General features: G+C 41.1%; 1 protein-coding gene and 1 long non-coding RNA gene across 2 annotated transcripts; one reads left to right on the top strand and one right to left on the bottom strand.

Moving 5' to 3' along the window:
- Positions 1–26,270: 26,270 nt before the first annotated feature.
- sall3a (spalt-like transcription factor 3a) lies at positions 26,271–38,746 on the bottom strand. The gene is made up of 4 exons (XM_053880434.1): positions 37,937–38,746; positions 28,473–31,616; positions 27,970–28,307; positions 26,271–27,893 (listed from the first exon to the last, which is right to left on the bottom strand). The coding sequence occupies exons 1-4, from the start codon at positions 38,016–38,018 to the stop codon at positions 27,462–27,464; spliced, it is 3,996 nt and encodes a 1,331-aa protein (XP_053736409.1). The 5' UTR covers positions 38,019–38,746; the 3' UTR covers positions 26,271–27,461.
- A 3,104-nt stretch (positions 38,747–41,850) lies between these two features.
- Positions 41,851–85,715, top strand: LOC128767988 (uncharacterized). The gene is made up of 3 exons (XR_008416202.1): positions 41,851–42,030; positions 42,121–42,191; positions 85,640–85,715. It is a non-coding gene; the product is annotated as an uncharacterized LOC128767988 (long non-coding RNA).
- The last annotated feature ends 58,464 nt before the right edge of the window (positions 85,716–144,179 follow it).

The following is a 144,179-nucleotide window of genomic DNA, read 5'->3' as shown; positions in this document are numbered from 1 at the left end:
GGTTTATATCACAATTTTGTGTCTTCACCAGTTTTCAAGTCTTGTGTTCTGACCTGATGGGATTTGAAAATGGGGCAGATTTCTTTAAAATAATTCCTTGAAAATATGGTAGTAAACAAAACATGTTCTCGTGGCAGTGCAACGCAGTTTGTGTAAGTGTGGCGTGCACATTGTCAGAAACTGGGATATTTCCGGGTGACATTTCAATTCTGTCACTTCAATTCCGTTTCTTTGCCAGGACACATACAGACTGTAAACACCTCAGAGATGGACTCAAGGTCCAGAAATGGTGAAACACATCATTCCCTCCCGCTATCATCGCCACTGGTGAGCAACCTGCTTGATCTCACTGATGCTTCGGCCTGTTCTTTGAGCTTATGAGAAAAATAAAGGAATTCCACAGGATTTATGGAAAGAATGCACAAACAAAATAATGTTTAAATCTCAAATGTAATAAGTGAAAGTGGTGAGTGTAGTACTCAGAAGTTATACTTAAGCATAGAATAGATTTCACTCATGACTGTCCACTAATGCATAAATGGCAATGTAAACATTGTTTAGTTTTTCTTGACGGATTCTTCACAGTCGCATGATGGTGACTCATTCAATAGTACGTTATCTGCAGCCTCTAAAATCACGTATTCTCCGATACACTGTTCATAAATGATGACAACCCCTACAGCCTCGTGTCCGGCCGTTTGCTGCTGCCGAACACAAGTTTCACTGCAGTGACATTTGATGGGTCTGTGCATTGTGCGCACTGCTGGACAGCTGACCACGTTGGATAGGTCGGGGATGGTGGGGGGCTTGTTCTTGTCGCAGCAGAGAACAAACATAAATCTTCTTCAACAATCTATTTTCCATCATACTTATTCACAGGGGACATCTCAAAGTGGTCTTTACCCTTTCTGTCAATGGCTGCCCTCATCCATCAATTTCATAGAGAATTATACCCCAGATCGATGGAGTTCCTGACCGCTGAGCATTTGTCGAGGGGTGATAGAGGTGGGAGGTGGGAGCGAGGAAGGGGCGCCGGGGGTGGGTGCGATCGGTGCGCCGCTGCTTCTTCTCAGAAATTGTATTTGAAATGCCTAATTGGTTGAGCGTGGTTAGCTTGACCCGCGAGTGGGAGTGAAACTGGTTCTTCAGAGATTGTTGCCACTGTTAAATGACAATAAACAGTACAACTTTTGCATTTAAGTGAGTGACTGGAGCAGAATATAAACAGTCAAACAGTCCACCATCTCTAGTTTTTAAAGGCTATTTGCTCTGGTGAAGAGCCAGAGCCCAGATCCAGGATGTCGGATAACAAAATCAGCATTGAGGTACTGTTGCTGTGCTGTAGTACAAATACAACATGGTTATGCAAATCTATGTTTTATTTTCCAACTTAAACTTGTGCAAAAACCAATGAAATATCCATGTTGTGTTTTCAGACCCTGAACTTCCCCCACCACAAGTGGGGGAAGTTTTATAAAAAAAAAAAAAAAAAAAAAATTACTTTTAAAATGTGTATTTTGAAACAAACAGAACATATTCTAAACATTGATATTTCAATTTTTATCTGTTGCCCATTGGCCCCCGTTTTGCCCGCCCTGACTATGGGGACACTAAAGATGGTGCATAGCCGTAGAGGACACTTGTGGTGGGGGAAGTTCAGGGTCTATATATATATATATATATATATATATATATATATATATATATATATATATATATATATAAAATATACATATATGTTATATATATTTTTTTGGAAATTTGTTTCATTCCTTTTCTTTCTCAATTAGATTCTTTTAATGAGTTAATACAAATTTGAACGCTGTTTTTTACCCCTCAACATGAATAAATAAAAGACATTGACATGTTTTACCCACAGTTATGTTACCTACATATTCAACACTTATAAAGAGCTTCCATTACTCATGTTTTATGTCGTGAATCTTTTAATAAAATGAAACAATACACAATCAAGTAAGCTATTTTAAAGAACTTATGTCACTCTTTTCTTTTTTGCAATATATAAGTCACATAATTGAAACTTCTGTCCTTCTGGATGTCAGAAAGAGTGTGGCCCTTTAGGAATCTATGAAACAAATAACCTGATGTAAGAACAGGCCCTATCATTATGGAATATTTAGCTTTGTTATGACACACCGTGTGTCAAAAGTGTTCAGGTGGCTTCAAGAGGTCTATGAAGAGGTCTCACACAAAGCATGACTGCTCCTGGTGAAACATTGATGAATTAAACAAGGCGGATGGATCAAATTCATAAGTCAAATTACAGTACCTTCGCTCCGACTTGCTTAAACCGCCGTCGACTCTTTAGAAGTCTATAGAAATCCTGGGGGCCGGCTGAAGTAAAAGAAGCAGCCATAATTATGTGTATCTTCTCACTGCTGTATTGTCGTAGATAAATATTTTACCAAGGCAACCATTAGCTACAAACTAATACCGGTTAAGCCGGCGCAAAAGCTGAATTATTAAATCTGCCGGGCAATATCCCGTTACAGCCGACTTATGAATAGTTGATTTTATTTTGTGCTATTGACAAGGCTTATCGTACAGTGGGGCCTTTCTGTGGAGGCTTGGGTTTTCAGATGCACCCGAGATATGTATAGGTCCTCAAGTACAAAAGGCTCCGCTCACGTCAGGTTCATTCAGAGCTGTAGGGATCTTATAGCGATGGAACATTAGCGAGCTCTGTGTGCTTATATGTCGGCGGACAATGGAGGTTGAGTTCCCTGGGCTGACGTACAAGAAATAGAATACAGATCACTTCACTGTTTTACAGTGATTTGACTGGGTGAACTTTAATACGAATGAAACCACCTTGAAATATTCTCAAGTAGTTCCGATTTTGTATGATATTTTCTTAAAATTTTCACCTATATTAAATCTTAAATGCTTGTAATTTCAAAGTTATTTTTATTTATATGTTCCAAAATGTCCACCCCGCTCAAAAAACAGTAGCTTGACGGACAAGGACTGCGAAGAACTACAAAAATGGGTGATGAGCCGTGTCCGCGAGTCCGTCCTGGTTTGAGCTGATCACAAATAACAATTACTGAAGCATTTAAAGCAGATTCAACTCACCTGTTTGCTAAACTCACTCACATGCCTTATTGGAAAGATGATAGCTGCTGCATAGCCAGACATACGGTACTTGATCTTTCAAGACGACTGTCTACCATGGCTAAAAGGTTGCTCAATGAAGTCCATAACAGCTCAGTTTCCAGTGCAATGCTTCGTCAATCCCTTGATCCTTGATGGGTTACATGATCAAGCGTGCTTGTATGAATAGGTTGCCTTCACCAAGGGTGTCCGGACTTTATTTTCCGAAGCAGACCATATGTGACAACGTGGGGGGGGGCAACTTTCATTCAATTGAAAAATCAAATATTGTATTGAGTAGACATTAGCGTCTAAAAAGCTTGGACATTCTTGTTTTACATTCTCTGGTTGAATATTTTCTGACAGACATTGGGCCAAATAAACTCTGCTCAGGGGCCAAAAATGGCCCTCGAGCCAGACTTTGGCCATACCACACAAACATATACAGCTGCAGTGCTATTTCATCTTCCACTCTACTGAAGTTTAAAACTTGCAAGGCTATTATAGGTTCCTTTAACAATGTTTGAAAATTCTGAATCCCACAAACAGGTTTCTGTGTTATTTGGAGAGAGGAAGCAGGCATTATACACATAAATATTATCATATTATCTGGTCCCCGAGTTTATGTAGATGTCACAAATCTGATGTTACCAGTTAGCAGTGGCACCCATGCAAGTTCCTCTCATGATATCAGAAATTAAGATTTTGGAGTGGCAGAAAAGTAAAGCTGGGAAAACTCCAAAGCACCGAGATCATGTGGCACTTTCACATCACATGGTCATTTAAAACGTCCATAGACAGAAACGTTGTCTACGCGGGTGAAGAGGTGTCAAACTCAGTCGCGGAGGGAGGCAAAAAAGATACATTTGATTCAAAACTTGTAACGTAACGCTAACTGAAATAGGACAATCCGCGTGGTTATTAGCTTCAGCAATCTTCCCTCACCCAGAAGTGATATTAGATATCGCGGGGAAGCAGGTGAGTGTGATCACCAAGTGAATGCTAATAGTCACACGATCTCACACTTTAAATAAGTAAACAAACACGCTCCCTGCGTTCATTTCGCTCGGCGCGCACAAATCTCCGACGTCTGACATTCGCACACACTTAAGACATTAAGTCCTCAACCAAGAGCGGCCTTGTGAGGACTATTGGCATATCCGCGAGATTGATGAAAATTACTTGCCGAGCATTTCTTTCTTCTAATACCGGGGAAAGAGGACTGTGCACTCCGGAGATATTTGATCTGAATTAGGGAAACTGATGAAGCAATTGATTAATTGGAATTGAAGCCATCAGTCACCGGAGCCATCAGCGGCGTCATTTACATTCCAAACAATCAGCTGATGGCCCAATAGGACGTGGCGTATTAATACGCCAGAGTCAGTGTGATACAGCCACGTCGCCACCAGCCCCTTATTGACCAGCACAATGACACTTTTAATCCCCGCTTGATCAGATTGCATATATTTTGGGATTTCCTCGCCCATTCAATAAGTCTTATGAATTTTTAATCTGGCGGCACTGGGGTTTAGCCGAAGAGGTTTGGCTTGTCTTTGGTAATGCGGCCAACATGATCAATGACGTTCATGAATTTTGATGTCGGGGACGTCCAGATGACTCCTCGGGTAAATTTGAAATTGCGTTACATAATGTTTTTTCATTTCAAAGGTAAACTGGAAAACTGAAATATCGCAGGCCTCTTACAACTCATACAGGACTGAGAACCCGAACCAGAATTCTGGAGGTTTAAAACTACAAATTGACTTGTAGTTTTAAAAACACACACACACACCACACAATGCCTTTCACTCCAATGCTGGTCTACGGTATTCATCTGCTGCTCGTACTGTACGAGTGAATGCTTGGATGCGATCTGACTGCTCAGACTGTATGTCCATATACAGCACATCAGAAGTCCAACATAGAAGAAGACTTGAGCTCTGTGAGGATGTGCTTTTGTCTTAGTTGTTATGATGTTAGACCATGATGTTATAGGCCATCAGACTATTGAATTTGAGATCAGCCTTTGTTGTTTATTTTATTTTATTTTATTTTATTCCAAAGCATTTTCCTAGTTGGTGACCATCGCAATAAATTTCATTCTGAATCTGATGTTTCTGTCAAGAATTTTCTGTTACAAACATGCTGAAAACCATCAAAATCATTCACACCTCAATGAGGCTTGCTGTTTTCGGCTTGTTTGGATGTTTCCACTTTGTTTTTATCCTGTGTCATCACGTGAAATTTCATCTTACAAAAAGAGATGATCATTCTGAAGGCATGGCGGCTCTCACTGTTGTGACGGTGCGCCACGAGTGAAAACCCTGGAGTATGTTCTGTCAATTCTCCAGCAAGATCTGGAGGTGAACTGCTAAATTACGCATTAATATATGCATATGTGTCGTGAGGAGAGTGACCAGTATTTCTCTTCAGTATTTCAGTATTTTCTGAAATAGTAACACGAGTGAAAAATCGTGTCAAATGGGCCAAAACTTGCACAGTGTATTCCCATCTTAATTCGTAGGCATTTTGGCCATGAGACGCCAACATTTCCGGTCTCTAGCAACAGTTTCCATCGCCCGCAGCAAGGTGGAGCGATAGGTTCAACTCCAGCTTGTAGCGAACCATGGTTAGGACTGTACCTCAGTCCTTTCTGAGTGGAGCTTGCATGCGCTCCACAATCTGGCATATGGAGAACATACAAGGCGCTCCAGTTTTGTCTTCGTCTGCAGCCAAAACTCTCACGATTTGTAGCCCGGTTTCTGTTGTTCAGCTTGAAAATTCTTACCTCAAAACATTAAAGGCAGCGAACAGAGTTGCCATTCAACAATAGCTGAGAACATTGCATGGAGAAAACAGTGACTAACACGTTTACACAGCCAGAGTTGAACATCATATGACTATATATATGCATTACTCTAAAAACCTCTGCATTCTCACAGTATGACATGATCCATCTTCAAATGGCACCACAACAAATAAACTCCTGCTGCGGTCAGCAGCAATGCATCGCATCGTAAAATCTTGTCACAGGAAATTCTGCAACTGAAATGAAAGAGTTTGAAGCTAAAATAGACATAAGAACATGAAACGCAACTCCTGTGAGTCAGTCCGTGGGCTGCCTGTGTCTCATAAAAACAAAGAAAAAAAAACATGCGTAACCTTTCCCTTTATTACATCCGACTACAAATAGGTTTTGTTCTCATGCTCCACCACATACTGTATTCGCAGATGCAAACACGTCAGACTATATGATTCACAGAGGCCCGTCGTTCCACCAAAGTGCCCATTACAAAGGCCTATCATTGCTACATCAAGCCCTCCTTCCCATTGACAGTTGACATTTTGCCACTTGGCCTGAGCCTCCGACAAGACGACAAGACCAGGAACATGTCCCTCCCTCTCTCCCTCCTCTCCTTTGCTTCTTGTAAAATATTACAGATGGCAAAGCTAGGGTGATCATTTGACTCACAAAATATATTGTGATACAATACATATATACCCTGACAGACAAATAAACTATAGTGCTTGGACATCAGCCAAATAAAGTTTGACACATCTGTAAATCCTGGTTCATGAACAAACAAAGAATCCAGGCCTTAAACTGAGGAGAATTTATTTCGGGTTCCTAAACACTGAGGTTGGAAATCTACTTATTTGAGTGTCTTTTTTAACGATATTGGACTCCAATTGAAAACATCTCTCTTTGCACAAAATTCTTTAAATATTTACATTAGAAAATGTGCATAAGCCCAGCTCATCGAAAACCCTTCATTTTGCAGGGGATGAAATCTGGTTCTTCACGACGACGGCCACTCTTCTGCAATAGTTTTGGAGCAAGACTTCTGCCTCAATCTGCTTATCTAGTATGTGTCATGGCTGTCTATTCGTTCAGACTCAGGTGCAATGTGTGGACACAGAATTTAGGATGTTCAGAGAAGCGAATGAGAGAGTGGAGAGTTTACCGTAGGAACGCGAAGTAACCATCTGGCAACACAAGCTGGCATCGAGGTGCTGATATCCGTGAGGACTTGATTAGCAGATGAACGCCAGCCGTGTCGCTCAGTAAGCCTGGGAAAAACAAGGAAATGGAAATGAGACTGGGAATCACCAAAATAAAAGCATGAAGAACGCAGACATGACAGTATGATTGGAATTAAGCTTCTGAAATGGACCATGTTTGCGGGAACTCTCAGCAAAGCACATTGGTGCTGTATTTACCAAGCAGCAGAGACTCACAATCGTCACCCGTCATGGTGTCTGTGTCCTCTCTCTTTGGAACGTCACATGTGAGGGTCTACACTTTCCTTTATTGACACACTCATGTGTCTCTTAAAATGTGGAAGCCAGACTTCAGCGTCAACATTCGAAGCAAAAGTTCTTTTGAAAATCATGACTAGTTGACGCCTTGAGAGTGAAAATGTGAATCTCACTCAAATCTTTCTCATATTTAATGACAAAGCTCTGGATGACAGATGGTTTTGTCGAATAAAACCAGAGATGGAGGTACCATCGAGCTTAAGCCAATATATGAGGGAATCAGAATCAGTAGAGGAGAACTGAGGACATGAAGAAGAAAAGGTATGACTTGAAGTGAGGTGTAGAAGGACACTGTAATGCCAAACTTTGCTGAGCCCCTCATGTTCATTGGCTATTCAAAAAAAAAACCCTGTTGACTAAAGGACTGTTCTCTCAAATGAGCTCCCTGATTAAGTACACCGGGTGCTATGTTACACTGAATCAACCAGCGGGAAGCCCAGCAGACTGACTGGGCTGCCTCAGGAGCAGACCCACTCACTCCGATCACTTTCCTCAGACGGGTGTCAAAACAGCCCCGGTCTGCCTCCCATCAAGCCGTCTGAGCCCAAATAGGAAGTGAGCGTCTGAAAGGAAAGATTAAAGTTTTCTGGAAGAGCTGTTGGCAGCTGCACATGCCCTAAAGATAAACTTTATCCGGCCGCATGTGCAAAACTTTACCAGAGCCATTCGTCATCTTCCGCAGTAATACCTCGCCTACGCCTTCGATTGTTCGACAAGACCCCTGAAATGGTCAGTGCTGTGTGGTCTGTGTGGGCGGCAGGACAACTAGGAAAAGGTCTGCATTTAATCCAAACTTATGCTTGAAAGACTAAAGTTTGCAAAAGGTGTCAACATAATTTTGATAAAAGCTGTGAAGAGTTCATGTCAAGATGTGATTTTAGTTGCATTGTTTACAGTTTTGTTGTAAAAGCTGTGTAGTTGTACGTAAAGTGTCCATTGATCTCGGTGAATAAATGTGGATGCAACATGCTTGTTGAACACGTTGACTGAGTCACTGACTCAGTTGATGAATAGTTGATGGTAATAACGCTTGAGATTTTTTTTTTCTTTTACTTACTCTTTAAAGTATAGGAGATGTAAAGGAACAATGTTGTAGAAATAAAGCTAAGTTGGCATCATGTACCAAACAAGGTATTGACCTAATAAAGGACAAAAACAGGGATTTCACCATGTACTTCTTTTTTTTCTCTCCACTATTTCCACGCAGTTGTCAACAGCAGAATACAAAGAGTCGTGAAAGAAATAATGTTAAATGTTGCTTGAGTGAAAGTAAAGATAAACCTTCTGGAGGCAAATAAAAATGCCCTTTGAGATTTTGTACTGTTGTACCACAGTAAGTAATTTGAAAAGTACATCTTATTTGTTACCAACCAAAAGTTAAAAAAAAAAAAAAAAAATGGGCTTAATCCCTTTATAGGTTACTAATTTCATATACAGATTAATAAGTGCTCATCACATGACATCATATATATATATATATATATATATATATATATATATATATATATATATATATATATATATATATATATATATATATATATATTTTTTTTTATATTTTTTTTAATTTGAATGAATTTGGTATTTTACTGAATCAAATAATTGACCTATACATACATTTAAACAACAAAATATTGTTTATTTTGCATCAGTTTGACAATAAATCACGATGGTGGCTATATTCAAGTTTTTATATCACCTTATTTCAACTAAAGCTCTTTTAATGTCTTGAAAATATTCGTATAAGAATTTCAATTTTTCAAGAATTTCAAGGACATTCAGAGAAGTGGAAACCCTGTGAAAAACATCCCTGAACCAAAGCAAACAGAAGCTTTTGTTTGCTTTTGTTCAGGGATTCCTCCATGTTTGTTGTTGTTGTTATCATCCGAGCTGCCACGTGTCTTGTGCATCAGTGGGATCAGAGGACCAGGAACTCCTGCACTGACAAAGGTTCCCTGTTGTCTGGAGAGCAAACTGTTAATTTATTTTTTGCATTCATAATTGTGAGGTTTCTGACAAAGTCTGTGTAAATACTAGAGTAGCTATTTTATAGGATCTTGCAGTACAAAAACACAGCATTCCCAAAGACGTGTCATACCCAGCTACATAAACACGCGTGCATAAAGATTGAGAGACTGACTTCCAGCAGAAACGCGCTCATACAAACACACCTGCCAAGCGGAGCCACAGTGCCAGCGAACCATCTGGTCCGAACATGATCATCATATGCAATCTGCCCACCCCGGCTGGCAGTGATTCACCAGGCCAGCACTCCAATTAGCCTCATCATTACAGCCCAAAACCAAACATCATACACACCACAATGGGACCCACCTGTGCAGGGGAGGATCAAGTGAGAGATACACCGAAAATAGTTCTGCGGCGCAACTCATTTGGCTTCTGTTGTGAATGGGGAACACAGAGATTATATGCTGCCAGGATGGATTTATCTCATGACAAGTCCCATGGTTCATCCTTATTGGTCAGGGCATGAAAGTCACAATTGTTAAAGCCAACAGAGCCAAAAGAGTCTGCTTCACTCAAGAGAGATTCAGAGCTATGTAAAATATTTCAGTTGGCAAGGGTCAAGAGCCTTTATTTTACATGCTAAAGAATCACTTTTATTTGAATATGGTGAATTTATTTTTGGAAAAGCACTAACCCCAGATTCAGTTGCGATGATAGTTAAAAAGAAAAAAAAAATCAAAACGTCTGTAGGTCAGTTGCCTATCAGACTGCGAGTAGTCTCAACATCCACTTGTGACCTGTGGGGGGCAGTGATGAGCATTTGTCATTTTGTTGCATAGACGTACAAAATTAACATGCAGTATTTTATGATGAAGTTAAATGTAATATTTCTGCAGTTATATATGTAGTAATTTCTCTTTTCTTTATATTAACACACAAATTCTTGTCTCTTCCCGTGAACTCTGCATTGTGTCTAGTTTCTTCTCAGCTCATTTCATCCTAGCGTGTTGCCGGACTTGTTCCTGACTTATCTTGCAACCCTGAACCTTTCTTTTTTTTTCTTAGGTTCCTGAGCGAAGCAGGACTCCACCAAAATGTAATCGTCTGAAAAAAAAAATACTACTGATGATAATAATAATAACAAAACATGTGAACAGTTGCTCTTTTCATTGTATTACATCTTCCTTTTTCATTACAGGTGTTCATATTGTAATTACACTTTTAAAATAACACATAATAAGTGTTCTAGTTCTGAGCCATTCAAATTAAAGAGTAAAAAAAATCGAAGTGACCATTTTCCCAACAAATAAATTTGCTGTAAAGCTTTTTAATTTTGAATGTCTATTCAGTCTTCACCAATAAACATGGTTGTTATTTATTATATAGTCACTTAAATTCTCAATAATTGTAAATTGATCTCAGCTCAAGCTTTTCTGAAATGATGATCCCGAATTTCTGCTTAAATGAAGTTGCCTTTTTACTAACATCACATGAACCAAAGAGAATGAAATGGATGAACAAATTTCACTTGTTACTGCTTAACAAAATGACACCACTTGCAACCCAGATTTTCCCTCATTGTTATTACACCTGTACTATCATGTAATAACTCAGTCATAGAACGGTATTCTCCTCTAGAGACGATGTAGAGACAATGAAGAAGTCTACCGATACTTCTAAAGAAGAAGTTTGGTGACCACATTCTTCCTTCTTGTTTTGTCTGGCCAGTCCTGCCCTGCCCTCTATCTGCTCATAAACCCACGGGCTCAGCACTGATCCATCTCTGAGCCCGTCTCGCCTTTGTTAATTTTAATTTTCCCATCCCTAACCCATGCTAATTCATCCCCATGCGCTGTATGATCCATGGACGCGGGGCCTGAGCAGAAGCCAGTGCCAGAGAGGGTCACTGTCAATTATATCCATTTAATACCCACTTATGTCTGAAACGTCGTCTTCCTCCTGGGGTCACGCAGACTTCGCCCTGCACTTTATCCAATAATCTCACAGAATATAGGCTCGGATATTCCAAAAGATCAATGTCATTAACAAGGGAGCGCAGAAGGCATTTGATTATAGATGCAATTAGTACAGGCTTGAAGAAGTTGCTCTTATGCACAAAGAGGTAAAACCCACTTAGTATCAAAATGACCTTAAAAATGGACGGCGCTATGAGATCATTTTTGCAACTGATGACCGGCGTAATGCGGTTAGTATCACTAATGACTGAGTATTAAGGCTCATATGCGTATATTTAACTTTGACAGATAGAAAACGGCGGACTGAGAGCAAGACATGTTCGATAGGCTTCAATTTCCCGACAGTGCTCACAGCTGGCCATGTTAGATTGGGTGTTCGTCTGTTGAATGCCAATTTACCTGTGGAAAAAAAAAAACAAAAACCCGACAGTCTGACTGCGGCGAGACGACCTGTGAAAGGCGACACGGCGGATGCTGCATTAAGAGGATGAGGTTTTAATAATTCTGTCACACGGCCGGACAATATCAGGCCAGATCACTTTACAGCAGAACATCCAAGTCTGCTCTGGGCTTCATTAAAACTCGGGACTGACTCGATGTAACCGCTCTTCCAGCCAGGGTTTCTTTGGTTTTTTGACATCACAGATGCACCTCACAGTCACAGCTATCACTAGTGACATGACCTGGGGTCAAACAACCAGCTCAAGAGAATCACCTGCTGGTAATGTATTGAAAAGTGAACCGTCGTACAATGTTTTTTTCAACATTTGATGTTCTGTGAACAAATATTTTGTCCAAATGTAAAGTGAAGTGAAAATATTAAACATGGACAACCGTACTTTTCCTTGTGAATATAAACATGTTCTATAACAAAATAATAGTTTAAGTTTGCTTACTTCTTCAACAGCTCATGAATATTTAACCAAAACTTTTGTTGAAAACACTGAGCAGAAATTGACATGCTCTGTTCCTCACTTTCACCTGTGCTCGGAGAATCCAGTCAGCAGCAGTCAGGGAAACAAGTTCAGGTACATCATGTGTGACATGCTAATGTTGGACTTGGTTTAGAGACAGTGCTTCATCTGTTCAGAGGTGTTTGCATTTTCACTCCTGGATAACGGACAGTGTTGGGATCCTGACAAGCTTTGTTGTTGTGTGTGAAGCTAACAATATGCGTTGTCATGTTGCAGGTACTACTGCCATCCCATTGGTGTATGTCGAAAATAGTTCTTCTCTAAATGGTAGAGTTATGAGTCAGTAATATTTGAGAACATCACTTGGTTTTGATGTGTTTTAAGGTAAAATGTGACAGCCATAACTGGATACTGCGACAAATGTAAAAGGAAGCAGTCAAAATGACAGGAGTGAGGTGAGTTTCTGTGCACGTATTGTGTTTCACTGGCCTGAAACCCAAACCTGTGTGGTAACAGGGTACAGCCACTTAAGATGGCAAGATACCCACGATGACGGACAATTTAATCTATTTTTATTATACATCCTCGGCGCGTGGAGAGGAGGACATTGTGTAGACTTACAGTTACTTTATATTTCTTAAGTCAAGCACATCAAGCAGTGCATGTATTGCTCACATGTCTGTGTGTGAAATGTGATTTGATTGTCTTGGGTTTGTCATGAGGAATTGATGCCTGACATGGCAACCGTATCTGCGACTAACTTTTAATCAGAACGCAACACCTGACGCTGGAGACTGAAACTCACAGCAGCACACTGAAGGACCTTCTTAATCTTTACACATTTGTCAGATAATTGGCTTAGATTTAATTGTCTGTGGTGTTCCACGCTGATCTCAACGTGGCACACCACACACATGAAGATCCTGCCCAGACATTGATCGAGAAGCTCGCCCTCCAAGCCAGAAATCTCGCATGATCACGTGATAAAACGACTGAGTAACATCACAACATTGAAGTAGTCGGGATGATGGTGTCTTTTTTTATCTCTTTTTGACATGACAAGTACAAATCCAGATTCACTGAATGAAGGTCAAAGGTGGACACCTGAAGGAACGGACCTGGTGAAAGGAATGGGTTTTAACTCTATTGAAACGCCTATGAGTCAGCATGCAAGGCAGAAGGCTACCTTTGGCCTCAGTGAAGTCAACTGCCCAACTACAATATATTACGCCAAGGGAGTGAGGATGGGTTGTTCAAAGCAAGTATACAAGAATACAAGTCTATGACACCTGATGTACTCACTACTTTAAACCAGCAGTTGGTGGACACCTGTAACTTCAATCTGAAACACGCCTACCTTTGTTGGTGTGTTTCTGTCACAGCAAACAGACTTTGAAAACCGCCCTTCAGTTGAAGAGGCTGGGGTGGTTGAAGTTATGTAGTCGGAGCATCCAAGGGAGCGAATTTGAAAAGCAAAAGGGGGGATATTCAACATTTGATGGAGGGGTTTAGTCGTCCAGTGAAACAGAAAGGGATGCTGGGTGTGGCTATAGAGACGGCGAGTCCGCAAGCAGCACATTCTGGGGCTGAGGATTTGCTCCACCAGGTCTGGGCACTGTTGGTAGGGAGGATGGTTGAAACTCCACTTATTGGGAATGTAAAAACATGAAAATAGGAGTAGGAGCTAGGGGAGAAAAGACACTCTGAAAAGCAATGGAATAAACACCAATGATGATGCCCAGCCATCAGAATCATTCCTTGAGAGATGAGGTAGCACCAGAGGATCCGATAAACATCGATAAAAGTTATGTTATTCACGATGGCCGCCAATGGTTGGCATTATAATATTAAAATTAGAGTATCCTCCCATTCCAAACAACTGGGTTAAAACACCCAGGATGACTGGATTGTTTTGTAGGATAATCTAATAAGAGAAAAGATGTCCATCCTTGGTGAGGAGGGGTCAGAATAGGGGCACAACCACTCGATTGTCGTAATGAGTGCGCACCACTTATGACTAGCAAATGGAAAGGATAAATGTCAAGTAATATTTTTGAATAAAATTGATGCAGGCAAAAGGGAAAGCGAGTGAATCCTTGTTGAATGTGCTTCAGTGAGAAAAAAAAGAGACTCTCCAATGTGGCTGCAGGGACGCCTTGCCCTTCACTAACTGAAGGGGATCGCGTCATGCCATTTAGACACTGTTCAATGAATATTTTGTTCGGGCCACAACTGTGTTTGCCACCTTATAGGTGTGCGATTTATGAAAACATTATTCAAAATTTTCATTGCCAAATTGCTGTTTTCATTGTCATGGCTTTGCGGATGTAGCGTCAACAGTTGGGACCCGTTGAAAAGTAACTGATAATGAGTTTTTCTTCTGAGCAAAACTACTCCATGGGACGTCTCTTGGCACTCCATTAGCAGTGTGTATACATCTCACCGATAAGAGGGACGTGCCAGATGATGGAAAAAGGGAGGGGTCCTCCTGCTGCGTAACGTCTAGCTGACTTAACTTTATAGTCCGATACTAAACCACCGTAAAAAAAAAGCCTCCTCTGTTTCCCATCAGGCTGCTGTGTAGTGGCTATGTTAAACGTAGGTGGCGAGCTCATATATCTAATTATACAATAGCCAAACATTTTTTGTTAATGAAACGGAGGGAGTGTAATTGAAAACTTCAGGGTAATTATTGCGTGGCGAGTGGCTGACGTTGGGCAAATTGCATGTGTGAGGAAGAGAGCTCAGCAGGAGCACCGCCGAATGATGAATAAAGTCATTTCCAAAATATTTTCTGAGCAGCTTGTTGACTTTCATATCCACATGCCCTCACACGTTATTATCCAGATTATCACTGTAAACCCAGCAGCCAAAAACACACACGACCAAGTTACGGGAAGTGCTTGGAAAGACAGCCCTCTTTTTCCCGGGTCGGGGGTTTATTGAATAGGTGAGGAGAAGACGGGACATCACCTCATGAGAAACCAGAGCAGCCAAGGCACATGCGGCCGGGTCAGAGGAGTTTGGCAGCCGCGGTAACAATGTTTGTCACTACCACTCTCTTTCCATCCCCGGCCCAAATGAGAGGAGTCAGAAAAAATATGGGATTACCATGAGTTATTTATGATGCTGAAACCCAAGAGCCCTCTTTATGAAATCATCTCCGTTGATTGGCTGGCCTCTGGCGCTGCAGCATCTGATATGATTTCAAATGGGCTCGCATCAAAGTGCTGCGCGTAAAAGTATGAGTAGTTTTGCGCACATTCAATCAAAATACAGATCTTTATCGCCGCGATGCTGATTGACGTGAACGGACTGTTGTGAAACAGATACCGTGGCTGTCATAGACATCATGGATTTCCATGTAGGGGCCAAATGTCGGGTGGGGTGGAGGGGTGCGCGGCCAGGGCTCTGAAATATTCAGCTGACAGAAGAGCAGATGCTTTAGGTTAAAGGTTAGTTGTAGTTCATGGCAGTGATGTGAGAAGTGCAGTTGGAGGAACAAGGAAGCCAAAGGACTTTTAGTGGGTTTGTGCCTTTCATCTGAGCGACAGCAGCAAAGCCATCCATGAAAGCCTCTCAGCCTCATGTAGAATAGAGCCTACGTAGCTGGTTTGTTGTTTTTGAAATGTTCTTCTTGACCTTGACAGGATATAGAGTGATTTCTTTTTGTTAAATAATACTTTTTTTACACATCATACTGCCAGTTGTGTGTAGACCTCCAGGACCAAGGGCCAAAGCTAGATCATTTTATGTTGCCTGCAAGAACCATACTTTTCCATGGTTTATTTATTTTACAAACAATCCTCTGTAATATGATATCATGTTGAAAGTGGATGCTTCTTGCATCATAGAGTCAGTGGAGAGGTGTGACAGTTTTTCTATGTTGACATGAAACACTTTGAGTCTCAACTGTTCCCAGGTTTTGAGAGCTTGCTTTAAATAGTACTGTCAAAAGACAGATAAAGTACCTGGAAAGAATAAGCATAATAATACCTGATAATAAATCCTTAGGCTAGAAATGTGAGTCTGAAGACATGTTTAAAATAAAAAAAAGTATTTCTGTAAATCTATTGTGTTAAAAATTGCATATGTCTAAAAAGTTTTGATGGAAAAAAAAATGTCCAGTAGTTGATGAAAAGTTATGATGACCATGGGTAGATGTATAGAAATGCATGTCCTATACCAAAGGGTTATAAAAGAAATAAATCATTAAATAAAAAAAATTAGATAAAACATTACAGGGAAAATGGAAATAATACAATGAGTTATCCCCATAATAAATTCATGGAAATTAATAAACACATAATTTATTTCAAACTTCAAACTGTTTGGGTCCAAATAGAAATAGAAACAACTCAACCCAATGGAAAATAGCTATTTCATGAGAAAAGTCACAGTCACCTTTCATCAAAAGATCATGAGCATAACTCAGGTTCCAATAACACCTCAACCTGAAGCACATACTCTCTTCAACTGATGGGTTTTTGGTCAAATGTTGCACTTGATGTTTCGGAATGGCTGAAGAAGATTCCCTCCGCACATAAATTCAGGAGGTTATATCCGAAGACAGCCCATAGTTAATTAACTTTCTGACCTTTAGGAACCTGTACACTGCTTCACCAGATTCTGTGTATTTAATAATTCAAGTGAACAGTGAGAGAGCTGAATAGATGAGCGGCTCTCGCCCAATCTAGGCCAGAATATCATTTTGGCCAGAGACGACAGTTGACATTTAAGTGCCCTGATCTACCTATGAGAAAAAAAGCCCATAATGGCGACATCCTTTTGTGTGGTTTTTAATAATAAAATAAAGATTGAGTGGATAAAGCTGCGGCACTTAGCTAATAGGAAAATCCCAAATGAACGTTCCAGACGTTTGAAAGTCAGTAGCGCGAACTGGATGCATCGTAAAACATGTATGTTTATCTAAAGAATGCAGGTGGAAGAAGCAGCTGCGACAGAAGCTTGATCTGCCATTGAGATCTTGTGTGAATGGAAGATCTGGGCTGCATTATTGATGAGTGTCAGTTTGAGTTTCAGCTTCAGAGGAAATGATAAGGTGTAATGCAATGGTCGTCTGTGATACAAGTGATCCCACATACTGTATTTCATCGTGCTCAACCTACCTGCTCTCACCCCACCTGTTTCAAAGTTACGACTTTTATCGGACATGGATGTGAAGATCTCGCCATCTTAAAGGCTATAATCACTTGTGGGCCCTCAACTTGTCGCTCCAGGGTCTTCGGTTTAGACAGCGAAGGCTGGATTATTTCCCACTGGACCCACTTTTGTCTCTGAAGAATGAATCTGGAATGAGCAGTTGGCCTGTCAACACAGTTGATTGGAAATTTGGCTTTCCTGATCATCATCGATGGCAGTCTTAAGGTCATGAGTGAAACTAGATAATCCTCATCTACATCTGTGAACACTTGAAGTGGCACCTTATTTTTCCTATGACACCTGAATACGACCTAATAATATGACCACAGACTTCCTGTGCAGAGAAATGCCTTGAGAACTACTAGTTCTTTAAAAAAAAAAAAGTTGTGACGTTTTACTCCGATGTTTTACTCCGATGTTTTACTCCGATGTTTTACTCCGATTTACTCCGATGTTTTGTTTTCATTTTTAAAGCCTTTTCAGAGAAGCGAAGAAGTGAGAGAAAACGATCCGCGACTCTTTAGCCACCTTGAATGCTATTGCTTGGCGCTTCCCACTGTTTTCAGCCTGTACTCATGTGATCAATATCCCCAGGCAATTTTAAGCGTGATCACTTTGGATGGATTATTACTTGGCAGGGAGGGTTTTGCATTGATCCCCCGCATCATGTCAATCACTGACAGTGACAACGCTGAACTAGAAAATTCCATACATCAGCAGGATCTGAGACAGATAGAAAAAAACCCAGCCATCTTTAGATGACTGTTTAGATGAGACCAAAACCTCACAATGCTGCAGCTCTCGACTTCAGCATATCCTGCAGTAGCATAGTTACTCGCTGAAATCTAAGTATCGGGTCGGCCGGCCCGGTTCAAATCAGTGTCGGGAAACTGGGTCTGGCTGGTGAAACACACTTGTAATATTCTCATTTTCTCCCAGCTGCTGTCGGCGAGGAGCATGTAACTGATAGTGTCCACATGCATATTTAAAACGACAGTTCGGGTGTTGAGTTTCAGGGGCCGGCAGGGAAATGAACAGATTTAAGTTGTTGGCTATGGTGGACTGGTGAATGAGGTATTTATTTGTCGGACTTGTGCAGACTTGCTTATTGAGGATGGATTATTAGGGTCACACACACAGTAAAATAATGTTATTAAACTACCATTGCATGATGAACGTCTTAATATTGTGAGATTAAAGTCGTACAATTTACAGCTAGTAGTTACGCAACACTCTTCTGCTCCTTGGTCTATGTCGGTGTCTGAGGTGAATACATGGTGATCCACTGTCCTGTAGATGTTTTCAACCACATTCACTCAAGTCAGCTTTTGATCCTTAGTTCTCACAAGACTAGAGGACGTGAACTATTGGTGTAAGGAAATAGCACTGACATCACTAAACCGGAGGTGGGCTCTCACACACGCCAATTGAAAGCAGGGCTCTGTCGTGTGAAGGTTTAACAATGATGTTAAAACTCATTTAGATCCAACTGTGCTCCTGATTATTTGTTCTGAATTCTCATCTGACGCTCTCTCAATCACTCTGTGCATGGAGCAGAACCATGGTCAAGATCCGGGCTCACTGATCGCGGCCAGACCGTCTTGAAAGTAGCCAGCAGTAGCACAGATGCAGGCGAACGTCATCTCCATGGTGCAGGGAACTACATTTACATACAGTCTGTTGTTCTAATAAACAAAGGAAACTGAAAGAGCAACATAATCCCTATGTCGTCTCTGAATATTTTATTCTGGAATGTGGAGTTTACTTTAATCCAGAAACCTCTCATTGTGACCACAAATGGATCAAAACCATTAATAGACACTGTAGTGTCTTCCTTCATCTAGTTTGCCCTTCTTCACTTGTTCCTTAAAACGCTTTTTGTTCTCTGTTTCACCTTGTTCGCTTCACATATCTATCGATTTTCATTTGGGTTACCTTATGATGCTGCCGACACCCATGGTGCAACGCCAGGCTTTTAGCTAGAGGGCGTCTGGTGGATGCCCAAAACTGTAAAGCATGAAAAAATGGACGCCCTCCCGCACTCAAAACTGGTCGCCCTGTCTCCTCAGCAGTAAATGTACTGCCCAACTCGTAGTGTCATCTCACTGGTTTACATTAAATTGTGTTTCCGCTCGGTAATTTCACCAAATATGATCCAAATTCACAGATTCTCGAACCTGTCACAATTGTATTTTGGCCATCGTGGTCGCCATATTTGTTTACCGACGTAATCTCGCAGTGATTTTGCGAGTCGCGACACTTGCAGCATGGAAGTGCACTGCTATTGATGGGATGTCTGACACTGATGACAGGAGGAAACGGCAGATAAGTTCCACACTTTAAACAAATGTTCACAAAACTAACTCATTGCTTTGCAATGGAGGAATATTGGCTCTCCCCTCCCCGCAACCCCCGCATCCCAGCGGCAAGCGGACAAACACGCAGCCTTTTCAGAATGAGAGCAAACAGATTCACAAGGTTTTGCTTTTTTAGTAGATTAAAATTGGTTATTATACACAAATGAAATCAAGAGTAATGAATCAGTTCTATTAATTGAATGGGCCCCGATCCCATTTGTTCTGGAAAAAGTGGGCGCCGACAGAAAAAGGGTGAAGAACCCCTGCTCTGTCAAACTGACCTGCTAAACCTGGTCGACATTTTTTTGAACATGCTATATCCAAAATACAAAACAGCATAGCAGCATTTTTTCTATTTTGAAAGCCATATATTTGAAATTTGAAATATATATATATATATATATATATATATATATATATATATATATATATATATATATATATATATACCATTTTGTGAAAAACGGAACAGGTGTCATGACAAAAAAAAACAGCTTTTCAGCTCAGCCACAGCTCTATAAATGTTCTGGAAAAGTCAAAAATCAACCACATGTAGCTGTAGTTGTGTAATGATGGAATTGCCACTTCAAAAACGATCACCCAGGCATGAGGATTATCAAAAGTTATGACGTCGCACACAGTCCATTGAGGCTACGTGAGCAAATTTGCATGACACCACAGAATCCCGAAGACTGCTCGAAATGGAGCTCGGTGGTTAAAATGACTGTCCACAGATTGAATCCCTCATCACACAGCTGCTCGCCACCAACAGCACTTATTCAAACATGTCAAATCCATCTGAGAGGAAAACCTCCTGGGTAGTTATTGATCCGCACCATTATGGAATTCCATGCCAATGAACTGCCGAGACTTACTGTAACAGTCCAATGATTCGCCTGTCTTCTGCTCACGTGACCATGGAGAGCTTCCTCATTATCAGGGGCCATTATGAGAAAATTGAGTTTTGCAATTGAGTTATGCCATGATCACCATTGACCTGTTTCAGCTTTAATAGTGCGTTTTAAGTGTGTTATTGGTGAGCAGCTCCAGCAGAGTTGCCTGTGAGCGTAATTGTGAAGCTGTCTGTATCATAAACCAATGAAGGCGGTTTTTGAGTAGTTGGACCTGAGCCCTTTGTTAAATTTATCTGGAAAGTTTGTATGAAAATTGATCATATCAGTGTTTTTTTCATTACCTCTTAAAGGCATCAGAAAGTCAGAGATTATCCCTTCATCCATTTATCATTCATATTCCCACAAAGAGCAGTCACAGTTGTCCATCAGCCCTTCCGACCACCACAATGCTTGACTTTCAAAAAACAAAAAATTATATATTAATATCTCATCTGTCAGAACTTTCACCACTTATACTACTTCACTAATAATTGGTCAACTGCATATGGAATGTCAGCACAATAGTAATAAAACAAACTGCTCAAAGTCTCTCTGATGGAGAACTAAAGTTTTAGGATGAGTAGCAGAGGCAAGGAAAGTAGCCCCAGCAACTGCTGCCACACTTTCTGGTAATGGGAGATAAAATCCTGCCCTGTTCACCTGCCGCCTCCACCGAGATCTCAGTATTGGGAGCAATATAAAGCTGGAGGGAGCCGCTTGTGAGATAAAAGGCCACATCACAATGATGATCTCTATCGATCTGCAACCTTGGGCACACACAGGAGGTCCAGCATTTGTCACGTCCAAGCTGAACCCAATAGCTGATCCACGCAGCCCTCTGATGAATCGTCCCTGTTTTCCAAGTTTGTTTAATTGATGACGTGTTGCCTTTCAGGTGGATCGCCGCTATGTTTCACGCCGACATTGATTCTCCAAAACTCCCCCCGTCGCCCCGCCACCTCTGCAGTGCTCTTTTTTTTCCCTGGCTTCCTTTAAGGACTCAAGATAAACCTTCTGCCATAAGTAGAGCTGAAAGTAAGAAAGCCTCATAGCAGCCACTTTCAGTGATGCTGATACAGTGGCTCTTTGTTTGTGTGGAGGTCTGCCCGCTGTATCAACTTAAAAGTATGATGAGAAGTGAGTAAAAGTCAAGGAGGGGGGGTTCTCCTCACATTTCCTGTTAATGGAGCAAGGAGAAGGTTGAAGTAGAAGCTTAAATTAAATACACACTTCACTATGTAGAAAAGGTCACATGTTGTTGGGGTGAGTCTCATTTTTTTTGACTGATGTGCTCCTTCCCTTTCAATGTCCTCTCATTTTCCCTACAGTTATTGAACTTTACATGCAACATGCCACACCCACAAAATTCTGTTCAAATATGCCGGGTATTTATTCCAGACTAAATACAAGTTCAACAAAAAAAATAATTGAAACACTTTATGAGCTCAAAACTTGCTTATGAACGGTCTGGAAAATAGAAGTAAGACAAAGACTGCTTGCAATTTATGGTGATTTCTTCTGCACACAACAAGTTATTGTCATGCGGTTGACGTTTTGCATGTATTTTTCTGCCCAACGCATTGCTTCTGCTTCTTCAGTTTTCATGTATAGGCTCCTTTCTAGTTTGATAAGACCTCAGTAGGGGTGGACAAGGAGGTGGGGTTATGGATGTAGAAAAGAAACCTCCTCTAGCTCTTCCTGGGTGAACAAGGAGACTCTCCAGTCTGTCCTGGAACATGCCTAAAGTACCTCCCAATAGAGGTTTACTCAAGAAATACCCAAGCTTCTGCGTCGGAGTTCTCTAGATGTGGCGGGGTGGCAATTGTATTGGGCAGCAATTGCGGACCTTCCCGCCATTCCACGTGCTACAGGGATACAACACAAATTTGGGGGGGATAATTTGACAGCCCACAGCTCAGTTGAGGTTTTTGCCATCCCTCACTATGACGGAGAGCAGCCTCCCTGCAGGGAAATAATTTTGGCTGCTTATAAATCTTGTTTTTGCATCACTAGTTTGTGGCTGTAGATGACAATAGGGTCGTACATCTGCCAGCTAAACTGTCACCGACATTACCATCAACCAGTACAGAATTAGAAAGAGGTAATACCAGGTTTTCAAAAAAAAAAAAAAACAATAGAATTTTGTTTCCCATATACTACCATAGAATACATTGTGTTTCTGACAAAGTTTCATACGTGCCAATTTGTGACGTCACCTGGCGGCTTTGTCAATGGTTTTTGAGGAAGTTATTATGAATGAAACATATATTTTTTATTCGAACCACGTTGTTGTGGAAGCAACGACTCAGACTATTGTGAGAGGGTGAAGTGTCTGAACATGAAACACGTAAAATTCTCTTCAGAAGGGTCAGCAGTACAAAATGTATAATGCGTTGTGGGTAAACAGTGGGACTGACTCCTCCTCACCGCCGTTTTTAATAGCTTCTTTCCGCTGTTTTGATTGGTTGGTATCATCGCTTCCTGTTTTTTTTTTACTTCGGAAAACAGTGGGCATTTGTTGTTGGCTTCAAAGCCGGTTTCCGGCAAACTCTCTGGGGAAAATAATGAGAATGCTGCCACTCTTCCTCATTCTTTAAACTTGCTTCACCTATTTCATATGAAGCGCTTCATCTTTTGGTGAGAAGAACATGCGCACATGCTCACTGGCTCCATTAGAACGTCCAACAGTCATGCCAAGGTTCAGCATTTCTCCTCTGATACTGAAGCTAAGGAGCTTTTTTACATGCATTCTGATGGTGGCGGACAGATCTTCCTCCAGTGACGTCACAAAGGCCTGTTTCTGGTTCTTGCTTTGTGCAACACCGCTCTGAATTTGATTCACTTCAACAGAATCCACTTTGTTGGCAGTGTCATCATTTTATGCTGCATATTTCTGCATTGTTCCGAAGATGTGTCTGACACTTTAAAGAGTGTTATGACATGGAGTGAGGTGTTTATGATGAGTTAAAATACATGTAGAATGAAAACTACTGCAGAACCTTTTTTGCATTGATTTGTTTGTGCTCGTGCTCCCGGTACAGCAACATTGTAGCTCATAAACATATCAAGATGATTACTTTTTCGATCGCGATCATATGGAATTGCTCAGCCCTCATTAATTTATGGACACGTTAACAAGCTTTAGGTTTGTATACGGTGTAACTTGAGAGCATAATAAATCAAGTGCCGCAGCCTTTCACCTGAAATTGAGGTGACGCCACACAAGAATGATTCAAGACAGACACCCAAGCGGAGAAAAAAAAGAGAAACACAAGAGAAGCAAAAGCAACAAAGGTGAGGAAATTGTGCAAAAAGACAACACTTTTGGATTTAAAGCACCTATCTCAGATCCCAGAGCCTTGAGAATGGGATTGGATTACTGTCGGTTAGATTTACTCCTGTGGCTCCCCGCCACTACATCATCATAGGGCCCCCTGCCTCTGGATCAATGGGGATATTTACTGCGCCTGTTTCACAGAGACTTTCACAGTAGGCAGGGCATTAAACAAACAGTCGACAGCCCCGTCCCAATGATGGGCCGTCTGTTCGCGCTGGTGCCCAGCCCAAATCTAACACATATTCCCTTCAAACAAGTCGCCCACAAAACCCATGAAAATGTAGATGAGAAGAAAACATTGAATGCATTACTCACTATTTCACAGTGAGATTTTCATGAAAATTCCATGTTATTTCTCTCTCTCTACCTCACTCTATATGCACAAAGTCAAACTCTGTAGAATGGTTGGGCACTTTAGCATTACATAGGCACAATCCTCCCTGACCCTATGAGGGTGAAAATAAGAGTCTATCCCTAATATCTGCCAGCACTTGTCACAATTCCATTATAACTTCAATAACTCTTTGCTCCCCTTCTGTAAATCTGTGGTGATTGTAGAGGACAATTCTCACCCCAGCTCACCCCTATAAAAATAATATCTCGAGGATCATTGAATGTGGTGCTAACCAAGGACTTAAACATACAGGTGCTGTCCTGCATCTATTCAAACTCATCACGCATGAAGTGGGTGGAATAAAGTGAAGTCCGTCTTAACTCAAACTCAACTCAAATCCAGGGCAGTGATCTCCAATCCTTAGTCCTGTACTCCAGTGGCGACCTGATGGTTACGACTTTTCCAAACCCAGGTTAGCCGACAGCGGATTGTCATTCAAAATCATTTTTTTATCCATATTTTTATATATTTTTTGCCATTTAATTGGCTGAAAATGTGTTTGGATTTCCACCGTGCTGCACTGCTGGAAGCAAAAACCGAACATATTATACTCCGTTCCGTGCTATAATGGAGTGTCATTGGAATTAAATGCCTCTTCACTTGAGCGCTTACTTAATATTCCCATGGTTGACCAAGAACAGGGCACTGGATTGTGTTATTAATCCGACCACAATTGGCCCAGACAAGAGTCTTTATATGAATTCATATTGTGTGCCTCACTAAATGCGGGCACATGAGTCGAAGAATGACAGGAACGTGCTTCTGCCTCAGCTGGAATATGAGCAAAATAAGCACCTTCATGGGGAGAAGGAGTTGAAATTACTTCTTAAATGACTTGACAATTGCACTGACTAAGCTTGTGCGATCAGCTGACAGGGCATTGTCCAACACAACGGCCTTATCAAGTGCACCATGCATTACTGGAGCGAGCCCAGTCGCTCCTCAGGGCAGACTTAACACCGACACAACACGAACAAGCTAATCTGTCTGCCACAGTCAAAGAGTAAATTAAGCAGAATAAAAATTGTATGATGGAAGTGCATTGAGATTTAATTGTAATGTGCGACTCAGGTAACAGAGTAAAAATACTCAAATGAGGAACGACAAAACTATACTCCTGAACCATAAGTAAGTATATATATTTTTTTCTATTATATATATATATATATATATATATATATATATATATATATATATATATATATATATATATATATATATATATATATATATATATATAGTATACACTTGTTATCACACATTAAATAAATTTATAAATAAATGAAGGTAATATATGACTCAATGTGTAGTTATTCATGATTTTCTATTGCTTAAATTCAAATTATAATAATAATGGAAAATACCAATTATAGCCAGAAATAATTTATGTCAAGAATTTAGGGGCAAATGGTCTGTTTGTGTATTTATTTTTACATGCATCTTTTAGATGAGGAAAAGGCACTGTACTATGCCCCAAAGTACCTATGCTCCATTTATAATTCATAAAGCAACAAAGGGGGAAAAAAAAACATCTGAAACTATTAACTATGTATTCAATATTCATACATAATTAATATTCCTTCAAAACATATACTCAGAATTGATTACTGTTATTGATTTCCAGGAGAATATTTATGAAATAAAGTAAGCCTTAAATGTGTATTTTATATGAGCAAAACAATAAATTCATCATTTGCGCAAAATCCAATTGAATAACAAGGAGAATGAACGTTGCAAATCAACAATGATAATAAAAAATAAAAATAAAAAAAGAAAGATAGTGTTGCATTGGAACAGGGCAAAAGTCAGTAATTCAAAGACACACCTGTTTTCTTTGTTTTATTATTATTATTTACGAAGGTTTGATTGAGTGATGAGCTCGCACTCTGACTAAGAGCACAGATGCAAATACAGAGGAACAACTCTGCAAGTAGTAGGAGTGGTACGCTGGAAACGATGAAAACAGCACGTGATAGATAGCTCAGTTGAAAGGTTTACGGTAACTCACAGACAAAACGTCTTGCTTTTAAAAAGTGCATTCACAAACATGACAAATACTCTCAACTCATGATGTCTATCTTAATGTGATACAAAATATGCATACCTGTTTTTAGATTTGTCTGTATTTCTATACATAGATATTTCTTCAAAAGGTTCACTTCTTTTCTTTTTACAAAGGTTAAAAGCAGGAGGGGTACGTGGTCATAGCAGCTTCCAATATCTCTAGCTTCATGTACATGTCATGAGATACATAGTCATCTCAACAGATACCCAAATAAAACCGACTGTTTTCTTTCTCTGTTGGACTCACATCACATGTCGTCTTTAAGGAAAAGAGATATTCATCAGTGAAGACTGCAGTTTAGAAAACAAATGAATCAATAAAACGCTTGGGCCATTAAATATATTTTGTATACCCGCTTTTTTTGTCAATATCATAAATACTAAAGACACAGGACAATATTATAAGACAATGCTGGGAGACTAGATGTAAAGATTAAAATAGTTCAAACAGCTTTTTTTTTTTTTCAAGTTTTCTAATTCATGAAAAACAAAACATCAGGCGAGCACAGAAACACTATACTTCAGTCTATTCAGGGCCCCTTTACGTTCCAAAGAGCCGTTATAAACAGGGGTCAGAGTGTCTGTTCTGTTTGAGTCCAGTCCAAGATGCTTGCCTGTCATAAGGAGGCCGGATCCTGGCATTCCGAGGAATTTGTTAAAAGCAGTCGAACATACTGATGAAAACCATAAGGACCATGCAAATCTTGCAAGACGACATATTCTCAAACAAGAGACAAATAATTCTTCGTATCAGCGAAATATCAAGTGGAGAAGGATGGAAAAAAGGCCGGCGACCTCTAATTAAGACCAAATACTATAGTTCCAAAAACGAAAAGCAAAAATACTCTGTACACAACGTAGCACACAAGAGTTTTAGACTGAATCAGCAGTTTCTTTTGTTACCAGCAGACTCTTGCTTCTCGCTAAACGCCTAGTGGAGTCGCACAGAGAGGTTTCTTTAGTTGATCCCAATCTCTTTATTTTCCTCCATGAACCTGGAGAATGGCCGGTTAGCCCCGACCTCCAGAGCAGCTTTCTCCATGCCAGTCATTGGAGGGCTGCTGCCAGTGTGAAGCCGGTCCATTCCGCCGGGGATTGCTCCCAAAGAAGTGATTCCGGCGCTACTGAGGCTGACGGGCAACTGTGTAATGCCTCCGTTCTGTATCACAGAGATCTCATTGTTCTTCATGGCCAGCCCGTTGGTGATGGCAGCCGCGTACTGGTTCCAAAAGCCTGGGTCAACATTCATCGCACGCGCCGCCAGGTCCTTCTGGAACATCTCACTGAACTTCATGGCATCCCCACCCAACAGGGCCATTGGATTCTCCACAGACAGTCGGCGACCCCTGCGGGCTGGCGCGTTGTTCCACATGTGTGTTCCCATGTGCACCTAGGATAAAGTCAATGAATGATTATCACATAGAAAAACAGCACCCTGGAGATGCGGCTTTCTTTCAGACGCCTACCTTGAGGTTGCCTTTTGTCGTAAACGCCCTTCCACAGATAGAGCAAGCGAAAGGCTTCTCTCCAGTGTGTGTGCGCTCGTGTATTTGCAGAGCACTGGCAGAGGAGAAATTCTTCCCACAGGAGTGGCAGTTGTGCTGCTTGGGAGTGCGACGGGGCGGTGGGGGCGCCAACATGGGGTTAATGCTGGGGCTCATCGTGGTCTGCGGCGCCGCAGCAGGGACTTGTATGCCCACCGGCAAGTGGGAACTGTCGCTCATGGACATTGATTTGCCGTGTCCGTTCATCTCCATTTTGATCATGTTTGATGCAGTGCTCATCAAATTCGGAGTGTTCAACCCTGTAACAGAGAGGGTTGAGATGAATATTAAAATTATATCACATTTTTTCTCAGTGCTATAGTGCAACTTTATGTTCAAAATGTCAGTGGTACCAAATAAATGGTTTAAAAATGTAATTTATTTTTATTTGTCATTTATTCGGAGTATTTTTTGCGTGTACATACCTCGGTCTCTGCTGAGAAACAGCATGTTGAAGTGGCTCTCCTCCTTGATAAAGTGCCTCGCTGGTTGAGTGGCGGTTAGGTCAAGGGCCCCATTGCCTTCTGTTGCAGAAAGCGGCGACGGGGTTTCTGATTTTTCTGACTTCACTGTTGCCAAGCCAGCTGTATTTTTCTCCTGGCCCTCCTCCGCTGTCATGGAACCGCTGTTATTATTATTGTTGAGTGTAGCCGGAGACTTGGATTGTTGGCTCTCAGAATGGCTGTGAGCTGGGGATAAGTGCTGCATAGAGCCAGAGGACTCTGACAAAGCGGGACTTCCCAAGCTTTGACATTCCGTATCCCCTACTGCTGACAGAGAATCTGTAGTAAAGCAGTTATTCTCACCGACAACATTGCTGCCATTTTCAGACTTTTGAGCGAATGAGTGCGTCATGTTGACAGTAGAGTCGATCATCTTCATCTGGTTCTCCATCGCAGCTATGCTGGACATTATGGAAGACGGCGGTGAGCTCCCGGGTGAATAGGGTTTAGATGGGTCCAGCTCTCCCTCTTTAAAGTCGACTTCATCATCTAAAGCCTGCTCCATTTCATCAATAAGGTCATCATCATAATTACTCATTGCATCTAAACTCTTGTCGTCGTAAGAAAGGTCTGTCTCCATTTCCTGGAGGCTCTCTGGGACCGGAGTGTTGGGGATCTGCCCTCCCATGTGCATTCGGATGTGCTGCTGCAGGACAACAGCATTTGTGAACTTTTTTTGACATATCGGGCAGGAGTGTTGGACTCTGAGTGGGGGTTTGGACCTATGAACCCCAAAGTGGGTTTTCAGATTTCCCTTGGTAGTGAATGCCCGCCCACATATTTTACATTTGAATGGCCTCTCGCCGGTGTGGATGCGGTAATGCATCTTTAGAGCACTCTGACAACTGAGAACACGGTGACAGATCACACACTGGTTGGGGTCCGTCATTTTTTTGTCAATGTTCTCAACCAGCTGCTGCAACTTGGATGTCTCTGAAGTTTGCATAGAGTCAAGGAGGCCTCCGAAGGGAAATTTAGCTTTAAATTGGTCTGACAGCATGGGAAGGACAGGATGGGAGACTGGATTGGAACCCGAGTTTGGGCTGTTGAGAGGATCCATCATCTGGGTAGCGCTGGACGATGTGGGGGTGACGGCGCTAGAAAGAACCACTTGAGTGACTGTACTTGTGGTAGTGGTGACGTCGCTAGGTCGTGTAGAGCAGGTTGGGGGCAGCAGAACACCTTCTGGCTTCAGTAGAGGAGGTGGATCACTCCCCAGGGAGGGTTTGGGGGATGGTGACGTAGTGGTCATGCCAGAATCAATAAGAATATTAGGAGACAGTGATGCACACTCACTGGAGGGGGGTGAAGGTCTCTGAGGGGACCTGTTAAGTGGCGTGAGGCTTGGAGATTCACCAAAACTCCCCATCATGCTTGGTATCGTCGGAGGTAACTGCAGGCCAACCGAGGTGGGAACAGTGGCAAGGACTGGTTTGCTGTCGAGCCATGTTGTGACTGGTTTCTCTGGGGGCAAGGACATACCATAAGGGATGCCTGAGCTTGTGGGCACATTGTCCAGGTACTCGGGCACAGGATAAGGGTTCATCTGTATATGTGGATATTTTTCTTTGTGCCTCTGAAAATGAACCTTTAGATTTCCTTTTGTCGAAAAGCGATTTCCGCATATGTTGCATTTGTATGGCCTCTCTCCAGTGTGGGAACGCAGGTGAATTTGTAGTGCACTGTCACTGCCAAATACTTTGGCACAGAATCGACACTTATGCTTGAAAAAGGGGTCTTCAGAGCTGGGCTTAGTGTCGAATACAGACACATTTGGAGGTTTCCCCTTGCGATGCTTCATCAGAGCTGAAAGGGGGTCAAGCGCATTGGCTGTGGCTGCTATACTTGCCAGCGGGTTTGGAAAGATAACGCTGCTGGACGAGCTGTGAGGTATCAGTGGTAGACTAGAGGCAGAGCTCAGCAGGCTATTGTGGCTGAGCGACGGAGGGGTGCTGGAGTTCCTGGAAAGAGCCGAGCTGCTGCTGATGCTCCCATTTCCAGTTACACTGCTGCTCGTGCTTAGATTCGTGACCGCGGATGAGCAGGAGGGAAGCATTGACGACAATCCAGAGCCCACGGGTGGCGGGAAAACTGAGTTATTTGAGGAGGTGTTGGTCATCGGAGAGTTCGGGGGCTGGCTTCTGCTTTGTGTTGTTTGAGTTAGAGATCCTTCAATTGTTGAGGTCAGAGGCGAAGGACCTTGACTAGTGAGTGTCGCAGGTAACCTGACTGGCAGCTGATGGACAGGAGGGACAATAAAGTTGTGCAGTTGCAGTTGGTTTGCAACAGGGGGAGCACAGGCAGGTCCAGCCCCTTGGTGTCCGACGGCGGAATTGTGATGGTGGTTGATTGCCTGTTGTGAGGCCGACTGCCTATTTATCAGAGCCACTTGACTGCGTATCTGCTCTATCAGCTGCAGCTGGTGAATCTGCTGCTGCTGCAGGGCCATCAGCTGATCCAGGATCATAGGAATGGCCATGGTGGAAACTCCGCTGCCTGCTGCCGCCCTTACGCTCTGTGAAAACTGTGCAACTGCAACCCGAGTGCCATGCAGGGTCTCCAAGGTAACATTAGTGCTTGGCATGGGGTAGTTTGGAAGATTCGCAGGGATAACGTCGTCAAGCTGAGGTAGGGAAAGGTCTGGCTCAGGCGATGTCATGTCCCGCTCTTCAGAATCCATGTTTTTTTCAGGGGAGAGCTCGAGCTCCATCTGTTCATCCTCCTTTTCAAGAACATTCACCCCGTTTAAGGCCGTTGTCTCCGGGATGTCATCGAGCTCAGCGGCAGGACTGTGGCCGCCCTCCCTCGGGTCTTCGCTGTCAGCCTGCTCGCTGGGGCAGCTGGGTACAGGCGAAGGCTCGGTGGGATACTCCTGGGAGGAATTGGGTGTGCCCTCATTGTCATTCACTATTAGAACCAGCGGGTTCTTGGTGCAGCTCTTTAAATGTTCACAGAAGTCTGACCACTTGAAGAATTCCGCGCAACACTTCTCACACACATGCGTCTCCTCGCTTCCGCTCCGGCTCTCGTTCCCGCTGTCGGCATCTTCCAGCACTTCACCCCGGCCTGAGAGGAGAAAGTCGGGGGAAGGAGGAGGACAGGAAATAAAGGTGGGGGAGGCAGAGAAGGAATTAATGAATGTATAATCAATACAGAATCAACACATATTTCGTCGCGCTGCAAAGATTTAACCTTTGCTTTTTTTTATATCCCCCTTTAACATTACAGAAATCAATCCCCTTTTATTTAGTTATTTACTTTCATGAATTGTTCCCCGATCCTCCAGACTCTGGTTTGTGCATTCACACCCGGTCCATAGAGCCAGCTAATAATTTTCTTTGTGCAATCCATCAAATTATGAGGCGCTATCAATTGTGGATACCGCCGCTTAATGAAATTCCATAGAACGTATTGATTTCCAATATTTCATACAATTCACAGCTGCCTCGTCCGTTGCGTACAAAGCAGGACTTTGATGGCCCCATTAGGATTCCCCTCCGATATCAGCGGCCAGTCATTTCCACCTGAATTCCAAACGCCGGCGTATTTAGAATTGCAAAGGCAATTCTCAGCCCGGAACGACAGACTTAAAAACTTGAAACAGGGCCACTATTATCGTGTCAGAGGGAATGTGTTGAAGGAAAGTTTAATGTGCCATCGTGCGGTCTTTACTGAGCAGATTATACTCTGCAAAATATAGCGTTGCATTCGGAAAAACAATAATTATCCTTCATATCCACAATGTGTCTGAGTGTTAGGTCCTTTTTTTTTCCCCCCCTCCCGTCCATGCACTCTGATATAAGACTCTACAAATTACATGCTAGTGCCATGGCAGCAAAGTCTCAAAGATTAGTTACACATGTTTAATCACAGTCGTAGGAAGCCACTTCCTTTTCCACATGCAACCACCAGAGTCAAACAAGCCCATGCTTGCCTGAAAACTTTGACCTCATTTACACCTGAACCCAGATCTAATGATATCTATTTCTTTGTCAAATCAAATAGCTCCCTAAACACCAGACTGGACGTAGAAATTTGAATTTGAAATGCCACTATTTCCGCCAATAACATGGAATGAATCGCACTGTATCGCCAACTGAGATCGATCGAGATGTTTAACTGCGACATTTCTGCTCAAACCTACATGAGTCCATTCAGGCTTAGTCAACATTTAAAGGCCTCCGCTGACTGGCTCTGCTGCGTTTGCATAAAATTCTGGTGATGCTTGCTTTAATTTCCAACGTTTCGAAGGGAGCATGCCGTGGTATAACGCATTTAAGCAATTAGCAAAGAAATACATCACTCCTCCTGTGATTTCTGGCCAAAGGGGAAACATGCCTCATTAATTGTTGACAGAAAGGCGGTTGGACCCTCGCCGCTTTCTCATCCTCACTTTGGGCAGGACAGTCGTATGAAGGTTAAAAACACATGTATTAAAAATATATATACATCGCGGGTTCTTAAGTCCAATGGATAAGTTGACAAATAAAAAGGAGCGGGGGAGCGAGTGGGGAAGTCAGCCACACGTGACAGCAGGCTGAAAATCTCCTTAGCCCAGCAGCGGACAGCAGGACTCATTTCCATAATTGAGGGTCGAAAGGTCAACACAAATGAGTAGGCATTGTGCTGAGCTGATTAGTTATTAGAACGGTATTACTGTCAATCTCTTTTATTCATTCATACAATTACAAGTGGAGGCCTTTGTATGCCTCTGACCTCACACACACACGCTACCTGGCACAAATGACACTTGCATGCAGATAAACATGTTTTCACAGCAGTGGCGTGCCAAGGCAGTAGCAGGACGCCTCCGCCGTGGTCAGGATTTTTAGAAGAAACGTTGAATTTAACATCATATTCCCTCTCAAAATTGCCAGAACATTGTTAGACTTTTGACTTAAACACACATGCAACATGCTTATACTGTATAAATTGCTCATAGTTGGTTGTTTTCCAAGGTTATTGTTGTGGCTATAAAGACAGTCACAATGCCCTACACGCAGTGTCGCCACCATAGAAATGTTAAAACACTGCCGTATCTCCAGAGAGCCTTGCATTTGCATTTACGACTGACTTGAAACGGCTATTGTCGTGTGCATCTGTGTGAAGGCAACATTTTGCGGTTGTTTTGTGTTTGTGAGACAGTTAAGAAGAAGGGTCTGTTTGTGTGTGTGTGTGTGTGTGTGTGTGTGTGTGTGTGTGAGGGGGGGGGATTCAAGGGGGGTATTGATTTCTTTATAGCATGTAAAAAGAAGAGCTGCAAAAAAAAAATCCAATACGTTTTTTTTTCATTCATTTAAGAGTCTTCACTTACTGAGATGCAAATATTAAGCCGAACACAGTCAATAGGGCGATTGTGGACGTTGAATGCGCACGTCCGTTATCTAGCACAGCGATCTTTGGCATGCTAACTGAAACCGCTAATCTGACATATTATATCAGATGAGGTATTCATGCTTTCCACCGATTCTGTGAAAAGCCACAGAGGCGTGCATTGAACGCAGCGCTGGGCAATTACAAATCGTCTCATTCTTAACCAGGTTTGCTGCAGCGGTGACGTGCAGGTAGCAAGTGAAAGAAAGAACAGTGACAAATATGTCTGGGTTACCAGTATTAGTGGACTGGGCAGGTGTTAACCACAACTTACATTCAAAATCTAACCAGTCTATGTGTGTGCACTTCCCACACCGTCCAGTGTAAACTACAATTTAATGAATATATGTGTTGACAAATGAATAGCATTTGTTTGAGGATAAGCTCATTCTTAACTCACATAACAATTGAAACTGTTTTTTTTTTCTCTTCATTTGGTTTGTGCTGTGTGTATTAAAAAAGCTAACAATATAAACCATGCAATATCAGTATTTAAAGAGATAGATTTTGCATTCATAATATTAAATGAATGATATAGTATTGTTACATTTATTGTAACTGAATCCTAAGCTACTGTATTAAATAACACTTTTAAAATATTGTTTAAAATATATTTTATTGTATACATTAGAACAGTTATAATTTATAATTTAGTTTAGTTATTAATGCTTTCCTTTTCACTTTCTCTCACTCTGCTGTAATGTACAGTTTAACCATGTGACAAATAAATTGTTATTTATACATGTCATTATTATTATTAAGTATTAGTAATTAGCCTTTTATTACAAATGAAGCACCATGAAAACTCAGCTCTTTTGAAAGAGGAATATTTTGTGAAAGCCGTGGCTTTGGATCCGCTAGTGCTCCCTGGATTGACAAGCGGTGCTTCGGATTGGACTCCTCAGCAGAACAGATGTGTGTGTCTGTGTGTGTCATCGGCCTGGTCGGCACCACTGCAGAGTGGTACAGTCATATCTGCGCGGACAGCGAGGCCATTGTCGTAGCCCGCAGATGTGGAGCAGCCAAAACATTAACGATTTGTTTGTGTAGGCGTTAGCAATACAGTATTCAATGACGACACTCCATGTCAAGATGGCTCTTGTCGTCTCTGGACGGGACAACGGAGCCGAAGATGCTGGAGGCTCCAGAAAAATAATTCCACCGACCGGTGTAAAGGGAGTCTCATCTCCTATTGAGAGGTGTGTTTCAAAAATGGTGTCAACCTCAAATGAAAAAAAATGAAAAATAAACTCCTTCCCCTTTGACAAATAACTGCCTCCTCCTAAACCCCTCCACCCCAAATATTCCCCCCTCGCTTGGCCGGTCTCTCCCTCCATCAGGATCTTACTTGTTCATGTGTGTGTTTGCAGTGCTGAGTAGTAATTAAGACACAGTCATATTTGAGTGCCTTCTTCAAGGCGTCTCTGGCACGACAGTGTGGGTGGTCCGCCGGCCTGCACCCAATGGTAAGAGGGGATTAAAACAAAAGGCGAACAAAAGCCCCTCTGCAGGGGAAGTGGGCAACAACTGTGCTGTCACTGTCAGCAAACATCTTCACGCCGAATGAACTAGAAGTTATGAAAGAATGTGCAAACACATTAATAATGTATTCATCAGCTATTTGCGAGAAACTTTTTTTTCTTCCCTGGTGACTCAAAAAAAATATATATATTTGCATTAACAATTCAGTATTAAGGTTTACATCCCTTTTGTCAGATCCATCATAGACACATTGGAAACATGCTCATATTTCCTAAAAAATCTAGGATTAAATTCTCAATCTTTTTGGCGTCAATGTTTATTTCTACTGGAATGGTTATCAATTGTTTTAGCGTAATATGACTGCGTCCTTTGACAGTCTAAAGAACAGGTATTTTGGAACGGTTAAAGTTGAGGACAAAAAGAAAATGTATGTAAAACATGGAAGGATAGCCTTTAACTTCATCACTGGTCATGTTCTACATAAAAGACTCGCCATTTGAGCGTTTCACTCGAGAAACAAGAACTTTATCCCCCAAAAATCTGGCTTGCCCGTCTCTTGAGAGGTTTCCTTCATGCTCCACGTCCATCTAATGTCTTTCACAAAGTCCTCATGCACATCCTCGCACACACACACTGGCTGCAGAGGAACTGGTGGCGAGATGAAAAGCCTCTCGCTCTGTTCACACTTTCCAGGACGCCGTGTAAGCTGCGCTGCCAAGTTCACCGGCGTGCATGTTCTAATTGTTCAAGCATCTTGACATCCAGCGGTAGGACCCGGCCAGACAAAGGTTAAGTCAGCAAGCTTTGTAAAAGCACTCCCAAGCAGACCCCCTAACCCCCTTTTGAACATCAACCCACCCTCTTTATGCCTCTGGGAGGGCCGGTGTCCGGAAGGCCTGAGGGAGCAGATGAGTTCCCAGACAAGAGCTGGTTGGCACATGATTTTATTTTATTTTTTTCAAAACTGAAGTGTTTTGAAGGGCGACTTGCTGAGCTTTCACCGAAACAGATGTGCCTTTAAGAGGCAAGATCACCTTGTCCCGTTCCTTCCTCAAGCTTATGAAGAACCTTATCGACTTTATACAAAACGTTAGGTTTCAAGCGTCGGCCGACCACTTTCAAATCCACATTCTGTGCAAGGATTTGTCAAGCCGGCGATCAATAGTGTCGTCACGAGCCGCAAAAAGGCGATGGAGAATTTGATCACGCTTGGTGATACACTGACAGTCTGACATTTGCAGCTGGTGTGTCGATGTCGGATGAGACGTTACTGGGTTTATCTAAGTGTGTATCCAAGTGCAGCTACTTCCCTGCTTGGAAAGAAGTGAAAACCCCATGAGGAGGAGGAGAGTGAGGACGTTCAACCTTCTCTTTTCACTATTAAATCATGGTAAAATATGAAACACTTCTTTTTAAGTAACACACAGCCCGAAGGAAATAAGGAGTAGACGGTTTACAAAAGTCTATTTCATTCATTTTTAAATCAAAATAGTCTGTGATGTAATGTTTAAAATGTGAAGACACAGTTGTTGCAAAGCGACAGGAGAGCAACCTGATGGACGTGTCTGCGTCGCCGACTTGTTAAAATATCACTAAAAAGACTGAGGTCACCCATCAGGCGATCCGTGTACACACACACAAACACACTCCAAATCTCCATGCAAAGAAACTGCTCCCTTGAGATTACATCACTATTCTATTGTAACCAAGATCCCCCCTTTATATGTGGGTTCAGAGACCGTTTTAATTCATTTGTATTCGAGTGTTCTTTCAAAAAAACGGAATATTTAATGAATATATGAAGTAACTGTTCTACTTATTTGTTCATCTATTTTTTTTTTTTTTAAATGCATTTTATTTATGAATAAAACACTAATTCACATTTAAATGTTTTAAGTTGTCATGTATTTTCATTTCAGTCGAATGTCAATAAAAGCTGATCATTTAAAAATGACATTTTACACTTTATTTTCTCTCGGGTTGCCTCGCATTAAACATTAAAAAAGGCACTGTAGCAGATGTAGGAATCGGTTCTGGAGCGCTGTCAACCCATCTTGTCGACAATGTGAGTGAAAAGGGAGCAAATCAAGTGTGCAAAATTTATGTGAGGGGGGTAAACAAAAAACATTTCCATGACAAAACAAGCTTCGACCTGCTGCAGAACACTTGAATCTCTCCCCCCCAAACAAACGTGTTTTAGGTTTCAATTCAGTGACGGATAAAAATAATCGAGTGGAATTTTAGTTGCTTTCAGCAGTGTGAGCTGATTCATGTGTTGTCGCAAAAATGTTTTTATTTCGATGAAGGCCTTTTTTGTAATATAAGGCCTTTTGCGCGGAGATCAAAGTTTTTCAATCGTTCAGGCGCTTTTGTTGTGTTTTATTTATCACAACAAATCGAATAGACGGTTTAAAGTCACAAGTCACATCTTGGCGTCATTTTTCTTCAAATGAAATAGTGAATTAAGTTGCGTGAAACTGGTACTAAAGGGGTGTTTGTTAGAGTGGGTAAAGCGGTGCGGCTCCACTCACCGTGCTCGGAGGTCACCCCGGCTAATGCGGGATCCTCGTCCGACTTGAGGTGCTGCGGCTTGGCTTGCTTGCGTCGGGACATGCTGCTGCTGCTGTGGGCGTCAATCGTGGCGAAGCTGCTGTGGATGTCCCTGCGTGTTGCAGATACATCAGCGGACACGGGATCAGCGCGCAAAAAGAGGAAAAAAAAAGTTGTGTCAGCAGCGTCTCGGTGCGAGGGCAGGCATCAAAAACTCTGCTGCTGTATTGCGCATGTCGCTATAATAGTTATGATAGTGAATAACGGCGCAAGGTGGGGAGGGCTGGCCGCGGTCCAGAGGACGCGCATTGGATATGATAATGAGGGACGGGCTGAGCAATTAGCCGCTTCAATCTTTTAGACGCGATCCGTGTCTTTTTAGCGACGCAAAACGCAAATCTTCCTCCAACTCCTCCGTGCGCTCCGCTCACGCCGCCGTCAACTTTGGCAAAGTGTCGCTCGCTCCTCTCTCTTTCGCCATCTCTGTCAAACTTCTTTTAAGTCCAAACTTCCTTTTTTTTCCTTAAGAAAGACTCACTAAAGCGTCCGACACAAGCATCTCTATATTTCTCCCACGAAGTTCCAGTCGGTCCGTGGCGTGAAGCTCATCCAAAAAAAAAAAGATCAGTTTTTTTTTTGTTTGTATTGTTTGGCGGATCTTTGCCAAACTCAACGCCGCTTGTTCTCCGGGCGAGACGGCTGTCTTCCTCGCCGGGTTGTGGCGCGCGCAGGTCGGGGAAAGAGTGGAAGTGCTGCAGCCTCGCGTCGGTCCGTGTGTGTGCGTGGGGGGACTGACTGTGAGTGAGAGTTTAACCCCCAAGCAGAGGTTCAGCCCATTGCTCGCAGCCACCACTAGGATGTACCACTGTTCAATTGCTCCGTGTGAACACCCACTTTTGACCCCCTCTGCTCACCCACCCACTTACCTATACAGCAACCACCTACAACTTAGGTGTAAAAAAAAGACCTTAGAGAGAGAGAGAAACAAAGGTCGCTGCTCTTATTTTGAAATGTATATGCAGTTCATCTGTGTCACTATTGCTGGTCACGCATATTTAAAAAGGGTCATCTCTTTCAAGTAACTTTTATATTGATAGCATTTAACAGTACAACAAAATGTATTTTATACATGACGATCATTAGAATCATAATTGCATTGTTATTTAATAAACAATAGGATACTTTTCTTCACCTTCTGTAACAGAAAACGAAAACGTTTTATTTGGAAGTAAGTCTCACTATTATGCACTTCATTTGGTATTATTATTATTAGTAATATATATATTTTTTATATATTATTTTCCTTCCATGATGAATGACGGTATTGACAATACATTGTCTTGCCAGCAGCATTGTGGGTGTCAGTACTGGGTTCAGCAGTCCTCTGTTTTACTGTGTGAAGGGAACCTCATTTGTCCACACGATGATATCATCCATGAAGCTGAAATGTCATTTATCATATATATATATATATATATATATATATATATATATATATATATATATATATATATATATATATATATATATATTTATATATAAAGAACGTTTACCTGACTGTAAAGACATGCAGCGTAATGATGATTTGACATAAGACAATGTTGCATAAAATAAACAAATAAAATGAACAATTTCAGCTCAGACGTACTGTCTTAAAAACTCAGATCGCTACAGTGACGATAAAGGTCATCTCATCTATCAAATTCCTCTCAACAAAATAACTCTCCAGAATGTTCTGTTTTTGGGAGGACCTGTGATGAACCTGATTCATTCATATCTTAGTTTTTATTTCATTACTTTTAATTTACTGTTTTTTTTCCTCTTTGTTTGAAAAATCAAATGTAGTGAAATGTTCAAGTTATTTCTACAATGTACACAGCAATATGATAGCATTTCATCTCCATAGGAAACCCCAAATATTTCATAAAAAATGGACTTGAAACTCTCCTTTGTAATCTACACACACTAGTTCTTGCATCACTTTAATTTGTCAAAAGGAAAGCCCACTGTTTCGGTAACAAAGATTCTAAACAGATGTATGATGCGAACAAGAGTCTTTAAAATACTGGTACGAATCAATAACAATGATACAGACGTTGAAGCAGCTGCAGTCCCACGCTGCACAAAGACAGCATGCCTGCCTTCATACTTCTCACTTTTCACTGTACCTTATGGTCAACGTGGCATTTTTGTTTGTAAGTGAAAATATGGATCAGAAATTCGTTCAAAAGTGTATCATTTATGAGGACGATTCATATGTTCATTGGTTCAATTCAGGCGAATTCCAGAGACTATGACTCAAACATTATGTTATTAAGAGGCTTTATAATCATTTCCATTTTAAATCTGATTTGTTTGTTTTGTAACTCACTTTTAATAGACTTTTTATTCCTCACGATTTAAGTTGTTTAAGCTACAAGACCCCGTTGAAATGTCTTCATTGTTGCTTGTGTCTGCTTTATATTTGGCCTGTTTTGCGATATAATTTCAAGTCTTTTACTTTGAAAAGAGCAAGGGAAGTGAGCGTGGGGCCACAGTATAACATAAAGGTAGCAACGCAGCGCAAGATTCGCCGAAAAGTATTTGGGATCATGAAGGATCAAAGCTCTATAAGGACGAGAACAGCCTCTAGCCGCTCAAAGGAACATCTAATTGCAATTGTTCCACAATGGATTGTTTTTTTTTTTTTTTTTTCTTGAAAGAGACAATGATTTCTTCCCAACAAAAAGTCTGTCCTAAGCCTCCCCCTTCTTCCCCTTCTCCCTTTCACGTCTCCCCCTTCTCTCTTTGACTGGTCTATTCCCCTGATTCCTCCTCATATGAGAGGAAAATCTGTTGACAACAAGGTCGTCCTGAGAGCAAACTTTCCTTTCTTCTCCTCCTCCGTCTTCCATCATCCTCTAAGAAGTGATGTCTAAAGGGAGAGCGCGTGTGCATGTGTGTGTGTGTGTGTGTTATTATCTAGTATTAATAGATGCAGCCCCGGGAAGACAAAATCAGCTATTGATAATTGCAAGGAGTATACGGCGGCTACTGTATCGATCGGCGTGTCCTCCACTCCCCTGCTGCCGCGAGATAAGGAGACACTCTCTTTAGAGCAATATAATTTCTTTTGACCTATCTGCTTGCTACAGACTTATGATGAATAGCCGGAGTGGCTGAAGTCCTTTATCACCAAAGTTACCCCCTTGATATAATATTGATTCTTTATAACTAGCTCGCCACACAAAAATCAAACTGTCCACTTGGCCATCATCATCATCAATATCATCACAAAGGCGGAGGAATGAAGATCCTTTGCGCCTTTACAATCTCCTCTGTGGGCCTGAGTTTGATTTTGCAGATGATGAAAGGACAAGGAGTGAGGGGGGGGGGGGGGGGAGCGGACGGAGGAGGGGGTGCTTTCTAATCCGGATACACACACTCGCACACAAACAGACACTCACACGCGGAGGCAATCACACCAACAGATGTAAAGGCAGAGGCAGAAACACACTTGTGGAGGCGTAAAACAAGCAGATGGAGAAACACAACAAAATGTTAGTGTCATATGTAGCGCACGCAGGCGCACATTCAAACACACAGGTCGCTCATACACCTATAGAAGTAATAGCAGATGAAACGGAAGCCACACACGATCGATAAAGCACCGATACAAAGCCACAGTTTTTCCATAAATGTCACATGAATAAACACACACACAAGCTCGCAGTTTAAACAGCTTGTGTGTGAAAGTCATCATGATTGACAGAAGGTGTGTGATTCAGCCAGATGTCGCCGTCATTACCGATAATAAAACTGATATTTAATTAATTCCGGGACTTGACAAAAAAAGAAAAGAACACGGTTTACACTTTGAGAAGGGAGCCACTTCCTTCCTCTGGGATCAGACAGTTTGGCTGCGTGTCAATCCCCACGGAGGCGACTACCACAGTGCCACTCTCCCTGTTGAGGGCAGAGAGGGAGGAGAGGGGCTGAGGGATGAAGGGAAGGAGGGAGAGAGGGAGGGAGGTAAACGTGTAATCACCCAAACAACCATTTTTACCCATTTCACCCCCTCCGAATGTGTCGCAAGGTAAGGAAAAAGGGGGCTTCTACACGCTGGCCCTCTGTGAGCCGTAAAGTGTGAGCACTTGTGTGAAAAGTCCTCCGCTGTGTCTTGCAGGCGCCGTCTTCCTCCCTCTCTCTCCTTCACTGCGGATACTGAGGCGGAGGCCGGGGAGAAGACAGCAAGAGGTAAATGCTACTCTGACTATTTCATCGCTAAAATAGACAGAAACCATGTGTGTGTGTGTACGGCTGAAGACACCGGTTGTGAGCTATGTTGAGGACCACATTTGACTGCTAAAGTGATGTGAGCGGCCAGTGCTGCCGCGAGTCTCTGAGCGCTCTCACCCAGACTCCCTCACACACACACACACACACACACACACCTCAGGCTCCTGCAGCCTATAGCAACCTGCTGAGTTTACTCCCTGTACCAATCACAGATGAGGAGGAGCTTGGCTTGTATTTCTACTGCATCATTTAAGCAGCATTCCTGAGGACATCTGCACATATCGTATGGACCTTGATCTTGACATGTGTTGTGTCCTGAAAATGATGCAGTTTCACAGCATTAATAACACAAACAAAAACAGAGATGAATACACAATTATAAAGAGGTTCAAATGATGCTGGTGTAGAAAAAAAATTGACATTAAAAAATATGTTTTGAAATGTTTCATTCTACATCTTTGAAAAATAACACTGATTTTTTTGCCTTTTTTCTGATTTATATGACTCACTGATTCATTTTTTGGGGGGGAGGGGGTTGTTTGGTTGATTATTTATTAGTCACTATATTTTTTTCTAATGATTGGCATATAGATTTGTGTTGTGGCAGGGAAGGTTATTTAATTTTTGCCTACTTCACAGTGCCCCGATTTCATTTTACAGTTGCCCTTTAGTGGACCCTATGTAGGTGGGATTGGCTCCATCTGTGGTGAGGGCACTACATGAGTGAATAGCAGAACACAAACAAATGTGCGTTTCTCATTCTTGTGGTAGATTTGGCTGTGTCTGGTCATGTGATGTGTTGTCAGTATTTGGTGCTGTGGGTCTTTGTGGAGTGTGCAACACATTTCTCATTTTGTTTTCCGATTATTTTGATGCGGTTGTGTGATTAGCTGCTAGTATGATAAACAATAATCTGCACATTTTCCACATAAATCTAAATAAATACATGTAAATAAAGCTGTGTGTTACTTGGATGTAACTGCTAATAGTTACTAGAATGTAACTGCAGTTCTATGAGCAACAAATTCTTGACTACTGGATAAAATGTCAGCAATGTTGACACTTTATTAAGAAGCACAGAATTCATTTTGTCTTTGGTGGAAAGCAAAACTGTTTCTACATGACTCACTTTTCATGACCTAAAATCCCCAAATAACAGATTTTGTAGTTCACTTTTCACGGGGTGAATTATGTCTATAAAGCAAGTTGCTCACTCACTCACTCATACAAGCGACTGCATTGGTTAAGCGCTCAGCTGGCTTACAGACAGCTAAACATTCTTCATAAAAAGGTTGAGGCCCTGAAAACTGTTAAGTCACCATGTCGCTTTTGGTGGTTTTCAAAAAATGTCCAGGTGAAATTGCAGATATTCCCTCTCTACTTTGACCCTTGGCTTTCCTTGGAAAGTGGTTCAGAAATCGGATGCATAGACCTGTCATTCTCAATTGGTGGGTGGGAACCCCAGATGCTGCAGTCAGAGGCAATAGGCAAAAAATAAGTCACTAAATAAAAAACCAAAAAAAAGAACACAATTTTGCTTCCTGTAACAGACACATTCAATGGAACCAAGCTCCATATATTTCTTAAATTGGGTTACAGCTGATGGTGGGTCCCAAAAGCCTGTTTACAACATCCCCACACGACTGAGTTAGAAAATGTGATCACAAACACTGGAGTAGCACAACAACTGATTCCAAAAACCCTTTCCAAACCTTCTGTTTCCCTCGACCACTTGATCCAGTGTCATCCTGAGTTTGGTTTGCTGCAGGTTTCTGCCTCATAAATTCAGTTTCCATTTCAACGCTGTTCTACTTGTGGGGCCCTAGAGCTGCAAAAAAAAGGAGTCAAACATGCTGCTGTTGTAGACTATAGCACCTATTTATTTTCACATTATTTTCATCTTAGGAACTTGACTCACTTTACTGTCTGAGATTTGTCCTGTTTCATCAGAGCCCGTCTTTTTATAACCAGAAAAGCAGCCGCGTGGAGTGATCATATCACTGCTGCGCTGCAATACAGACAAGCCGAGATCAAACTTGACGCGGGTTCTGCTTCACCTGCGATGAGCAGAATCTATTGTGACCGCTTCAATCGCAGATAATTGAAATGAATCGAATCAACCCATTTCTGCTGCTACTGTAATTAAATTAGTGGCTGCGGTGTAATTGCACTTGGAGTCGGCACTCGAGAGGAGATGACAAAACGCTCATTGCCACCACCGTGTGTCAAATTCCATGTGAAGGGCCGCGTTCCAAATGACGGCTGACAAGCCAACAAGGCTGCGGACAGAGGGTGCGAGTGGTTCACAAAGGGAGAAATCACCGCAGAAATAGCACTTTTAGCGGCATTAAACACAACATCATTTGGTTCACTGAGAGTTTGCTAATATGTTTGTGGAGGATTCTGCCAATGAAACAGTCTTTCGTATGATCATTTGCACTTACCAGTCAGGACTCATGTTGCATTCAGTGCTAACTTGATGGTTCCAATCACCTTTTACGGTGTTTTCAAGTTGAGTTCGGGTGGATTGCTTTCAAGGAATCTCCGCTTTAATGTCATCCAATAAATTCTCACTCAGTTCTGGATCTTTTTTTCCAGTCATTCTTCCTTCTTGAATTTTGTTTCTGGCAGACATGAGAGTTCCATGTCTGTATTTTCTGTTTTATGTATTTATAGTATTTCTTTTTGACTTATACATCACTACTAATACGTCAAGTAAAGTTTGAATAAGACAGGTGCTTTTACACTCATTTATTGTTATTTTTATTTTGCACATTTACGGTGCACCATTGTCTTCTTTTGGTTTGTTTACTGGCAAATCTCTTCACCAAGTTTTCAGTTCTGCTACAGTGAAACATTAGCCATTACCTCCTGCTTTACCTCCATGAATTGGGCGGCCACTGACCAACCCATGTATATTTAATCAGTCATCTTTCTCGAAAATCCATTTCATTTTTTAATGACAATTGTGTCTGTGTGAATCACCAGAGCCCAAACTAGACATGAGCCTTGCTCAAGATGGGGATTAAAAAGTGAATACCATCAGGTAAAATCTTGATAAAGTCAAAAAAGAAATCGGTGACTAAGCTCTTATGAGGCATTATATATAATTCTGATGCGCCACAGCACATTTACTTTAAAAATACTGTTCTGGAATCAATGATAAAATGAGCAGTCAGTTGCTGGAGTGCATGATTCGGAGTCACACGTGACCCTAATGACCATTTCCAAGAGTCAAAAGGGAGCAGAGCCACATTGACGGCACTTAATCTCATTGGAATTCTCTGTCAGGTGTGACCTTGGAAGATATTAGCCACATGACAAGCGACCGAGCGTGTGTGTGTGTGTTTGAGGAGCCTATGCGAAATGTTCACCTTCTAATGGTGCATGTTTGTTTAGCAACCATGAAGCAGAACAATGAAAAATACTGCGCAGTTTGTGTGTTAATGATTGGCCCTGGCTGGTGGGGGGTGATGGTCTCTACGTAGTCAGACTAGTGGGCTGCAGGGATCTGTGGCTGGGTGATATGTGTGCCTCATTGTCTGTTCAATAGAGGCCTTTGAATTTTTAAACAGCATCAGTTACTTGGTACTGTCATTGTTTTGGCAGCGTTTGCCGTGCTTAATCCTGGTAAGTGCATATCTACACTGTCTTCCTGACTCCCCTGTTCTAATGTGTGTGTGAGTTTGTGTTAGGACACAGATTATCTCTGTCGCATCTTGATTCAGTGCTGTTCATAGTGAGCAATTCTGCCAATGCAGGAATGCATGTTGGTTCCCAAATAATGAGAGGAAAGAAAGAATGTTGGCTCAATCCATGTCACATCAGTTGTCAATCTACTTTGATCTTAAGTGTGTATTGTCAAGACAACAAAGTTTTCTGATGGAATAATTTCAGATTGAAAGAACATAATTTGTTCAATACACACACACAATACGTGTATTGAAAAAATTAAGTTCTACAGTGGTACCTCGGTTCTTGACCACAATCCGTTCCAGACGGCCTTTCGAGAAGCGATTTGTTCGAAATCTGAATCGATTTTTCCCATTACAATGAATGGAGAAAGAAATAATGCGTTCCAAGCCTTAAAATAGTCTTTTGTAGGAGTGAATGTAGAGTGTCTGCTGCAGGTGCACTGTTCCTCTATGTGTGTGGCCGCTGCATGTGGGAGGGGTTGCCGAGTGAGTGACGTCTCTCCAGAAGTGAAGAGGTGCCTGGAGCGCGTCCAGCTCTGACAGGTGGGACAATGCAACCAATATGGCACTGTTGGTTGGCCTTCAACCTCTAAATGCCAGAGGTGCTCAACTATATGAATGACTTAAAGCAGCCAATGTTGACTCATGGATACAAAACAATGTGAGTCACGGGGTGCAGACTTTTATGCACAATGCATCATCGCACCAATACAGTGGATAACAGCTGCCATGTGTTTGGTTGCATTCTTGTGGCAACATATAATAACAACAACACTTTTTTAATAAGATGTGGCTCACTAAGAGATGCGTCGTGACCATCCTTAAATGCATATGTAACTGTGCTAACAAAGTCATGTTCTTGTGTTTCTCTGCGAGCAACAAAACTGAATAGCTCTGAACATATTTTAATGAAAGGATGATAACTGGACAAGTAACACGGGATTAGACCGTTGTGGTAATCTGGATTTCAGGAATACAGATTCTGAATCCAGGAATGTATCAAAGGATTTATTATACACTTCTAGCCACGAGACCTTTCACATCCTGCTCTGTCCATTGTTCTCAAAAATGAGTTGTTATTATTCATTTATTCTTGTCAAGGTTGCTAGGTAGAGATTTGACAACTCTGACATACAGGTTAAGACTCTAGACTCTAGACACAGGTTCAAGTCACAGTCAAGCAACCCCTGTTTTGTCAAGGGCCCTTCATTTCTCACGTGAGCCGTGAGAAATGAAGGTGGAGGTATACACTGTCACAGTGCTTTCCAATTTTCAATGAATTTGGTTGCCTTTTTCCCCCCATTATTATTATTATTATTATTATTATTATTATTATTATTATTATTATTATTATTATTATTATTATTATTATTATTATTATTATTATTATCATCATCATCATCATCATCATCATCATTGTGGTTGCTGTTATTTTTTTTTTAGACATCAATTAGAATGAGCATTTTAGAACATAAAATAAAATAAAATAGCTTATGCCTCAAACTGAAGTTCACAATTACAAACTTCATTTATTTATTTATTTATTTTTATTCCAAGATAACATCTGTTTCTGATCGTATTGATATTTCAGAGACCTAAACCAAACCCTTGGAAATACCTTGTTTTTGATGATGTAATGGCATATATACTCGCCACTGAATACGGGTCACATTTTGGGGCGCAAAGTTTCTCACTGAATTCAGTGCATTAATGGCCATTATCCGCTGGAAGGCCGGTTGTACTTTCATAACCGCAGCATGGCAAGCCTTCCTGCCTCCGTCTCTGCGGAGACATATTTGCACAGTGAATCGTCCTCTGTGGCGCTCCTCCCTCTCCGTCCCTACGCTGACTTATTTATGGCGACCCACTCATGAGGTACACAGTCCTTTGTAGTGAGAGACGGCATGTGTAAACATTTAGATTCTCCCTTTAAAGTGCGCACCGAGCTCCGCCAAATGAAAAGCCACAGAGTGAAAATGAAATCGCAGAGCAGCCCGAACACCTGATCGAAGGCAAGGTTACGCGTGCAGTGTTGCCGTCCGTGTGTTCTGGAGCGCCGCCAGACGCAGAGGAAGAGCACCTATTTTGTGGAGAGGTAATTGCTACACAGTAGCCTGTGATTGCCAGGATCTTTCACCCCGTCTCCCTTTTCACTTCCACCGACAGCCTGATTACAAATCATCGTATTGATTTGATGGGTGCAAGATGTTTGCTAATAACTGTTCTCATGCCATCTGTTAATCTTTGTTGTGATTAAAGAGGTAATCCCAGTAGCCATTATTCCCAGTGACAAGAGTCGCACAAGCCCCACAGACCAGGGGCGGGATATCAGCCATCTCCCGACACAAGTGAGAAATCTCCTCCACCTTTTGATACAAAAGAAGAATAAAGAAAAAAAGAATCAATTCCCTGGTATAATCACACAAAATGATTTGACTTAAATATGATAATAAATCACCGGCTGGATCGATAGCCTGTGGTCCAACTGCTCCGCGCTGATAACATATCAATCAATATTTAGTATTTAGATTTGAATTAATACCCTGGCAGGGGCTTCGAACCTGTTAGCGCCCAGAGAAATATAATCTGTGGAGGAGAATGCCGCAAAATTTAGAGACTGATAAAAGTGATAGCTGTCCTTTTAACATTCCAGAGTTGTGCCTCACATCTGTCATTGATCAGTCAATTGGTTAAGATTTAAATGAGAATACGTGTGAATAGGGATTTTATTATTATTATTAGTTTTATTATTATTAACTGTTATAAAAGGTTACATATCTTTTTTATGAAGATTCTGTATTGGTTGTTTGATAATTTAAATAGCCGTCTGTCCTCTCCGAAGCAAAAAAATCTCTAAATTTATGTTCGAACTTGGATTTGTTTGAAGTCCGGGACGTTAGAAAACCCACTGTATATATATTTTACTTCTTGCACAAAAAATAATTTGCCATTTGTGGACGATGTTGTTCTGCTGGCCTCATCGGACCGGGACCTTCAGCATGCACTGGGGCGGTTTGCAGCCGAGTGTGAAGCGTCCGGGATGAGGATCAGCACCACCAAGTCTGAGGCCATGGTTCTCGACCAGAATAAGGTGGTTTGCTCTCTCCGGGTCGGTGGAGAGTTCTTTCCCCAACTGGTGGAGTTTAAGTATCTTGGGGTCTTGCTGGGCGCACCCTTAGAGATAAGGTGAGGAGCTGAGGTGGCTCGGGCATCTGATCCGGATGCCCCCTGGACGCCTCCCTGGGGAGGTGTTCCGGGCATGTCCTACCGGGAGGAGACCCCGGGGAAGACCCAGGACTCGCTGGAGAGATTATGTCTCCGGTCTGGCCTGGGAACGCCTCGGGATCCCCCGGGAAGAGCTGGAGGAGGTTTGTGCGGACCGGGAAGTTTGGGCTTCCCTGCTCCGAATGCTGCCTCCGCGACCCGACCCCGGATAAGCGGCAGAAGAAGGTGAAGGTGAAGGTGAAGGCAAGAAAAATATAATTTATTTATTCCAAAAATAAATAACTAAATAAATAAAAATAAAATAAACACGCACAACTTGCATCCATGGAGTCTCTTATTTTAATTCCTTACCTGTGTGAAACAGATATAGTACAGTAAACACTATTATTTTGAGTTGGCTATCAGTTGCAGGAATAATGGTAAAATATGTCTTGATGCTTCACTTGCAATTATTAACCTAACTTTGTTTCGTCAGGTGCTAATCCGTTTGAAGGCAGGCTCGACATCTGTTGGAGACTCAGAGTAGCATATGACAAAATGCATATTGAGTGTGTAGATTCTGTTTTGCTTGTTTGATCTGTCCCCTCCACGATGAATCCTAATCTTCGCCGTCCTTCACAGACCGTCTCCTCACATTGTTACTTTGACTTAAGAGGGTTTATAGCTCATTGCCCCAAACAACTCCGCAACATATTGTAAGGACCTGCAATTAATTGGCTGCCACGCCGCCCTGACAGAAACGCTTAGGCAAATAGTTGGAGAGTGACGCGTCCCAGTCAACACATCTCCAATATGCACGCGACGGCCCGTCTGTGTATCAAGTGTTAAACATGCTAGCTGCTTTTCAATTGGATTGACTCTTCTGGCATTTGTGTTTGGAATCCTTTGCTTTATAAACAGATTTCAATTAGATAAATATAGAACAAGGCTGAGATCTGCATGTCTGAAAACATGAGACATGCTGTTTAACTGGCTTCAGCTGTGATCCTCTCTTCAGCCTGGCCATTTGACTTGTTGGCCTAATTCCTGCTCCCTTCTTTGTAGCGCTCTCTTCCAGTCAGTTATTGAGAGGGTATTTCAAACTGGAAACAAAGTGAACATTTTCACTAGGGCTAGAAATGTATTCATTCATTTCAGTGAATACATACATACACATTGAAATATTTTTGTTATTTATTCATGTATTTATTTCGATAAATAATTTCAACAAAATATATTTTTTAATTTTTCACCAGTTCCAGGTGCACCCCATTATACAATATGATGTCATAACCAAAACATCTATGATGAAGGACACTAAATAATTTTGTGCAGATCAAATTTCCCATAAACGTGGAACTACAGTCAATACAAATACTGTAATGTCAGATATATGATCACAGCAAAATGCTTTGATTTCCCCCTTAGTTTTGAGTTCTTGGAATGCCTATGATGCTGGACTTCAAAGGCTCACTGGGTTACAAGATACTCAATTCATCTCACGTTAAGTGTGTATAACTGTGTACTAAAGATGGCTGACTATACTCCACCTCTAATACGATACAAGAAATCATCTTCCAACCCCAGGTTTATGCTTAGCAACCATCTTTCTGAGATAGAAAGAAGAGAACTTTTGAGAAGTTGTCCACGCAGAATTTTCAAAGTGTACTGGCTTTTAAACTTCTAAATGTTTACATTATATTTGCGTTGCATTGCTGCTTCAGTCACAAAATGTGCTTTTAATTCCTGATCCTTGTGTTCACTGGTGTTATGTGCATGAGGTGAGTGGAGGCTGAACCAAGCATGGCCAAACCATAGGAACAGTAATGACAAAGGAATGACTGTGTCATTAGTCAGTCAGGTGTGTTTTGAGTGTATTTGTCACTCACTCACTCACATATTTCACTCTGAAAACGGTAGGCTGACAATTGAAACATTTTCTGTTTTTATGTGTGGATCGATCCCAACTTGAAGATGTGGAAGGAATATACCAAGCAGCCAAAAGGAGAGTTTTATCATTCATTCAATTGAAAGCTAGTTTTTAATCGTAGATATCAATTTTGTTCCAATCTGAAGTCGTCTCCACCAGTTCCATTATGTACTTTAGTTCTGTGTTATGGTGTTTCACATAGAACCACCATCATCCGTCGCACATTCCTTGTTGTTATGCTTCCATTTCGTTTTGTCACATGTGACCACAAGAGACTTTTGGCTTGGATGATGAGATACTGGTCAGTGGTGAGGCAGAATCTGTGTGGTACAGCAATGAGACTTGCAGAATGATCAACCCTTGCGTGTGTGTCTGTGTCCCCCTGGATTTTTGGATAATGTTCTGTGGTTGTCGTCAAGATACATAAGTTCCACTTTCACCACTCACACCACGCCAAGACATGCTGTCTAAAGAACAACCATTGAACGAATTGTGGGTCATATCAACAAAGATTTTCTTTTCAGTGGAGTTTCATTTCGCAATGCATTCATTTTAGACAAGATGTATATATTGAAAGCTGCTTGCCAGAGCGAGAAACAAACAAAAAAATTTACCCACGCGCCTTAAGATGAGCTCCAAAACGTGGCAGATAAACAACCTAACACGTGAATAGAAAACACAGATCTGAGCCAGTGTTTGTTGGTTCTAATAGGAACCTTATTTAAAGATGTGATTTTGAAAAGCGTGGGATACAAAGTATGTCAAGAAAATATCCTGTCGCGGCTGCGCCATATTCTCAGGTATCTTTCCTTGTTACCGTTCACCAACATCATGAAGAAACAAGTCGTGCACAATATAAACAAATGTTTTATACACCCACCGCATGCTTGAAAGTTGAACTGTTTGCTTACCGAAGTCTGTATTCCATGAGTGAAATGCGTTTGCGTTGTTGCTTAATCGTTTGCATGTTGCTTCCCTCTGGATTTAAGTGTTTAATGTTTGTCTGCTGTCTAACCTCGGTCAAGAGGATATTAGGGAACGACAGGTCTAGTTCATGAGGTGAGTTTCTCCTAAGCCGATCTGTGACACATACATGGCATGACAAGGGAGAGACGCAGAGGCCAAGCATTATAATTCAGTGTCTCAGTTAGTTTGTCTTTTTATTGCTGGATTCAGGGTGAAAAACTGCATGAATCAGATAAGAACAGAATCAAGATTTACGAATCCACATGTTTACGATCACCTTTCGCTGTGATATTATTGGAATAAATTCCACTCAACCACAATCTTAACACTGTAACTGGTGATAAAGTGTGATATTTTCCCGCAGAAGCACAGCCAGCAAACTGCAGCTATCAGTGTTCAGCTGCTATATCAGCTTAACTCTTGTGGTAAAGCTCACCACAACATGAGACCGGGCAGGATTGGCCAATCCTTATTAATCCCTGCTTACAGTTGGGTGGACAAGGTGCCAAGGAGGCCCGGTGTGAGGTTGGCGTGGGGTGAGTTCGCTCAGTAAGTCAGCTGTTGCGAGCATTACAGTAATTTAATTAGCCGACGTGTGGTGGAACTCACTCAGGCAAAGTTGTGCACTGCTCCCATGAGCGTGTTTTTCAGGCTGAATGTTCACCCAGCTCCATGGCATATTAATGATAGAGGATTATATGAACTAAAACTGGTCACTTATCCACAAGGTGTAAATTTTAACTCAACTGATCAAATGCATTTTTGTTCAATTTAATAGTTTAAATAATCTATTGGACTTTATTTTAGTTCATTTTGTGTTTCATTTTATTATTTATTTTCAAAACTGAGGGATAATAAGACATTCAAATTCATTTGCAACTATTTCTGTCAATTGTGTGGTGTTGTTGTGCTGCACAATACAAGTATTTGTCCCCTTTTGGCGGCAGCATCTTTATGGATTTTTAAAAGCAGAATATGGAATATATCTTGGCTCACATTGTGGGCCCCTGCGCTGTATCCAGGATGGCTCAGCGAAGTAGTATGAATGAGGTACCACGACGTTGTGCGATCACTTTACTGAAGAAGTCATAACTCCAGCATGGTTCTGGAGCTGTGTTGTTCTGGACTGATAAGAGATACACCAGTAAAAAGACAAGTCACACAGATATTCTGAAAGTGTTTGTTGCATCACTGAAGGTATTGGTTTTCATCCAACAATCTAGCAGCATGAGGTTTGATGATGAGAAGACATGGAAGCCGATTTTGTCTAAGGTGTTAGACAAGGTGTTACGTCAGAACGGCGTGTATACAGTTTGCAGATGTGCCTGTAAACAACACACCTGCGATGTGTGAGAATCTACCAAGTTGTGTGTCAAATGTGAACCACCTTTTCAGGTACTGAGCCAGTTTTTTTTTTTTTTTTTTTTTTATCGAACACACCAGCTGGTTCGAATCTTTCAAGAACCAGAACTGGAACATAAATCTTTCATTCTTCAATTTGTGTAAAATAATGCGTTTGTCTCAAACACTATGATGATAGGCAAATGATATATCTTTTCTTGGGGTCCCAAAACTGAACCTCACAGCGAGGAACCTTACTCCTAGAAAAACAAAATCCTAGGAGGCTATGATTTAGTTATTCTTGTGCTAAAAGGACAAGATAAAAGGAAGGGAGAAGATAAAATGAAGGGAGAACTTGGAGGAAAATGTAAAGGTGTGAAAAAAATCAAAATAAATATATGCTTTCTTCTTAGCAGATTCTTGCTAATCGTGGGGGGGTTCTGTGCCATTACCTCCATAATGGGTCAAAGCATTTGCACACGTTAATTTGAATTAAATACGCTGCTCATTCAACAAGCTGTAAATATCAACGACAACAAATATATTTAGTTTGATGGCGAACTCAGTCAATACCGTCAGAGTCTGTGTTCCGAACATAATCACTGCAATGTGCAGGTCAATACAAGTAACTTGCAGTACATTAAAAATGAATAAATGAGAAGGTATCTACAAAATTATTAAGCAAAATGTGTCATAAAGGTGAGTAAAAAGAAAAAAAAACAACTATGAAATGCGAGTAAATATTTGCAAGCTTATATATATATATATATATATATATATATATATATATATATATATATATAATTGCCAAGTAAAAAACAGTTGACCAAAAGTGCAAAATACTAAGGTTGGAAGCCAGGACAGAGAATGAAGACAGTGTGTGACAGACAGCTGTGGAGACAGGGTTGTTAGTGTATGTATAAGGCTTTAGGCTGAGTCGACTGGAAAATTTTGATCACTTTAATTTACTGTATCCAGCATTGCTCTTCTCCCAGTCCAGCACTTTTATCAAGACCCATGAGCCAGTATTGATTTTTTTATTTTCTGCCCAGGATAAGAAGACAGAGAGTTAAGGGGCCACTGGTGAATGGAGAACTTTCCTCAGATTGCTGCTGTTCTCCAGCTTATTGCATCCTGTCGTTTGTGGTTTCACGTGATGTCCAGTATGCCAGGGCTGCTCCAGCCAATAACCAAGGTGACTAACAACGGAGGGCCGGGAATGAGAAGAGGGAGACAGGACAACCCCCTCCGCACATAGATGATCGCAATAAATGGCCAGAAACACATTGCAAACTTATAGGAGGTTTGGTTTGTTGCCAATTTTCTTCAGCGAAATAATAAATCATAACACAATAAAATCTTCATCTTTTAATAATCTGCATTCAATTTAAAATAGTTGGATACAGGCTTCTTAAATCAGAGTTTTCGAGTTTCCTTGTTCCCAACAGTTTGAAGAGACAAAAACACATGAAGGCACTCGGAACTACACTGGAACAAGGTGGTATAATGCAGCAGTGATTGAGTCATACAAAAACACCAACAACAGTCTGACTGACTGGAAGAGCCTTTTCAGTGATTTAGTCCAGACTGGATTCAGGAAAGCTTTTCTGGACTGTCAAGATTGTTTCGGGATTTGTGTTCCCTCTTTGTGTATGATATCAATCCACAGTCATTGAACAGTTATCACAGGGACAAAACATCACGCAACCGCCCGCATTAACTCATAAACACACTCAGGCTGACTTCAACTGTTTATTGCGCGACACAAACTGTTATCCCTTTAAAGACATGAATGCTGCTTTTAAAACTAGCTTTGTCCACCATTTTCTTGTCAGCTGAACTGGTTTGCTTTTCTTTTAGTACGTTCAAGCCATTAGGTTTGTTTATGAACAGACAATGTATATATATATATATATATATATATATATATATATATATATATATATATATATATATATATATATATATATATATATATATATATATATGAATATTGCCACCATCGTGATTTATTGTCAAACCGATGCAAAATAAACAATATTTTGTTGTTTAAATTTATGTATGGGTCCATCATTTGATTCAGCAATATACCAAATGTATTCAAATTCAAAAATTTACTACTATAATATACTGTATGGACAAACTTCGTCTTTCACCTGTTTCATCTGGACCCACTTTTAAACCGCGAATATGACTATACTATTAGAATATTTAATGGCCGTGGTTATCGGTATTGGCCTGGATTGGTATCGGGTCCGATCCAGGCAGAAATATCCTCAACTTGACTTTGCGCTTCATGCCATACTGTCGGTTTGATTTCATGATGGTGCGTGAAAGAAGCTGTAAACCCTATAATTTTTGTTCTGTTTAATTAATTTTGTGCTTTTATTTATGTGGTTAAAAGCTTTATATTTTTATGAAGGCTGTCAATAGATCACAATTTTAATCTCAGTTCATCACACTGGAGCTGAGTTAACTCACTATTAATGGCAAATGAATCCAAAAACATTTTGAGTCTGTTAAATGCAACTCAAAGAAAGATGTTTCCTCATGCAAACATTTGTTTATTCCAACAACCCAGCATAACAGATACTGTCTAGAACATTTTTTAGAATGACCTCAGAAGCGCTGAAGAGGCTCAATAACATGCTGACATTGTCAGTTACATAGAGAACAGATACAATTTGCCATTAATCCTGAGTTAACTCACCTCTAATGTAGTTAACTGAGATTAAAAGTAGCTGTGCACAACTTCAGTGTTTGTCAGGTGTCCATATTAAGCAGTTTACATCAATAAACATTCACTTTTTGAGCGACAAGTAGAAGTTATAGGACCAGATCAGCATCGATCGATCCCCAATGCTGCAATATCAGTATCAGGTGTGTAAAAAGTGGTTTCAAGCCGTCCTTAATATTTCATCAGTCAAATAGGGAAATACATCCCAACATATTCAAGACACTTGAATGACAACTTTTGAAGATGCGACACGCGCACCAAGACTCATTTATCTTTTGCCCCAGTCCAGATATTTACAATGTAATAAACAAAATTTCCCTCTAAACCACCACGAGAAGCAAAACTGAAACAGTCCAGGTTTATCTCAGATTGTGTTCTGCAACTACATATAGAGCTCCTCACATGTCCGGCTGCAGTGTCATGGAACCATTCAAGCTGCTGCCAATAAGTTCCCCCCGTTGGCGCTCAATAAGTTAGAACCTCTAATGGCACTTTTACCATCAATTTGTATATTTAGATTTTTTTTTTCATTTGCTATTTCATTAAATTCAGAAAAGAAGAAAAAAAAAGTCATTTTATTTCCTTCCCAAATAATTCCACAGAATGTTGGTTTATTTGCTGAGGGGCAGAAAAATGATTTAGCAAACCTTCCAGAAAATGGTAGAATTGAAAATGTTCTTTCAGGCCACAATACTGTTTTAACATTTTTTTCCCCCTCTGTTGTGTATTTTGAGTTCATGCTTGTCCCCTTGAGCAAAATTCATTATCACCTTTACCCCAAGAAAACGCAATTAAAAAGTCAAGGTAATGGTTTATTCTCCAAAATGAAATGGAACAATGGTCTGAATTCATTGTTTTGCCAGAATAATGTGCAAATCAGACAATGAGTTGACGTAAAAAAAAAAAAAAAGATGTACCCAGTGAGGACCATGTTGTACGTCTGTTATTTTGTGTGTCTTCAAAACCCTAATTAAAATTGAACACCCTGAAAACACGAGGCGGGACGCAATCTCCAGGTATTTCATTACTAGCAACTATCTCAGCGTGATGCCGTTTTTATGTCTTTCCTCAACGCTGACAATCCCCTCGCTTTATTTTTCAATTTTCCCATCTTCACACGTGTTGTCAAAGCTCACAAATTCGCCTTTCACTTGATGTCACAAACAGAGACTGGAATCTAAGTGAGAAACTTGGGCTCTTAACTTTTCAAAGCACCTCCAGTCTTTGGTTCAATAACATTCAACATTTCATTAGATTAGGTTAAAAATGCTTTACATTTAATCGCTGTTGTCTCCATTGACACAAGAATATTACGGAATTTGGATTTTTATTATCATTAATGATACTTTTTTGGCATATATGTTTTTATATTATTATACATCAAGTTGCTTTAATTTAAGGGATTATTTTTCATTTGTAGATCTGTAATGCTTTGGGCAGCTAACTACCAACTTTACCATATGCTCAGTGCAGAAAACATCATCCTCATTATTCTGGGCTTCTATTTCATGAATAAACATTATTATCAGAGAAAAAAAACAACCCTGCTTCAAAGCGATGGCTACCATCTTTACACACCGCATATGAGTTTGTTATCGGTCCAAGTTTCTTCCCAAGTAGAGCAAACTACACATGCGTTGAGTAGCGGAAAAGAACGTTTTTGGGATCTGACCTGTGTTGTGACTGGACGTGCACTTTCACTTCCTACTGTCTGGACTGCCAGCCATGTGATTTCACTGTTGAACGAGACACGCCATAGCAGGTTTATTCCTGGCAAAGTCGCAATTTCCCTAGAGAATATTCAGAGAATACCACAAAGAACATGGTACAGTTGTGGAGTATTTTACTGTAAATGTTTTGTGGCTTTTGTTATACCTTTAACCGTCACATTTGGGCATCTGTTTCCTCCATATTGTATCTGTTTGGCTGCCATTTTTTGCAGTTTCCTAATTGTGGCATGAATTCATCTAAATCTCTCATGACCTACAGAGGGCCTAGGTGGGGTCAGTTTTCGGGCTTGGTGTGCCATTTGGACAATCTTTGAAAGTCCAAGTTCCTTCCATCCATTTGTTGAGTCTTAAGCTATCCATACAAGTAACATCCGACTTACGTCCTGGATCGGTTCCGACCATCCGGTGGTAAGTCAGATTGGACGTAAGTGGAATGCCATTCAAAATAGCAGACGCGAGGGTTATAGGTGCTACTGTAGTGCTAGATCGCTGTGTGAGAGTGAGATGCTGGGATACTGTGCTGCTGTAACTGTCGTACGCGATGCTCTAACATAAGCATCTGCTGGCTGTGTTCGTAAGTACGGGTGGATGTAAGTCGAGCAGGTCGGATGTTACTTGCATTATGATGGCTTTTTAATTCCATGAACTCCATATGACGAAGCTGTTTTGACACCCTCTTTATTTTTAAGAACCTATAAAGTGTCTGCAGTTGATTTAAAAAAAAATCCTGGATTAGTATTATCTTTATCTTTCTGAACATTATTTTGTGTGTCTGAAAAAAAAAAAATCTGTGCTTTTTAATGGCTGCTGCTCTGACGTACTTCCATGTGCGCTGCGCTCTGTGTGTGAGTCGGGGTGGAACAAAGAAAGGCTGACCAATATGAGAGGTTCTTGAAGACAGAGCAACCATGCCACTGGTCTATTGCATTCTTTCCTAGAACATGACTGGTCAGCAGACACTGATCGACATCCCCAGCGCATGTTTCTGAGTTCAAACAGAAGCAGCGCATGGAGCGTCTGATTCAGCTGAAAATGTTGAAATGGCAATGAGAAAGCTAACAGTCAGAAGAACAGTCAGAAGAAAAAAGTAAAAAAAAAAACAAGTGCGTGCACTCTGACTCATGCAAAACCAATAGCCCTCAAGTCGCAGTTGATGTCCGACTGTTGTCTCACCATTTAAGGCACTCGCTGCTCAGGCTATTAACTCACTGAAGCCAAGTTATTCTGCTAATAAAAACCGTTTCTTTGTTGTGCTTACATTTGTGTAATATGACTCCCCTTCCCCAACTGACAAACACACTGCTCGTCTTACGATTGTATTCACTATGTCGGTATCTTCATAATTATGCAGTAGTCATTCATGCAAATTCAAGGCTATTTTTCTGTCGCATATTGCCGTAAATGATACGTAAATTGAGTCCCGTCACAGAGCTTAAAAGGAAATTGCTGTTTGCAGCGTCAAAATCCCAGTATCCAGTAGCTGCGGCTGTCAAAAACCCATATTTATTGAGTGCTACTCTGCGCTAACACTATAATCATTTTTACTTGGCTGTCTGCAGAAAGTGCAGGGGAAATTACTCCAGCCTAAGCTACCGTTTAGTCATAAGGATATGGTCAATTTGGTAAACTGCCAAAGCCAGACCCTTGAGTCATTTTACTGCATGTAATTTTTTTCATCCATTCCCAGAACACCAGTTGAATCACACCGCCAAACAAATAAACCTGAGCAGAGAGCGACTACGGTGGTGCCGCGAGCTTGTGCTTGACTTCCAGAGGAACTGCCTCCTTCTCTCTCCTGTGGTTATTATTATGATCTCATATCATTAGTTGTCATGTTAAGGGTCGATTGTTCTCGTCATTAGAGAACTGCCGCGGCTTGCTAGTTTTGTTTTATCTGCTGGGAGTGACAGGCCCATGCGTTAAAGACGTGTTGACTTCACTCTGGAATCAATAAACGCTGTGAGCCAGAATGAAAAAGTGAAGGCTCTTACGCGGGTTATCGATGGTTGACGTATGGCATTATGAAATATACGTCGGAGGAAGCCGGTCACAAGATTAAGGAGCCATCAGAGATCAATGCGCTGGATGGGTGTTAATAAAGTGCTCTCTGGGACTCCTCAGGTTCCTTCTGAACACACACGTGCTTTCACGTCAAGCGGGGGAATTACATTCGTCCTGCCATTTAAGTGGATTCTTTCCCCGCTGATTTCAGTGGAAGTTGTCAGAAATGTAAATTGTTGTTGCAAGATGCCGCTCATTGACACTTTGTGAAGATTACTGAAACCATTTCTGGAGCCTGTGGAGTTGCGAGTGCTCCATCTGTTAATGGGTTCTTCAATATATTGTCACTTTTCAAGAGGATTTTTGTGTCCCAGGGTGACGTCGGGATCAGCCTTGTGCGTGGCAGGTTGGCATGTTAGGCGTCACATGATCCACCTTCCGCGGCAAATGCTTATGCTGTGGGCTGCGTGTCATGTAAAGGGAAGATGGTTTAGCCATGGGGTGACACTCTTTTCACTCCAAATAAGTCGTGGTGTCACTTGGAACATATGTATGATAGCGCCTCAAACAATCATCAGTAGGGTGGAGAGCGTAATGAGGTGCTATATACCAAGTGACAGCGACCCCTACCCTTCCTTTTGGAACGTGATTGTGGAAACATTTTGCGTCAACTTACAGTACAAGGTGATAGGCTGCCTTCGGCGTCAACAATGGATGCAAAAGTCTACATGCAAATAAATTCAACACCTTGGTAGTGAGAATGTGTGGGCATCTTCTTGAATCCCAGATCCCAGTGGTCATTGCCGAAGAACCTGAGGTTCAGTCACCATGCTTTCTCTTTGCAAAATAAATCATTGTAGCTGACATAAAAGCAGTTGCTATAAGTTCATTTTTTTTGGAATTTGTGAGTCAGTATTACACTATATCCGGCGTCAGTAACTTAAACTCTTGGCATATGACTCATAATAGATCCAACCACGTCCGAGACGTACATGCTATCCCCCTCCTGTCCATGTCAGACCATCGTGAGCGTCTCGACTGCATACAAACCCAGTATGGGGGGGCAACAACAGTCGAGTGTTGTCATTCAGCTGACCCTTGAAGTGGCCAGATGAAGGACAGGGAGGAGGGAGAGAGAGAGGGGGGCCAAACGGGGTGGGGGGAGGAAACTTGGGCCAAGGTCAAGAAAGCTAATTTGTTTCCTGCATCCCCTGCCGTCACTGAGAGGCAGACCACACACTTCCCATACAAGAGGGGCTTTAATGTGGCTAAAGGGGGCGGAGAGTGTGGATGTACTGGGTTCTCTGTCTCTAATAAAAATAGTAGGTTTTATTTGAGATAGAAGAAACCCAGGATTTAAATGAAGTTGCTACAGCCAAGATTATTCATCAACATTGCACACATGGAAGCTAGGACCTTCGTGCGCATAATCTCAATTAAAAGTGTGTTTTAGGTAGTATTGTGGTTTTTAAATCATGATGTGAAATTTGTGGTACGAGCCCCAGCCATCACCCCCAGCACCCGTCGTTCACTTTAGTCTATCAGCAGGCAGTCGAAGCCTCAGTGTTGGCTGTTATTGTACCAAGAAATGGCATGTACTTCTTCTTCTGGTGATGACATCACTGCAGTCAAGCACGCTGCGTTGTGTTGTCTTTGCAGTTTTTCTCAACACATAACTGGACTTTGGCGTCCCACAGGGATGCGGAAGTGTCAACACATTAGGTGTTCAATTGTAACGCGCTCACGTTAGCGCAGACCTCATTTCCTGTTGCTGTTGGCAGTGTGTCTCATAAAAGCAAGCGAGTGAGGGAGACACTGGATGCCGGGCTCTCAAGCACCCAACTCGAACGAAATTTTCAAAAAGCACTGAGGTCATGAAGCATTCTAACTCATTCGGCCGTCGACCATCGCCAAGTGAGCTGTTGCATTCATCGTTGATGCAGAAGTCTTCCACGCTGCGTGTTGATGAAAGGGTGTGTCAATGGCGTCTATTGTTTCCCCTCCAGCGTGACGTTCAAAGGGGTGGGTTGGGGTTTAAGAAGAGATGTTCAAGGTATCAAATGACACGAAACGCAATTTCGAGAGTGAAAGGAGTGCCACCTTGTGGCAAAACCCTAATCCCAATTGTTACCTTTAGTCAGGTATCTTGCAGTAAAGGCATCTTCTGTTATCATACTGAAAAATGCGGAACACCATGCACTTTCACACAGCTTTACTGACAAGGGGGATATATGGACAAACACAGTGCATAGGGGCGTTTGAGTAAATGAATGATGTCACCGCTGTTGCTGTATGTCACATGGTGCTTCCGTTTAAGATGTTTTTTGTTCATCTACGTTTTCCAACCATGACTCTGCGTAAAGTGAGTCATCGAACAAGTGGAAGATGTGCCTCATTTAAGAGGCGGCACAGTCAGACAAGTCTCAAAAACAGGTGACGAAAACAAAAGAGGTGATAAACGAAATGCAAGAACTCTTAAATAATAACCATTGCATTGGGTTTATATATATATATATATATATATATATATATATATATATAGAGAGAGAGAGAGAGAGAGAGAGAGAATTAAATATATATATATATTTATTAATTTATTTTCAGCAGATTAAGGTCATTTCAATTTATTTCAATGGAGCCAGGTTGTAATCCAAGTATGGAATGCTTTTAACTAGTAAGTGGAGTCACGGCCGTGTGTACTTTGAAGTTTACGGTAGCAAACATTTATTTTATCCAGCTAATGGCGTAGTCTAAATCCCTAAATACGCTTCAACAGATGAAGATAGATAGATAGATAGACATGATTTAATGAAAATGTCGACAAAAATACTTGTATTTCTATGCATAATTCTTTCCCCTGCCTCTCGCATAAACCTAACCATCCAAAACACAAGGCTAACTTTAACCAGAACTATGAACCAAACTGACACCCATTTATAATGACCCAGTTATTTTGAATTCTTCAGCCATTGAGGCTTAACCTTGTGAGGTCCAGCCAAATGTCCCCACAAAGTCATACAGTCCTCACAAGGGCAGTGTTTTTGTCAAGAATTGGTCCCCACAAGGCGGGATAAACACGCGCACACACACAGAGACAAACACAGGATCCTATTGTGGTCAAAGTTGGTAACATGGTCTATACATTCACAGTTGTTATCCAGTCGTCCATCACCCCCTCCCCGGCTTAGACGACATGAAACAGTGTTTTGGCAGAGCAGCTTGGGCCTGTAAGTCCAAGAGGAAGTGAATGTATTTGCCACCTCAAGGGCACACATGGCGCTTTTGTCGATCCAGTAAAGCAGCAGTTCCTCACGCTCGGTACCAAGCCATCAGCCATACAGGAACAACTTTATATTCCCGCACCCCCCACAAAGGCCTGGAATTCTTGAACCTACACTTTATATAGGGAACACAATACATCTCATTGGCTCAACTTTTTCAATTCCAACAAGAGGACACTGCCTCCACATTTCTTGGATCCAAGTTTTGAGGACAAATCTATAGATAAATAAGCTCAAATGAGATGGTGTTTCCCCCCTCCTCATTTTAATTAGCACCTGTGAGCCATTTCCCATTAACACGACGCACATTAAAAATCTCTCTGCTTTTCCTAATTAAGTAAAGTGGAAACAGATTAGATGGCTTCTTTGAACAAAGGTCAATGATTGCACTTTGTCTCGTCCCTTTGTTTGTTTGGCCGCTGCCTGGAGAGGCTCTTTCTCTTCTTCACATGCAGTTACTGAAATGATCGACAAACATGGAGGAAAACCTCCGCTCACTGCAAATGTTCAATGTGCAATAACCTATTTTCATCTAGTTTAATTTTATTATTTTATTTATTTTTTAAAATTTTATGTTTATTTTTATGTTATTATTATTATTATTATTATTTTATTTTATTTTATTCTTCCTGACTGCATGCCGTTTCTTGCCTCTATTGCTGCTGGAAATGTACATTTCCTGGAGGGAGTCATCCCAAAGGGATCAATAAAGTCTAGTCAAAGTCTCTAAGTCTAAATGATGAAGCGTGGACATGTTGTTGTACTGAAGTTGCACGCACGAATGCTAAAATGCTGTTTTTCTGAACTCTGCGTAAGAGCAATTTCAGTCTCTGTTATCTCCTGGCTTTTGTTTTGCTCCTCGAAATGACACCAAAGCCAGCAAACAAGGTAAAACGGTCAGAGTAACACGTTCTGGTTGATGTTCATTGTAACCCACGCAGAGCAAGGACATGGTTGTAAACCGTCTCCACTACATTCGTGACACTGAAATTCAACTTCTAACTTTTGCCATTTGGAGTGAATAAGGAGTGGGTTTCTCAAACTTATTTCTTCAGTTTCATCGAGGAACCACCGAAACGTGGCTTACCACATGAAAATAAATTCTCAATGAACAACATGAAATTACATTTAAAATATTGAAACTGCAAGACAAAACTTTTTTTTCGCCTTTGTGGTTCCATAGATGTAACATTTTTGACTCAGTGTTTTAAATGTCACATCATTTTTTGACAAGACAATGTCAGTCAAGTGAAAACACAGTAAGGATCAGTAAAACATTACTATTCTTATTAATATATTAATAATAAATAATTTGGAGATATTATCGAACTTGCTGTTAAAGAACATTCTTCGTAATATCCTCGTTCAAGTGCTTCAAAGTTCATAGTAAACCCATGTTTGTGGTGTTATAAGGGTAGCTGAAAAAAATATTTTTCATGCTATCTGTACTAAAACAAAGTAAAATGTTTTTATAAATAAAAAATTTTATGAATATATACATTATTTCTGACTCTCTCTCTCTCTCTCTCTCTCTCTCTCTCTCTCTCTCTCTATATATATATATATATATATATATATATATATATATATATATATATATATATATAAAACAATGTCAGATGAAAGCAGAACAGATGAAAGATCAGAATCAATGGGAAGGGATGTGAAGGAGTAGCAAAGCATGACATGGTTGTCAAGAAGGAGGAATATGGTGACTCATCCCTCACTAATCTTTCCTCTTCCTGCCCAATTGATTGGACTTTCATATCCATTAGTCTGACTTTCATAGCTGCTGTAATGATCGTGGCCAGACTGGAACATACTTCAAGGCCAAACTTGTCTCTTAGCCAGAAAAGCCGAAGAATAAAGGAAAAGGATCGATGGATGAGTGAGGTTTCTAATGCAAGGTGGACGATTGGGAAATGAAAATAGCAAATAAATGGGTTACACTTTAGATTAGGGGACATATATTACCATGAATAAACTACATACTGTTATGAGTATTAGGAACACATTAGGTTTATAGGTATTGGTAATATATAGGTTTAATCATAATAAGTCTGACTATATTTTGCCTAAGGAATAGTCACTGAAAGTTCACCCTGTACAACACCATAGTTACTTACCTATCTATAAATAAGAATATAAGAATTATTGTTATTATACTGTTTATGGTGAACCTCATGGCTAAAATTAAAATGTCACAAAGGTTTGATGAACATTATGTGAAATACAAAATCAGGTAAAATGTAATGTCTAAATTTGTTATTGGAAGCTATATATATATATATATATATATATATATATATGTATATTTATTACTTTATCTTATTAAAAAAAAACATTTTATTTAAAGCAGTTGTGACCCTATTTGGTTGGAAATTTCTATTTTAATATAAAGCCTTTTATATAAAATGATAGCAAATGTATCTCTGTTTGATGGTCGTAAAAGACAAACGTACACTTCTGGATTCTCTGTGTATCTGTGCAGTGATGGTCACCACAGTACCCCACACCATCAGCGCTAAAAAAAAAAGAAGAAGAAGAAAAAAAAAAGGGTCACGCATGAGAAGGAGTTGACAAAAGAAGCCAGACGGGAAGAAGAGAACGACAGAATTTAATAAAGTTCAACAAGGCAGAAAGGATTGCACAAGCAGTGAAAAGAGAATGTGCCTTTACAACTTCTGCCTACTTAAACACTTTTACACCCCATCCCTTTATCTGCGTCTGCATTCACTCACACAGAGCAATAGCTGGACACGGAGCAAGACACTTTTTTTATTTGAGTGTTGACCGAGGATGGTCACCATCTGTGCAAACCGTCTGCATCCGCAGCCATAAATATCAGTCGCTGCCTCGCTCTGGAGATAATTCACATGCCATTGTTTCCTTCTCAATATTGTTGCCTCTCTTTAAAACCACCCCACTGACATCTAGTGCTTTTGTTTTTTCAAATAATTTAAACTTTCTCCGTCTTTGAAAACACACTTCCTTCTGTTTGTCATCTGAAACGCCCTCCACTGAGCTCAAACATGCTAAAGAAAAGCAGAAAATGGAGTAGATGACATTGTGCTCACTCATACGGGTGTGAGACAAAAGCCGCAGTGTTGTCATGTCAATAAGCCATCAGTCGCGTCGCTAACAATAAGTTAATGATTCCCCGCCAGTAATACATTTATGAATAGAAGAGTGTCGTCTTCAGCCCGGCGGGGGTGCCCATTAAATCCAGGCATGAACAAAATAATTGTGATTTGCAGATAAAATCCACTTTGGAATGGGATTCCAGCTGAGGAATTGTTGAAAGAGCTGTAATTTCCCACTAAAACATGACGCATGAGAGCTGCTTATCAACTTTGACGGGTGTTTGACATTGTTTGGAGTCGTGCCTGTGGATAAGATATTCAAACGAAATGATCTGCTCGGGAAGTTCTCCCAGCTTTTCTTTGTTTCTTTTTTATCCTAACACTGTTGTGAATAGTTTTGTTTGTTCACCATGGCTTTATCACAGTGATGTATGAAAAATAAAAATATATATAAATGAAACGCGGCAAAAACGCGGCCCACTTTGGCCCTTATATTTTGTAAACATTTCTCTAGCAACTTAAATATCGATACCTATCCAGTTCAAATGCATGATCTTCTGTTAAGTTTTTAAACATCCACACAGTCTGTCCGCTAACTTATTCACCACATTAGTTTATATTGAAAAGAAATATGGAACTTCAAACACGATCGATCGAAAACATTGTCAATTCAGTGCCTCGAATAACCCAAAAGACAGTAGAAGAATAGCTCACTGGACGAGCATGCAAACACCTTCCCATTCAGCCGTGCCAGCAGAACAAATTCTTTGAAAGTCTGCCTTACAAACAAGCCCAACTACAGCATTGGGTTTAGAGGGTTTGCACAGCCAAGTCCTCACTCTGTACCCCTCTGTAACTTAAATGTGATGCCCTCAAATTACGGGTTCCTTATCAGTGAAGTCATGGGATCGACTCTTTTTTTTCCCAAGTGCACAGGAATAGACTTTGTCAGAGCACCTTGGAGGAGTAATTTTATGCCTCGATCCTCACTTCCACGTTATATTTAAAAGATGTTTTGGCTCATCTCCAACATTCCTGCAGAGATCTAATCGATTTTTTTTTTTTAGCCCAATAGAGTTACTTCAACCAGAACGTTCCCATTCTTGTCCAGCAACATCTTTAGTTGAAGTCAGTGATGTACCATCCTAACTGTGCACAGTTTACGTGCATCTCTGTCTCCTACTGAGTCGTCCTGCATTTGAGAATGGAACGCCCCTCTACATCGCTACGCCAAACTCCTCTTAATCCTGTGGGTTAGGGTTTTGCAACAGCAGGGGCTACAGCCTTTTCTGCCATTCACAGCCGACAACTGCCGCATCAGTGTCGAAGAAACGCTGCTACAAATAACATTTTCACAAGTATTTTCACAATATTAGCTCTTCCGTGGTGTGAAATATAACATAGAAGTGCTTGGATTTATGGGGTGTTGTGTTGTTCCATGTGGATTTAGGATAGTTTTTAGGCGTGCTCAGTCACTTGTGTGTCTTCCCAGTGCTGCTACTCACACACTGTGCTCTCATCCTAGCTAGCTTCACTTTATGAAACAGCATGCCATCAACACATTCAAACAAATCAACTTTCACGAGAATGAGGCCACAAAATACGTTACACGTTTTAGGGCTGTTGGTTGCTAGAGTTTTGAAAACATGACAATGCCTCTGACCTAACCATCAGGTAACATTGAAGTGATGACAATGTGCTTTCACACATGTTCACTCTTCCCATGAGATGCTGCTACTTTCACTCTCTATACTTCATTGTGTCACTTGGTATGTAAGCGCCGTACAGTATGTGGAAGAGCCCCATAAGGTGCCATATATTCCAAATGACATCTGTATTGTCGTAGTAAGCGCACATCCGATTGTCCCAAGTCTCTCCTTTTGAAATGCCATGCACAAAGGGAAACATTTATATCCACTCAAACACCTGTTATGTGTTAACTTGCAACGTGGAAAACTGACTTCGGGGTCAACGTTTGGACCCAAACGTCCACTTGTAAATAGTCGCAATTTGATGCCTTGCGAGTCAGAATGTGTTGCCCCAACTGTGTTTCTAGTAGGGAACGGATTAGATGATGTGTGAAGTAGTCAAGTGACATGATACTTGGTCAACCGATTCCCCCTCCCAACCTGTTCTCACAAAATATGGTGTCGCCTTCCACGTTGCGTGTTGACACATAGGTGTTTCAGTGTAGTCCAGTGTTTCCCTTCCTGCACGTTCCAAGAGGAGAGGATGGAATTAGAACAATCAGATGTTGCGTGTTGACGCATAAGTTGGTTTAATGGAGTGAAACTATTTGTCTTACCCACACATTCCAAGTGGGGGACACATGAGGGGGAGGTGATCGGAAGCTCTCTTCACTAGATAACTTATGATGTCACTTGCTGTATGTTGCACCCTGTGTGAATCACATTTGAGGTGCCTTACAGACTAAGTAATGCATTGTAATATACCAAGCGAAAGAAGTGCCATCCCATGGCAAACCCTGACATCCGTTTTTTTTTTTCTTATTTACATAACGTGCTGCCCACGGCATCAGAATATGCCGCGGGTGACATGATTCCGCAAGATGGACTCAAGTGCAGGGAGTGTTGGCTGACAGAAGGCACAGGAGACGGGATTAAATTGCAAAGATTTAATCGTCAAATAATATAAAGTTAGACAAATAACAATAACTAAAGATGCCGGGAACCAAAACGCGGACCGGGAACAACACGCGGGGACTGTGGAAGAATCGGAAAACACAAGAGGGACGAATTAGAATTCAAGTCTATAACTAGGAGAACAGAAAACACACCCGGAGTTTAGATCAACGCGGTGGAAACTAACTGAAAGGGCTCGGTGGTGGTTAATACACACACACACCCGAGGGTTAAACTGCACGGAGATATATAACTAAAAAGTGAGACTTTAAATAACAGCTCACACGCAAACTGAATTGAAACTGGGAGATACACGCAAGTGGAGCGAGGAGGAACGCGGAACAAAGGATACGGCTGAAATAGAATTCAAGCGCGCAGGCAGAATCTGGAAAAGGTCAGGGAGAAAAGCGAGTACATGAGAGTGTTGAAAGATTTACCTTAAACGTCGCGAAAAGCAACCATCTAGCAAACGTAGCTGGCATCACAGGGAATATATCCATGGAAGGACTTGATCAGCAGATGAGCGCCAGCTGCGTTTGCCTGTAATGCTGGATAGGAGACGGGAGTAACAAAATAAAAGCACACGACAGAACGCGGAGATCAATGCAAAGAGGAACAGAAAGAAACAAAGTGCGGACATGACAGCGGGAGGCAGAACAATCGAGAGCCTAATGCCGACACATGCAACACTGAAGGGAGGCCATTGTGTCACTTGACGAGAGTCGCTATTTGACCGACTCGGTAGTGAGAATGTTTACATGCCAGAGGTGTGTGCTGTCTCAGTGCTTTTCTGGTATGGTCATTTACTGCTTACTTTTTTTTTTTTTTTTTTTTTTTTTTTTTTGGTGCAGCAATGTGATTTTCCTCACCATGACCTAGAGCCAAGAACATGAATAAAAGGTGGCATTTCCAGAGTCCAGTCCTGGACTAAAGTGGAGTAGGAATACAGCTTGGGAATAGTTTCCAAATGCTTCAGTTCTGCTGCGTAGTATTGTATGCATTGAAAAATGTTCAGGAAACTTTGTTATATTTGACTTTATATTGCATATGAAAACGCACTTTCTTCGACATGCGTAGCCTGCAGATGTCATATTGCACCTTGAAACGGACATGTGAGTGTGTGAAACGAGAGCATTCTTCAGAGCTTTATTCGAGTAATAAAACGTCTAGACACCAACTAACAGGAATTTCCCTGAAGAATTAGTGTCATCAGTGTGAGAGCCGGCTGTGTACTCCTGGGCGCACTTTGAAATACTGTCTTTCAAATCAATGCTCACCTCTCCACTCCGCCTTTAATTGAACTTGGTGGCTGCTGTCGAGACCTTTTGTCCGAGGGAACAGTCACGACCCGAGCTGCAGCCCAGGTAAATAAACTTTACGCTCCTAGAACTTCACACCCACAAAGAAAAAAGATCCGCGATTGTATTTGACTGACTCACAGCCTCTTCCTGACCGGGCTGTTTTAAACATGGCAACTTTCAAATCGCATGAATGATCAACAGCTGCAACAACTTGTAACTTTAGTGTCTAATTACACAAAGAGAATTCCTCATAAATTGAAGCACATTGTGCCCAAGTAAACACCAACTTCCTCCACAACTGGGCTGAATCACACCTATTTGTAGCAGGAACACACTTTAGGATTTGGGGAGGGAAAAAAAAAGCTGTTTTCTTTCATTTTCATGATCCTCTCCGAGCCATCGCTTCTTCCAGAATTGACACTTTCAGGTGAAGTCCATGTAAAACCGTCCATCACGCTGGCTGTTTCCACCTGGGTGTTATTGATACAGTAAATAAAAGGAGGAGGCGGACTTCAGGTAGCGTCAAAAGCAGCTCTGGTGAGTTTACTTTCTGTATATTTTTTACATTTCTTATTTTGCTCCATGGATGAATTTTGGGTTATCCAAATCTAAAACATTTGTATGAAAATATCTCTTGCTGTAAAGGACAAGTTTCCTGCACTACTGTTTTGTTTTTTGCGTGAACTTAGTGATAATAAAAAAAGAACTGTCAGTACTGATAACTGTAATAAATATATATTTGTGCAATTATTTATTTATATATGCATTTATTTATTCTTTTTTTTGTGGAAAAGATAAGATAAAAATATATTTTTTACATTTATAAAATATGTATTTCACAAGCTATTCAATATACAATTGATATGAATATTAAAAGAGTAAAATAATATATAAGAGTTTGTATGTACTAACTCCAGCAACATCCAGCATTTACACATAGTAAACTGCAACAGTCAAGTTTTATTTCGGGAGTCTCATTGTAAATGAATATAACACTTAAAAAGTACTGCAGTTCAGAAAATACAACGTATTTATTTAATCACATGTATGAAATCATAGACTGCATTTTTATAATTAAGGATCAACTAGTCGATTCTCTGACATCAACCTTGACGTCAATGTTTTATCAATTTCACTGCATTAAATTATATTAATATTATTAAAACTAAAGTAAAATAAGAATGTACTCATTAATCAGATCACACCTTGTTTATTCATATTTTATTTTTTTAGATTTAAGATGAATCCTCACCTCGTTTTCATGACATATTTATCTCCGTCATACGGCTGGTTTTAAAATGAATAACCCTTTTGTTGTCATGAATGTTTGTAGGTCTTTGATCCGAACGATCTGCTTAGCTTCACCAATATTGTGCAGCTCCACAGTGAATATTTGTCATGCTTTTTGGCTCCAGCTCGCTCTTATTTGAAGTAATTTAAGGTCATCTGCAGCTAGTTTCTGAAAGAGCCAAGGAGTGCTTTAGTGAGTATATGAAAGCACCTATTTTGAGGAAGAGTGAGGATGTGAATGAGTTATTAAAACGGCAACCGTTTCAGGGCGAGCAGATGCATCTGTGAGAGACTTCCATGTCAGCGCCTGGCTCCTCTAAATGGCATGGCGAGCTGCCCCGGTTACCATGGCTATGTGAGGGTTGGAGAGCACATTCATCAGCAGGATTTAGGTTCCTCTCTTCTTTTAGCTTTCAGAATCCCCCAGACATCCTTTATGAAGCTGATTTATGACGTTTAATATCGGTGTGTGTAGATCATTGGAGGGGGGGGAGGCGGTTTATGAGGAAAGATAGTGGCTTCGCTGCAGGTTTTATGTGAGCGTTTGGATGGATGTGAGCGGCAAAGTTGCAAAAACAGTGAGCAAGTTTGAAGAGGTCTTGAATCAAAGCCGCTTCCAATGAAATATCTCTTTATTTATCTCACGGCCTTCAGTGTTGAGTTATCGCCGGCCCTGTTTATTCACACGAGCGGCTGATGCTGTGGTTAAGTGGATATATATGTGTCAAAATGGCTCTTAGCCTGCAGGTTTGTTGCTTAATGAAGATTTAATGTTTCATAAATGCTTTGGCATGAAAAGATGCATTCACTGAATCCAGCAGTCCCATTTGGCTCGAGACCAGGCCCCTGGTAATTGTGCAGCCTGGGAGTAGTGGATGCTGAAACTCGCGCAGTTGGTCAGGAGAGTTTTGTTGAGTAATTTCATTAAAAATGTGATCTTAAGATCAAACTTTTACACACAAGAGGATCATTTAGTTGTGGTAAAATAATGTCATGAACAGAGGAACAGGAAAATCTTATGTGACACTTTATTTCTTTTAACCCATGCACAATGTATAATATATTAAAATTCAAGCTATTTTGTAATGATTTTCTCACTTATATTTGAGACAGGAAATCACATGAAATCCACCCTCTCATTCTCAAATGCAAATGTGTGGAGGAAGGACTTTTTTTTAATCTGAGTTACTTCTTGTAACCAGGTTATATCTACTTTTGTAAAACTGACATTGTTGACCACTTATTTGTTAATTGTTAGCGCTTCTTAGAAAACTTCAACTGAATTTTCACTCATTTGTCAGTATAATTTTTGAAAATGAATCCAAAATTAGAAACCTAATCCTCAATAGAAGCATTTAATAAATTGTTTTTAAGAGAATTAAATGTCACCCTTAAAGTTTACAGCATTTTCTTCAGACATAAAGACGAAGGTGAACATTCCTGTGCAATCCTGTGCAGACAAACACCAAAGGAGTAAACTAGGAAAAAACTGTGGTTTAAATGTGGCATTTGTTTTACAATTCGGGAGACTATGCAAGTTTTTTTTTTTTTTTTTTAACCTGTATGTGGTCCATAGGTTCATCAAAATAATCCAGTGTATTTATGATATGAACTTGTCACATTTATTTATTGTTTTTTTAATGATAATAATAATAATTTTCTTATGTCACCGTTGAATCAGATTTAAATTATTTATATCTCGGGTTTGCCCCAATATTTGTTGACATTCACACTGAAAGTAAAACACAACACAACATGAAGGACGTACACCACACACACAACAACAACAACAACACACACATCAGGCAACAAAGTGCACACAGTTAATAACCACTCCACAGGAAAAGTGAAAGAAAAGGCCCGACATTCTTCTGAATTATAGGACGAAATGTGGGCTGCACCACAAGTAACTTATAGGAAGCAAGGTTTTATGATGCAGAGATTTGAAATAAATATTTGTTCATTTATCTAAATTAATACAGAGGGAAAAAAATGTGGTATATGTTCACATTACTCACTTATGTTACATACCTTTCATATGGTGGAATAATGAAAATGATGATTTATTTTCTTATCAGTGTTTTTCCAAATAAAAACAAAGCATGACTCTGTTAACCCTTCAGAACTGTGATAAATCATGCAATTGCAATTAAAAAAAAAATGAATATGTTGCTAAAAAAAAGTCCGCTTCATTCATGATATCTCACCTTCAGAAATCAAAACTCAACAAACGGATAATATGGTGTCAGCAGCGCTATGAATAAATGTCACCATTGTTTTTACTGCAATTGTTTCCTGAAGAAGCGACGCTGATGTGACAATGCATTCTGGGAACCCTGGCCATAAATCCAAGCTGGTTCAGCTTTACAATGGTCCACTGTTCCACCATCAGCCCATCAGGAGGGAGTTGCTCCTCCTCAGTGAGATGCTCCACTATGAGATGCTTGATGGGAAGGAGACCAGTGGGTCGGGGGGCTGGATGGGATGGCCATGAATTATGAAAAGACCAAAAGAAAAAGGGTGCGAGTTTAAAATTCCCATGCTCCTTTGACGCCGTGCGATTGGCTTTCGGCGACATCAATCCCTGCAGCGTATTAGATAACAAATAAAGCGTGGACAAATAAACACTCCAAATTTCTTATTGACCTTTGAGGAACAGCTGTGTTGTGAGTGAGTGTCAACAATGTGTGCGTGTGTGTGTGTGTCATCTGCTCTCATTTAACAGTTCTTCCTCTCGCGTTTGACCTCTCTGGACGTGTGTGCTTTGTTATATAATAAAAGTAACATTTCTAGAAGTTTTGTGACTTTTTTTTTGTAAATTTGAATAAAACAAATCCACTTTTAATGAATTGCTCTCTTTCAAGAGGTTGATTGAGCGTGAGTAAAATAAAGTAAATAAAATTTTATGATGAAAGCGAAATTAAAGAAAATCATTAAAATGAAAAATAATAAAACAAGTTTCATTTGTGATGCAGTGTGAGATGTATTTGTTGAGACACCAACTGGTCTGGACAAGGTGATACATACCATGTGCTACGACTGTCAAATGTGATAAAAAAAAAAACAATTGAACAATGTAAAGTGGTCTGGTTAAACATTAGCTGCGTATGTATTACTCTCAAAAATATGGTATGTACTGTGGTATGATGATTAAAACTTTTTCATTTGATTCACTGGGTTCTTAAATGTAACTTAATTTCAGTAATAAATACCTTATAAAATTGAAATACTGTAAAAGTGATGAACACATGTTGAATGCTACGTACAACATATATATATATATATTTTATATGTTATACGTAGCAAAGATTTCAACATGTGTATATAATATAGTATAGTATACTATATATAATATAGTACATGCAGTACATACCATATTTTTGAGAGTAATAAATATGCAGCTACTGTTTAACCAGGCCACTTTACATTGTTCAATTCACTATATATATATCTATATATATATATATATATCATTAAGTTCTTTGTAAAACAATAAAAAACAGAAACAACAGTGGAAGTCCATATGTCAGCAGGATTGTAAACAAACATTCCATCTGCACAACTACATGAGAACAATTTGGGTTTATATGATAGAGTGGAAAACATTTTCACTCTCCATGTGATGAGTGTAATGGGAGCCATGCGTCCACTCGCCGTCCTCCCGAGCGCCTCACCGTCCCTGCCTCCCCGAGCGCGCCGGCAGCGCTCAGCAGCCAGTCCTCCTCCTGTGTGATCGGGCCCGCGGCGCTGGTCGCCTCCCCTGTGGCAGCTTTCTCCAATTTTTGGGTTAATTAATCAAAAATGATTTCTTTTCTCATTAGCCATGCAGTTGGTTCGCAATCTGCAAAATCAATGTTTTACAGATGTTTCCCTGGGTTTTGTTTTTCAAGAAGGCGCTGATTTTATTGGGTATAGATTTCGGAGGTTGCCGAGGGATTCTGCGTTAACTGTGCCACACAGCAGCGCACACGTGCCTGCAGACACACACATCACACAGACTCACACGCGCACTGAGATCTCTGAAACACAAATGTCACAATTCTTTATTCACAATTCTTTTTTTCAGCCTCCTCCGTTCCCCTACAGTACGTCGGCTGCTGCCAAACCCAGAGGGTTGAGCCTTGCACTCTCCGTAGCACGCTTTAATCACATAACAGCTCCTGGTTCTAGTTCCTGTTAGTTGTAAACAAATGTAATGTTGCATTTCCTGCAGTCTAGACATCACAAACCTGGCACAACCAAAAGGGGGAGTGTTGTTTTTTTAGGAGTGGCTGGCACCAGTCTGCACCGAACCAAGGTCTGAGATATAAAAAAAAGAGAAGTGTACCCTCACCGTCGCGCACCATAGTTTGTTATTAACTGATCCCGCCATCCTTGAAAGTGAGGCCCGTCTTGAAAACATGATCCTCACTATCCGGCCTACAACGTCATCGGCATGATGTTTCCAAGCATAAAAAAAAAGATCATACTCACTTATCCACCTGCCACTTTCGTCGTCCTTCGATTACTACATGCAGATGGGAGCCTCAGCTGCGTACAAACGTTCCACCACGTCATCAGACCCATTGATGATCCTGTTTTGACAGGGTGAGTGGATGGTCGCTTGATAGATCAACACATTCTCACTCCTCAGAGTCCACATATTGACGCTTTTCAAGTGGACTTCTGCCTCTAATGTTAACACAGAAGTTGGCCTCTACATCATTTCTTCTCCCGCATGACATTCCAAAAAAGGGGAGGGGCTTAGGTCATGACAATCCTGAGCACTTATCGCTTCATGTTAAATGTTACTAGGTTTATATAGTGTCTTATTTGGTCATGTACTTCACATACAGTGTGCACTCGTATATGATGTGCTGCAGTATATATACCAACTGGAATGAAATGGAGTATCCAGAGAGTACCACCACCCAACACCAACCACTGTCTTCTTTTACATGATGCGCTGCCTACAGCGTCAAGAAACACCGCCGGAGGCAAAACATGAGCTTCAGCTAAACACCTAATGCCTCAACAAAAGACCACTTCAGTCGATATTTGATGTCTTGCATGTAAAGGTAGGCTACGTATATACTGTATATAGCGGTTGCATCATGGCTAAGTTTCTCGTAATAAGTGGGTACACTAGTAAGTCTGCCTCCACTTCCAGAGAAGATGTTGGAACCAGGAGCTTCTCTCTGGTCACTCCGTTTTTTTTTTTAAGCCTGATCAGCTCAAGCAGGTAGCACAAGTATCTTAAACTACGGCGGCCTGAAGTGGACAAAAATGATGCACGTGCATCACTTGCACGTGCAATAACCATGTGATCCTAACGCATCCCTTTCTAAAGTAAAACTGTTATAATCACTGCGCAACCACTGTTAAAAAATAAAATAAAATTCTGAATGTTTGTCTGCACTGAAGTAAGTAAGTAAGATAGACATGAAAATATGAAATATTTGAAGATCTTGAGATACATAATTTTGATAAAAATATATTTTGCTTCCAAGTTTCAATAAAGATTTTTAGTGAGTGAAGATGACATCTCTGAATAGGGAAGAGAATTAAATATACGTCAATATTAAACACAAGACATTTTTTTCCTTATGCAGATTCTATAAAAAGACAACCAGCTTTAGGAAGGAAACTGACCTCTGAGTCACTTGCAGATGCCCAAGCGCCTTTCAAAGGCAAAGACATGTATTGCCCTGTGTTACCTCTTTCCTAGCTGTTGCTGCATGCATGTGTCTCTATCTCCGGCTCCATTTGTTTACACTAGTCTCCACACAGAGTTCTGCTCAACTACACAGGAAAAAAAAAAGAAGCGATGGAGCTGAGGAGCAAAGGAGCCCAAACAGAAATTATTATTGATTTAATCACATAATCAGCCGCAAACACTTGAGGCCAAGATAGCAAATCCATAATCGCCTCCCCACATAACCACCCTTACAAATTTACCATCAAAGCCCTCTGCGCACACACGGCAAACACAGGAACCAGAGGTCACCTTCAGTCGCTGGCAAAATATTGACGTTCCTAATGCTTCTATATGTTTTTGACTTAGCCGTTATCAATCAGTGATAAGGGCTTGATGTTTTCTGAAGCATAACTCTTATACCAAAGGGATTACAGCAGCACTTTTCATGTCAAAATCTAAACATGTCTCCTCGGACAAAAGGGTACCATGGTAAAATCAATGTTGTTGGAGACAGACATTTCCTATTGAAGCTGGATCAGTCTGAGCTTTGGGAACTCCATTTGTATTGGCAAGAGTTTATCGTAATGGTCTCAAAATGAGTCAGAAATGACGAACAAATTGGTTTTGTTTGATATGTTATGCTTCATGCCTTGACTGCCTAGTAGAATATTGAATTGTTTACATGCCTTTCCTTCACGACCACACAACAAGATGGCTGGAATCTCAGCAAAGACTTCTACTGCTGTCACCAATGGCTTCTTTTTTGAATTCCTGAAATAAACCTGTGTCATGTATGCATGTATAATAAAGTCACTAGTTTCATAAGGTAGCAACAGTTGACACATTTTCATAAGTCGTGATAAAGATAGTGATATGAAAGAACATTAATTTTAGTATTTCTTTGTTTGATTAGAAAAACTTTTGGTAGTACTCGTTCATGTATTATGTTATTATATATATATATATATATATATATATATATATATATATATATATATATATATATATATATATATATACAGTGGTACCTCGGTTTTCGAACGTCCCGGAATTCAAACAAAGTGGAGTTTGAACAAAAATGTATAAATTTTTTTGCTTCGGACCGATCAGCTGACCCCACAACACGCTTTGTTATTGTGTATAATGCAGTCTCTGTATGCAGATGTGTCCCGTTAGCTACATTTACTGAGTGTTTTTTCTTCATATTGAGGTGTAAAACCTTTCCTGTCTCCACACTGGACCGTGGTAGAGTGTCAGAGGGCAGGTGCTCGCTCTCGACGCCTCCGAGGCTGGAGCGCTCACTCCAGGGTTTGATGTCCTGTTGTGGGCTGGAGCTGGGACAGGGATGAGGCGAGTCTGGGACAGAGCGTTACTTGGTTTATGACTTTGTCACAGCCAAACTGCACAGAAGCGCACATTCAGAGCTGGACACGCACCGGGCACCTCTTCACTTCTGGAGAGACGTCACTCACTCGGCAACCCCTCCCACATGCAGCGGCCACACACATAGAGGAACAGCGCACCTGCAGCAGACACTCTACATTCACTCCTGCAAAAGCCTAGTTTAAGGCATTATTTCTTTTTCCATTCATTGTAATGGGGAAAATCGATTCAGATTTCGAACAAATCGCTTCTCGAACGGCCGTCTGGGTCGGACTGTTGTTGAGAACCGAGGTACCACTGTATATAGTAGAATTGTTTAGCAAGATCTGTAATACCTCTCTCCCTTATTATACTGGACCATTTTATGATATATTTTTTAATCGTTTTGATGGTTTATTCCCCGTTAAGGTCCAGGTACATCACTGAAGCCCAGGTCCAAAATGCTATACTGGCTCCAACTTTGCCATAACTTCAGAATATATAATGTAATGTTCTAGCCAGTCACAGATTGGCGCTTTATATAATCTATTAGTTGTGTGACTCGTCACGTACTGCAGACAAATGTATGTGTCGTAACAATTTCCATCTTTTCAACAGTCCACACTGCAACTATAGACAGACCACAAGGTGTAAACACCAATATATCCTCCTTTAGTCTTCACACCAAGGCAGTATGCTCTTTCTCTGTTTTAGGAGGATGAGGATTTACTGGGCTCCAGATGAAGCAGTGCACTACTATGAAACAAAACAAACTCCTACAATACAGTCACACCCAGAAAAAAAGACCAAGTTTCACTTTTAGAATGTGTTGTCATGACCGCCGCTACAAAAAGCAAGATGATATATCCCTCTTTATGGAAATACCTGGATACTGCATATAAGGAAACTGACTTGGAGATGTGTGTTGCGACAAAGTGAATTCAGTTTAGTATTGTTTAAGATGACTAACACACTGGCAGGCAAAGAAATACCCAGAACTCGAATGGAAACATACAATTCATATTACAATTCGGATGACTCAAAATATACCCTTTATATTCACAGTATGCAGCACAGTCAAAGTGGATCAAGTGGACTTCAAAGAACTCAACATTTCGGCACAAAGGAAAAGGTTTTGTCTGGTTCTGCGATGAGCGCTCGAACTCCCACTTCAGATTGAAACCCTCCCTCAGCATCCATCTCTGGTGCCATCTCTCCCCTCTCTTGCCGGTCCCTGTCCATCTAGCCGGGGGCTACACACGCCTAATTGTTTACCAAAGGGTTGCGGCTCATTTGCTCGTGGAGATTGGGCCTAATTAACACTAACTTGTCTGAACACTGAAGAGCGCTGTCCACTCCACTTGAATCTAATCTGTAGTCTTTCAAAAAATAATGAGATCATTTACACCTCATTAACGGCCCATGTAATGCCTGGACATTCATCATAATGATTGCTTATCATTTCACTTTGCAATATTATCTCCTCTAATGAAACTGTTCGCACCACTGCCAAGAGGGCCTTAATTGGTCGTGTGAGATCACAGGGCAGGCGGCAGATCGCGGCGACGTGTGAAGTTCTAATTTGCATTGAGGCGAGGGGAGGAAGTGAAGGGGGGTGGGGGTGTCGCCGGGCGGGTGGCATCGGTTCAGACTGGCAGGGGCACTCAGTCACGTTCACTGCTGTGTACAGGTGCAATATTGAGTGGAATCTATTTAGTTTGGGAACTTGACTAATGTCATGTGCAGCGATGCCAGTAACGCGTTACTTAGTAGTGCGTTACTCTTATGTCACAATCCTTTTCAGTCACAACACATTATTTCAAACAAAGTAATCGAATTAAAGTTACGTATCTAAGTCGCCGTGCGTTACTATAATTGCCATTGTCGGGAAGTGAAATATTACCATTCGCTTTCTAGAACTGCGTCTTTGGACATGACGTCATGTGCCGGACGCGCCAGTCACGTTTTCAACACAAGCTGTCGGCTACACGGCAGTAAATAACAGAGGTGTGAGCAGAGAGATGCATGTTTCTGGATGAAAATACAGCCACTACTTTGAATTACTGTCTGCTATAGATGACAGTATCAACCCTGCAAGGTCCAGCAATACGCAGAAATCACCGGTTAAAGAGAACGAAATAAAGTAGCCTCGCAAATGTGCCAAAAGTACGGTCGCAAAAAAAAAAGTTTTTTTAAATACTCTTGATAGGTCAAGTTAAACACTTATAGTAGATTTATAGACTTTTATAGATTTTTTTTTTGGTAGAAATTGTACTAATGTGATGTACTGATGTTGCATTTTCTCTCAAAAGTCAGAAATAAAATGATCCTCCGCCACAACGGAGCGTAGAGGCAAGTAACAGCAGCCACTTAAGTGCAACTACTGCCTTCAGGTGGCCAACAGGGGACGTGAGACACTGAGACTTAATAGACTTTTGCCTTGTAGTTCAAAAAAAGCAACAGAGTAAAATAATAATAAAAATAATGGGGCATTCCCTACATTTTATTGTAGAAATGGCAGTATATCACTTTGTTTTGTTTTCATACTTGTTGCCTTTTTGTGTGTTTTTGCTCCAATGGATTAGAGTGTGTCAAAGCAAAACTTTGACTGTACGTTCATATAACTGAGATTATGCTAAAAAACAATGACCCCGAACATGGAAAAACACTGGACCCCCAAGAACTCCAACCTCAAAATTGACAAAAGATACTGTTTATTGAGAGCTGTAGTCGGCTGCCAAATGTAACTTGACAAGTAACTTGTAATCTAACTTAGTTACTTTTAAATTCAAGTAATCATGAAAGTAACTACGTTACTTTTCGAGGGATTACTTCTTCAAAGTATCTGCAGCAACACTGGTGATGAGGTCTCTTCAGAAATGTGTCAGTCCAAGAAACTGCTGTGGAGAAGGTAAGCAACTCCATTCTATAAGGAGGAGATTGGTGTTAGACACCTGACAATCTCAACCTCCCCAAAAAGTTTGGACCTTTTGTAGTTCCTGATTCCTAGTACTCTTCATGTTTCAATACCAAGACATTTTCATCCTTTTTTTTGTCCCTTCCAAGTCTCAGTTTCTTATGAAGTCCTCCTGACTCTAGCACTCACATGAGAGTGTTCTCCCCACTTTTGTAATAGAAATGAAATGTCTCAAGTTCGGGCATAAAATCCCTGCCAGCGGTGGGTGTGATTATCCTGGTGACATGGCAGCCAGCCTGATCCCAGCTTTGTGCCACCACCAAGAAGCCATGACAAGGGAAAAAAAAACCATCCAATATTCCAGTGTATGCATAGTAATCCCATCCAGCCCACTGTACACTCACCCAGCAGGCCAGTGGGCCCCCCAGTCGGAATGGTAAACAGCACTAATGCCGGTTAAAATATACCAGGACCACCTGAGGAGGCCATGCTTGACAGGAGAAAGTAGAGCAGTGAAGCGGCTTAGAAAGGCTTAGGTGCAGATGTCATTTGCTCTTTCTCCCTGGTCAGATTGGCTAGCTGCTAATTGCGGTGCCAGGCCCGTGAGTTGTGTAGCTGTGGAGTAAAGACTTGCCTAAATTGAAATCTGAGCAGCGTGTCTGCAGAGTCTGCGGGACATCCACTCTGTCAAGTAGGTTTAAGACACAGTCATAAGTCATAATTCCTTTTTCATGCTTATTTCATCAACCATGGAAAGAAGCCCACTGGCGACACCAAACTGGTATTTTATTCCATTTCACTGTTCACTGGATCATTATTGCAGGTGCCCAAGTAGAGTCTTTGAATCAATTAGATGAGTAAAACTGTCCCTGAGCTTAAAAAAAAAAGACATTTTACAACTTTTGGGGGGTTTCTCGAGTCCAATACATGGAGTTTGAAAGAACAAAACAAGGTAAATAAAGTATGTTTTTTTTTACTATTTAAAGTGACTGACTGCTTGACAATGGTGTTGTCTTATAAAACAGCTGGTGGAACTCGATACAGCTTCATGAAGTTGAAGTGCAACAGCGATAACGCTCACTCTTTTGTTAGTGGGCCGTCATGAGCTCTGGAGAAAGTAAGATTGTGTCATGTCATAGTGGCACCCTGGTCTTGCATCTTGTCTTGGCCTCAAGACCATTTATTCACGGTCATGGTCTTGTCATGGTCTCACACCCCTGTGGTCTTGGTCTGAAATTCTCTCAGTGCCGCTGTCAGTATTGTGTAATAAGGAGTTAATAGTAGTTGTCAGGTACATAGAACTAGACTTGGTGGAGAAAGAGACAGCTTCTATGTCATAGGAGATGCTGAGCCAACAGAGCCACACTACCATTGGCTTAATATATTGACATTGGGAAGCAGGACTTTTGCGTCCTATTCTGACGCCAAAGGCAGCCTTCAGCGTTGCATGTCGACGCCTTAGGCTTTCAATTGAAGCGCATGTTCTGCTTTCTGCGGCATATCCTGATGCCATGGGAAACAAAAACAAAAACAAAATGGAGGTTGGGGTTAGGTAAACCATGGGTTCTACGTTTAACAGCGTGTTTCATGTTATTTGAAGCCCCTCAAATGGCAGTGCGCCACCTTCTGGTTACCCAGAAAAAGATGTGATTTTAGGTCATTGCCGCCATTAAAATGTAAACAAGTAAATTCACATTAACATTTTAACTCAACATAAAGTCGGTTAATGTCTGCGTGTGTTTATTCCCTTTTTTTACAGTCTATCTAATTCATATTGAATTCATCCAGTCATATACCCATATCATCATATCCAGTGTAACAGGGTAAACTTGCAGTGTTTTTCTCACCTATTTTCTAATGTCTAACCATTTTCAAGTATTAAAATCTGTCAGAACAAGGGTCAATATTTCACAGGCCGCAGCTCTGCCTCTTGGTATTCCTCTCGCCCGCCCATCAATCCATCACATCATTTTCTATTCTGCCTCTCTCCCCTCCTGTTCGCCAGTGTGAAGACTGTCAGCCGCCCCCCGGTTTATTAAAGATCCTGGTTAACATCCGCCGTGTGGCTGTGTCAAGCAGCTCCGCTGCCATCACCGCGCGCTGATATGATTTATTCTCTCCCCCAGGACCTTTCTAATGAACAAAGATGTATGCTCAGCAGCCCCGTACATGTAACCTCTGTGTGCTCAGCCCACGGCCGCTCTGTAATATGATAAGTGCCTTGTCGATAGGCTGTATGATATGCTAATCATACTAAAACACTGCGCCTCTGGCTCCGTCCTTGTTTATTTATGAAGGCTTGACCTGAGGGAGAGAAATAATCGGCTTTTCTCTGAACTCTCTAACCTTTGGAGCCAAGGGATCTGCCAATCACACACATCGGAGTCCTATAATTCCCCCACCGTTCTTCCTTCCTCTGTGTTCCTCCACTGCTCAGCCAGCAGTGGCAGATTTATGCAAACAAGCACCTTGCGCTGGTTTTCCCTCGCCGCCGTTGTGCGAGCCACATGTCAAGCACTCAAATCGCCAAAGTAGTTATTAATTTGGTTTGACATAAACAAGTTGTCAGCTGCCTGCCAACTTGGCTGGGCGAACCCAGCGTGTTGAGCTGATGACGTCCCTTATCTGGGGATTCAAATCTGCTTCTTATGAAGGATACAATTCTGGAGAAGAGCTTTTTAACTCATGGTCCGGCTAAAGCTCCAACCACAACGTCCATAATCCTCCAAACAAATCAGACCTACAGTGTAGTCCTCCATACTACACAAGCCAGTCATTCATTTTCTTCGGCTCTTCTTCTTCTGGATCTGACAGAGCCACTCTTGCTTAAAGTCCTTGAAGGTGGTACTTGAGTGTAAATAGAAGATTCTAAACAGAAAAAAACCCACTTAGGACTCAAAGTAACCTTTGAGAGAAATACCTGCGAATAAGCCTGCTACCAAATATGCTTCAATATTCAAAAGTAAAAGCATTTAAACAAAGTGAGCAGTTGGTATTTTCATGAGGACATTGTTTACATGGGTAACATCACCTGCAGGTCCCTGTGTGTGGTCTCAGGAGTCTCAGTCCTTAAGGTGGCACCCATGCTATCTCCGAAACAATGTCAGAAATAACAACTTAAGTCAGGTGATTTAAAATTATTGAACATTCCAAGTCAAATAACCATTATTTCATACATTGTTACCAAATTGCAATGCCAGCACTGTATTCCAACATCCACAACACAGTACTGTGTATCAGTTTTGGTAGATAACCAGTGAGTTTTAAAGTACTTTATTCAAAGTTTACCTTGACAAAACACATGATGTAGCACTTAAGCTGAATACTCCTGCTGTAGTAGGAGCAGTAGTCTTACTAGTAGTAGCAATAGTCATCTTTAAAAACTCATCTTTTTTGCCTGACTTTGAGAGAGTGACTGATGTTATGCTGTGTTGTGTGTTACATACTTGCCACATTGCTGCGTTGTTTAGTAAAATATGCATTAGAAATTAAGTTAAATGGAAAAAAATGCATTTTTTGTATTTTTATTTTTATTTTTGGGCATGTTCATGAGTTTTGTTTTCAACTGACACCGTCAGTTTTGTAGAACTTTGCCACAGAAAATAACTGTTTTTACTGAATGTGGACTTATGTGCTACTGAGAAGGGTGGTTTTTGCAGTCAATGTACCAAAATGCTTAGCTCAACGGGTATGTGGCGTTAACTCTGCAGGCCACTGAGTTTTTTCCATGAACTAGGTCACCATCGTCTTCATCGGCCACAGGTTTCCTGCAGAGTCTGCAGCAACAGGTGCTTCCATCAGTAATGACGCAGGTGTTATAACATCAACTCCAGTTCTATTCTGTCGTAACCAATAGCGATGCAGGTTAAAAGAATGCAGTGGCTTAAAAATGCTGTTATTTTTCTGGAAATGGGGTGCAGTGAAAATGAAATTTGTAGTATAGATATGAGAAAAAATGTGTACAAAAATGACCAGAGTTGCCACAGTTTCTTTGGAGCTTCCCACTTTATGGTGGTTGGCGAAACCATCTCACTCCCACCAAACAAAACAATCACATATTTTTTTTGTTTCCCATCCACCTTCAGATATAGGAGCACACAGCCTGGACACTGTCAGGGTGTGTCATGTCACTGGACCTTAGGAGGACACTCTCTTTAAGAACACTCTGAGGAACATTTCTCACTACCCAGTGAACTACATAGCTCCACTTGGTTGCTTGTTATCTATTCCTTTTCTTTTCTTTTGATAGATGCTGAACTCTTTGGGCGTGGAACACCCTGCAGGAGATTTTGGTGGCCTAAACCGGGGGCGATATTAGGCAAGTGATCATTTTCAATTTCATAATAAAAATCCTGTGGCAGCCTTTATGTTCCCAAATGCAGCAATATACTTGACACCAAAAGCACCGAGGTGAAGTACGTCCGAGATCAGGGGGCCTGTTGTCATCAACTACACTCACTGTGCTGAGTGAAGGCTTCAATGAAGCCATCAGGTTTTTAAACTCTTCTAATTTGCTAGTCATTTCTGGAAGAGTAAATGGGTCTCGTGGTGGTGGCATTAAAATCCAAGCTCAGGCCTTGCATCTGTGAGTCGGGGAAACAAAGGTTTGTTTGTGCGCCTCAATCACTCTTGCTCATGAAAGCAGACACTTAGTAGAGGAAAAAAAAAATCCTTTTTTTTTTTTTTTTTTTTTTTTTTTTAGAGGAACACTCCAAACCAACATCCTGGGTATAAATTTGCAAAATGCAATACTGGCCTGATTGTGTGTTGAGTGGATGTGGGGTGCATATGAATAAACCCTGTACCCCTGCCTCTCTCTTCCTCCACATCTCCCCCGCCCCCTTCATTCTCTTCTGTCCTCTGGTACAGCCAAGTTAGAAGTGTTCAGAAAAAACTGAAGCCTCACCCGCCATCTATAAAATATTTCAGAAGCGCTACAATACAGTTTGACTATACGGACAATCTCAGCCTTTTCTGATAGATGTTGTAGATGAATGCATAACAGGGAAGCATAGAATAAGTCCTGTGTTTCATACTGTAGTGACAACTTTCATCTGTAATGTCCTACTCATGAACGACTTTGTAATATTGACTACAGCAGCACACTTACTTTAGATAATGGGGAAACATGCTCTGGGGACTGGGTTGGTTGTGTGTTTGTTTTTTATAAAAAAAAAGAAAAACAAGAAAAACTTAAACTCAACAGTAATTCAGACTTTAACTATTTCAACTTTTGCTTTCTAGCCGTGCTTTTTCTGACAATATTTAAACAAATGTAAACAAACCCATGTCCCCTGTTTCCTGGCCCTCAATGAAATATGAAGGGAAGAGCGAGAGATATGTCGGAGCAGTGTAGCAGGGAAAGCATGAATGGGAAGGCTGGGAACAAGTGAAGTCTTGGCACTGACACCAGGTCAGCTCGTCGCCCCCTCGCAGCCCAGCCCTCCCTCCACACCAGGTGTTCCCTCGCATTCAGATGATGCTCTTATTCATAGACTGCCTCAACTGGAGTATTAAAACACAAATTTGCAAGTGAATGCTGATATAATCCTGGAAATATATGTCTCCATTAAAAAGTAGCCCATTTAAAGGAACAAGGCGGTCTTTGTGCGAGGCTTTATGTATATTTATTAAGGCGCTAAAAGGGAACCAGGGGAGGGGGTTAAGGAGATGGGAATAGGGGGTAGTAGGGGCAGACTTTCCAACTGTTTACATGTTAATTCCAAACTTAACAGCCCTTGTCCTGGAACTATTTATACACCGAATGCAAATCTCTTCTTTCCTCCTTTGTTATTGTCCTTTTTTTTCGGACACTTGACTGTTGAAGGAAAAGGCTCATTTACATGTGGAGATTGCGAACCTGAAGTGGTCGGGCTGAATGTATTTTGTTGATTTTGTCCAGTTCGCAGGACAACAGGTGTCCATTACAGGCCATTTTCTCAGCAGGTTTTGTTTTCTGGATCAGGATGAATGTTTGCAGGCGCAGATTCTCAGGGTTTAGCTGGAGTGTGCTGGTTGTTAGTGTCGAAGGAAAATGTTGAATGTTGAACTCCAGGTATAGTGATTTTAAGTGATTTAAGTTAAGTTTATCAGTATTTTTTCACATTGAAGCTGAATAAAGTTAGCTTGTAAACTCATCATACTCATCATTTATTTTCCATAAAAGTACATTAAAACTGCTGCAATGTTTTTTTTATATTTGCATAACTTTAACTATATGGCTTTGCATGTTTTATATTTCTTTGTCCTTACGCGGATTATTGAATCCTTAGCGGTGATGAGGGTTTTATCTTTTTACTCCACAAAACAATGTATTGTTCGACACTGCTAAAAATGAAATTAAGCAAAATAGTTTTACACTTTAGCACTTGGCTGCTCTTTAGTTTTGCATTTGTGGTTTGCTGCATCATCTCAGTCCATTTGTCCCGTCTCTCTTCAACTCTTTCTGCCTGAGCCGATGAGTCATTCTTTCCATTGTGGAGATGTTCTCATTAAATTAAAAAAAAAAAAAAACATGTTGAGAGAGGTTGACATGAAAACGTGGTCAGCTAAAACGCCATGGCAACTGGTCAAGAGGCGACAGAGAAGGAATGTGTCTAATGAAATGTAACAAAACCCTCCCCCCTCCCTCCACCACCACCACCTCGCCTGCGCACTGTGAATGACTGAGTATATTTTATAGTTTGAGTGCGACGACTCAACTGCCGCTTTGTTTCAACGTTCTGTTTGGGTTTCGGCTGATATTCACAAGGATTTGAGCAAACAAACGTCACTTTAGCTGGATCCCTCAAGGGCTTTTAATGCCAATGTCAATAAGTGATAGAACGTCTTTTCAACAAATAGCGCATATTTTCGTCTCGGCTTGATGTATATGTATTTCTCTTTCAAAGTGGAGGCAAAAGACAAGGTCCCCGCGCAGTTATGACAAAACCTTGTGATGCGAGTTAGATGTAAACCCCCTGTTTTGAACAGCACTCAATGTTTATTTGTCGCTTTCCAATGAAACTATTAGAGAGACCCTTGATCATGTGTCGCGATAAAGTTTTGAAGACTTAAGTTTTCAAACTCCACATCCTCAATGAAAGTACTGAGAACGTGTTCTGGCTCGGCAGGGCTCCTTTCACATCACGCTTCTGTGAATACATCAGCCAGCGCTTCATTCCCTGTCTGATTATGATGCTAATATCACCGCGCTAAACAAAGACACAATCCCATTGACAGCGGTGGGACACATGATGCTCTTATGGACAAAAGAATGGAAGTATAGAGGTATTATTCGGACAACAAAACTGAGGCAGACTCCGATGTCAACAGGGAGGCTTGCAGCAACCTGCACCAACACCATCACCTGCGTTACTCACAGGCCTTTGTGTTCAAATATCATAAAGTGCTGCGTAACACAGCCCCCTGCATGATGGGGAGGAACCATTATTTATGTGGCTGTGAAGCACGTCGGGAGACAATTAGTCATATGCTGAAATTAATAGGGAGCGATGTGGGGGATAAAGAGGGAGAAGAAAGACAAAGGACTTTTGTGTCACTTCTTTTCAGGCTGACAGGGATAATTAGGTATATGAAATTGAAATTTGTCACTGGGGGGTCCAGTTGACAACACTATTTTCTGTTTTGTTTCACTTGCTCTTTTTCTCTTTTTGTGTTTCTCTTTATGCAAATGTGGGCCCTGTGTTTTCTTTTGTTTTTTTTTTGTTTTTTATTCCCCCTCTTGCCTGCTAAAAGCGGCATCGTTTACCTCTTTGGTTCACTGCACTGCAAAGAGGACTCACTCCTCCTCCTCCCATACCTGCAAATTTATCCAGTTCAAAACTTCAGCAGGAGGCAACAGCAGTGAAAATAGAAAACATTACTGAGAACTAGAGTGTGGCGTGCCACAAGGCTCAGTACTGGGACTGTTGAATGAATGGCTATCATCAAGACATACAATGGTGACGCAGAAGTTGGTGAGGCTAGTTTGAGACATGACACTTTTGGGCTTCAATGTGGTCAGCCAGCAGACATGGAAAACACACATAACTGAATGAAAAATTTAGGACAATTTTTCATTCTAAAAAAGCAATTTCTATTTGAATGAAAGAGTGCTGAGAACACTGAACTGTATTCTGATACAACGTCATCACTTTAAAGGCAGTAGAGATTGGGACTTTTAAGCAGTACTGTGGAGTTCAGGAATACAAGTAACATCCGACTTACGTAAGTCGAATGCCATTCAAAATGGCCGTCGCGAGGGTTACAGGTACTACTGTAGTGGTAGATGGCTGTGTGAGAGTGAGATGCTGGAATGCTGTGCTGCTGTAACTGTCATACACGATGCTGGGCTGCTACATGCTGCGGTGCCAGACGTTGAATTAAAAAAAAAAAAAAAAAAGCCTCTGCTGGCTGTGGACGTCAATCGAGCAGGTCGTAAGTCGGATGTTACTTGTATTTGTTTTTGGTGGCGCCACTGATAAAATAATGTCATTGCAAACTGTTATAAAACAGTTTCAGTGAGGACATTTATCTCGGCCATGGTGAAAGTGAGTGAGCGTCTGATGGTGACATGTCCCTCTTGTCACAAAGGAGTTTGGTGCTGGGTAGCAGTAAGGACCAGAAGGTCATCTGGAGGTTTGTCATGCTAGTGAGCTTAACTCAGCTACTCATGACTGTTCTGTATGAAACCAATCATTACAGAATTATTTATTAAAAATAATTTTAAAATACTGCATAGTTCTGCCTTAAGAATAGCAAGAGTAAGAACATTGTCATGTTTAGAGCCAGAAAAAAGGATGCAAACGGAACATCTAGCTCCTGATGAAGAGGAACAGAGAAGAAGAGGGAACTAAACTAATAAAAAATAAGAGTAAAGTCTTCAAAATAGGGAGCTGATTATAACACATATGACAATGACCGTGATGAAACGCGACAATGTTGTCTTGAAATTGCTGAAATGATAATGATCACTAGAATAACGCTCGACAACTGACCTCAAAATATTTTCTCCCTTGAGTGATATCCCAAGTCAAAAATTCTAGTACTTCCTCATTGAACCTTATCGGGCCTATCTTGCCTTCATGCCATTCCCCATTCCCATCCCCTCGTTCACTCATGTGAACCAGACTTGCAGGGAGTGACATCTGATAAAAGAAGACTGTGGTTGCAGTGGAATTATGGGTTATGTCACCTTTCACCACAAAAGAAGAGCGAGGCCTCGCACAGATTTCCTCGAACATGAGAAACAACTCCTGTAAAGTTTCTCACAATGACCAAGACAGGCGGAGTGAAAAACCTTTTCAAATGGATTTAAACTTGAAACAGTTCATGCAGTGGCCGGTTTATTATTTACCTCAACGAAAAATAATCTCAAATGCATTTTTATTTGTGTCCCATTATTTCTGTCATTTGCCCTATACACCCATTTTCATTGAAATAAGAAAGTTATACTGTGTGCCAGGGGGACTTTTTGGGACGGCCCCCTGCAGGTGGAGAGATCAAATCCCCCTCAGACTTGAGACGAACTGAGGATCCCTTCAAAGTCATAGTCTTGCAAAAGGGCAGTGTACAAAACTGTCTGAATATAGTGATGGCTGGGGTCATAAGTAAATTACCGTATGCCAGAGAGTTGTTACGGTAAAGGATTCAGGAGTTAAATTAACCACATGCAGTGCATATATGATTTTGCTGGGGAAAAATATAAATAACATCGACAAAACATTCAACTGGATTGTTCCTATAACAATCTGTTTTCAAAGAAGCCATTTTACATATATTCTATTTCTGCATACTTAATGGAGTATATGGCTCAGAAGTTCGTGCGTGAAACGATGCCCCATGTGTCATTTCCAGAGTCATTCAAAGTCTTGGAAACTTGTCTATTTAACTCTGGGGTGGTGCGTTTCCTGGTTTGTTGCAGCGTGAGTTTGGAGAGACACAAACTCAGCACACCACCTGGCACAACACCAGACCAAGGTCAGCACTAAAGGGGTGTTACTTCATCGCACTTGAAATGGAAATGACAGAAAAATGAAATGATGAAAAATTGCTTTCAACAACTTGATCCTTTTATTATGTTACTCCACACTCTGCACAAACATATTTTGTATTTTTTCCTGGACTGTGTGCCACTTTGAAAAAAACTGACTTATATGATTTTTATCATTAAGATTAAGATAATTTCGTCCACATTTTATTACAATACATTGTATTTTTTCTCCCCTGGCTGTTCGCAATCATACTGAAATCTTTTACAGTATTTTTTGTCACATAAAATATATAAAAGCTGTATAAAATAAAGTACCTTATATGATAGTTACATGGTGCCCCGTTACCAAGATATTCACCACTTCTGAGAATCATTAAATAAAGAGTATATAAAATGAATTTTTTTTTTTAGGCCCCTCACAACGGATTCTAATGTGGATCTTCAGGAAATGTAATTGACCACTGTTGTCATCACATGATGTTTACAAATAGTTTTCAGCCACCGTAACATTTGGCTGTGGGATCAAAATGTTGCTTTATTTACTTTTTATTTACTTAGTTTTGCATCAAGGTAAGAATGTGCACGGTCAATTAATTGTAGTAAATAAATAAATCAGCCTCTATTGGTGTCGTAGACCGGCAAACATTATTTTTATTTTTTTGTTTTTCTGAACGTCAAACATTCTGCACATTTCCATCTCAACTATATCCCAGGTAACAGCGAAACAAACAAAAAAGTAATGTGCTTTAAATCCCATTTATGATACCTCATAATTGGATCAGTACAAAACAGTAAAAAAAAAAAAAAGTAGAAGGACAGATTTAATTAACGTATTGTCGGCAGAAATGGCAGTTTATTCTCCGGAACACTCTCTGAAACAATCAGAACTCTTGATAACAGCGCTGAGCTGACATGAATGGAAAACAAAAATAAGCCAGGGAGGGGGCCGACTGAGGAGGAACGAGAGAAAGGCAGGCAGGATGGCGATATGAATTGAACCGGAAAGGGCCTTGTGTCTAATGCTTGCCACATTCGTTCTTGAATGAAGGTCTAATTACCCATCGGTATTTGGTGCCAGCGTTCCCAGGTCCCAGCAGCCCCTGGGCCCGTGAACGCACCGCGCGTCCAGAACCAGCTGCCTCCCAAACACTGGCAGGTATACAGGCCGGGGCTAATAGTTGGACCACAAGGGAGCCAGATGAAAGAGCAGGAAAGTGCTGCCAGAAGCCTTGTAAGGATTTATGAAAGACAGCAGAGAGACGTGGGATGTGCTGGTGGATAAACGCATCTACATGCAAGTTGCCTTTTCCGAGAGACGCGTTTAATCACAGGTGTCTCTTTATGACCATAATCCCATGGAATAAAGATAATGGTATCAAGATGATGGATGTCTGGTGCCTGTGAAGGCAGCATACCTGCGACGAATTACTTCACGTCAATTTCGGCGTGTGTGTAAATGAACATTTAAGTAAGGTACTGAGGAGTATTTTAATCCTTTCTTCAATAATATCAGTTAATATCAGAGATAACATTGAAGTGTTTCTGAACACCAACACTAGATGATCACTGCTTTGGTATATAAGAGGTATTGACTGCTCTTATGAGATGTGTGATGCACTGCTCTGGTGCACTTCATACGTTTCTGCTTCCTTTAAGATTGTACGGGAAAGTTATCTTTCTTTGACAAATGTGTTTTTTTTTTGACGTCTTTAGCGGGAACGTTGCCAGTTATGACGACTTCCCATCCATCCCAAGGAGCAGATATTCCCACAAGCTGGGTAAACATGGAGCTTTGTGGGGGAGTGGGCTCTTCTGTTTTCCTTTTTTTTGTCTTACACATTGATATTTTTAGATATTTCTGTGTCCAAGGATCAGCTTTTGACAGAATCACTAGCCTGAGGACATTGTCCGTTGGATTTTTGTGGTGTTACAGCCTCATTTTCAAGCATTTCCACTTCCACAGAGTCTCTTCCATATTGCCAAATCTGGGCTTGAGAGAGATTTAAACTCGTGTGGCCAAAATCTAGATTACCCACAATGCTTTTTGAATGAGTGTATTTGAGATCATTGAGTGTCAACAAGCCATTTTCCATCTTAAAAGGGAAGAAAATATAGATGATAGTAATATAAACATGTTTTTTCTTTGGTGAAAAAATGCTCTCTTGCGTGATATAACCGGGATGGTGTGAGTGCAGATGCAGCAGCATGAGCATTGCTGCTTGATGCACCTCTGTTGGTGCTGACTTCAGCCAGCTGGTTGGTCATCAGCTCAGAGATACAGTACCACTCCCTTTAATCCCCCTTCAAGAGGCAAAACCAGAAGCCTGCCTGCTTTGGCTAGCTCCTACTAGGTTTTCCTCTGTCGGAGATCACACTCCACCCAGCATCTTCCCAGGCTGCAGGAGGCTCACTGAACATTTCCTTCGCCCTCTTGTTGGCCTCTACCATGAGGTCTTCCCATGGCATGGCTATTTTGGCCATAAGCACTACACATGTAGAACATGTCTACAGGACTGGTTGGTCTTGGTGATTTCAAGGGGGAAGCAGAGCCATCCGTCTTGTCAATGCACATGTTCCAGTTGCCTCAGGTTGTCAGGATGCACCACTCACTCTGGATTTTGCCCTGCATGGTCAAGAGGATTACACTGCATGAAAAGGGCTGTATACACAGGCCGGTAAATGTGCCGCTATATATATATATATATATATATATATATATATTAGGGGTGGATTCGATTAAAACAATCTAGTTATTTAGAGAATTTGTGAATTTGTGATAAATTAATCTCAATTAATCACAGTTTAATGGTATAAGAATATTTGCCACAAGAAGCCACATTTTTCAATTTGAATGAATTTGGTATATTACTGAATCAAATGATGAACCCATACAAACAACACAATATTGTTTATTTTGCATCTGTTTTACAATAGCACAATAAATCAGGATGGTGGCTATATTCAAGTTTGTTTATAACCTTATTTAAACTAAAGCTCTTTAATTGTCTTGAAAATATTTGTATAAGAATTTCAATTTTATGAGAATTTCAAGTACATTCAGAGTAGTGGAAGCCCTGGCCATTGTGTAGTGAAAAACCTCCCTGAACAAAAGCAAACAGAAGCTTTTGTTTGCTTTTGTTCAGGGATTCCTCCATGTTTGTTGTTGTTGTTATCATCCTAGCTGCCACGTGTCTTGTGCATCAGTGTGATGCATATATATATATATATATATATATATATATATATATATTCAAAATGTCATATATAGGAATTCGATTTTGACACTCATATTGTAACATATTGCATTGACTCATATAGTTTTGTATTGACCACAATAGTAACAAAGGTCAATAAAATGTTACATCATAAAACATATATAGGGATATATGTATAGATATAGATATAGATAATGATTCCCAAATTGGCTTTGCAATGCTCATACAGCCATCAGCATATGTGTTTCCATCTGTAATTACTGTGAATCAACTCTTTGTGCACGGCTCAAGTCATAAAACAAGGGAGGGCGAACATGGTTATGCCGGTGGGGCACCTCACTAAAACGCTCCAGTGACAGAAAATGAAAAGCTGTAATTCCTTCTGTGAAGTGAAGTCTGACTTGTCGGAGTAAAGCACTTCCTATCCTTTTGTCCGGATCTCAAAGGGAATTATAGAGGGAGAGAGTTAGATATGGCTGCTAATAAGACCAGCGAGCCCTGTCCAGACGACTGTCCAAGTGATTTAGACCATGACACTTGTATTGGAGGAATAAAACCCGCTCTTCTAAAACCAGTGGAGAGGTAAACAAAGCCACGTCTTATAGAAGTCGAGGTTGTGGGTGAATCATCAAGCTGTTTCTCAAAAGAAAAAAATAAATAGATACTGATCAGTGTATTGGAGGTAAAATTGGTTGATTCTTTTATGCAGAAACACCATGATATCTGATATATTTTACGTACAGGACACATTAACAGTATACTGTGGCGATATTTTTGATATACTTTAAAAGTGGGTAGATGAATAAGACGATGAATAAAACCCATTTTTGTAATTCAATAAGTGCATCATTTATCAGAAAATCTTCATGCTGACAGACAGAAAGACAGAGGAAAAATAATCAAAAATGAAGCTTTATTTTTGTGATTTATGATCGATACCACCCGTTTAAGTAATATTTCATTTTATTAAAATATTCTCTGTATAAAAAATAAATAATGGAAGATCTGGGTATGTATAACTTTTATTTAAATTTTTTAACGGTGCTTAGACATTGTAGTCAATATCTTGCATCTATTGATTTTTAGGGACAAAAAGAGAGTTGTTGAAATGGTATAATTCAAAGAATAAAAGAAAAGAAATTGAAAAATAAATAAATAATGTATTTGCTTTAGAATTCTACTTTTGCTCTGGCCACATACCACACAATACATGCAAAGGGACGCACTTTTGCCCTCTGATAAAAATCCAACTATAAGACACTATCAGTTGATTCTCTTTTCTGAAGAAATGTCGGTCGTGTCGTGGTTTACAGAAATCATTCGGCCGATACCTTTCTTGTTTACGTCCAACATTCACCCTTGTAGTCGTCAAACAGCGAAGGGATGTTCCACTCCCCCGACAAAAAAAAAATCACGTCCGATATTGATAAGCAAAGGCGAATCTGAGGCTTTGCTTATGTGAGGTGGAGGCTGATGGCTTTGGGGAGGGGTTGCATGCAGATCAATGGGCTAATAAAACAAATCGATGGCATGAAACCACAGAAAAAAAGTGAAGTCATTAATTTGCAGAGACAGGATGATCCCACCAACCACATGCATTGATTAGAAATGAGGTCTGAGGAGAACCTTCGGGGGGTATCATATTAGAGCAGGGGAACCATGGGGGAGGGTCTGAGGGAGAATAGGTTAACTGGTGGATCAATGGCATCTTCAGTACAACTGCTGAAGACGCCGCGCTCTTGTTTGTTCTCCCATGCTCTGTCAACACAGTATGCGCAGGTGTGACGCTTTCCCTCGGCTTTGCGCGCTCCTTGCCATTGATTTTCTCCACCGCGTTTTTCCAAAGCAAGTCAACTGAAGCATGATTATGATATTGAATACATCACAAGGCACAAAGAGGTCTGCAAATAGGGTCAAAGGTGAGGCCTAATGTCCCATTTTTATCAATGGCATTATTGTTCATCATGAATGGTTGTCAATATTATTGGGCTGAGTTACACTCAGCGCCGTGACGGAGTCAACTCCGAGGCTTTTACATGGACGCGGCACAAACACGGTCAAAATCAGAGGCGCGACCTGCCGACGCAGCAAGGCCCCTCCGCAGCCATTTGGAGGGAAGAGAGAGAAAAGCAGGTGATGTGAGAGTGACGACTTAAATACTTCATCAATCAACGCAGCAGCCGATGTGTTGTTTCTTGATTGGTGGAGAGTTCAGGCAATCCATCTTTCCTACCAGCAACTGGCGTTCGACATTCTGCTCAGGTCCTCCATGTAACGCCTTTATTTCTTTGTTTTCCGGGGGTTAACCTATGCCACATAACTATGTCGGGGTCCACACTAAACCTTCACCTGTTATTAGAGTGCGCTTGACAAGAGCAACACAACACACCTCATGGGAAACAAAAGGAATTCCGACACTGCATTAATCGCAAATACCTGCACATGGAAACACAATGTGATGGGATTTAGATCCAGAACGAGCCAAATATTGTCCAACATCTCATTACAATTTACATGTCACGAATGTGATGCCCAGTCCATTTCCTGAACGCTGCGACGCTGAGCTGGTTTCATCTGATATTTCATTGTAGTCCTGCACTAAGAGTTGCGTTCAATGCCAGCTGTGTTCCTTAATAGTAGCCATACATTATTAAGTATGTCCCAAATAATGACTTTACCACTTCATTGCCAAAGCTGAGAAGCGCAAATCGACTCAAGACGAAATCTATGAACCAACTGTAGAAGAGGTGACTTGTTGAGAATTTGCATGCACATTCATTTATTTATATATTTTCCCTTATGTAAAATGAATCTATTCATTGTCTCTTTGGAGCACTGCTATCTTTGATCTGCCAGATATGTTCAGGGGTCAAGACGTGGAGTGGGACCCTTGTGCAGTGGTGAAAGTCACAGGATCATTAACAACAAGAAAATCACAACAGAGCGTCACCGAAGAGGGAGAAACAAAGCAAAGTCAGAATTTCCAAAATTAAGGCGTCATCAAACCGGGAGAAGTCCACAAGCACGAGTAAGAGTCCAAACAGAAAGCATCACCGAACCGGGAGACTCAAACAAATTTAAATCTGTTAACAGAGAGATAAATACACAATGAACAAAAATAGTAAAATCACAGAATAAACCAGGAAACACGCAGAAACAGAGGAAGGAACTAAAACTCTAACTCAGTCACCAGGGTTTCAGAGAGAGTAGTCAAAAATGAACAAACTTGAGCACAGAGAGAGAAGAAACAAGGAGAACCAATTTACCACAGGGAACAATAGGAGTCCATCTGGCACACGTTGCTGGAGTCCAGGTGTCTTTATACACAGGTGATCAGCTCCAGCCGTGTGCCACACAAACACAAAGGAAGGTGGGAGAAACAAAACATGACTCAAGGGACAAAATAAAAGTAGAATCATGACAAAACAGTATTCTTTTTTGTGTGTACAAATATTTATGGATTGAGTTTTGGTAACTGAACTTCTGTTAGTATTTTTTGTTCGCAATTTACTTTCTGTATTTTTGTTTTCCACTTGTAATTGCACTTTCAACTTTTTCGTTTTTGCGTTTTGGTTTTTGCAGTTGTGTTTTTGTGATAGTGATTCCATTTTTTATAAATGTGATGCAGTGGTCGTGCTTTTCTTTTCTTTTTGATTGAATCTGAATTTGAATCAACTTTATTGCCTTGGTCAGTGGGGATCCCACCAGCTCAGAAAGTGGTCTGGAATAAAATAAAATAAAATAACAAAGGCTGATCACAAAAGACATTTATCAACTAAAAAACAGTGGATGCAGAAATAGTAAAAGCATATTCTTTTTTATAAAAATCGACTGACAAACAAGTGAATGAGACGCAATGGTGTCTACTGGCGTCAGAACAAGAGGTTCCACAGCTTCTTTCTTGCCTCTTCCCAACACAAAGTCTGAGTCATACTGATGCCCTTGAGTTTTGTTTCATTTAACTACATCTACACCTGTGAGTGCGGTGATAGAGTGGTGCAATGGGGCTAGCCTTATTTAGCTCCTCGAGGAGTTAGCTGGTGTTGTGTCAGGCAGCCACTCTCAGCTAAATCAACAAAACACTGCAAAAGAGAGTCGGCAGCAGAGAGAACAGGGACGGAGCGGCGAGGGTTGGGGGTTAGAGAGGGGGATCCCACATTGTGTAAACCCTGAGCTTTGCCCACCGAGCTCCATTTCCATGTTAAGCTCTGAGCTTGAACTTAAATCCGCTCTCTTATCCTCAAATCCAAGATGAAATACTGTCAGATGTACTGTGATCCAGGGAATTTGGTGCTAGATGGACAACCGGGAGATGCAGGAGCGAGGCGTCTGTGTGTGTGGAAGGAGGGAAGATGTACTGCTAGTCAGTGGCTGACTGAAGTGGGTTTGAGTTACCAGTGGAAGAACAGTAACACGAAAGCACTGTGATCAACAGAGGGATGTTCAATGACCCTTTGATACATAAAGTAGAGCTTGAATCCAATAGCACTTTGAACTATACACCAAGCATTAGATGGTTCTTGCATTTCTAATGCGAATGGAAACATTATATTGGTCAATGTCAATAACTTTTTGTCTTAAACATTTCAACATTTTCAAACAAAAAGTCAACAGAAAATACTCATTGATTCATCAAAATACTTAAAAATAAATATCTGAAAACTGCTGACATCAGTGAACACTGACTAAAACATCATGTGAATTACGAGAATCGTGTGTCTTCTGACGTCAGTTTTCCATCTCTCCCAGACTTTCATATATACAGTATATTTAAGGGTTTCATGCGTATGGTTTGTTTGTTACTAAGACAATGTTGAGAAGTTAGGTCAACACATATTTTTAAATAATATAAATAAATAAATAAAATGAATAAAAACAAAACCAACTGTCAGCTGAAAGACTAAATTAAATTATATTAATAACTAAATTAAATTGTCAAACACTTGAACTAGCCTTATTGTCCACACCCCTTTAACAAAAAACAAACATCAAGAGAACAGACATTGTGTCGTGTAGTTTTCATCCATCCAGGTGACTGTGAAAGGAGGGTGCTGAGTGGAGCTCATAGCAACTCTATTGTCAATATGAACAGGGCCTGTTGTCGAAATCCATTTAATCCATTTGAATACATTTTTTTTTTTTATTGTGTCTAGTATGGGATCCAATGTCAAAAGAGTTTCCTTGGATTAGAGCAATAAATATGACAGATTTGGTTGGATACGGTAGAAAAAACCATATATTTAAATCCTTCATTTCACCAAACAACAACTCACCAATTTCAATGCTGAGTGAAAGTTAAATTCATTTAGTTATTATGTGAAAAAAGTGCCTATTTTACGCATTTATTTGCACCGCTTGCATGCTGTCATGACTTCGGCAGCTGTAAACATGAAGTTTTCATCATGAGTTTTGGGGTTGATATTTGGAGGGTGCGACGGTCCCTCATCTCAAAATAGCTTTAAGGCAAAGGCAGGAATTGAGTCCTGGCATTTTGTTTTGCATCAGTGCTCCCCTTTATTAGAGGGGAAGAGAATAGGCATAGAATAATAATTGGACATTTTTAAGCCTGCCTTCATTATAATTAGCGAGATCGCAGGATGCAATAATCCAATTATTTGACTTAGAAAGTTGCCTCATCCCTCTGCGATGTGTGGCGGACGACAAAACCCCGTCCCACATGGCCGTCCCAATAAACTCGATCCCCCCCTCGCACATGTAAACACAAGCATGCTTGAGCGTGCTCAGACACACACTAACACATGAACACCATTCAGTGTGACCAGGCATGAACAGAAACCTACACATGCACCTCAGCAACAGACAAGTCGCCCAGCCACATTTGCTGGGACATTAAGTTTCATGTGTTTGACACTCAGGGAGGAAATGGGAGGCAGGCGGAGGTGTGGTTTGCGCCCAGTCAGCCAACTGCAGAGCTTCGTCTTTACAGCACAGATGCAAACTGGGACCCCCGTCTAAGCTAATTAGCGGCGTAGCACATGAACGCGGGTCGTGGTTTTCAGCGGATTGGTCCACGGAGGGGTCATCACGGGTCAAACCTCCAGTATGGAATGATATAAACAATCATCCATAGACCACATAGCAATCAATCCCTTTTAACACTACCCACTTCCTGCTTGGCTGCTCGCAGAGGTCAAAGGTCGGATCTCAAAAAGACAAGCGAGATGGGTCCAGGACCAGTTTGGATTGATCGTCTTTATTTTAAAAGCTGATTATCATTTAAACAGCGGCTGCTTGTATATAAATTATATCTCAAATTACACTGAAATACATGAACATGGCGCCTTTACTTGCATTAAACATGCTAAATTTGTTTTTGTTTCACTTTTTTGCACACTCACAAGCCTCAATGGGGTGTTTTAAAATGCATTTGTAGCCTGTAAAACAGTATTTTTTTACGCTTGTGTATTTATTTGGTAACACTGACTTGTAGGTGTAACATCATGCACCACACAAGCTCTAAATATATGGTTTCTTTATTGGAGGGCTGGTGTCTAGGGTAGAGGTAGAAAAGAGCATGCTTAGTTTTTCCATTTTTTTAAGCATTCTTTACATTTTAAAAATTCAGATTCAGATGGTACTTAAAAGACATGCAGGGTAGCCTTGTTGCTGGTGAAGGGTTTGGTCAGTGTAGCGACTGGTGAAGGCTTAGACACTAAACTAAAGTGTCTTGTTTGAGACGCCATTTCCTTCTGCTTTTTTCCACTGGCCATATGGGCTGGAGGTCAACCCAGCGAGTCAGGGACAGATGTGGGGGACACCCTTGATGAGTCGCCATTGATATACACACTTTCAGTAATGGAGAATACTGATGGATCAAGCTGCATTTGTCGTCTATGTGGGAGGAAACCAGAGTTCATGGCAGCGATCTATGTATGTATGGGGAGACAAAACACTCAGATACACTCTGAGTGTTGCCTTAACCCAATAGTATTGGGTGAAATGAAATAATGCATTATTTGTCTGAGCCAATAAATGTGTTCACTCATCATTTCAACATTTTTTGTTAGTTTTTAATAATAATAATAATAATAATAATAATAATAATAATAATAATAATTGCATTTTCAATGTGTTAACAGTTTCATTTTAATTTACTTTTAAAGACATTCCAGATCAGTAAACAATACCTTTGTTTGTTGGCGTTACACAGCGATAGATGCACAGCTCCAGTCTCCTCATCCTCAGTGTAAGATTTGCATTTGAATTAGTGTAAAATGAGCTTTTCTGGGTCTAATTCCAAAGTACCAAAGGCTGCATGTTCAGCAAAAGTCTTTCATTCTATGACCCTTTTAACAAAAGTGCTTATCTTGTGTCGGCGCTCAGTTATTAACATGTTAATTTCTTATTAATTTATCCTCCCTTTATTACTTTTCATTGCTTGTTTGCATATTCTCATTACACGTCAGCTTTCGCCGATGTTTATTCATGAAGCGCAATAAAAACATACGGCTGAGAAGGGAGAAAAAAAAAAAAAAAGTAATGATCTGTAAACAGTTTTATTTTTTTGTGCCCTTCTGAAGCATGTTTTCCTGCACACTGAATAAAGCCACTCCACCGTCAATATGAAGTTCTCGCAATTAGCTGAGCCAAGAGTAAAGAGGAGAGAGACGGAGGGAAAAAGGGGAAGGAAAAGAGGGGGGCGGGTGGGGGGTGTTTGGGAGGAGGGAGGATAGAAACCAACGCTTGAGGAATTGAATTACCGGAGCCTTTTCTCATTATCATTTAGCCGTCTTTTATGGCCCACCAGTAAGAGATGATGTTCCCATGACCCCGCACAATACAGAGACATATTATTCAACCTGCCTCGATGAAATTCCTGCAAATAAAACCTTTGTGCCGGGCAACAGCTAATTATTTGACAGATTGGCCCCCTTCTGGCTCAGGTTACAGTGCAGTGTAGCCATGTTTTAGTCCCCCCCCTCCCACCCTTCGACATCACCAGCACTCACCCACTCTCCCTCAGTCCGGTGCAGAGAGGGGCCACATTGAGAAAATCCCAGAGGGCCTCATTCTTTTCAGGAGATTATATATTTCAGCCCCCCTCCTTCTGCTGCCAACCATCTATCCATCCGAAATCAGGAACCGTGCAGTGTAAGTCTGTAAATGTGTGCATATGTGTGTGTGAGGGTGGTCTGGGTGAGACTTTTTTTTGGTTATTTTTAAGTGTATTGCCAAGAATAAATATTAAATCGTCTCGTATTTTTTTGAGACACATGTGTTAAATGTGTGTAAAAGCTTCCTGGATTTTGAGAGAGTCCACTGGGTTGGTCATGAGTGTTTGGACATGGACCACCGAGACAAATGCCCACACATGTTTAAATTATCAGGAGACTCATGGCATTTTTCCCTTAGTCACTTTCCTCCTATAGAGAAGGCTCGTACGCGTGCAGACATTTTCATCTCCAACACATGCCCGAACATAATGCAACACGTGACTGCGTAAGTAATTCGGCCAAAATATATGTGAGATGGCCATGAGGGCACAATGACCCACCTTACGTACACAGACCACAATTATTTTCCTACATGTTTTTGTATTTCCAAATTCCTTTTTTGTCCCCCCCAGAACATCTATAAAGGGATACATTTTACTCTTTTGAATGGATACATTCTAAGAAGTGATTGTATATTGTCCCTTGCTTGATGTTCCATTATAAAATGCAATAATAAATACAAATGGGGAAAAAAGCAGATTGTGATGACATCAGCAAAAAAACAAACACTATTTGACAGCAGTCTACAAAATAAAGTTGAAAAAAAAAAATGAAACTAAAAACAAAAATGTTACATCACCCAAAAAATACTTTTGTCACTTTATTAAGCACAAAATTTCACGCAAAAATTTAAGCAAAAGGTGTGAGTTCAATTTTTAGAATTGATTTGATACATTCATTTGTATCGGTTTATTTACTTATTTTTCATGGGGACTGCAAAGTTTGCCCTGTTGTAAAGTCATTTTAAGGACAAACACAAGCATGTTTACCAAACCCATCCAACCACAACCCTTTCAACACCATTGTGGACTGCAAACAAACCTGGTGACCATGTAGTTAAAAACTAATTAGGTCTTGAACCCCCCGCCCCCTTCCAAAAAAATAGTTTCCTCTCACACACCTCCTCTCTGTCTGTAGCAGGCCGGGATGCTGGAGGTCTGTGTTCACCTGGCATGAACCCAAGCGGAGCCTGGAGTATTCATTGCTCAACCTGGGTGAAGGTCAGAGAATCCAGCCCTTCCCCCGTCTTATTCCCCCATGAGCAAACATATGGTCATGAAGCACCTTGAACATGTTTGAAGCAGAGGGACAGTTGGAGCTGATCAAAAGGAGGTGCCCACCTCACCAAAGGACGGGTCAATTGATAAAGACCGGCAAAAACAACATGCAGCTTTTACCAATGTGACGTCCTATACAGTATCACCAGTGTCGTAACGCTCACTAGTGGACGACCTAAAGGCATAACGGAAAAAAAAACTCACTTCGCTGATGATGAGATGTTGCAGTCATTTTTGTGAAATTCTCTCTATATTGGCAGTTTGTTAACAAGAACTTTGAATGTCCAGTAAACCCCAGTCACAACGCTCACAAAGTCTTCAACAATTCTCATCCTGTGGTTCTCACTTAAGCTTATATGGAACATATTTTGATGTAGATGGAGACTTCTTTGTCATATTTATGAATAAGATTAACACCAAAACGGCCACATTCAAGCGTATAAATGACATACTGAAAACCCTATACTTGTGTTTTCAATAGTATACACAGTTTCCTGAGGTACACCACCAATGAAAATACGAGGAAAATCCCTTTTTTGTGTGTTTTTTTTTGTGTTAGGTACTGTCAAAATAATCCTGCAAAGTCAGCCCATCCTTACTCCCGTGGCGTAATGTATTGATATTGCAAATGTTGACTTTTGAGTCCTATACTGACACCAAAGGCAGCCTTCCACGTCGCTCGAGGCGAGGGGGGTAGATCACGAGGTGCAGGGATGCGTTCGGAAGCTCTCTTCACTGAATGACGTCACTTATAACGTGCTTCACCTATTTCTTATGAATCCTCTTTTGCTTAGAAGAACAGGCCTACACGCTCATTGGCTCCAACATCCAGCTGTCTATAAAACTGCATGGCATTTCTCCTCCGATACTGATGCTGTATAGCTTTTTTACATGCATTCTAATGGTGGGCCGACAGGATCCACCTCCACTTAACTGGATTTAAACATCCTAGCGTTGTAATTCAACATAACCAACTTTATAGATGACGTACGACCATTTTATACTACTTATTTATGGATTGTTCAAGTGGCCCTGTAACCTGGATAATGTCTTTAAGACCTAAACTAAGCAGAGGAAAATATTATATACTGAAATTCAATCATGTGGTTAGTGCTACGGAACATACTCTACCTTAGTCTACCTTTTTCATCTCTTTAGCCACCTTATCCACATACTAGAAACTCATTGGTACTTAATTTTTTTTATTCCTTGAACCTTCACCAATGTTCTTTGCCCAGCACATCCCTTGTCTCTCCTCTACAGGAGCCCGACAATTTCACTCTAGCCTCTCTAGCTTTGTCTCCATGCTGTTACTTGCATATACTTTCCTCCATGAATTTGTGGTAGTTTGTGCCCAACAAATACCTACGCAAGAGGATCGATAAAGTCTTATCCAGTTGTGCATTGGATCTATATTTATATCTATATTTTTAAGAGTTGAATCATTGCATTTGTAAGTCGTGCGAGGCTGGAGGTCAAGCTTTGTCGATGGCGACTCCTGGTCTGGGACTGGGGGTGCGAGGGTACCTCTGGTGTCTGTGGGTCCAGCCCAGGTGGCAACTGCCAGGGCCCACTTCATTAGCCTTCAAGAGGAAACAAAGGAAGATGCGCGGCTCAAAAGTGCCATCTCTCATCTGCGAGGCCACCGCCTGACACATTAGGAATCGGTATGCTCAATTAAGCACTGGCAGGCTCATTTTTCCTCTCCCTCTCTTTCTCCCACCCTGGATCAAACGGAGCAAACCAGAGCCATGGCACTTTGCTGCCATCAAGACACATTTATGAATTGTCTTTGGGTTTCATGTGAAGCCACGGAACAACTTCATTCCGTGAAGTTCAACTGTTCTTTATGGCTTGTTTTAATCCTCTTCCTTTGAATCCGGTGATGAAATGGCGCAGGATCTTCTTCTATAAATTGTTTAACGGACTGTTTTTCGTTTCCATTACAGAAAACTGGAGAAGATGTGTCGGAAACTACTTTAACAGTGAGTGTTACTTTATAAATTGTTTCCAAAAAAGTTAAACAGATGGCAAAACTGTAGGATAAAGCAACGTATAAACCAAGTGAATTGATAACTGTTATTGTTGCGAAACAGTTTTTTAACATGAAGAAAAGCAGTCCGACTCCTTTAATGCCAACCTGAGGATGCACACGAATAAAATGACAGGGTGCGAGTGTGTGGGTGGGTCGCAGAGGGGGCCACGGCGACACACATCAGCCTTTGATTAATGATGTGAGGTGGACACCCTTTAAAATCACAGGGGTGAGGAGGCCTCTATCCAACACTTCGCCACACTTCACAGGACCAACTTCTCTTTTATTATCAGGCACTCCCCCCCTTTTTTCTCCCGCCCGGCTTCTCTTTTGAGGTCCATCAGAGAGATGAAAAATGGCGTGCAGCTGGCCCCGCACTTCCTTCCCCTTGTTGGGGTCAGCAGTTCACTATGCTGATAGAGACCCTCACACCTCCATTAGTACCCTGAACTCACACAGGTTGCTCTGATGCATCGCTGGCCGGCGGCATGATTTACCGGCATCGTGTTCCTCCTTTGTCATCTCGCTGTTGATGAAGTCATCTTTTGTACGTTGTGTGAGAGGAAATATAGGTTTGTGTTGGGTCACGTCCTTCCAGGTCATGGTAGGAAGGACCTTAAAGAAGATTCATGTGCAAAGCTGAAGTCATTCTGAAGGACTCGTTTTATTATATTATATATATATATATTATTATTAACTGCAACACCCCTTCTACAAAACTTAAGCCTTTTCCTTTGAGATATTGCTGAGTTTAAGCCTAGTTGTTTGTCATACCTTGAATGACATGTGTCACAAAATTCGTACATGCAAGTGGTCTTGTCTTAGGTAAAAATATGAGTGGTGGGACTTGAATGAGTCAATTACGATTCATTTATTACAACATTATTATGTTTAATTAATTACAACAAACAAATTGATTTAATTTAATTTAACAGTTTGCTCTCCAGACAACAGGGAACCTTTGTAAGTGCAGGAGTTCCTCGTCCACTGATCCCACTGATGCACAAGACAAGTGGCAGCTAGGATGATAACAACAACAACAAACATGGAGGAATCCCTGAACAAAAGCAAACAAAATCTTCTGTTTGCTTTGGTTCAGGGACGTTTTTCACTACACAATGGCCAGGGCTTCCACTACTCTGAATGTATTTCAAATTCTTATACAAATAGTTTCAAGACGTTAAAAGAGCTTTGGTTTAAATAAGGTAATGTAAAAAACTTGAATATAGGCACCATCGTGATTTATTGTGCTATTGTCAAACTGATGCAAAATAAACGTTTAAATGTTTAGTTGTTTAAATGTATGTATAGGTCCATCATTTCATTCAGTAAAATATCAAATTCATTCAAATTGAAAAATGTGGATTCTTGTGGATTCTTTTCCATTAAACTGCCAGTAAATATATAAGCAACGTGGTAAGAAAACAACAATGATGATGTTTCAAAATATAGGGCAATGTTTCCATGGGGTTTACAATGGCACCTGGATCTTAAGGGGTCTCAGTGCAAAGTGGGATACGATAAAGTCCACAGCAGATCCATGCTACATTGATTCATAAAAAATCTAGGCAATTCCTTACTCACATCCATATAAATAAAAACTCCTAGAATTCATTTCACGACTTGTGAGTTGAAGCTCACTGTTGTCATTGTTTTCACTTCATTGAATAGAGAATAAAACTATACTGAACTAAACATCTGTGTGAAATGAAAAACACAACTCTCTTGTAGTACATGAATGGAAACTGTTTCATGTGGTGGTGTGGTTGGCAGCTGGGGTCAGATTTAGTGAAAAGGTGCACATCATAATGCTGTGCCTTGTTGAGCCGCTAACTACCTCCATTATGAACATGCAAAGTACCTGATCACAGACGTGTGTTCGTCGGCTGTGTAGACTCGCGTGCGCGCTACTCTGTGGCGATTAAGAGGAGGATTAGACGTCTGTCCCGAGGAGGGGAGCAAGGAGAGGAGAGGGGGAGTGCTGGGGTTGTGTGTGTGAGACAGAGGGGAGGCGGAAGGGGTGTCCCCCTTCTGGTCCAGCCCTGACCTTCTCATTTCATCCTCATTAGTATCTCATGTCAACAGAGCAGCCACTCCTTCATCATCTGCTATCATACCCGCCACATACACACACTTTCACAGCCGCAGTCTAACATCCAGGTATCCGTCATATTCCGATAAATCATTTTGACGTTTAGAATTTGACTCCTAACCTCATCTAAAAAGGCTACTATACAGTTTCAGACTCAGCTTTTTTCCATGCATTTCTGAATGCAGATGAGAGACTTTATTTGTTGGGGTCTGTTTGTGGTGGACAGTGGCTGAGCAGCAGAACAGAGGGTGGGCTCGTCTGTCTGTGTCGCCCTCGGTGCCACGGAGGCCCCCGCAGGGTCGGCGGGAGTTGGGGCTCAGGGTGCCAGCACAAATGAGCTCCATTCATTTCCCCACTTTGGCATATGGTGGCCCATTGTCCTCGGTCACAGAGGCAGAAGTGATGCAATTTGTTGGCATGTCCTGTCATTTCACAAACTGTCCATCCCACTGAGGCCCCGGCCAGGAGAAGACAAGCAAGGACAGTTTGTTGTTTGCCCTCCTCCCCCAAGTCTACAACAAACATGTGTTTGCTTTTTGTGACTAAATGAATAGAGACTGGCTCAAAGAGATCATGGAGATATGGTTTTGTTAACATGGCCGGCAAATAAAGTGATTAACAATGTTGTTAGTGTCCGGGTGTTGCAATGTTAAGTCATGTGCAAAGCATCACATAGAGCAGGAGCAACCTCTGCCACATTTTAAAGACAGCAATGGCCAGAAAGCTTTCCCTGCACCAAGTTCAGGACAAGGTGATGACATCTTTGTCGGCTGGAGCTGGGACAGGGATGAGGCGAGTCTGGGACAGAGTGTTACTTGGTTTATGACTTTGTCACAGCCAAACTGCACAGAAGCGCACATTCAGAGCTGGACACGCACCGGGCACCTCTTCACTTCTGGAGAGACGTCACTCACTCGGCAACCCCTCCCACATGCAGCGGCCACACACATAGAGGAACAGCGCACCTGCAGCAGACACTCTACATTCACTCCTACAAAAGACTATTTTAAGGCTTGGAGCGCATTATTTCTTTTTACATTCATTGCAATGGGGAAAATCGATTCAGATTTCGAACAAATCGCTTCTCGAACAGCCGTCTGGAACGGATTGTGGTCGAGAACCGAGGTACCACTGTATTGAGATTAGGAAAACTGACCATGATAATCTCTTCTTCTGACTGTAACTTTCATAAGAAATGCCTGTGATAAACCAGGGCAATCTGTGTTATGTTTGATGTAATCCTGAGGAGCTGTTTTCACATTTGGGCTTGTCTAAAAAAGAAAACAGCATGTCTTGACATAATCTCAGTCAGTACATATGCTGAGATTTGCACAAATATTTTGAAGAAAAGATGAAACTCAATGAATGTCTCAAAGGAGATTAGATCTCTTTAAACGTATCTGTGTCAATCCCTGTTGTTTATCTTATCAAAACAATAGTATATCCTCATATACAGGGCAAGATTGCTAATGTAATCTGGGATTCAAGGTTTATAATCCTCATTATGCCTCGTATGAAAACGTCAGATGTGGATTGTAATGCAAAAAGGAGGTGTTATCAGTTGAGCGAACTCACTTCTGCTCCCAGTTTCACTATGCTACGTGTGGAGATGCTGGCAGCCACCAGAGAGGAAGGACTGTTGGTTCACTTCCTGAAAAAAAGCAAACTTTTGACATAAGTGGCACAATATTATCATGCAGCAGCAGAAGTGTCTAGACAAGATTGCGCTTAGGTCAGACGGAGGGAAGCGTATGATCAGAGTCCTGCACAAAACAATGGTATATATGGTGTTGACAGACATCAGGATGGCTGGGGTCAAATGTCACTGAACCCATTCCGCAGCAACATATGTGAGTGTGTGCTTGCGCAAGGCTTCTTTCTCTTCGCCGATGTGTTATCACTCAATGGCGGACGTGTCGGTCGGGCGTTTGGTCCTCATTGTTCGCACAGCGTGCATCCGTGCCTCGCTGCTTCTGCCTCGCACGCGCTCTCTAAATGTGGTGCGAAAAAGTGAGCCCTCCGCTGAGCGCTGAGAAGAAATCAACAGAAGAGAGCACCTTCAGACAGAAGTCGCTGTCTGAAGCCGCTGTGAAGATTGATGACGTTGGTCCTTATTTCAGTGGGAGTGAGGAACAAGTGGCCCTGAGAGAGTCATTACACCTCAGCCAGATTTGGAGAATGGAGTGACACTTCTCCTGATTACCAGATTCATCATTTGTATTGGATCGGCCAACTCTTTCACAAATGTCAAACAAGTAACTAACAGTGGAGCGATATCTGCTGAGAAAAAAAAAAAAAAAAAAAAGAAAGACAGTGGAATTACAGTTTATGGTGACGCACATAAGCAATGCAAAAACAGCCACATAATCCATCTTTGTCCAGCACATAAACATTTAAACAAGCTAGCAGGGGTCTCCAATACCAATCATATATCCCTGACCTCAATCCTGACACACTTCCCGACCCTCTTCTCCCCCCTCTCTTTTACTTCTTCGGCTCCGCTGCCAGATCTGTGTACGGCCCTATCCTTAACCCCATTTGTACCCGCCACCCGCCCACCTTCCCAGCAACCTGTCAGTGACCGGCTTCCCATGTCCATCACCGGGTGATGGATGAGGTGGAAGGTCAGCACCCCACTCTCAGGGGTTCACGGATCCCATCAGCCATACAGACACCTCCAAATCATAGAGGGGGGCATAACTGAAATGATACTTTTAAAAATGGAACAATGGGGATCTGGTTTAGGCCATTTGCTTTTGGAGAGGAAGTTCTTTCGCAAGAAATTCTGTTCAAGACTATACTGGGATCATGTCAACGACGGGGTGAGTTTCCTACATCAGCTTGATCTTCAACTGTCATTTGGTGTTGCCATGATTTGATTCATGAAGTGGAACCTTTTTTTTCTTTTAAAAAGACGAAAACATTGTAAAAAGGATTTGATGGACGCTATCTTTAAATGAAACTGTCAACTAATGGGAACCTGGGAAATGTGGGATCAAGCAAATAAAATGAATAAATAATAATGAGACAAAATATGAAAATCTCTACATAATGTGTCCAAACTGTCCCCAAAAGCAAGCATTTCCGTGGAATACCATGAGAGGAAATCACACGTCAACAGTGTCTCTCGGTCCGCTTACTTTCACCATGGTCTTGGTCCACCGTATTCCATTTTACCATTGTTTATCATAGCACATACATAAACTCCAGTAAAAACTCTACATACATATCAAGTCATAAATGAACCTCTGTAGAGAGGAAACCGGAGTGCCCAGAGCGAACCCATGGAAGCATGCATGCCACAACTTGGCATTATAAAGGACCTTACAATATATTTCAAAAGTACTTTTATGTTCATATAGTCTTCGTTTTATTGGGTTGAAGACGTAGTCATCGATGAAAACAAACAGAAGGGCTTAGCTAACCTGTGGAGCCTCCCATGGATTCATCAGAATAGTTCATATTATTACTCATGTTTCCTGAAGAAATACTGCACCAATATAATCTCCAGCACGTGGAGGCGGGACTTCTTGTAACTGATGGTTGAGGTGGGAATCGGGAGCCTGACATACTATAAATTCCCTGGAAAGATAAAAACATACACAGCGTCGTGAAGCCTTCCCACTGACAGGCGCGTATGTCAATGTTATTTGCCACTTTTGCAAAAATACCTAATTCTCCTTATTTAATCAAGCTGGGATCCCAAGCGCTGATTTATGACCACACCCCGGCTTTATGACGACCTGTTTCATTTTCCTTTCCGGTGCACCGGCATCTAAAGAGATAGGGATTTTATGTTTTTTATAACAATATGAGTTTCACTTTAGCTCAAAATTCATTGCCCTGTCAGGGGGTGATAAATAACAGGTGGAAGGGTGGAGATACTCCGTAGCTAATGGGATCAACATAGAGTGCCGACACAGGTAGGGACATGCACGGCCAAAGTAAAAGGTCATGTCAGGAGTGAAGGTTCTCGACCGTTTCCAGGTGGTGTCTGGTCAAGATCCATAATTGCTGTGCTGTCATATGAGCATTTTGATAATGTCAGATGAGCATAAATGCCACGCTGTGACACAACGTTCTGCTTCGATCATATACATGAGACCAACTTACTGACGCTCCAGATAAAAATCATTACAGTTCACTGACCCCATCCCAGCTTTATCCCTGTGACGTGCGACGTGCTATTTTGATCTGGATTGCTCAGGGTGGATGTGAATTTGATAGTTGGTGCTCTCCTCAAAAGATTAAAAAAAATGAGAAAATAAATAATTAAAAAAATGAGAAATTCAGATATGGACTAAAGCTTTGTGTTGAGTGTGAGGCGGATTTACCAAAGATCCCAGTTTGTGTGTGCTACTCAACAACTTCACGCTGATTTTTAAAAGGGCTTTCAGCCTGTTGCCCCAAGTCCAAAGGGACCAAGCCATCCTCAACTGTGCATCTTCAGATCTCTGCCCTTGTGCCCCATTTTCCAGTACTCACCATGACCTGTGGGGGCAGTGTATCTAGACTTGTCTCTTGTGATCTGTTCATTCTTAGACAGAAATGTCGGCACCCCAGTCGTCAGTCAGGACACTTGAGCATTTTCACGTTTTTTGTTGACTTGTATTTTTTTTCTGCCAACATCAATTTGTCCACTTCTTTACTCACACATTACGACATTTTCTCCATCTTTCATCAAGTTGCCACAGACACAATGTCACCACCTACAGGATAACGGAAACACCTTAAAGCTAAAAAAGCTTTATTTAGCTCTAAGGTGTTTCCATTATTTTGTCCAACCTCTGTAGAGTGCGTAGAAGTGCTGGATAGATGAGGTATCATGAAACAGTCGTGCAGGGTTGATGAAACAGTGTCCTCTTTTCCAGGGGCCACTAGATGGAGCTCTTAGTTTAGAAACAACGTTTCATTGAATTAGTTGTTCAGGAACATTTTACAGTGCCATCCGGTGGCCTTTGAAAATCAGGACACTGTGTCAGGAAACCTCATCTCCCCTTCATTACTGTCTCATGAAACCTCATCTACCCGCCACCTGTGCAAAGTGTTGGGAACAATTGAAATCACCAAATTTATTTGACCTGAGACAGCATTCTATCGAACAATCGTACATACAGTCAAGTAAATTTAACCACAAAATGCTTCATAAAACAGCTTCCACAGCCTCAGTTTAATGTTTGACTTCCAACTGTTTGTGTATGTGATAAGATTTGAGGACTCTACTGAATGGTTTGGGACTCCTGATCACCAAAAACATGACCATCATCCAATCGTCCATCATTGCAAAACCTTCCCCACAGTCGAGTACTTTACTGTGTTGATGGCGCCAAGGTGTCTCTGGACACCACCACACAATATTCAGCAACGTCACTCACCCCACCGAAGGTCACTTCACTGACATATGAAACATCCTGTTTCACACAACTCAAGTAAGGCGCAAGAGAAAAACGCAACGTATACAAGATTTTTTTATTTTTTATATACTATGCAACGTTTGACGGTCTGCCTTACACTTGTGTGAATGTAAGAATGAAGTACTGTGATGAGAAAAATATATTTTTGTAAATCAACACCTTGTATTATGTATTTATTTCACTGTGAATTAATATACATTTACTTCGGAGGTGGTGCTCCTGTATCACTGATGATAGTGCTATCTAGTGCGATACAATGAACAGTATTCAGTTGTGTACACTTTACTTTCTTTTTGCACTTTATCCCACATTACCACGCTATCAACTATGTAAAAATATTTAGGTGATGGACGTTTTTGATGATATCGTCCAAATGTATTGTCTATGATGAATTATTTAATCCCACAATGTCTACAGAAATAACTGTGAGAACCAGACCGTCTCATATACATTAGAGAAATGATCTTCTCAATGCACTGCGGTTGGCTTTAATTGTATTTACACTTCACACATGCCTTTGACAAATTGAGCCATTTCTGCATGGTTACTAAAAACCAGCGGGTTGCCAGGGCGATGACATTATGCAGCTCTGAACATGTGATAAAGTCAAACAAAGATGACGCCCCACACTCCGACTATATCGAACATGGAGGAAGTAAAATGCCTCGGAAAAGAAAGCTGTTGTAAATCTTGCTCGCTGGGCCTATAACAAATCACGTTCTAACTGCAAAGAGCTCTTTGTCCTATTCTCTCCAGGTCCTCACAAAGTGAATATTATGGTCTTCGGGAAAGGACAATGAGTGAGATGTGTTTTTTTGTGTGTCACCACTTGAGCCCAGTGTGTGTTTGGCACTGGGGCCTCGAACAGCTCAAAGAAATAAAAAGGCAGGATCATGACGACTATTCGGTGCTGTATGGGGTGTAAACTGGCGAAGGCTCTTGGCATGGGCACAATGCATCGTGGGATGGCGGTGCCCAGACTGCTCCAGGCGGACAGAACTGCTCTGGGCTGAGCCATTGCAAAGGTGGGGCCATGGGGGGGTGTTGTGCGTTGGACAGGAAGCGGAAGTGGAGGGTCAAATTAAAACAGATTTATTTATGGTAATATTGTCGGCTTTCAATCAGATAGCGTTTAGTATTTTAGGCACGACACTTTAAACATGTCTACAATATATCATGGTGTCATGATGAAACATTGCTCTGTATTTGTCCAGCGGGACTAATAAAAGATAAAATTTAATGAAGATATTACTCATCCTTCCTGTTTTATCATTGATGTTATTTGATATAAAAAAAGTGTGCTCCCTCACATGTGACTGCCAACACTGGGCCTCGTCTGTTCAGTAGCAGTGTCTAACATCTCTGCACAGGGTCCTTCACCTCTTTATGGGTGTTGGTGGCCAAACCAAGACGCATCATTGGCGCCATAGATTGTTGGACTATTGTGTATTCTAACTGCACCCAAGTATGATTCTGTTGTGCAAGGATATATTTCCGGGAAGCCAATATCAACTAAAAACTGAAAATAAAAAAATGTAAAATATAAAACAAACTTGCAATGATCATATTTTTGCTTTTGTAAATGTTTTATCATCATTCATTTTGTTCCTTTTTTTTAAAAATAAAGTTTTACACCAAGTTTCAGTTCAGTTCAGGGCGACCTGAGCCATTAGATTGGTTGCCTTTACACCAATGAAGTGCGGGACCATGGACTTTGGGGTCTGATGTTGTGCGGAATCTATGTCGTGGCAGCCAACAGAATCGCAGCTTGATCTGTGATAAAAGGTTTGTTTTGCTTCTTTCATGTGACCTGCTGCCTTTTCACCACAGTGACACTTGTTAGACTGAAGATAGATGACAGGCTGATGTCTTATTTTTGTCGTGTCCGATGAGCTACCCACACCTTTACGGTGGACTTGACCAAGATTAGATGTCCTTTTGTTGATGCACGTAATGGCCACGCCATGGGCCATCGAAAAGGAAACCAAAAATCTTTTATATTTTAGATGCCAGTGAGCTTGAAAAAAGTCAATCTAGCAAAAAAAGGACAAAAAATAAAAAACAACAGCAAAATAATTCAGTCAATAATTTGAACCAACCATTCAATTATTCACACCTAAAACAATTGAAATTAAAATGAAATAAAGTGAGTCATACATTTGAAGCTGCAAACAAACTCCCTTAATTCGTTTCCTTATTTCCATTGTGTGTTGTGCCAGCGTTTTCCAGGCCACCACACCAGCCTTACATTCTTTGATCTAGATATTGTTTATTCAGATATTCCAGTTGGAAAATACTGTGTGTGATACGTGAGTGATTTCATTGGGTGTTATGATATATGACATTTAATTCAGCTGCTGCCCAGGCCATTTGGAGCGTCCTAGTTTATCCTGAGATCCGGTGTCCTTGGCTTTTCTTTGCCATTTGAAATAAAAAATTTAAAAACATGAACACAATAGCAAAGTAACTTTTTTTCAAAATATTCTATAAAATGAATTATTTAGTTCTTATTATAGGGAACAAATGTTGCAATGAATAACAGAGAACGTTTGCACCATGATAAAAGTTTAACAAACATCCACAGTGATGGTGTTGCAAACCAGCTCCATCACACTTTCAAGCACTGTATACTCATGGAAATGAGCTCAGCATTCTCCAACTTTGCATTTCACCAAGCTTGTGCAGTTTTATTGGAGGATAAATGTGAAATGAATGTATATTTGGCTAAAAATATTCAACACAGATTTGAGTGTAAATATTGGATATATATACTTTTTTTTTTTTACCTCAGCTGAATAGGTTATATTTTTGTTGTGTTGTGTTTATAATAACTTGCAAGGTTATGAACCAATTTTTTTCCGGAAAATATGTAAAATTGGATTTTTTGTTTTGTTTTGTTTTGCAGCCTGCACTTTCTGAGTACTTTCTATTTATTTATTTTTTTTAACCATTATTATTTTCTTTTCAGAATATATTGAATAGGGCCTGAACACCACACACATTTCCTTAGCAACAATGTGCTACTTCTCTTCCACACACAGTTCGTAGCTGTGTGGTTCTAGTATCTACTGGCTACGTTGAAAATGTATGAGACGTATACAAACATCCTTATCGGCCATCTCCCAACAGATGATTCAGAAACACGAGCAGGCCGTATCCATATTCTCCGGCCAGTGGAGGCAGGATATATTTGGAACATCACACTTTTAAGAGCGTGAGCTTCAAGTCCCCAGGGTCATTTTCTGCCCTGCTCTTAATTGAGAGTGTTCTGGAAAAATCATTACGATATTAATGATTTAACACAAAGTAACTACCTGCTTTTTCCAGGAGGAAAGGGAGATTTGCTTCCGATCGATAGCCGTGCGCGCTCATTATAAGGGGGGTAAAGTTATAGTAATTAGGCAGACACCAATAACTTTTTAATGATCTTTGTTTTTAATTGCATATTATGGGCTGCACAGGCTGTGTGTTTATACCCAAATATAAGATAATGGTGGTGGAAGGAGAGGATTACAAAGAAGAGGAACTTTTCTTTTTATTACCTGAGCTGGAGCAGAAGCAGTGATTCACTGAAGGCAAATGTGGCTTCTCTTTCATTTCACTACACGCGCAAGAATATTTATCATCTTCAGCAAAACAAATTATATTATTATTATTATTAGTAGTAGTAGTAGTAGTAGTATTTTGAAAATGCATTTGCATTGAAAAGAAAATTAAAACTGTATAGCCTGCACCTTTTTGTTTTGAGCTCGAATGATAGGTCACTTCTGCCCTCTTTTCCCTCTGTGAGAACATTTCAACTGTCTGAATTCTCTCGCTTGAATTCGCCCGTTCTGCAGGTAAAATAAATTATTTACAGTCCACATTCTCTGGGTGCTTAAACTTTATGCAAACCAACCACATGCAGCCTTTTTGTCTCAGCGTTTAAATCTTTAATTTGCCAATAAAACGAAAAATAAATAGAAATATGCCTGTACATGGGGGTAAAATGTAAGTGCAATGGAAAACCATCTGTTAGCTCTTAAAGGGGAAGTGGTCTACTGAAAGTAGTGGAGGGCTGAGCGTTAAAGAGGGAACAGGGAGGGAGTGGGATAAATGTGGTGATAGAACCAGCGCAGGAATGCCAGCCTGGCAACCTAACGCTGAAGAAGTGAGCCAGCCAAGAGGGACCTTTTTTTCTTCTTTTTTTCCCCCCAGCTCAGACTTCTGCCTGATGCCTCCCTTACCATCCTCCTCCTCCTTCTTCACCCCCAGGTTTGCTGAGTGTGGCCGGCTCCCAGAAACGCAGCAGCAGATTGTCGATTCAATGACTCCCCTGTCAGGTGATTATCTCCCAACTTTAATGTAATTGTCCACTCGCACATTCTATATTTCAATTACCTCCCTCGGAACAAGCGGCGTATTCAAATCTCCCGTCGCAACAATGTCAACTGTAGAAAGACGCCAGCTGAAGGCAATTACCCACGTTTTCAGAGCCAATTATGACGGTTCTCGCGGTGGTGGTTATGCCACCAGCGAGGGAGCGTTCGGAAATTTTTAATTTAATGACAATATGCTCGTGGTGCGATTCAGCAAGCCGCCCGCCCCTCTCTCCCCCCTCACAACCTTGCCATCTTGGCTTCCACAGAGGGAACCATTAAGGCAGATAGGAAAAGATTATGGCCCCTCTCAAGAGCCACAGTGGGAGCACGGCGAGGGTCTCGCTAGAACAGGGGCGATGCCATCCACTCATCCTCTCAGCGTGAGCACAGCTGGCGGGGCAGAGTCCAAACCGGAGCTGGTGAGTTGTTTGGACTCTCCCTGCAGAGGGAGCATATACTCACATATTGCCACAGCGGGCCTCAAACCCAGACAGACTCAGGAGAGAAACCAAAGTCGCTCAACGACTCTGATCCAGACATTGACATCAGTGGGTCTCTCTCTCTCTCTCTCTCTCTCTCTCTCTCTCTCTCTCTCTATATATATATATATATATATATATATATATATATATATATATATATATATATATATATATATATTCATGAATTAGCTAGAATATTTTTAAATCGAATCTACCCCTAATAATAAAAAATATTCTAGCTAATTCGAGAATTTGTGATTATTTAATCTCAGTTAATCGCAGTTTAATGGTATAAGAATATTTGCCACATTTTTCAATTCTAATGAGTTCTGTATCGAATTGCAATTTGAAACGATGGTCACACATTTAAACAACGAAATATTGTTTATTTTGCATCAGTTTGACAATAGCACAATAACTCACGATGGTGGCGAGTTTTTATATCACCTTATTTAAACTAAAGCTCTTTTAATGTCTTGAAAATATTTGGATACGAATTTCAATTTTAGAAGAAGAAGAATTTCAGGTACATTCAGAGTAGTGGAAACCCTGGCCATTGTGTAGTGAAAAACCTCCCTGAACAAAAGCAAACAGAAGCTTTTGTTTTCTTTTGTTCAGAGATTCCTCCATGTTTGTTGTTGTATCTATCTATCTATCTATCTATCTATCTATCTATCTATCTATCTATCTATCTATCTATCGATCTATCTGTCTGTCTACCTGTCTGTCTGTCTGTCCGTCCATCTATCTATCTATCTATCTATCTATCTATCTATCTATCTATCTATCTATCTATCTATCTATCTGTCTGTCTGTCTGTCTGTCTGTGTATCTATCTATCTATCTATTGCATTAAAGAAAAAAAATCTCTTAATGTAATTAAATTTATTTTTTTGGAAAATAACCTGGTGAATGGCATAGTAAACCTGGGTGAATTTGGTCACAATAAATCCACTACTTTTTAAACATAAGAAGTAACTCTCTCTCCAAACTGTCCTCAGCCGTCCACAGCGGGTCCGTCTTCACATCCGGTCAGATGCATCACTTTCACACGGAGTTTCACACGGAGCGGACACACTCCTGTCATGTAATTGTTAAGATGTTCTTTTCTGATCAAAAAACATGCAGAAAACCATCAGGATAAAGTCCACTTCCGTGAAGCGTTGTGTTTTCTCCAAACTTTGATTTCATCTTTGAAATACAGATAATTCTCCTGAACCCATCCCAGATATTATTTGAGTCATGGTGGTGTTTTTTTAACAAGTTTCGAAACCCTTGTCACAAAATGTTTTTGGAGGTGGTGTGTGAGTTCATGGTGCACTTTGAAGCAATATATATTTACAGGCCACAACAAAATAGATCCCCCCAAACTTGAGTTTGGCATGTCTGTTTTAAAGCAAAATTAGAAATACATATTTTGCCAGTTGTTAGTGGGTAGCACATGTGCAAGTCCATGTCAGTGACATAGCATCCAGCACTGATGAAGATTCAACACTTCACATTCATGCAGGCAACTGTGACCTTTGGTCGTGTATCTTGTTGTTGGAATTGTTCTTCTTCAGTGTGAAATTATCAGCCGACATTCTAATGCATTTGAATGCAGCAAATCAAATTTATGGATTATATGGAAATTGATGTGTCGGCTGGTTGGTATTAATCAGTAACTGAGAAAGAAAAGGGTTGAGTCTTGTCGATTGAGTCGTGTCTCGTGTTGTCACTGATAAAAGGAGTCAGCACTTTTTAATCTGCGTGTCAAAGCTCAACAGAAGACACCAACAATGTTGTAAGCACAACAGTGCTTTTTAGTTTTTGTGTGGAAAATCAATTTACATATTGAAGAAGGCATTTTGTGGGAACATCTTGCAGGTTTGATCTGTGCCTTCCACCTGCTCCCAGTTGAGTTAGAATCAAAGCCAGTCAGTTCTCCCAGGTGGAGGATGACAGCCGGAGACTCTCCCAAGGCGACTGGTCAACACGACATATTCACGCATTAAATGTGTTCCCTGCGTTCAGCTCAGGTGCGCACAGGAAGAGAGCAATACGGTGGGAAAAAAGGAGCACTGTTGTAATGTATGGTGTTGTCTTGTGGAGCATGTCTGGCAGCGGGGGAGGGGAGGAGGAGTGTCGGCCAGATTATAAGGCCGGTGCTGAGAGATGAGGGATGGCTGACTTGTAAACAAGTGACAAACGTCCCGGATGACAATTCCTAATCCATCATAGCCCTGTCAGCGGTGACCGGCGAGGTGACGGACAGGACCCAAGAGAGGGGGCAGCTGCTGCACGTCAGTCCACATCATAATTTGAAAAGCCTTTTCCCGCACCAGAAATGGAACTCAAGGAATGAAAGCCCTGCTCTCTGGAACTGCTTCTGTTTCGTCTTTCTTCATGTGTTTATGTCAACCTCTTTCTCTCATCATCAGTAAGACGATACCGTGACAGATTTACACCCAATCCATCGGTATCCTGACAGGAATGTATTAGCATTGAATATGTAATGTAAATAAAGGTCCTGACACTAGTCTAATTTCATTGAAACAGGGCTGAGAAAACTCAAAATCCCATCCATATATGCATTTATTTGGTTCCTGGAGTACAGATAACTATTGACTTTAGGACGTTGCAGTTGAAACAGAGGTCAGCCAATGAGTCAGGAAGTAGCCTGGATATATTGCGTAACGGTGAAAAGGTTGTTCATTGATGCACATTTTCCGAATAAATGATTCCTCCGCTGTGTGGTATTCGGATTATCCTTAGTAGCACTAGTCGGTACATGTCAGCCAATCACGATGTGTTTCAGGGTCCCACCAGGAAGTAGAACAGTCTATTGCTGATATAAATGTTTCATCCAATACTTCATTTGAAGTTTCCTTCACTCATTAAGAAGTTTTTTTTAATCTGATCCTTCTGTCGGATGTCACGTCATCGCCCGGTGGCAGTCGAGGCACATTCCGCAAGTATGCCCCTTTACATCTGTAGCCTGGTTGCCGTGTTTCTTCACACTCTTGTTCCTTATTCTTCTTGATAAAAACAGTCAGTTTAGCTCCTGATAGGTTTGTGGTTATGAGTCTGCATTTTCTAAATTGACATTTGTCTTTTTAACCTCTGCTATTAACTACCTTACGACAACCACAATAGGCAAAATGCATATCGCCTGACTCTGAAGATGCTTCCTCTTTCTTTCACTCAATTCTTTTATTTAGTTGAGTGCTCAATAACAACTTAATATAATTGTCTCACAGTAAAAAAACAAATATTTTAATAAAAATACTGTCTTAATATAATTCGACAAACAGGTCTCGATGATGTTTTTTTTTTTTTTTTTTAGCATTATTTACTTACTCAGTTAACCGGTTAGTATCAAGCTACGGACTACTTCCTGTATCTTGAGAACACAAACTGCTTCCATTACAAAAGCATTTTCTTTCTCAAACTAAAAGCAGCGATGACTAAGTTGAACCCATTGCAGCCAACATGCGACACCATTGTACCATTGGACTAACAGTGTTTCTTTGGCTCAGTTCCACTGTGTGAGTTCATGAGCAAGTCGATGTTGGGAGGCGGAGCTTGCAGAATACAAAGCATTTCAAGCTTCACGACCAACATAATGCGTGGCTTGTCTGTCACTAATGGAGGTAGGCGGTTAAAAACAACTGACTTGACTTCATGCTACACTCTTATGAAGGAATGTCTCAAAGCAGGTGTAAAGAGAGCCTCACAGTATTAATCTCTTGGGCTGATGTAGCTGCCCGTGTTGGGTCAAGGCCCTCATTGTTTTCCTGAAGACTCCTATTCCCTGCCAAACCGGCATTTCCGACTGAGAGTTCTCAATGACAACTTTGATGTGGAAGGCGTCCTCGACGGCGAGGAGAAAGGCGGAGCGGGAAGAGAGCCACACAGTTCCCTGACCTTCCTACTGCATCTGCCCAGATCGCACTCTAAATGGTCACATTGATGCTGCCGCTTCGCGCTTTGCTGGGAGTCCTGATGGAGCCAACGCTGGGGACTGGGCACCTGCCAACAGACAGGGACAAATTGATTGAGATCAAGCCAGCTCCCCTTGCATTTAACCCTGGGCTCTTCCCAGTTCCTTAAAGCGGCGTATAAGTAATCTGTATAGAAGCTTTCAGTCAATTTCAATCGGCACATTCTCGTTTCAATAATGAAATAATTTGGGTCCTCTTTTCCAGATTTCTTTTTTGTTTGCTAATGATCTGTTTTCACTTCATTTCTTTTGCGTCCTTTATTGCTTCACACAATAATTAGAAATTTTGGCCTTCAGTCTCGTTGGCTCAGTCCGCAATGAATAAATGCACAGTTGGAAGAGACGGCTTGTGCAGTGCCAGAGGTATTGTCACTTTTAATGATGGAGGTGAATTAAAAATCCCTGCAAACCATGTTTTCTTTTACATGAGCCACATAATGAAAACAACTCAGGAAGACTATTATTTCTACAAAGGTATTTGGAGCCAATAGCGGCGTATTAGTGAAGGGAAATGCTTATTTATTTTGTCTGGAGGCGATGAATTAGTCTGAGTCTGGTTCACCTTCACTTTGGGAATAAAAAAAAATGATATGCCAGTTTTTGGTCTTCAATAAGCAGAAATTGAAAAGGAACAAACTATATTCAAAATGACACCAGTCTCAAGTTGAATCTTTATTTTGAATCATATGATAAGCAATAATTTTGACAATGTGGTACCTCGGTTTTCGAACGTCCCGGACTTCGAACATATTGGATTGCGAACAAAAATGTTGAGATTTTTTTGCTTCTGATTTTGAACGTAAATCCATAACTCGAACGCCCACGGAAAAAAGCCGGAAAAAACATAACGTGCGCGGAGCGATCAGCTGACCCACGACGCGCTTTGTTATTGTGTATAACGCAGCCTCTGTATGCAGACGTGTCCCGTTAGCTACATTTACTGACTGTTTTTCCTTCATATTGAGGTGTAAAACCTTTCCTGTCTCCACACTGGACCGTGGTAGAGTATCACAGGGGAGGTGCTCGCTCTCCACACCCCCGAGGCTGGAGCGCACACTCCAGGGTTTGATCGGACAGGGATGAGGCGAGTCTGGGACAGAGCGTGACTTGGTTTATGACTTTGTCACAGCCAAACTGCACAGAAACGCACATTCAGAGCTGGACACGCACCGGGCACCTCTTCACTTCTGGAGAGACGTCACTCACTCGGCAACCCCTCCCACATGCAGCGGCCACACACATAGAGGAACAGCGCACCTGCAGCAGACACTCTACATTCACTCCTACAAAAGACTATTTTAAGGCTTGGAACGCATTATTTCTTTCTCCATTCATTGTAATGGGAAATATCGATTCAGATTTCGAACAAATCACTTCTCAAATGGCCTTCTGGAACGGATTGTGGTCGAGAACCGAGGTATTTGTTCGGAATCTTCCAGGCTTCTATGTCTACTCTGTTGAGATGAGTTGCTGGCTCAGATTTTACCATACACTGTAGCTATTATGCATCATAACTTAAATACATTTCTCTCTAATTGTGTTTCAAAAAAGAGTTGGCCAGATTGTCACAGTGAGAGAGAGCACCGCCTTTGGGATTGGATGCATCCCCTGAGAGACACTAGTCCAGACACTAGTCACTATTTGATGGACAGGTGTTAAAATGTGTTGGCAAAACATGATTCACCTGAAAGCTGAATGTGTCCAAATGCAATACATTCTCTTTCCCAATTTTTTGTTATATATATCAGTGCCGTCTCATCAGTAGAGCTTAGTTTCTCCATATGTGGGATGTTTCCATCTTCTCAATATAGATCATTGTCCTTTTTCCTTTAGAAATAAGCCTGCAGTCCATTTCCAGATTGACAGTGTTTTATTTGTAATAGGGTTTATTCCTTTTATTCCTTTGTTTTAGCTGTGCGATCTTTGAATCTGTTCATTACCATCAGCACCAATATAATTATTTAGAATGCCTTATGTAAAAGATGCTTTGAAACAAAGCCTGTGAGATTTGCATGAGGTTATAGCAGCTGCCCAAAAGATAGAATTCATGGACTTGTTTATGTGCAGACATCACAAATTTATAGATCTCATGAAAGTCTTGTGATGTTCTGCACATCTCCTTTCAAGATCTGGTACCATGGTTGAAATGACAAAAAAAAAAAGAAGAAATAAATAAATAAAAATGGAGCAGGTCCATGTATCATTCATTTTTTAAAATAATAATAATAGCAATACATAATAATAATACAATTTGTTAATTTATATTATTATTATTATATTACTATTATTATTATTACTGTTTTACTTTTATCTTGTTTTTCCAGCAAACTCAATATAGAAGTTTTTTTTTTTTTTTTTTTTTTTTCTTTATGTATTCTGAATTCACTGTTCCACTTTTTACATTTTCATTCAGTAAGACAAACACATTGGGTTAAAACAATTTGAGTGGAGACTTAAGTCAGATAAACCTGAAATATACAGCGTTTTACCCCCTTCTTTTTCCTTGTTTTTGTCCCCGCGCCTTCATCCTCCGCGTCCTTCCATTTTCCAAGTTTTCTTTATTATCAAATTATACTGTCTGCACTAAGTTTTGACAATTTTTCAGAGCCAATATCAATATGATGATGATTTGATTTGCTTCTGTGTACCTAAATTCATTTTAAGTTTAGTTTCATGAACAACTGCTGATTCCTACCGCACTTTGATCTTCAAATAACAGAATGATGAGTTCTGCATTTTAAAGAGATTTTTTTTTTTCCTCCGACATTATCGGTCGAAATCACAAGCACTCTCACATGCAACACATTATGAAAAGCCCCCTCTTTAAATGTCCCTATATTTTCCTGGCTTGGTCCTCTGCACAAGGTCACCACATATGAGCGGGAAGAATCAGAGAGCAAAAGGCAAAATGGTTTGTGTCGATTTAAGCAAGAGGCTCATAAGAAGGAGGGGGTGGAAATCAATAGCGGCATAAAACTGATTTAGTGTGTGTCATAAAACATAAGTAAGTGCTGCGAGATGGAGAAAACAGGAGCCTCAATTTAATCTGCACAAATGCTGCACAGTAGGGATGAAGTGACGTGAAGTGAGAGACAGATGAAGAAAGAGAGGGTTCGGAGCAAAAAAGAAAAAAAAAAGATTGAATATGGAGTAAGGCACGGTACGATAAAATCTGAAAGACAGACACTTCATTGTCATATTAAAGACTCTCTAGTGCTCTGCGGAGTGCAAGGTTAGCCCCCATTTATCATCTGGCTAACAGCCACTTGAAAGAAATCACAATTAAAATCTGCTCAATATTGTCCCTGGAACGTTTTGTGAGCATTAATTTTTTCCCATTGATTCTTTTCCCAGCCATAAATCAGAAACGTTGCAGCCCGTGTAATGTTTTATGGAGAAAGGATTATGGTGTTATGAAGCTAATGTAGCAGAAAAGTCTCTTGTACACACACACTGGAGCACAAACACACGCTGGCTGTCACAAGGGAACTGAGTTATTACTCGTTTATCGCGCCGATCACAAACAGTCTGACACTGTTTACAAGCTAAAATGGAGCAATATTGATGCATTTATGAACATTAAACATGAGTGGAAGTGATTTGCATGTAGTTACAGAGCAGTTCACAAATCCATGCTGCTTTATGAAGACAAGCCGCCGCGATACATTTTCCTAATAAGCTGGTTCAGGTTATTATTTTCTGGTTTTTATTGAGTGTTTTAAAAGGTTTTAAGTTTTTAAATGAAATTTATCAAGCCCCGTCATTGCATTTGGTTTGTTTTAACGCAATGATATGATGCAATATATTGCAAATTATACAATTTTATATTCCGTTTCAAAAGCCTTCTGATTGTCATGAAAGGTTTTTATGTTTATCTTGACCACTTAATCCAGTTCTTCTGAAATAGTGCCGATGCCGGGGGTTATTCAAGTTATTCTTTCTTGTAAGTTGATCTATTTTACTTTCTTTTTTCTTTTCTTCAATGTTAGCAAGGATACAATGTTATGCAGAGGTGCACTTATAATATTGTTACAGACAACTGATAGTATTTACAGAGAGAGCTGGGGGTTTACTCCTTCCTCAATTCTGACTCCTTGTCTGAATAGTTCACTTTGCAGATGATGTCTCACTGTTGTCCTTATCTGTCTATGAGCCTCTGTTGATCTGTGTCAGGAGAAGAGTTTTGTTTATAATAATAGGCTAATAATATCTCTTTAAACTCGATATAACTGTACATTTACTCAACGTTTTCACACAATGAAACACATGCAAGCTTGTCTTGACATGGAAAAGAATGAGAAACAAAAGAAGAAAGGCACATAATGCTTTGTGTCAATTTCATGTGTGGGTTTGCTGCAATGCAAATGCAATTTGAGGCAATTGCTGGAAGGAGAAAATGCAAATGAATATATTGACACTTCCTAAAGATATGCACACACATCGTGTTTGTATAATGATGCGCAGTGTTGAGCAGGGAGGAGGCGTGACTTTGCTTTTTAAAATCTTTTGACTCAAGCTCTCCTCCATAATCTCCATTCAAGTGTTATGGCCCAGCCAATTGTGTCTCTCCGAAATGGCTAGTTAAAAGTGCCTCTCATACAAGAACAAAAAATTCTATAATTAGCTTTCAAACTAAACCTATGCTGGTCTAAGGATAGGAAGACAAATGTGTGTTTTTTTTTCAGTTGCAGTATTCTGCTGGTGGTCAAACTCTAAGTGAATTGCAGTTTACCGCTCACAACTCCTGTTCTCACGCAGTCCGATCCTCAAATACGATCTGACTGTACATCAGAATCAGAATCAGAATCAGAATCAGAATCAGATTTATTGCCATGGTCAGTGGGGAGCCCACTGACTAGGAAAGTGCCTTGGAATAAAGTGCATCAAAAAACAAATAAAATAAAATAAATAGAATAGCATTACAACAAGGCTGTTCATGAATTTAACAGTCTGACGGCCGAGGGAAAGAAGCTGTTCCTGTGACGGGAGGTTCTGGTCTGGATGGACCGTAGCCTCCTGCCAGAGGGAAGAGGAACAAACAGTCTATGTCCAGGGTGAGAAGGGTCGGCTCTGATCCGACCTGCACGTCTCTGGGTCCTAGAGGCATACAGGTCATGAAGAGGTGGCAGGCTGTAACCGATCACCTTCTCAGCAGAACGTACGATGCGCTGCAGTCTGCTCTTGTCCCTGGAGGTGGCGCTGTTGTACCAGACAGTGATAGAGGAGGTGAGGATGGACTGGATGATGGCCGTGTAGAACTCCACCAGCAACTTCGTCGGCAGTCGTAGTTTTCGTAGCTGCCTCAGAAAGAACATTCTCTGCTGGGCCTTCCTGATGAGGGACCTGATGGTTGACTCCCATTTGAGGTCCTCAGTGATGGTGGTTCCCAGGAAGCAGAAGGAGTCCACAATAGGAATGGATAAACCAGCCAACATGAGAGGGGACAGAGGAGCTGTTACTCTCCTGAAGTCCATGATCATCTCCACTGTCTTCTGAGCGTTGAGCTCCAGGTTGTTGTTGCTGCACCAGGACACCAGCCGCTCCACCTCCCTCCTGTAAGCCGACTCATCTCCATCTGAGATGAGCCCGATGATGGTGGTGTCGTCCGCAAACTTGATCAGCTTCACGGACTCGTGGCTGGAGGTGCAGCAGTTAGTGTACAGGGAGAAGAGCCATGGAGAGAGAACACAGCCCTGAGGAGACCCAATGTTGAGGGTCCGAGTGTCAGAGACAGTCGTCCCCAGCCGCACACGCTGACTTCGGCTGGTCAGGAAGTCTGTAATCCATCTGCAGAGGGAGTCAGGCACGTCCAGCTGGCGAAGCTTGTCTTCAAGCAGAGTTGGAAGAATTGTATTAAAGGCAGAGCTGAAGTCCACAAACAGGATCCTGGCATAGGTTCCTGGGGAGTCCAGATGCTCCAGAACGAAATGAAGGGCCTGGTTCACTGCATCGTCCACAGATCTGTTGGCTCTGTAGGCAAACTGCAATGAGTCCAGGTGAGAAGCAGTGATGGACTTCAGGTGAGATAGAACCAGGCGCTCAAAGGACTTCATGACCACAGACGTCAGTGCCACCGGTCTGTAGTCATTCAGTCCTGTGATCCTGGCCTTCTTGGGAACAGGGATGATAGTGGAGGACTTAAAGCAGGCAGGAACATGACAGGACACCAAGGAAGCATTGAAGATGTCCGTGAACACTGGAGCCAGCTCAGCAGCACAATGATTCAGGATGGCAGGGGAAACTCTGTCCGGACCTGCCGCCTTCCGAAGGTTCAGCCTCCTGAACTGAGTGCGCACGTCTTGCTCCATGATGTCAAGAGAAAGAGGGGGGAGGTGAGGGGGTGGCTCATCAAAAGTGACTGTGATCTTTGCTGTCCCAGTGACATCATTGGTCTTAGTTGTGTCACTAAGAGACAGCACAGTCCTTTGTTTTAAAGTGGAACATGGGGCTGGAGAGACCACAGAGGTGCTGGTGCAAAATGGCTGCTCAAAGCGACAATAGAAGTTGTTCAGGTCCTGTGCAAGAGTGAGGTTGTTCAGACTGTGGGGGGCACGTGGCTTGTAGTTAGTGACCACCTTGAGCCCTCTCCACACCGCAGCCGAGTCATTGGCTGAGAACTGCTGCGTGAGTTTGTCAGAGTATGCGGCTTTAGCTTTCTTCAGCTCCCTCTGAAACCCATACTTCAGCTCTTTGTAGCACTTCCTGTCCCCACTCTTGCGAGCTGCCTCCTTCTCCCGTCTGATCTGGTTGAGTTTAGTTGTGAACCAAGGTTTGTCATTTGCATAACTGACCTTGGTGCGCGTTGGAACTATGCACTCTTCACAGTAGCTGATCCATGAAGTCACAGTGTCTGTATATTCATCCAGATTATTGGTGGCAGCCCTGAACACCTCCCAGTCTGTGGTCTCCATGCAAGACTGCAGCTCCTCTTTAGCTTCACTTGTCCAGATCTTCATGCTCCTCACAACAGGCTTTGCCAGCTTCAGCTTCTGCTTGTATGTAGGAACAAGATGAACCATCAAGTGGTCAGAGAGTCCCAGTGCAGCTCGAGGGAGGGCGGTATAGGAGTTGCGGAGCGATGAGTAACAGTGATCCAGCACACTCTGCTCTCTGGTGGGACATTTTACAACCTGCCTGTACCTGGGAAGCTCCTCACTCAGATTTGCCTTGTTGAAGTCACCAAGCACAATCACAGGAGAGTCCGGGAAAGTTCGCTCCACATGCAGGACCTGATCCGCGAGCGCACTCTGAGCCTCACGTACATCCGCGCTGGGCGGGATATATACGGCAGCCAGAATGAATGAAGCGAACTCACGTGGGGAGTAAAACGGCTTACAGTTCACGATCAGACATTCCAGAGAGGGAGAGCAGTGCTGGAAGATCACCGTCACGTCCGTACACCAGCGATTGTTGATGTAGAAACACAGTCCTCCGCCTTTGGTTTTGCCGGTGAGCTCCGGAACCCGGTCCGCGCGGTGAAGCTGGAAACCCTCCAGATGAAGCGCAGTGTCCGGGATGAGATCGCTCAACCACGTCTCCGTGAAACACAAAACACAAGAGGAGGAGAAGTCTCTGTTCCGTCTCAACATCAGCGCCAATTCATCCATCTTATTGTTGAGCGAGCGGACGTTGGAGAGGATTATCCCGGGAAGTGGAGTGCGCGATCCTCTTCGACGAAGGCGAACGAGCGCACCGGCACGTTTCCCTCTCCTCCTCAGTTTCTTCCGCCCCGCCAAAAGATGAACTAACTCCGCAACTGACACCAAAAATACTGGTAGTAAGTCAGAGGGAGTCATAGCCCTGATGTTCATCAACTGATCTCGTGTGTAAGAACACGCAGATGCTCCATCAAAACACAAAAATAAACAAAATAACATGCACGGTTATGTCATTATATAACATGTCGGACTCTTGCATTGGTAAATGCAATGTAGAGGAAGAAAAAGACGCCGGAAGAACCGAAAACTGGAATCCGTTACGCAACCATTCAAGAAACAGGGAAGCATAAGGGAAAGATTTGACACTCATGATGACAATAAAAACACTAGTTTCTGATTTTCAGTTGTTCTACATGGTCCATCTCTTCATACATTGGGCAGAATGCGTGACTTCAGTTTTACTAGTACGTGTTCCTGTCATTTCGCTACTATGATGTTTCTTTCGGGATTGTTTTCGTTACGAACACGCCGAAAACAACCATGAGCCTACATGATGCGTGTTATGTTACCCAAATGAATGGCGGATTTATTGTAGTCATAGCGATCCGCCATGATCGTTTACATGTAGTGAAACCCCTGGAGATAAGCAGCAACTGCTAAACTGCACATTTCCATATCTACGTTTGTTTGCGCATGTCTGAATCGGCTCGCGACACTGCTTCAACAGTGCGATAACCTCACAAGGGGCAACCAGGATTTCAAAACAGGTTTGATTTTAGTCTGATCGATCGGAAGGTAGACATGAGGTGTTCATTGCTTCTCATGTCTACTACATGAGGCGAGATGCACAATAGCAATAAAGGTCTGACCGACCCCCAAAATAGTCTCACAAGTGAAAAATTGTGTCAAAATGGGACCAAAACCACACAGTTTATGCCCAACTTAACACCAGTTTACTATCTAAGTAAGTAAGTATATCCATACACAAGTAACATCCGACTTACAACCTGCTCAACTTACGTCCATCCACCACGGCCAGCAGATGCTTTTTTTGTTGTTTGATTCAATGTCTGGCAGCGCAGCACGTAGCAGCCCGACAGTTACGTCAGCACAGTATCCCAGCATCTCACTCTCACACAGCCATCTAGCACTACAGGAGCACCTATAACCCTCGCATCGGCCATTTTGAATGGCATTCAACTTCCAATCCGTACAATCTGACTTACCACCGGTCGGATGTTACTTGTACTTGAATGTCTGACCGTCTCCAAGTGTTCCCTCGTACGAACTTGTAATTTACAGGAGGATCCTCTGACTCATTTCTCAGCGTCACCGATGACACGTTGTCTGCCACGTACCCGTTGACAAATCCGTCTTTGTAATCAGCATTTGCTGTTATTTCTTTTAATAAAATTACTTTTCATCCACATCCACATTTTGACCTCCATACAGAGCCTCTCTCAGTCAGAAATCCACAATACTTCATCTCTGGTGATTTTCAAAAACAGCTAAATCACGCACTATTAATCAAGACCTGGAATCGCAGCTAATTCTCCAGACCCACCTTCCCATTAATCCTAGTCTGTCATACTCCCAGTCAGCAATTCAGGTATCGGAATTTTGACGTTATTTTTGTGCCGCCCTGTTATCTAAATCACGAAGGGCTCTTTGTTGCAGTTGATGAATGAGAGCATCTGGTTCTGAAAACATAAAAACAACAGGGTTATCTAGCAAAGAGACACATTTATTTTTCATGGACGCTATCTCATTCAGTTGTACAGAATATTTTTGTGAAGCCCGAAGTATGCTGCCATGTTGAGGTCGCCTCAGTGATACACAGCTCCAGTGGAGCTGAATAGGAGTGAGACCCTGCGCCTGGACGTCAAATCATCATCAAATAAAATGGTCCTGACACCAGCTAAAGAGGAGATGGATCATGTGGCTTTGTAGTGGAGAGGAAGTTTGTCCCTCGATAGAGCTGTTCACTTAACGCCAGGACACTCCACACACACACACACACGCACCAAAAACCATGGCGGGTTTATCACAGACGCATTTGTCTCCCATCAGGGTCAACAATATCACGCCTCATGTTTTGGCACGAGCCGTTTTGTGTTTTCTATATACAGTCTGACTCATCGGAGAGAAACTTCACACCCTCAGAGAGGTGATGCAATAGACTCTGCGGGTCAGCTGGCTCTTACTGGTATTTCAATATGAAAATGAAAAGCAATAATTCTTCATGACATTCGCCGGCTTCCAGTCAGTGTGTGTAAAAATGATGAAGGTAAAACGAAACCTCCCTAAGTGCAATGACTTCAATGGGACAGGCTTCTAAAAATGACACCTTTACAACTTCCTTTTTATATGGAATCACTTGATCCGAAATGGTTTGAAAAGATCAGCCTTGATTTAACCTCCGCCAAGGACATGATGTTTATTTTAAAATGCGATTGAAAGATGTCAGTTTATTTTCCAGGAAATGCTGGTCACGAGGCACAGATACTACTTGCTTCACTGAAGTTTTTGCATGGTTGAAAACACTTCTTAAATTCTGCCTCAGTGAGTCCATGACAAAAATTGAACCCAGACAAAATTAGAATGCGATGCTCAGGTGTCCTAACTCGGTCAAGCGGTGGGAGTTTGTGTGGCGTTTCGTGGTTCCGCCGTGACACTGACTTGCATGTTTAAATGCAGCAATGGCATCTCACCAAGTCAGTTTTATTTTTATTAACATTATTTTTAATGAATAATTACAAGCACTTACATTTTTATTTTGGTGTGAAGCTACTCTATTGGTATAAGACGGTTGCAGGTTTGATTCCCCTTACCAGAAATTGCCACACTTGTGTAAAAAAATGCATCAGAAAAAAAAAAAAAAAAAAAAGAAAAAAATACGCATATTATTGGTTTATTGTTTTCAGCTGGTGACTGACACGCAATTGCTGAGCAAACATGACATGCACACAGTTTTTGCACTGTTGCTTCTTTGTGCCATTTTAATACCTTGATGTCATTGTTAGCTATTTCTTTTTGTTTCAAAACCATTGCTATGGCAGTCAGTTGAACTTTCAGCCAGTGTTGAACTTTCAGATTGACAACTTTTGATGGCAACTCCCCAATTCTGTCAGCAGCGCGATGATCGTTGTGGCGCATTGAAGTTGGCTGCCCCTTGTTCCTTGTTCTCAGAACTTTCCTCAGCCATTTTTGTGAAGCGCCACATCTTCCTGGAAGGAGAACAGACACTTTCACTTCCACCATTTGAACAGCCAACCGCCGCGCATTTGCATCCACGTAAAAATAGTTTTACACTTTCTGAAATCAACAGAACCAAATATGGGGTCAGCGATTTATCTGGTTTGTATGGCTACCACGTTCAGCTTTAGTTGGCATTGAGAGTTACCCACAAAGTCTTCTGACCTCCAGTCCATGGAACAGTGATGGTCAGGTTGCGTATCAATGAGTCATCAGAGAACCCTGATTCTGTTAGAAAAACACGAGCAAACAAGTTTTCAAGCTCCACCATTCAAGCACTGTACAGCATTTGTTGAGAGTTTAGTGGCGGCTTGTTGCTTTATTTCTTGATGCCTTTACCTGTGTCTTGTAATAAAAGTATTGGTCAGAAGATAAAGAGGTCATTCGGAATTATGGTTTTGTGTTGTAAATATATTGCTGTATTGAAGTGTGCTTCAAAGGTTTGAATGCACTTTATCCGAGGTCGCAGTACTCAACAATAACACAAGGCAAATTCCACTCTAAATACTGAAGTAGGTTCTGAAGTATGGCTAGTAATATTATACAAGGTAAGATTAGATGAGCTTTACCAACCTAGGTGAAGGCTGAAATGCCAATAAAAGTACCACCAGTGGGAGGGTCAATCCTCCAACACAGTACCATCTTCTCCCACCGTCATGTGCTCATGCCGTTGCTCCATCTACATCCGACGCTACTTCCTGATGTCAGTGGCAAACATAAAACATGGCGTCCATGAAAGTGTCAGAAATCCGAGTCGTAATAATAGGAGTCATTTTGGTTTGAGGGGACAGCTGAACACAAAGTATCACTGTGTATAATGAAGGTAGAATAGTGAATACCAAATCTAATGATCTGTCACATAGTACAGTATTACTGAGCTGAGATGAAAAGTGGATGTGTTTTATGTTAAAATGTGGTTTTAGAAACAGCCAAGAAATATTGCAAAAATGAAAGCAACTATTACGATGACATATATCAACGTGGTCGGGATAATTTGACTAAAAAAAAAAGAAATTTGACATTAAGTTCTTGGTTCTCAAACTGTATATGTGACGCTTTGAAAAATGGCATTCGACTTGAGTGATATATTTATTGTAGCAATTTGGATTATGGACTGCAATTTATTTATTTATTGTTTTTAGCCTGTGTGGATTATTAGCCGGCAGCGTCATGAATCCCCACGTTGATACGCCTTAACTGTAAGAATAATAAACAGACTGAAGAAGCCACTGGGGATTGTCGGAATCCCTTACAGAGCATGGCACAAACAAATCATCTGCTATAATCCGTATGTTATCTAAATAATGATATCACTGTGAATAATGTTATTTCACCGACAACAAATGGCTGCTTGATAAGGAGAGCAGGGATTTACAGCGTCTGAAGGGACTTGGAGGGGGATAGTCATGAAATAAATGCAGTGCAAAGCACCATGTTGTAATTCAATCTTTTCCTCAGATCTTTACGGTACATCCCCGTCGCACACTGCCGCTGAACGCCGCATCACCCAGATAAATTCTCATGACAGTCCGCGAAATGCTCCCATAACCAGTGACACGGGATGATTTCCCGCCTCTGACAAGCCGCAGTATTGAGTATGATAACACTTACTTTGTCTTCATCCTCGGCTGGAGTATAATATCAATCCGTTTGATGATCCAGCAAACTGAGTTGAGCACTTGTGTATCAATCTTCATACATCGCTGCCTAGTGTCTAACAAAGAGCCCAGAATGGGATCATTCAATCACTTCAGGGCCGCGCTGTTTTCGGGGCACTTGGCCTTCTCTACAGCTCAAGCGTTTCATTCCTTGTCAGCATGTCTCCAATTTTTCATCTGCTTCTCCGCGCTGTCTCTTTCTCTCACTTCGGTGGGATAAAGATACAGATTACAAATGATCATATCACTGTGTGCCCGTCATAACTAAAAGCGACACGGTCAAATAGAAGGAGGGAGAGAAGCATAGAGAGCACGTTCCTGCCCTGTTTCTTTGAGTAAAACGTAACCTTCTTGCCCAATCTGCCTTCAGTAGCATGCCGCTTTCTATCAGGGCTGATACAGGTATTTATCATTATTCCATTGGTTGTGGCAGGATGTAAAAATGTTTTTTTAGCCTGAGAGCAGTTCTAGATATGCAATGAAGTTATGCTAAACAACACAGATATTACTAAAAATAGAAACTTAAAGCGTGTTGTTTTATTTACGAAGGAGCTCATGTTTTTTTCCAGCATGTTTGTTGTGGCAAAATCTAGAGTTCACAATGGACACGTTCTGGAAATTTTGATAATCTGACAAAAAAAGAGTATTTTAGTGTTCTGGATAACAACCATCTGTCATCTTACCCCACATAACCCTGACCTTTTTGTTCAGTTTCTGCTGCGTTGTGCGAGCTAGTTCTGCATTCTGCCACCAGCTCTGCCATGGACCTGACTTGACTTTGTCATCTAGTGACATGAATGATATATCATTTTATTAAAATCTGCCAAAACAGATAAAATAAACACATTAATACTGGGTGAAAAGCAAACACCAATCACGACTGAAGTGGAACAAAGCCATCTGACATTGGTCAAAGCATTGTTTGACCATTGTTAGGCTGGTTAGGGATGTTAGAGAGCCCAAAGGTCCGATACGACCATTTGTTATGTTAGCTGGTGGTGCTTTACTTACCATAATTTCTGGACTGTAAGCCATTACTTTTTTCTCATGGTTTGAACCCTGTGGCTTACAAAACAAGACGGCTATTATTTGGATTTTTACAGGCTAAACAGCAGCATTCTGCCAAAAATATTGAGCCTCAAAGAAGTGTAGGACCAGAGGTGAGAAGCAGCAGCTGAGACTGGCTGTGGTGTTGAAACTTCGAACTTTTGAGCGCTTTAATGTAAATAAAAGATCTCACAAGTTCATGAATTTGCTTCATCAGAATCACAAAACTTTATTAATCCCGAGGGAAATTCTGTTCGTAACTTGCTCTAAGTAATATCATAACATATTTCTATAAATATAAAATAAATATCTTTAAAAAAAATCTATAAAATAAATATCTAAAATAAATATATATAAAATAAAATAACTAAAATGAATATAAATATATATATAGTGCAAAAAGCTGTACAAAAGATCTTATAAACAATATGCAAGAAAATGCAGATTCAAGAACAGAATATCGTGCCATAGAATCCTTCAGTGAGTCAGTCTCCTTGCTAGACCCTGTTTTCAAAACTAGTTTAGATGTGATCCTCATGCAGTTTCTGGTAACACCTCAGATTGGGGAACACACATTAACTCGTAACAAACTAATTATAGACGGATAATAACAAGTATAATATAATTATGATGTTGCTGTAGTGAACTTGGTGACCATTGGTGGGTGAAATGTAGACTGAGGACTGACAAGACACTTAGACATAATGATGAAAAGAGGCTAATATGCTGCAAATACATGTGCAAGTAACTACCTTACAATGATCTCACATATGCTCCCTAAGCTAAAGTGAGACCAAAATCTTGCACAAAGGAATCAACAACTTGACCATGAAGGTCTCCTCACCAAAATGATGCCTCTCCCAGCCGCAATGTTTCGGTTCAGACTACAATGATTTCGACTCTCCCCTTGAAATATTGCTCTATCAATTGCTGCTCAGCAGTCAACTATTACTTGTCAGTTTTGATATAGCCAATGATAGCTTTGGGTTGTTTTGCTACTTCTAATGTTCTGTGGAGATGGGCTTTTCATATTCTTTATTGTTTCTTTTTTTGCCCGCATCAACAAAAAAAATGTGTCCACACTTTTGTGAAATAAAAGCTCAGAGGGAGAGAGGGGGATTGAGAGGGGAGGGGGTCAAATGAAACAATGAAATTTAACCCGTTTAAAACTGTATCATTTTCCGACCATACCTCAGGGCGCTGGGTGTTTATCGGCGGGACTGGGAAAGCAGAGATCACCGGACTGGTAATTGTTTCCTCTAAATCTGCTGAGCTCTGAGGAACGGCGAGTGCAGTTTTTCATCAGACAGAGAATGAGAGGGTAAAAGGACAATAGTAAGAAAAGCAAAAATGCTTGAGTCCATCATGTTGGTTTTTATCACTTCACCCTCACAAGTGAGTCCGGCCGATAGCCCCGGCACCTCAGACAATCGTAAACGCTGCGGTTTTCCAGTCTCCGACCAAATAACGTCTATATTTTCGCCGTAATTGTTACGGAAAATTGAGGTGTTTTGAAAAGAACCTGGAAACTAACCGGCTTTGACAAGCTCAGATATCAGTCTCACGCTCTGCAAACGACATCAGAAAGTAGCGCCACGTTCCGCTCCGACCAATTTGTCTCCATCACTCCATTCATATAAACGGCGAAAGATTTAGGTAAAATTGTGTTGAGAATCTTGTGGGGATTTTTACACCGGCTACTTCATTTTCATTACAATACTTGCGGCGGTTTCGATTCCGAGTGCGCACTTGGCTTTGAACGTGTTGGAGTTAGCGCCGGAGTATTGGCTCATTTTTCATATCCATTGTTGGCTTGTCAGCGTGTCATAGCTGTTCCACAGAGCTGTTAGATCAGTCCAAATGTATAAATCATCCAGGATCTGACACACTCATTTAATTTGGGGTCCGTGGTGGAGCAGCGGGCCTATTAATGAAAAATCCCTGCCCTGCGTTGCTGAGCGGGAGCCGTTTTCAGTCTATGTTTTATTAACATGTATGATTTCCCTCAGTGGCTCGAAAAGCTGCCAACCTGGACCTTCATCATTCATCATCATACGGTCTGTTTGTCAGTCTGTTCGACACTTAGCAAAATATGCATACGAGGAGCCAAAAAAAAAAAAAAACGGGGGCCACGTCGGTGGCAGCGTGGTGGGCTAAACCTCTCGCATTCCTCAATGGTTCCAACCCTGGAGCCTGTGTTATTGTTTTCCATCTGTGAAATAAAGTAACAGGTACTTAATGTACCAAAAACAATTTGTACAGCGGTTCTTTTTCCCCATCGAAGGCGTGCACGGCTCGCTGAGGGCTCCCCTTATCTCAGCAAGGCTAATCCATTTTCACACTGCGCTCCGGCGCTCTCATTTTACAGCTGACGAGCTCCCCGGCTCCACGCTGGGCCTGAAATGGGACCCCAGTCACTGTGGCCCCTTGGAGTTTGCGTAGGTAAGTGTGCAGAACAAATGCTGAAAAAGTCTTTAAAAAGTTAAAGGGACTAGTTTATCTTTTTTTATTCCCCCCCCCCTCCTCTCTATGGCTCCCACCTGATCGCGTAGATTTTTACCGCGCCTCGCAGTCTGAGAAGCAGAAACCGAGTGCCACGGATGTAGAAGAGAGCAAACACAACAAGTTCATGTCTCACGTGGAAGAAGATTGGATGGAAAACCTGAATAGCTACATGACAGCATGGTATAAAACCAAAGGGAAACAGTGGTTTTGTGACTGAAATGATGAATATTACTGCACATATTTTGCATCCACACTGTGATACCAACTTCAGAGGGTGCGGCACCTTCAACACTAGAAGATTCTATTGACAACCAATGTCCTTTCTGGGTGGAGTTTCTGTATGGCGATCCTCCCACAATCCAAAAACATACTGGGGTTAGATTCCAAATTCACGCCCTTTTATGCGATGTAGTTGGGATAGTCTCGCGAACGAAACACGTGGTTCCCCTTTAAGCGGGTTTGCCACACTTTGCAGAAAAGTTGTGCCAGTGAATCTCAACGCAGCTGCATTTCTTCAAAAATACAATGGACAAATACCTTCAATTCTTTGCAAGTCATAGCCATGATGCACCATCTGTTGCCACGCTTACTTCCTGTTTAGCTTTTGGACAAATGCGAATTCTAGCACGCGATAACTATCAGTTAGTATAGAATATATAAACAGACAATACAAATCACTGCTGTTATTGCAAACATAAACAAGTTCCATTTCAGAAGCGAATTAAATGAAAATGATTTGCATCAACAGAATGCAGCATTTGCAAAAGTTGGCACGGCTGTTGTGTGATAATGATATTGGAGTCCCATAGCTTATAAGGAATTACTTTCTAATGGAGGCCCTTCTGTTCGTCTGCTGTCACAATGCTTTTTTTCCAAGTGAGAACATTTGCAGCGTTTTGAACTGGAGAGTATTCAATGTAAGCGTTGCACTTGCTTGTGTCAGCTCAAATGTTCCACTTAAAATTGTAATTTGGATTTACCTCGATAAAGATAACTGAGGAGAAAAAAATGAAAGGATTCTCACTTGAGCTGAAAAATATTTGACATGGTACAGTTTATGTATCTTGGCTTCAAATATGTCTTTACATCATTTGATTTCCTTGAGAAACTAGTCCAGTACGCAGGGCAGTCGCGCCAGGACGAACAAAACCATCCCAAAGTTCCTCTCAGCAAAACAGTCAAATATATCGGCCTCTATATGGGTGAAAAGGGAAACCCAGTTGGAAGATATGGGGATATAGGGGGCACTTTTGTTTTAGACATATACAAGCATCATCTTTGGTCTTTGCTTAAACTACACAAAGTGTGTCGGATTTTACATTCTCAACTCACACTATAGTTATATTCATTACATGTCAACTCCTCTAATGTATTTATTTATCTTGGAACTTTATATCTCTAGCATTTTGTGCAGTAAATTGCTGTATTATAACAATTATTCTGTATGAATTCATCATTCATTCATTCACTCTTGTCTTAATAGACGCACAGTTCACTATTCCCAACCTTTTATAATCCTTTGGCGATATAAAAATCCAGACCTTTACGCTTTACAGTTTGTAAAAAAGAAAATCCACTCGCTAGTAAAGGTCCTTTTGCCACACATTTGCAATTGTGCATAAGTGAACGCACAAGTCACGGTTCAAACTTCCTTTGCCTCATTGAGTTAACCCTTCTAACCTAAACAACTGTAATGGAGAACATGAAAAACCCCCCCGCTCCCTATACACACACACACACACACACACACGCACACACACACACACACAGCCCGACCACCCCTAAGCTAATGCAGTTGACTCGGGAGGTCGTCTGCAGTTCAGCGAGAGGTTAAAGATAAAGACACACATTCTCTTTTATTGTTGGTCTGCACGGCTCCAAGATATGAACAGAGGTGGGGAAAAATGAGAGAGGCCCATCTCTTAATCCAGATGCTGCAACCGTCATGTCGGATTTCAACAACCTCAGTCAGATTACAAACTTAAAAAAAAAAAAAGAAGAAATCCCTGCTCTCTCAGCGGTGTGAGTCTATTCTGGTGGGCTCACCACGGGGCCCGACTGTTTACATTAAGATGAGCTGGATTCTTTCTCTCGCTCACTCACTGGAGGTGAGTCCGCTCTCTCATCCATGTAGCAAACGCCAGGCGCGGCCAAGCAACGCTGCATGTGAATGGACCTCGAGGAAAGAGATTCATAATCAGCGTCCAGATGACAGGTGGATCAAATTTCCAAACTTTTTTTGTGCAGGCAGTGGCAGGTGATCAGTCAGCGGGGAGGATGGTGTTTTCTTAACCCCGGAGCTGCATTAAGTTGACATCCTGCCGCGGCGGAACTGGGTGACATATTGATGTAGAGGAACTATAACAGCTTTAAGACATCGAGAGGGAAGAAAAAAAAAAAAAAGTGGGATGAGGTTTTTACGTGGCACAGCCAAATAAAGCGGCTATCTTTATGGTCTGTTTTCTCTTTTGAAACGACATGGATGGACTTTTATTAGGGAGAACCATAAATGTAAAGGGTGTGTCCAGCGTTGATAAGATGACGTCACTTGTCTTGAATGAATGATGTCATTCGCATATTGTTCCAGTCAGCGGTGGGCGGCGTTGGCACCTACAAGTGGAATCGAGTCATGCCCAACATGATACACCTATCTATGCATGATGATAAGATGACAAAACTATTATTTATTGAAGTGTTTTATTTATTTTATGATTCCGCAGAAACAAAAATAGAGTTTAAAATGGTGATAGTGCCGTGCTAAATGCTGAGTTTAAGGTCGACCTCTCATGTCTACGAGAGAGGGGCCGTAGATCATAGGGCCAAACTGAATTAGCAATTTATAATGTGAAACCTATCATGTTTAATAATAATACTGAATAAACAAACTTTTAAGTGCTCTTACTGTTGCAGTGTATTATGGAACTTCATGAGTTCAAACCAAAGGATAATATTGATAATAATAATTAATGTTTTGTTTTGCTGTTTGTAGTTTAGGTTTAAATAGTAAAAAGCAAAAAAGATCTATGCACAGTATTTTGAGCTTTTGTTTTGGTTTATGTATTTTTATTATTTTTGATAATTAATAATTTAGCCACAATATTGAGTTCATTGTTGCTACTGTGAATGAAAATCCAGATGATGCTATATAACAGTTAAGTGGGAACTAAACACAACATCCACTATGAAGGAGACTGTGCTGATGGATGGATGAAAAAAAAACCAACAACTTTAGTTTGAAAGGACAAGAAACACGTGCACTTTATGCAGGAAAAAAGTTCACTCTTTACTGCAGCACTTCCACCAAGATGTTTTAGCTGTTGCATGGAGTGACATTCGCTCGATCATTCTGGTGTCAGATGTGAAAATGATATTATTGTGATTTACTAACCCTCTAATAAATTTTATTATTATTTATTCAGTTTTTGTTTTTTAAATGAATCCATCCCTCAGACCCACCTGACAGATGTTGTATAGGATTGTTGTCGTGGCCTTAAAGGTGGCCTTAAAATCATGGCATCTGTCAGATGTTTTCCTTTGGCATGAGTGGGAAACTTTTTTTAAATCCAATTTCAATGAACATTTACTTGACTTACACTTCATTGTGTTGTATTACATTCATACAGACGCATTACATTTAACATGATCAACATTTCAGCTTATATTTCAGTTTGTTTCGGTGCATGAGAGTACATCTGACAAATTGATGTAGATAGTGGTCAAGGAGAAGAGTCTTGTGGAGACTTCCATTGTGACCGCATGAAATCCTAGGACTGTAAAATGATGTGCGGTATCCAGTAGGAAAAGAAAAACTCTTCAGTTGTTACTTTATAGAAGAAAAAAAAAGCGAGATCAAACAGAAAATAAACATGGGATATTTTCCAGAAGTTTTCTATTGGGATGGATTAAGGGAGGAGAATTTAAATAAATGTATCTAAATTAGTATGTGCTCAGAGATGAGAACTCAAATATGTATTTTTACTGGAGAAATCTGGGATATTTTTGAAAGGTATGGTGTCAAATAAATGCAAAGAAGAATTTGAAAGCCCAAAAAATAAGTAGAATAAAAAAACAAATTAAAAAAGTAAATGCTGTCAGTTGACCTCTTTACGGTTTTGAACTGTGGGAGGAAACCGGAGTGCACAGATGAAACCCATGCTGGGACACATACATCACAAAGACAGGCGCCAGGTTCATCTATTGGAGACTGTCAATTTGAATGCAGAGATTCTGAAGTTAGCTTGAACACTCTCCTTTGGAATGTGGCAACACGCATGAAGAAGAACCACTCTCATGTTTCTAAGTACAGAAGTCTACGTTCAGTTACTTTGTCACAAATCACCGCAAGGCTTCCCTCCCAATCCGTCATTTTGGGATTACCGTCTGCACACAAGTCTGTCACCTGCTCAGTGGGGGTAATAATTGCTATGAAATAGTGTTATGGACTGAGCGGAGAGGTAAGTGCTGTGATGAAGTGTGAGTCCAGACCCAAGACAGACAGTCCCGACTCACACAATGTCAGGATCTGACTTTGTGCTCTCTGCTCCTCTCCAACTCTTCCACAGCTTTCTATTTAGTGTCATGGATTTGTTGTCAAGGAGGTCTCACAATCCTTCTGTCAGAAAATGATTTTTTTTTTTTTTTTTTCCCAGACGTTTCTTGATTGACTCCACTTGTGTGGTGTAACTCTATCGGCCGCTGCCAGTCTGCTGCTCATTCACTCATCCTTTTCTCAGAGTAGGTAGAGGAAGAGAGATGGTTGGGAAGGGAAAAAAAACTGTTCTCTCCCAACTAGAAATGGTTGGTCAGAAAGGATTTCTTAGTAGTTGTGGCACAGTGGCATTCTTCAGCACCATTTTGAGTTCTGTTGAATTCAGTTTGCCTCACAACTAACTATGGACAGAGTGTGGGCTTTACCACTTATTGAATCGGGTTTCATGGTCACACAGTCATGTGGACCTCTCAATTGGGCTTGAATGGAATAAGGCTGAGAACAAAAGTTTACATCATATTTGCTTTGATTGTTTCTTTGGTGTTGAACTCCACATGAAACCGGCACTCTATCTTAACAATATGTAACCTGCATAATAGCTTGTATGCAATGAAGTATTAAATAGGCAAAATTTAGATTATTCTCGAAATTACACCATGCTACACTGTGCTACATTTTGTGACAATTACCATGTCATTACACTGTAATGCACATAAGCTAACCTACAGCGTACGTGTTTGTTCGAATACAAAATTGTACATCATTGAAATACGTCCCTTGTTGAAGACTTGCTCTCCTTTGTTAGAAAAACAAGTGCCGTGCGTACACTGTTTCAAGCTCTGGTCCGTCAGTAGCCACTCGGTGACTCTCCAGATTGCTAGCTCATGGCTTGAAGTAAACCAAAGTGAAAAATAGACTCTCTGGCAGATCATCCAGCTGTTATTTGAGCTGTAATTCAGCAGCTGGTACTAGTCGTTCGGGAGGCAGAGGCGGCATCTTCAATACTTCAACCTCACATATTCTTTTCCATAGCTTATCAGTAGGAGAGCCAGTGGAGCTGTCCGGTCTCATTGTCTCGTCGGAGGGAAAATGTCAGGACCTATTTGCCACTGGTTACTTTGAGAGTGACATCTGTGAGGACCCCTTGACCCTGGGCTGACGGAGAAATGCTTCTGCAAAAGTGTTCCATTACAGAGGCGAGGGAGGGCGCAGACGCCAGACGGATATGTTGAAATTGAAAAATTGGAAAACTGGAAAAGGCATTTAGATCTGTTTCTGACCTTTCATGTTTCAGTTGAGGGACTCTTATGACATCAGTGTTTCAGCGAGAG

This window comes from Synchiropus splendidus, chromosome 12 (genome assembly GCF_027744825.2).
Source record: "Synchiropus splendidus isolate RoL2022-P1 chromosome 12, RoL_Sspl_1.0, whole genome shotgun sequence".
Lineage (NCBI taxonomy): Eukaryota > Metazoa > Chordata > Actinopteri > Syngnathiformes > Callionymidae > Synchiropus > Synchiropus splendidus.
The sequence above is the reverse complement of the archived record's forward strand: the minus strand, read 5'-3'. Positions and strand labels throughout refer to the sequence as shown.

What these genes read in the sequence shown, in the direction of transcription:
- sall3a (XM_053880434.1), bottom strand. Translation starts at nt 38,018, where the DNA reads ATGTCCCGACGCAAGCAAGCCAAGCCGCAGCACCTCAAGTCGGACGAG. An exon ending in GTTTCTCAGCAGAGACCGAG is followed by an intron (nt 28,308 to 28,472) that starts GTATGTACACGC and finishes TCTCTGTTACAG; the next exon opens with GGTTGAACACTCCGAATTTG. An exon ending in CGACAAAAGGCAACCTCAAG is followed by an intron (nt 27,894 to 27,969) that starts GTAGGCGTCTGA and finishes ACTTTATCCTAG; the next exon opens with GTGCACATGGGAACACACAT.